General features: G+C 36.0%; 1 protein-coding gene across 2 annotated transcripts; it reads right to left on the reverse strand.

Moving 5' to 3' along the window:
* Positions 1-6,246: 6,246 nt before the first annotated feature.
* On the reverse strand, positions 6,247-119,226 carry EMCN (endomucin). Of its 2 annotated transcripts, none has more exons than XM_037830335.1 (12): positions 119,017-119,226; positions 86,902-87,027; positions 80,248-80,325; positions 69,338-69,445; positions 46,958-46,996; positions 26,677-26,760; positions 26,388-26,444; positions 24,722-24,817; positions 19,946-19,970; positions 18,757-18,818; positions 13,781-13,853; positions 6,247-9,043 (listed from the first exon to the last, which is right to left on the reverse strand). In XM_037830335.1, exons 1-11 carry the CDS (start codon positions 119,084-119,086, stop codon positions 13,819-13,821), a joined length of 780 nt encoding a protein of 259 aa, XP_037686263.1. In that variant the 5' UTR covers positions 119,087-119,226; the 3' UTR covers positions 6,247-9,043; positions 13,781-13,818. The 2 variants fall into 2 exon arrangements, with proteins under 2 accessions (XP_037686263.1, XP_037686264.1); XM_037830336.1 differs by lacking the exon at positions 6,247-9,043 and adding an exon at positions 12,059-13,381.
* Between the last annotated feature and the right edge of the window lie 24,953 nt (positions 119,227-144,179).

A 144,179-nucleotide genomic window follows, 5' to 3' on the forward strand; every position in this document is an offset into this window, starting at 1 on the left:
CAACTCATTTCTTTTAAGATGGTTTTGTTCACACACCATATATTCCATCCTAAGTAAACAATCGTTGGTTCCCTGTATAGTCACATATTTATGTATTCAGCACCATCGCCACTATCTATGTAAGGACATCTCCATTTCTTCCACAAAGAAGGAGGAAGAGTCAAAGAAGGCAGAGAAACAAAATAAAAAAAAAAAAGAAAAAGAGAGAAAGACAGAGAAAACAAAACAAAACATGGCAGCTAGAAAGCAACAAAAGGAAAGACAGCATTAGCTTAAAGTAGAATAGAGTCAGACAACATAACCAGTGCCAGGAGTCCCATACCCTTCCCTACCCACCCCCTCCCATATGCATTTAGCTTTGGTATATTGCCTTTGTTATATTAAAGGAAGCATAATACAATGTTTCCGTTAATTATAGTCTCTAGTTTGCATTGATTGTATTTCCCCCCCAATTCCACCCTATTTTGTGATGTTGACATTCATTTGTTCTACCTCATGTAAAAACATATTTGTATCTTTTTTACAATCGTTGAGCACCTTCGGTTTCCCTGAGTTACACAGTCCCAGTCTTTATCCTTCATCTTTTGGTCTGGTGTCCCACATGGTCCCAACCTTCCTCTTTCAACCATACTCACAGTCATCTCTGTTCAGTGTACTTGCATTGCTGTGCTACTATCTCCCATAACTGTTTTCCAAACCTCTCACTCCTGTCTTTTCCTTTCTGTCTGCAGTGGTTCCATTAGTGTTTCCTGTAGAGCAGGTATCTTGTTCACACACTCTGTCATTGTCTGTTTGTCAGAGAATATTTTAAGTTCTTCCTCATATTTGAAGGATAGTTTTGTCAGATATAGGATTCTTGGTTGGTGGTTTTTCTCTTTCAGTATCTTAAATATATCATCCAACTTCCTTCTTGCCTCCATGGTTTCTATTGAGAAATCTGCACATAATCTTATCAAGTTTCCTTTGCATGTGATGGATCACTTTTCTCTTGTTGCTTTCAGAATTCTCTCTTTATCTTTGACGTTTGATAATCTGATTATTAAGTGTCTTGGCATAGGCCTATTTAGATCTATTCTGTTTGCAATATGCTGCACTTCTTGGATCCGTAATTTTATGTCTTTCATAAGAGATGGGAAATTTTCATTGATTATTTCCTCTATTATTACTTCTGCCCCTTTTCCCTTCTCTTCTCCTTCTGGGACACCAATGACACATACATTCCTGCTTTTTGTTTTGTCCTTAAGTTCCCAGAGACATTGCTCGTATTTTTCCTTTCTTTTCTCTATCTGTTCCTTTGTGTGTAGGCTTTCAGGTGCCTTGCTCTCCAGTTCCTGAGTGTTTTCTTCTGCCTCTTGAGATCTGCTGTTGTATGTTTCCCTTGTGTCTTTCATCTCTTATGTTGTGCCTTTCATTTCCATAGATGCTGCCAGTTGGTTTTTCAAACTTTCAATTTCTACCTTATGTATGCCCAGTGTTGTCATTATACGGTTCATCTCTTTTGCCATTTCTTCCCTAAACTTTTTGAATTGACTTAGTATTAGTTGTTTAAATTCCTGAATCTCAGGAATTCCTGAAGTGTAAGTTTGTTCCTTTGACTGGGCCATAACTTCATTTTTCTTAGTGTAGGTTGTAGTTTTCTATTGTCTAGGCATGGTTTCCTTGGTTACCCCAATCAGGTTTTCTCAGACCAAAACAGGTTCCAGTCCAAGAAGGAAGAACTATTCAGTATCTGGTTTTCCTGAGGGTGTGTCTTAGAAAACTGGTACACCCTGTGAAGCTTTAGGTCACTGTGCTTTTCTGCCCAGCAGGTGGTGCCTGTCAGCCTGTAACTCCAGACTGGTTTAAGGAGGTGTGGCCCATGGCTGTTTTCCCCCAGGCTCTGGGGTCTGGTTCTGAATGGAAAGTGGGTAGTAGAGCTGGGACCCACCTCTTTCCTCTTACGGAAGATAATCCCCTAGGGAGAGGTCATTAGCATTTGAATAGACTCTGCCTTTGCCATCTCCACCCTTGTCTGGGTCAGAGCGCTGGGAACTGAACATGTCTGAGGCTGTCTCCACTGAGCAGAAACAGGGACAGAAAGCCTCCTACAGGGTCATTCCATGGCTACCCTCTGGCTCTCCAAGGTCAATCATCACCCAGAGCCTCTGTCTGCTTATTGGGGACTCATAGCTTGTATTGCACAGTCCACATTTGTTTATTATAACCTCAGTTAGAGCTCAGCTGAGCTGTATTCAGATCTTTGAAACAATTAAAGAAGAGAGACTTAGTTGACTGGTTTTGTGAATCCTTAGTAAAATATCTTATTAATGAATTGGGCTCAGCAAGGAGAAGGGAATCTTCTCTGATATTTTGTCAAAAACCATCCCCTGAAATAGACTCACGAAGAGGAAATAAAATCCTGTGTCATTAAACCTGGATCACTTGTAAGAGGCTATTCTCAGTATCAATGTCAAATGTATTCTTTTGGAATTATTTTTATATATTTTTCCTTCCTGCCTGCATTAAAAGAGAAGGTGTAAAAGAAAAAAAAAAGTTTTTTTGTGTGTCTTCCTTCTAAAGTGTTTCTTGTTTTTTTAAGAGGCTTCTTGGCTGAAATACAGTTAGAATTTCTCCAATTCCTGTAGAAAAAGAGGCCAAACTTCTTCAGAATGTAGCTTCTACTTATGTCTCCAGACTTATGTACCTAATTACTTGTCTATATTAGCTCTTGGCTACGTTTAATTTTTGTTTCTTTTGAAGTTATTTTTATATTTGGTTTACATGCTAGGCATCATGCTAAATTATTTGTATGCATTCTTTTACTTAATTTTCCCAAAGACTTAGGCTTGTCATTTTATAATTGAGAGGATAACTGATGGAACCTAGGCTTTAGCTCATGTCTGATTGACTCAGAGCTCGTCTTCTAGTCCACAGGCTATGCACTACACTGTTTCCCAACTGTGCCCTACACTCACTGGGTGCAGCTTAGAGTACAAGTAAAGCCACATGACTTTTAGTTTGTCAGCTAATCGCTTTGCCTCACTTGTCCATATTATCAGTAGGGGAGTAAAAACTTCCTCTTAAGCCTTATCTTCTATACTAGCCAAAAAGCTCTTGGAAGAATAATCATTTATAATGCCTTTTTTATAATCCCCATGCCTAAAACAATGCTATCAACTAGTAGGAAACAATAAAACCTGATGATGATGGTGGTGATGAGATGAAGACAATGACAATTAGCATTTAGTGTTAATAGATTATTTCCATTTCTGTTCCCTTCCCACACACATCTTATATCTTTAACCTTTGAAATCTTGCCACACTTCTATAGCCAGATCTTTTGACTTCAGTTCCATACTTCACACTCTGAATCTTCACAGAGTGAGAAGCTCAGCTATCAGAACAGTTGAGTTCTTCTTCTGAAATAAAAATGCATGCCAATCCTAGAGATTGGGCTGTATTGTGATAACAGTGTGCAGCTGAGAACATCTTTCCAAGATGTTATAGTGAAGTTCAACACATTTCTGAACCATAATTCCTGAATAATAGAGTCATTAATTAAAATCTGCTTCTTGAGCACACACACTACCAACAGTGACGTTGAACTCAACAGATAAGTGGGGTTTTGTGCAAAGCCAGAGAAAACCTCATCTGTGCCTCCTCCAATCTATCAAATCATTGAAACTCTTTGAGATAATTAAATGGTATCACAATGGAAAGAGCAATGCAGTGGTTAATGGTTTTCATTTAAAGTGCTCTCATTTGCTTTAGTTTTAGTTCAAGCAAAATGCTATAAATCCTGCATGGTGCTTACATTTACAATTTAAATGCTTGTAATATTATTATACAACACCTGTAGTAAGAAGTCCTCTGCTAAAATATTGTCAGCACACCAAAGAAGCTCTGTCCTTTATTATAACCTAGCCACCCACCCACCCCCATTCCCAACTCAGTTTATATTCTTGAGCAACAGAATGCATGGATATCACAAACACCCAATAGTAGAGAAGGCCAATCAAGATCTGACCCTAAATTTGGATGCATATTCAAGGTTTTACTCTCTACAACCCTGCAAATATAATCCTGTATTAAGTGCTTAAATTGAGGTAACCCAATTTATTTATTGGTCAATAAAGTCTAGAAATCAAAAGTCAAATGACATAATTAAAAAAAATGTTCTCTGGAATTACTTACCCTTATTGTTCTCCTTCTCATTATCAAAAAAATTCCTAAATACCAGTGATATTCAAAATATCCAATCATAGGTATGGCACGGAGTATTAACTCTTCAAAACAGATGCCCCCATTTGGGTCAGAAATGATGCTGGATCCTGGAGAATCTGAGGGTCCCAGAGGAAGAACCAGGAGGGCTGTGTTGAAAGGTATGTAGGAAGGGAGCAGACTCAGGTACTAAAACTTTTCAATGTGTTATTAGCTTATTAGTTAAATGTCAGTCTTGCTAAAAGCCCTTTTATATTAATAGGTGCCATTAGAATCATTGTGTTTAGAAAAACCTAGAAGGTTCTAAACTAGTGGTAGAATAGAGGGTTTAGAAATTTCCCCAGCTACTGGAAAATATTTAGCTTTTCGCCATTTATGTATGAAGTTAGCTCTAGGTTTTTCATAAATGTCCTTTATTAGATTGAGAATTTCCCTGTTAGTCTTAGTTTGCTGAGAGTTTTTATCATGAATCAGTGTTGAAGTTTGTCAAATTCTTCTTCTACATCTATTGAGATAAGTATATGGTTTTTCTCCTTTGTTCTGTTATTATGTTGAATTATAATGACTAATTTTTAAATGTTAGGCAACATTGCATTGATGGAATAAATCTCACTTATTATTTTTTATATCACTGGATTTGATTTTCTAATATTTAATTAATGATTTTCATGTCTATGTTCATGAGAGATATTGCCCTATAGTATTGTTTTTTTTTCCTTTCTTTCTTTTGATGTCTTTGCTGGATTTTGTTCTCAGGATAATACGACCTCATATAATGAGTTCTGAAGTGTTCATCATCTTTGTCATTTCTGAGTCTTTTAATTGACAAATTATTCTCATGGTTATAACCCACAATTTACTTCTTCAGGGGCCAGAATTAATTTTAGATTAGAAGATGGATATTTGGAATTATATGTTGTTGAGTTGTTGTTATGCAGCATTTTTTTGTTTTTGAAGAAGATTGTTGGACTTTGTTCTGGAAGGCTGCTAAATATTTTGTAGATCAGATTGATCCTTTCAAGACTTGCTTTTAAATTTTGTTGGGGCTTATAAAGAGTAGTCTTTACTCTAGGGCATTTTAACACTGCTACTAACAGATGACCCTTCTGGGGCCATTAATTAACATCCTAGGTAATCAGTGAGGATTTTCCCACATGGCTCATCAGACCTTGTATGTCACTCTGCCCTGTATGAGATCTAGGAATTTTCAGCTTTCAGCAATCCAGTCATTCTTCGCCTGCCCTCATGGAGTGTCACCCTGAGTGTGCACAGCTTAATCTTCCATGAACAACAGATACAAATGGAACCCTATTCAGATTTTTTGAGATCTTTCTCTGTGTAGCTGCCTCCTCCCTGGTACTCTGTTCCACAAATTCCAGTCACCTTAGTGCCCATGCTCCAATCTTGGTCCTTCTAGTTTGTGTGACTGCCAGATGCTCCTTGGGGATCCCCCTCTGAAGCTTGTCTGGAGTGTGCTGGAGCCCGGACAGTCATAGGACGCACCTCTTTCTTATGGATCACAGTCCAGCTCTGCCTCCGGTTCAATGTCTAATACAGTTGTTTGAAATATCTTGTTCAGTATTTTAGTTATGTATAGTGGGATGATGTCTGATCTCTATTTTTCAATCATGGCCAGGAGCATAATGGTATTACACCTTTTTATATACAAGCAAACCAAGACTAAGTAGTGTAGTGATGAAGAATATGGATTTGGGCATAGGGTGGAATCCAAATTTTTGCTGTTTACTAGTGCATAACCCTGGACAAGTTACGCAAAGTTGAGTCTCAGTTTCCACATCTTTAAAATGGAGATGATTCTGATAATGTGATGGTAATGATAACGATGACGATGGTGATAATGGTGATAGGAATTATGTCTCATCATTATTGTGATGGTTAACTGAGATGATAACTGAAATTTTCAGCATAGTGCCTGGTGCATAGTGAATGTTGGATACATGTTATTACCTAAGTAATGATATTGCCCATGATCACTTTGGTAGAACTTCTGACTTCAAGTTTAAGAAAGTAATTTTGTTAGACAAGTTGAAGGTTTTTGCATTGTTTATTAAAACTGTATTTTCCCTTTAGAGAAGTAACCAGAACAGAAAGTAGATGCATTCCAGTCACAGAACAAATTTCCTGGAAGCAAGGACTCATTCAATGATGCACAAAAAGTTCTGTTTGTATTTGTGGGGTATCTAAAAATGAAGATCTGTGTAAAATCCAAAAGTCTCAATACATGGTACCTAACTTTTAATTAATCAATCTCAATGATAAATATTTTTAATAATAGGCAATAATTTATAGTTCTATAGTATTGAGAATATAGTCACTTAAAACATAACTTGTTAAGGATATCCTTAGTTTTCTTTTAGAGCCCCATGAAATCTTGAATAACCACAAAGTGGGGCCCAATGGAGAAAAATCAGGCTAAATCTAGTATGTTCAACATTGAAGGTTCATCTATTCCTAAACTGAGCCTCACAAACTTAAATCTGGCAGGTAGACAAGAAATAAAACTCAGATTTGTCACCCATGTTAATGGAATATTTCAGTTCAGCAAGGGGAATTTAGAAGTCTTTCTATGCTTGCTGATCACAGCCAGTTTGTTGGTCAACAGAATCCATTTATTCTCAGATGACAACAGTGCCAGCTAATTAGCTGTTGTATGTGTTTTGATTACTGATAGGCTTAAATTATATTCATATTGTCTTACAGAACAAACACATAGAAATTCTTGACTTTGGTCCAAATATATCCTTTCCTTTGGTGCAGCAACATTTGAACTCTTTGTGAGAATAAAAATTTTGTAAAAATTCAGGTATAAAAAATATATATCATCTAAAACAGATAATTTAAAAATGTGTGATTAATGACAATTTTGGCTTGAAAATAAAGGGCCATATTTCAACAGTTTATTGACTTATAAAAATGCAGACTTTACCTTTGAGATTGATGCTGCAAAATCCCATGAATATCTCTGCAAATTCCTCAATCCTCTTATCGCTTTAGAAATTTTAAAGATTTGTTAGTTTAAAACATATTCTTTAAGTACAATTCTTGAACCAGAATGAATTTCTTTCCCTCATGGCTGTTAAAAACTTTCCCTCTTCCTGACTTTTGCAAACTCTCTTCTAACAATGCTTATGAAAGGTAGAGAAAATGATTTTATAGAAGCCAGAATAACAATCATTTGTAGTCATTTAACTTGTGGAGAAGTTTGTTTCTTTGCAGTAGATTCTGTTGAAGATTATTCTTGGGACATTTGTATATTTTCCTTCTGAAGACAATGTTCAATGCTCAGCCTATTCCAGCAACAGTCTTGCCCATTTAAAAGCTTATGGGTTAGAGTTAAGTATGGACAGTAGCCCTGAAGTAAAAGTGTATGTAGTGATGATCCTTACTCTTTTGTCTCTCTTCTTGCTTTTCCTTTTCTTCACCCTCCCCCATTCCCCATCATTCTCAAAGAAACTTAAAGAAACACTGGTCAGCAATATAGATATGTTTGCTTGGTCTTCTTGATTAGAAATAGTCCAGACATCAGAAAGCTAACATTAAGGTAATTATTTATATAACTACTAGAACTGGACGTTTTCAAAAGCACTGAAAAAAAGACATTTTAAACACACTACTCTATCTCACTATATTGCCCCTGGATCACTGAAAACAATTTAGCATGAAAATTAGCTTAGGCAATCATAAAAGTTAAAGAACTGCCAGTGGCATCTTTTTAGTTCCTAAGCTTTCCACAGAGCCTCAGCCAATCAGATATTTTGATCCCATGTATCAAGGAAGTGGGCAAGGTTGATTGGTCAGCATTCAATAGAAGAATTTTCTTCTGATAGAATAGCAGCTATGAACATATGTATATGAAAACAATATCACAACTATGTATTTATGAAGTATTGGTTTTTTACAAACAGAAGATTTAGCAATCATTGCTTGAAAAAATAATTACACTTCTGAAAGATGTACAAAAGCACAGAGATAGTATCGACCAAGTGGATTAATGAAAAATCTTGATCCTGTTATCCTCTAATGAATGTGGTACAGATAAATACAGGGCATGTACTTATATCTTGGTCACATAATGTGAATTACAAATAGAAAGACTAAAGAAATGGTAAAGTGATTCTCCCATAACTGGGTCTGATACATGAATCCTTTGTCCCTTTCTCGCTTATTATAGATGCCTTTCATGAGTGAGTTCTAGGGTCTTGCTCTGAAAAATATTAACAATTAAGGGAACAAAATACCATTGCCATTTTCAAAGTCACATTGTGATAGTTTTAGTGTGCTGAGTATAGTAATTATTTGTTAAAAGTTACACATGAAAATATGAATAAAATATCCTTATGTACAAAGTGACATGGCATGATTTCTACCTAGGATTTAAAAATACACGTGCGAATTTCCCCTGCATTAACATAGTGGAAACAATAAATACAAACATTAGATAACAGAAGAACACCAAGAAAGTAGGAAAATCTCCTTGGAGAAAAAACTTAGGCTCTTGAAACTTTAAACTCGATGCAAGGTCATGCCACCACTGTGTCTATCTGCCTGGACTGTCAAGGTTAACTGCTTTACAAATGCTCCTTCTAAAATTTGCTCTCTTAGGAATACTTCTATAAAATATAGTAATATACTTTTTTACATTGTTAAGGATGGGAGAGGTCCAGGATCCTTTTTCTTCTATCAAATGATTCCATGTCATCCAGACATCACTGTATTGGTACAGGTGGCCGGTGTAGACTGGGTAGCAGGCTTAGAAGTCAGGATTGTGTCCACAGGGCTTTCTCCTTTCCTACCTCTGGAGCATGGAAGCCAAAGGCTAAGCCTGTGGACAACAAAAAAAGTTCAGATTCCAAGAACATGAAGAAGTAGAAAAGCTAGGGAAGACCATTTGTGGTAAGAATGTTAGTGACCAGCTGAATTTGTCCAGCCAGTAGAGTCACGTGGATGTCCGACATGAAATTCAACACCACTGCATTGTCTTTCAAACCTTCCTCCTCAGCTCATAATTCCAATCCTTGCTATTAGTTCCATCATTGACCTAGGCTCCCAGGCTAGAAGTGTGGGTACCATCCTGTTCTCCCTTGCTCCCCTCTACCCACATCCAATCAATCACCACATCTCGAGAATTTTATCTTCCAGAAGTTCCTCTATTCGGCTTTTCCTCTCCATCCTTACTGTACCTGCAGCCCTAGTTTAAGCCTTGTCATTTTCCTATGGAATATTGCAAAAGCCTTCTGACTTTTCTGTTTCTGGTCTTGCTCCTCTTGAATTAATCTCCCATATTAAACACAGAGCAATGTATCTCAACCCAATCCTCATGGTATTCTTTTGCTGATTAAAGGTCTTAACTGCAAGCCCATCACTAAAAGGATTTAGCACAAGGTCTAGTGCTTGGTGTGAAAGTGTGAGTTATTAAGAAATGTCTTGGTAACTTGCATACTTTGCTGCTGTGTACTCATCAGAGAAGAATAAACAGCCAACTCTCCAACTGTCTTTGCTTCCTTAATGAATTTTCATTAATCAATAATTTCAGTTTGTGGGTCTCTACCAATATAAATATTTGCTTTCTTTATAACAGTATAATCCCTCCAAAATTCAGTCTGTTGGCTTTAATGGTGATGTTAAAGAACTTGACAGTCACTGACTCTTTCAAAACTATAAAATGTTGTAAATTTGTGATTCTTATAAAGATTAAGTGATAATTTTTATAATAAAATCTTGTGATAGATTTCTTTGGCTATACTGACAACACAGTACAAAGAATCACAATGGCCTTAAGGGAAAAAGATAATTTAGCCTTGCTTACAGATGTGGAACCCAATGCAAAGTCTTATTAAGACATTTTTTCAGGACCATGGACTAGGATCAGATAATAAAACTCCTTTACTCCTGGTGGTTTCCTTCTAGCTCCTATTGCTACATTAAAACATATAAGAAAAATTATTGACAAATATGTTAGGCTCTCCCAGAGGTGCATGAAAATGCTTTTAGATGACCAGAACATGATTTAGAAAATTACAGAAATACAGTGAATTGTATCTAGGAGAAAAAAATAGAAATGGCTAATATTCCACACTGCTGAGGTTTTGTGGGATGGGACTTTCATAATAGCTATGGGACTTTTCAGCTCCTCAGATTTTCATTAGTCTGAAACTCCTTTCGTTCTTTACCCTGCCAGGTGGCCTGCAATAGAAGGGAGATGAGAAAAGAAGACCCATGGGTGAGGGTGCAAGCTCAGAATGCCACAGAACAGGGTCAAATGACTGTCTTCCCTTCAGTATTTTTTTTTGATGAGTGATTTGTTAATATAAATTTATTAACTGTATAATCTTCAAATACAAGAGAAGCTTCATGTACAAATCAGCATTAAGTTTCCAGTTCCCAAACTTTGGTTCTATGAACATGTTCAAGCACCACAGAACAAACATTAATCCTAATTAAAGAAAAAAAAATCCTGAAAAACAAACAAACAAAAATCCTTCAACTCTCTTGAATCTGTTTTCTTTATACCAATGAGGAAAACCCTCCTTTATTCTACATTTCCTTCTATCTTGGTCAGTTTTCAAAAATAACATCAAGAAAAACTGATCAGGAGATGAAGGATAAACAAACCATTACAGGTAAAGGTGGTGTCTTAAAAGAATTATTTCTGGAAATGATTCTTTTTAAAATAAGAAACTACTTTAGCTTAGGAGATTTGCATTATGTAACATGCATTTCCAATGCGGGGAGGGGGAGAAAACAACCCTTAATCTTCAAAATTCAAAAACTCAAGCAAATCAGTCATGACAAAAGTTGGGGCAGAAAGCTCACAGGGAGATCTTTAGCAAACCCAGCTGACGAGATTCTTGGATGTTCAGTTTTAAAATTGTTTTTGTTTTCCATTTTCCATTATGTCTGGGACTTGTTTGCAGGTCATTAAAAATTATGGAAAGACATTGTATAATATCACTGATCCGATGGAGAATGATTTATTTTATATTTTCCCCACTATTAGACATTCAAGCTGTTTCCAAACATTTGCTAGCATCTTTATATTAATCTTTAATCACATTTCAAGTCATTTTCTTTAGGAAAAATTCCTTAAAGTAAAAATACTAGGTGATAGATGTGAATATTTTCAATCTATTGGTCAATATCAGCAAACTTTTTTCCAGAAAGATTCATTCAATTTATATTTTCAAATGCAGTATGTAAAACTATTTGTTTTACCAGTACCACTGAAAGTTTTAGAGAAAAGTAACTAAATTGATACATTACTCTTCTTTTTCTTTTTTTTTTTTTTCGGTCTTAATTCACATTTCTGATTACTAGTAATGTAGGAACTCCTCTGTAATTTTATATGACCATTTCTATTTCCTCTACTATAAATTGCCTGTTCATGGCCTTTGCTTATTTTTTTATTTCTCAATTTGTATTTCTTTGTATATTTAGGATTTTAATTATTGGTATCATATTTAAGACACATTTTTTCTAATTTGTTTCTTTTTTGTCTTATAATTTTCTTTACAGTACTGTTTATGTTTGGAAGTTTTAAGTCACAGTGTTGTAGAATTCCTCTCTTTTCCACTGAATTTTCTGACACTGTTTTATGTTTTGAAAATTTTTATCCAATAAAACATTATCTTTTTGTCTTCTACTATCCCTTCTTTCCTCCCTCCTTCCTTTCCTCTCTCTCTCCCTCCCTCCCTCTATTTATTTATTTATTTATTTATTTATTTATTTATTTATTTATTTATTTCCTCTCTCTTTCTCTCTTCCTCCCTCTCTCCTCTCTCTCTCTGTCTCTCTCTCTCCCTCCCTCCCTCTTTCCTTCCTTTTTTTTTTTTTTGCATTTAGTTCCTTATCCATCTTCTGCCACATTTAGATATTATTAGCTAATCCCCTCCCCCAATCTCCACACTGATTGTTAGCCTATTTTTTCCAGGGATATTTTAAAAAGTACCCAGATGGGAAAAAATGAGAATCAGACAATGATTCCTTTTATGAAGATTGTTTGAGTCAGTACCACTCCTTGACTCTGACATACCTTTTTGATTTTTTTTTTCTTTTCAACAGAATAGAAGACTCTTTCTCTCCAAGGTACACAGTTTACCACTAGATTTGAGCATTTTAATAATATAGGAAGCATCCCTCAGTAGCCACAGGGCCCCAAAGAAATCATAGCAGGGGCTGAATTACATGTCCACATGCAAACTTTGCAATGGTAATTGTCCAATGCAAAAGGATGGGAAAACTCTCTGATAGCTCTCATTCGAATTCACCTCTAATTGCTGACTAAAGAGGGATAGAATTCTGATATTGATACCTACATCTGGATGGCACTCCGCTGTCACTGTCTCCTGCTTCTGGCCAGAGAATCATGACAGGCGTTATTTATTCAACAAGCAGTTACTGAGTGTTTGTAACAGCAGTGTTAGTAGTGGGGTAGCAGACACATGTAGTGGACACAGAATGTGATCCCCACCCTGCAAGGTTTACCCAGTATGGTCAGGCCAACTCCAGGCATATAAATATTTGCATTTTCCTTTTTTATTGTCAGTTGCCAGAGGGTAGATTCTCCTGCAGGTTCTATAAAGCATCAATATTAATTGTCAGGGAACTTAATGCTTCGTATTGTGACAAATTTAGAAGAAAATCTCCCTACCCAATTCTAGAAAAGCAAAAAGCATCCCCATATGGAGCTGGGAGGGTTAAGAACAGCAGACCTGGAATTGGCCTGAGCTGTTTTACTTACGTAAGGAATGTACATACCTGGCACTGACCCGTAGCCAAGGCATGGGACATCTTGAATAATAATGTTCCATGTAACCACAAAGTTTGAGAAGTTTCCATTGTTCATTGATTACAAATGAGATTGATGATTTGCAATTGGTCTCTATGAGCCCCCCTGGAGGGCTCTACCGTTGGGGCTGGTCATTGAGCAAGAAGATGCCTAAATGAGCAGCAGGATATGAGAAACCCCAGCTGAGACTGCAATTTGGGTTCCCTGGTTTGAGATGTCTTGAGCACATGTCAGTGGTTTCCCATACGAGACAGTTCTTTCATAGAGAGGTCAATTGGAACTCGCCCCTGGATTCTCTGGACACCTTGCCCTGAGACAGCCTTTTGCTATGATGGTGTCCCTTCTCTAATGCTGATGCTACATCATATTCTTTTCCTGAAATAAATTGTAAATTTGAAAGCATTGTCATTTTGGGTCGAGTCTACTTTAACAATAGAACCCTGTGTAACTACCATTATTAGTGTATATACTGACCCAGGTAAAGTGCATGTAAAATGAAAACCAAATTTTAGAAAAACATTACCAAAAGGAAGAAGAGTGAAATGTGTCACTCCTTAGGTAGGAAGGGACACTAGAAGAATCTACAGCCCCTAAAACATTCATTTTTCTGGCAACTCTTCTCATGGTTTGTTTTTGACAAAGAGACAATGATGATTTCATGGATATAAACATTAACTTTTCAGTTTATAAAGGTCTTTAAAAATACTCTAAGCTGCAGAAAGTAACAGACCATATATTAATAAATATCTCAGTGAATTAAATTGTGGAACTTACATATTTATTGCCCAGGTGTGGAGAGATTCATCAAGCTGTCAGTTCTTAGTTTTTCCTTGTGCTGATTGCTCACCTGAAAATGGAAGACGTGTTTTGATCTATAAACTCAGAGAGTGAATAAGAATGAAAATAAAGTTTCTTGGCTTGTTTTTGTTTTTCAAGGAAAGTCAAATTTCCCTGCAAGAATGTCATTAGAGGCCCAATTTGCTTCTTAGTATTGCCTGGAAATTGCCAAGATTGATGAACTTTTTCCAGCCATCATCCATTTTCACCCTAAGGGAGGAATGCCAAGTAACACTCTGGCAGTGGGTGTGTGCATTGGGGAGTGATAAGAGGGACATCCTAGGGAATGAGTTATTGATTTTTTGCTTGTTACATGAGCTGACTCTGCCTAAGCAAACCTATATTACATGTTTAAAGTGCTATTTTATCAGGAAGACATTTTAGGGTCCTTCTGTTTATCTAATCCAGTGAGGGTTTTGTGAAAATGAATTTATAGGCCAATATGAACACTTTGGTTACATATGGAGCAGCGCAGGGGACACTACTCAAAATTACAGTGTTATTCCACCATACAAAATTAAGATAAATATAACCTGGGATGGTGGGAAGCTGAAAGATCCCTGGCATTTTTTTTTTTTTTTAATATTCCCCTGGATTCGTGGCCAACAAATTTCACATCACTTGTGTCTTTCAGGTAGAATCAAGTATCAACATCAGTCACACTATATAAAAGCAGTAAATGCCATCACTTTGCTTCAGCCTTTATCTGCTGGCACAGGAAATCTGTCTTCTGGGGACTCCGTGGATGTCACTTGTTACTGCACGGTCATGGCAACAACAAATAGTGCCAGAGGCTGACAGGGAGAACAAGCACGTGGGCTCCCCTTCAGGTATGCTTTAGGTCCTGTGCTCTGAAAAACACCCAGCACAGAACAACCTCCCTTATCCCAGCCCTTTGCTCACTGTTTTGTGAAAGGCATAGCACCTGCCTGGAACCTGGGTTTATGAAGTACAGGAGTGAGGAGTATATAAAATAATTCATTGAAACTTTACTGTCTGCCAGAAGCCATGTAAAGCAAATCATGTGAAAATCATTATAATTCCTAATAACTCCCATCTAGGTCTGTCTAATTGGAATAGAAAATATGAGAATATGAGAAAGATTTAATAACAACATGATCTCATAGTTTTAATAATTGTATCTATAGTGACAGCAAACAAAACACATATATACTTAGAGTGAGAACAACTGGAAAGAAATACACCAAATGCCAATAGCGTTTGTATCAGGGTTGTGAGTCATGGGTAATTTTAAATCCTTTTCTATTCTCTATTTTATTTTATTCTCTATTATGCATAATGTGGTCAATTACTAAAATGGCAGCTTAAGTCATGAGATATTACAAGGCAGAAATATGTGTTAATTTGCCAAATTAACAATAAATTAAGAGGGGAGGGGAATGGCCATTTACATTTGGAATAGTATGCAGGAAATGAACCCAAATATAGATGACAGAAGCTCAATCTATATACAGCTTTATGAATCTTCCATGAATCTTTGTTCCTCTTTATCTTTTTATTTCTTGTTCTTAATGAATTTATTTGTAAAAAGTAAATAAGCACAAACAAGTGAATATGCATTTAATGAGTAATAACCAATGAGTAAACAGTATGATAATTAATGAGTAATTAGTATAGTAACAGCTAATTAGTATTATCATACTAATAATATACTAAGAATGAGTAATTACCATAATGGTTGGGAGGGAGAGGTGGAAGTGACAAAGCAGACCAAGAAATCATCTCCTTTTTCAAAGGATCAGCCAGAAAGAGGGTAAGGGGATGCAAGACAAATGGAGTCTGGGGAATATGCATTATTAAGTGGTTCAGAAACAAACACAGAGAAAGCAGGTGCATACTGGAATGCCTTGCAGACCTGCTAAGGTCTTTGAACTTTATCTTTGGTAATAAGAACTTATCAGAGGCTTTTAAGAAGAGGAACATTAAAATGAATTCAGATCTGCTTTTTCTAGCTTCAAATGATTGAACACCATGTAATGCCCTTAAGCTAAGTCCTATGATACAGTGTTTTCTTTCTTCTGTGAAGTTGTGTATTTTCTGATTTAAGCAGTGTTCTTCTTAATTCTTACAGTTTTATATTAAAATGAGATAATTCAAATTAACTTTCTAAGATGTGATGTAAGTGGGAATCATTTAAAATGCACTGTATCACATGTATATTTTGTAGTCAATCACAGTGATGTCTAACTTGAGCAGCTTTCTTACTAAAGCCCAATGGGCTCTCATATCTTCTCATGAAGGACTGCTTGATCTGCCACATTTGATGTTCATTTTTTTCTGAGAGCACATTCCTGTTATACCCTAGTGAACTCTTTCCTTTTTACATTAAAGAAAACCCCAAATTTATAGAATCAAATTTTAAACATATATGAGCTACAATTTCAGCAGAACTGCTTGAGAGAGAACATATTTAAGGGAAGTAGTGGATGGGTGAACATCATGACCTAATCAAAGGAGGAGGTTGTGGGGTTGGCACTTTCTTACCAGAAGAAAATGACCAGAATGCCAACTATGGTTCATTGAGGTTTCTCTATAAACCCAGTTGGCATCCACTGGCATTTTCCCTGAAGATGGGTTGCTGTAGAGGTCTGTTTCCTTGGAAACATTGTTTATTGACCTATAAAATTGCACAATTTATTTTGAGATATAAGCCTAGAGTTTATAAATTGAGGGACTGAACAACCCCAGAATTTTATGGCCTCTGAAGCTCAAATTTCCTTTAGTTATCCACTTAGGCACATTAGTTTCTATTGTATTTCTTAGGCCTGGAAACAAATAAGATAAAATGTAACAATCATCAATTCTGAGTGGTAGATAGTCAGGTATTTGTTTTATCAATTTTTTTTTCAGTACTATAAAAATTTCTAAAAATTTATGTATGAGACCAAATTAAAATTTGGCTAGACGTCTGAATTCCTGTCAAACAGCCTAATCATTTCAAGGTTTGTTCTAGGTGTATTTTAAGAAAGATTTACCCATGGGCAAGAGTTACATAAGTTAAAGAAAGCAGTTAAATAATGTAACTTCAGCTGAGTGTACTGAGCATGGGCTTATAAAGAAAACAAATACGGATACATTTTGAAAGGCAGTGGGGAGAGATTTGTTTGTGTTTCAGGAGCTATCAAGTTCTGCTAACAGTAGACTTTAATAAAAATTATAGTACTGTAAAGAGCATTTGGAGATCATTATGCTTAGATTATTAATTCTGAGCTATGAATATCTGTTGTAAATCACCAATTTCAGTCTTGCCATATCACCAAATATTTTCCATGGTAGATTGGCTGGGTTGACCTTTTAGGGTTTATTTTATTAAAAGTCACATGATTTCCAAATTGAGGTTGGCAGAAATGAAAGTACCAGAGAATATATATCATCATTTCCATGATAATATTTCCTCCTTAGACCAGTGACCTGAAAAGGCACTTACAAAGAAAAAGGAAGCATCGAGGGGTCTTCTTAACTCTCTCATCATGCTGCATTCCACTTATTACTGCTGTTATTACAAGAGTGGGAGATATTAGCCTACAAAGATTTGCCCTTGGTCCCCTCAGAAAGGATCAGATATTAAATCTGCAACCAAGAAATAGCTGGTTCTCCTGGGGTTTTGCCCCTCACGGAAGCTTGGCTCTGGTATCAGTTGTCCTTCCTCCAGTGTGGTGGGTGATCCTGACCCCAGCACACAAGGAGAGCCAGGCGCTCATACACAGAGGATGCTTCCAAGTGCTGGCTAGCAATCAAGCCACAACTTCGATAACCCAGGAAGCTGTGGAGTGTTGGTTAAATTCCCAAGTGAATAAGGAGACTGTGTAAAATTATCGTAATATCTGCTGTTAAGCCACAGGCAGATTCTGAGAGCTTTCCCTGCTAAATGGGGTACTGGTTCTCAGGGTCACATTTAGCCTGCTTTATCAATTTCAGTCCCCTTTTCCTGACCTAGTGGAATAGCCTGGACTGCTTAGTCAAGGACTGAGAATAGCTGGGAGAAACCTGTGAATAGTTTCTAACTAACTATCCTTTGAATGAATTTTGCTTCTTTGTCCATTCAGATCATTACCTGTGAGAGAACAGTGTGAGAATAAAGAAAATGTGTATATCAAAGAATGGAATAGAGAATGGAATGAAGTTCTCTTTTAAAAGAGAATGAATCACAGGAGGGGTTTGGGCAGGGCTTTGCAAGCTTTGAATGCTTCTGCTCTTGAAGTCCTCTGTTTGCCTATTGTAGTTTGTTCTAGTTGGACTCTCCTACCTGAAATTGCAACCACATTCAGCCTGTGGTAACTTGCTCTTGATCTGGGACAATATTTATAGCTTTCTGTTTTTTAAAATTCTTTTTTGTTAGCAGAAATATTTATAATGGAGTTTACCATTTTATAGCTCTCACTTTACATAGCAGATAATCTAGGACTATATTGTATAGATAAAATTTGGGGGGGGACTGAATATTGTAGATGTACTAATGTAAGTTAATTTTTAAATTAGAGCCACATGGATTGTTTTGTAAACCAATAATTGCCTTTTGTGGTAATGTTTTAAAGATATGGTCTGCTCAAAACAAGAATTTTTGTTTTCTTTTTATTCTTTCAAAGCTACTTAGTATATGATTTTTCATTGTTCTTGATGTAATATAACTCATACAAATCATATCTATATTCTGAAATATTTTTACATTTCAAATCAAATTACTTTACCTAAGAAATTATAAAATTATAAGAAATTGTATTTCTAGGGCTCCTCTTTCCTTCATGGCAGATTTGTATTTATTGAGAGTAACAAATTGACAATTTCTAAAGAAATTATGCTTTTCAGTTATGTCTAACATGAAAAAAAACTAAAGCATACAGTTAGATTTTGAAAGAACCATTTTCCATTCAATCAACTGTATGGGAACTTACCAGACTCAAGAGAAATTGTCTTAACAGTAAGAAGCTTCACACTTTCTTTATCGGACTGAGGTCTATTTGGAACAGGAAACATTAAGTTAGCACCACAGTAATTAGCATTGTATGTCTGTGAAAGAAAGTAAGCATGATATAAACAGAATGAAGGGGACACACACATACACACACACACATAAAGTTTCTATGGCAAAACCTGCAGCTCTTCACACACATACACACATATACGTTTATAACACTTTCTACTTCTGGAATCAAGTCAATAAATTCCAATAAATCCCTGTCACTCTGCTACAGTGGTGAACATCAGCTCAATTAAACAACAATATGGGTCACGTGAAGCAGTTGTCACAAAGTCTGTATTGCATATGTCAACAGCTCTGAATTAAGAAGAGAGAAGGGTTTCCAAATGTTTGGACTGATGCCGAATTCTGGGGATGCTCCTTTTCAAGGAGTCCTGGGATCCTGCACGGTGCCTGAACTGTCTACCTGCCCATTTTAACTGAGTTCCCACGTCTCTCTTCTTATATTCTAAACAGTTTCAAATCCTAATTCCTTTCCTTGGACATCTCAAGGGCTCCCTTTCTAATTCAGATGGGTAGGTAATGTAGAAGTGTTTTTCTAAAGTTCACAACTGGAAGGACATACAAACACACTTATGTAATGACAGACTGCAAATTGAGGTCAACAAAGAAAACTTAATCACAGAATTTGCTTTTCTGAGATTAAAACTTGTTTGCAGCCTCTCAACTGTAATGGTTGTGTGGATTGCTAACTACTGTTTTGTTTATTTTATCTTCTGTTAAGGAGAAGCCATTTAGAGATGCCTCAAGGTGCAGGCAGTGATTTTTCCCTAATTGGGATAAACATGCTGAAAATATCACTGGGAAAACTTTTTTAAAACTCTAGGTATTCTTTTTATATGGTCATTTTTCTCTCTTTTAAAATCATATATTTCGATTTCCCATTTTGTCACTTTATCCAAGCTTAAGAGCAGTCTTCTCTTTTCATTGTTAGAAAATTTCTGTTGAATAGAGAGCTCTGATAAATAGTTAGCCAAACCATATATCATGGTTTTGACACAAATTCCTTTAAAAGACAGAAAAAGTGTAACTAGAGGAGCAATAACTTCCTCTATGAAAATAGATTCAGGGTTCCTATAAACAATGATTGAGGCTTTACTTACTGGTCATTTCCATTTTCCGGCGTGCCTAAAAGAGAAAGCTGCTATTAGAGTTGGAAGGAGCATGGCTACCAATCACCTGAGACCCCTGCCATATTCTGTGCCGAGACGCTGTTTGGTCTCAAAGTTCTGCACTGATGTTTCTAAAGTCAGTTTATAAATTTTTCTTCCCCCAGAGACCATTTCCTCAGGGTGGCTAACACTCACCCTGACATTCATGGACTAGTCCTCATTAGTCAACTTCTGAACTTAGTTCTGGACTAATTTTGATGTTACGATTTCGTATGACTACCGGAAACCACTGTCCATTATCACACACCCCACAGACACCAGAAAATGTTTCAGTTTATTTCAGTGGCTCTGAAAAAAAATCAGCTCAAAGTATCAAATTATTCTTTATACCAGAGAAGTGAATTTTCTACCTTACTTTATACACTGGTCTTTCTGGGGACACAAGTCACTATATTTGAGGCAAGCAACAATATAGATAATCGCTTCTAATTACATTGTTAAGCCCACTGATTCAGCCTCTAAAAAGTATCCTGCAAAATGTCACTGAGGCTACCAACTGCCACTAATCTTTTCCTTGCTTTGCCAGGCTGTTTCACAAGTGTCCAGTAGATAACAACTTGGGTTTAGGAGGAGAATTCAGAATGAGCCACTCTGCACAGGAACACAGCCTCCTGGGAGTGGAGGTTAGTGGTCAAATCTTGCATTAATCTGTGACCACATATCTGTCAAAAGACTTCTGGACATATGGCAGAAAGGATTATTTTAACTTAGCTCAGCACTGTTCAGGGCCACAAGTATATCTGTCTCCAGGTTTTTTCTTTCATGGTCATGCGCTTAATGTCTTACCTAAGAAATCTTTGCTTAACCGAAGTTTAAGATTTTCACCATTTTTTGATAAGACTATATTTTCCCATTGGATTTCTTTACCACCTGTATCAGAATCAATTGACATATGTGTGGGTCCATTTCTTGATTCTTTATTCTTTCCATTGACCCATTTATCAGTCTTTATGCTAATACCAGACTATTTTCATTACTCCAGATTGACATGAAAGAGTGTAAGTCCTCTAATTTTTTTCTTCTTTTTAAAAATTATTTTTTCCCTCTTCTTAAGCCAGACCAATATACCTGTACATCTCAGTTAATGAATGGGCAGTTAGGTAAGCCATGTCTAATGTGATTTGCCTGAGGTCCTTCTTGTTTTGCCCATGATTTTGCTCATATTTTATTCCACTGCTACTGACCTCCTATCTCTTAGATTCCTTTCATTTCTAATTCAGCTCTTGTCATTGTTATATGCCCTTTGAACATAATTTTCCTGGCTTTTACCATCCTTGTTTTATAGTGACCTTGACTTCCATTTGTATTTTGGCTTCTTCTATTTCTGTCATTTTGGCTAAGATACCCCATCAAAACCCCCTTTCCCTAGGATTTAATCCATGGCACCATAGTTGTTCACCAGCTAGATCTATCCTGGTCTTCCCTATCATCAGTAAGGTTTTTTTTTAAATTCAGTTTATTGAGATACATTCACGTACTATACAATCATCCACAGTGTACAATCAGTTGCTTACAGTACCATTGTATAGTTGTGCTTCATCACCACAATCAATTTTTGAACATTTTCATTACTCCAAAATCAGTAACGTTTTAACAGCAATTTTTATGATTCCTATGAATATTACCCATGATAGTCATAGCACTGTTTCAAAATGAGTTGATATCTTTTGCATGTTTGTTTTAATATTTTTCCTTAGAGTACAATAATGATGGCTTCATTAGCAGATAGATGCATGCCAACAAACTACTTTCTGCATAATATGCCTTTCTTATTAGGGTTAAAGATCAGAATACTGTTAACATTATCCAGATTAGCTTAGTTGCATGCCAGAATTTCTGATTTCATATTGTCTTCCAGAGAGCAGAGTGGGTTTATTCATTTTCTCAACTTAATGAAATCTCACCCACATACATGAAGAGCAATTAACTGTGGGTGTTTAATGGTGCTAATTTAATGGTAACAGTGCTGTAAATTCTGTCTGGAAAACAAAATTAACAATAATCAGGTAGAGCTGGCTAATTGTACAATTGCCAAACTTAGTTATAAAGTACTGTATATCTTCTTAATTTTCCATTGTCATATGAATTGTATACATTTTTTCTGAGTAATCCAATTCATACATAGAGTCCTCTTTAGAAAATTGTTAACTTTTCAAATAACTTATTTTCAAATCTTCAAATGCAAAGCATATTTTTAGTTCAGAGTATTTTTACAAATGGATTTAGCACACCAATTTTTACCTTTCCTGTGTACTCGACACCCACGAGCTTCAACTAGGATGGCTGATTTCCCATAAAGGAGAGGCTTGCTGATTTAGAGACTTAGAGAAATCACCAATTAATCTGATTTTGTAAAAATGCTATTTCCCTTCTGGAAACTGTTTAAGGAAACATATTTCAGTTTATTCAGTTACTCCCAAAGGAAAAGACACTCATCTGTTTTCTTCTTATTTTCACCAAGAGCTAAAATGAACACTGCTGTTTCTGCCTCGTAACTTTCCCTACCACTGTCATGCTCATGTCCCAAACTGTCCATATGCCACGCTGTCAGAGATTGACCTGAGGGATAGCATTGTTGGAGGCAGAATCCATGGGATAAACAAAGAATAGTGTGGCTTATACATCTTATACAACAAATTGTTCCTTACTTTTTAACAGCTTATGATGTTGAGGTAGAGTTTTGCTAGAGAAATATTTAGAATCCAAACATTAAAAGGGAGGGGGCTTCTGTTTCCTTGAAAATTTTCAAAAAAAAAAAAAAAAAAAAAAAAAATTAACAAGCAAATATTATGGATCTGCCACGTATGAATAGTTTAGGGTTTGTGGCTTGGGTTTCCAGATGGGAGGGGAGGTAGCACATCAAGAAGTAACTACAGCACAGTACGATGAATGATACTGGAAAGTTTTGTAGAATCAAAGATGAAAGAACAATCAATCCATTCTTCTGGAAGATGTGGTGTGTCATAAAACAATACAGTAAATTGGTGCTTGGGTTGCATTTTAATGGATAAGTTGGAGAATAGGTGTGATATACGAGCAAAGAGGTGGGCTGAACATTCTAGGGAAAGGAATGACATGGATGTATGACACCACATTGGATGCCCAGGGCACAACAAGTTTTATTACAGTGTGACTAGAACATAAGTTTAAGTTGAAAAATGACAGAGGTTGAAAGAAAAACAGCCCACTGAGGCTTCCATAACTTAATAAGGAGTATGGACTCTATCCTCTCAAAGGTCATAATAGGTCACCAAAGATAAATCTTGTGGTAGAATGAAAAATAGTTTTGGAGCTAGATTTACAGACGGAGTCTGAGAGCAGAGATGCCATTCAGATATTATAGTAGTCCAGGCAAGAGGCATCAAGAGTCAAAGCAATGGCGATACATAGCAGGAGACAGAATTGTGACATATTTCAGAGGCAGGAAAGACAGGACTTGAGTAATTAAATGTGGACATTGAGGGAGAGGGAGGAAATAGAGACTAATCTAAACAGAGAAAAATGAAGTGTTAATTTAATCAACTGGGTATGAGGATCGTGAATGAAACAAGAAGGCAGGAGAAAAAGAAAATTTTGAGGAGGAAAGCAATGAAGTCAGATTTTTTTAAATCTGAACAAGCTGTTGGTGCTCCTAGTGGAGATATACAGAGGCAGTTGGTATTTTGATTTGAGCCAGGACATAGGTCTGCAATGGAAAGATGGATTGGAGTTAAGATGACATAGGGGAGAGCTGAGCCATGGGAGCTGAAGGGGAATTCAGTTAGACTATAGAGTAAAAAGATCCCGGAACAGAAGAAAGACTGCATGAAGTAGATACTTTAGTTAATAATAATGAATATTGGTTCATTAACTGTGACAAATGTACCACACTATCATAAAATGTTATTAATAGAAGAAAGTGGGTGTGAGGTATATGAGAACTCTCTGTACATCTTGCAACTTTTCTGAAATCTAAATCTTTCCTAAAATTAAATGTTTATGTTAAAAAAAGAATCAAAAAAGAATACAATTATGGGAACCATAAATATTTAAGGAACAAGGGGAGGAAGATGAAATGGCATAAGGGGAAACAACACAAATAATTTAGAACCAGAAGAGAACAGTGTCATTTTCAAGGAAAGAAGAATGAGTTTTAAATGCTATCAGAAGAAATAAGATAATAGAGAATTGTCAAGCAAAAACCCCACTAAAAATAGGAATAGTGTTTAATTCTGAGAGCTGATTCAATTACCTGAACACACAGACATGGAAGACACCTTCTTTGGAAGGCAGCTGTGGTTCCAAGGAGGAAAGTAAGTCATAGTTGACTTTTCTTGTGATTATGGGCCCCTAAGCAAAATCTTTAACAAGACCTCCTTTTATTCTCTTTTATATGGAAATGGAAAAAAAATTCAGTACAGACAAGGCATGTCATTTTATATTCTTTACTATGATATTCTGAACCACCTGCAAAACTGGGGCTATTTCCATAGAAAGAATCTGCCCATATTTAATAATATCTATCTAGAGAAACTAATCCCCTCTCCTTATATTCACCAGCATTGAATGGATTTCTCTGCCCATTTTCCTCCATTTCTGTGATCAAGCAATATGGCATTTTATTTCTTCCTATAACTCCTCTCCTCCCCTAAGTGTTTAAATTCAAGTTTAGATGGGGCACATATTCTCCTTTTAGGAAAACAAACAAAACAAAACACTGTTACCTACCTGGGTCTGTCTTCCAGCACATTCGATACAAACCCACCAGAACAAATACTGAAAGTGTTATTACAATCAAAGCAATAACTACCGGCAAAATAATACCTAAAAAGTGTTAGAGAGATTGTCAGTTAGAACAGCTACTGAATTTCACAAAACCTATAGTTCACTCACTAAGCAAAAGTATGCATACCTCCTTTCTTCTTTAAACGTTCTATTAAAATATTTTATTTTAGGCAAAGGAGATTTATCTGATTCACAGGTTCTGCCCTCGTTGTCATTTCTGATGTATCCACTTGATGTCAGTCTTGTAGCCTTTCTAAAACAAAATTCCAACCCTAAGGGAGCTAGCTCCTCCACCTTCCTGGAGACCAGAGGAGTGAGGAGATGAAGGACTGGCAAGGCATAAGATACTCTCTAGACCTATAGTTAGAGCTACATTCATAGCTTATGTTCCTTCATATTTTATAATAGAGTTGCTGAAAAAAATTGCATAGCCCGTATTGAGACTGCTCTAATCAAAATGCTGGCTTTCTAAAAATCTTGCAAATATTTTTTCCATAATATCTTTAAACTAGAAAAGGCATAAAGTAACATAAGTGGATATCATAGTGGATGTGATTTTTTAAAATGAACAACATGTCTCCAGAGAGATTTTAGTGTGTGAGCAGCACATGTGTGTTGACATGTGGCTTGCATGTGTTTGGGGGAGTGGCCCGCAATGCTGTAAGTTAGGGAGAATTTTTCCTTTTTTTATTAAGAAGATGGTTTTTGCTGTTTTTGGCATCTGCCTTATTTTCTGCAGTCATTTCCCATATTAAAAAGTCAGTGATGCAGGCAAAAAATTTTCATAGGGATATAACTGGAGAAACAGAGTTATGGTAGAAGCTATTGTTACTAACTAGGCATTCTGCTTGCATATGAGCTCTTCATATATTTATCAGGGGGTGAGAATAGTTATCCAATTCATTTCTGGGTGTTTTATACCACTGTTATGGTTAAATGTTTGTTTTAAGTCAGTTCTGCTAGGTTTGTAATAGACCTTGAGTGACACCTGTTGAATTAAATGCCATGGGATTACCGTCATTACTGCCTCCCCAAATTAAGATGTTATGAATAAGCAGGTCAATAATTTCTATGCTGACTTATCTAATGGAATAGCTTTACCTAAACCTAGGTTCATCTTTTATGATATCAATGTTGTATATATTCATCTAATTCTTAATTGCTAAGGAAATTCTATATTCTATACTCAACCTTAGCATACATATGCATGTTATGTGACATATACATGTATTACCTCAAATAGGGCATTTTAAGAAAGGCCATTTGTAATGTTAAGATGAAGTCTGTAAAAGTGAACAATTCATTTTTATGAGGATCTCCGCTTGTCCACTTGGACTTATCTGAGTCTAGTCTATCAATTCACCTTTGGCACTTGGTGGGAAATGCTTAATGCTAAGGTAAGACAAAATCCCAAAGTTACACTCATTAAGATTGAGAACATTTGTAGGAAATTCTCAAAACAAGGGACAGTTAGGTGAGTTTTATAATTCGATTGCAGGTTCAGTAATGTTGAGAAAAGGGTGTCCATGATTTAAGCCCTTCCCTTATGCAGCACATTAAAATATTCTGCATATCTACTACCACGAATGAAGATATGTCTGTTACTCACTGGAATAAGACGGGTTTGTTGAAGAAGCAGCACTTGCATTTTTTCCATTCTCAGTGCCTATTATTTTAAGAAAGGAAAAATAAGTCACTGTTGGTTAATGTGTGCCACTCCTTACATGCCCTCTCCCCCATTTAAGTAAGCATCTGTGATTTATGGTTATGATGCTTCAAATGAAAAAAATTCTATCTCATCCTGAAAAAGCTCTGCTTTTTTTAATGAACTTTGGAAGAGTTTTCTTGGTGAGGAAGGGTCAAGAAAAGCAAGTTTCCACTCTTTCACAAAGTCGTACCTTGGGACTCTGAGATGTTTTCTGATCTTGATGTCGAGGGTAATGCACTGGTTTTAGAAGATGATGCATCTGGCTGTATAGTAACTGTAGGAAAAGTACAAATCCAGAGTCAGACTATAATGTTAACTCTTCACACTGGCTTTCTTTGCAGAGTCAAACAGTTTGCATTTCTGAAGATCTGTGAGGACTGCTTATCATGGAATAATAGGATGAACAATGTTAACGCCAAACCATAGATTTATTATTCCTCCTGGAAAAATTATTAAATTTGGAATTACAAAATCTTGGTTTAAGCATTGTATCATCAAGAATGGGCCAAGAAAACTCAAGCATGTATGTTATCCTAGGCTACAGCCTGTGTAATCTACTGTTCGTGTTTCTTGCAAACAAGCTAATCTATATGAAAGCATTATTCAGATTTCAAATATTATCAATTTTGTGAAAGTAATTTTTTTCCATTACACACTTAAAATTGGCAAAATGCATAGGGGTTCACATTTTATAGTGTTTCTGAATAGTTAAGGATAAAAACTTGGAATCAAGTTGGTTGGAAGGGTTGGTTAAAAATCAGAGAAGATGCCTTTGTTTCTATCACTAAGGCTCAGTAGTTATTTAAATTAGGTTCTTTATCTAGAGTAACTGTCACTTAGTTGTTTTTCTACCACTGCCCATGCTCTTTTCTTCCAGGGAAAATATTAATTATGAATTTATTTTAGCCCCCCCCTCTTTTTGCTTATTCAACATTTGTCATCTCAACCAAGAATGAAACAAAAATTGCCAATAAAATTATATTAATCAAAATCTACATATCTCAATAAGTTGTAGGGAAATACAATTAATTAGAAGTTTTATAAGTGTGTAGTATTTAGTCCTGTGAAGTTGGGATAAAGTGTAGTTTGTGTTTAGAAAATTAAAATTACACATACACACACCCCTCATTCTCTTTCTTTTTTGGTGGGAAGTGCTCTATTTTTATCACACCTCTTTGTCTTGTCTGTCCACTGACTTGCAAGTTCTTGGAAAGCAGAGACTATAACTCCCACCATACCCCAAATCGAACTCTGGCTACATTGCATGTGCACTAAAATGCAGCTGACTGCTTGGCTGAACTAAGAGGTATCTCTTATGAATATAACCCTCTTAAGAGTATTGGGGCCATGTATAATTGCATTGAAGAAACTGATAGATAGTGCTGCCTTAGTTCTTTCCTTCTTTGCTACCCACATCCCAGAACACACTGCATGCTCATACATTTTTGATGTCTGTGGGGGAAGAATAATTTTTAAAATCTGTACCGTGCCTGCCATGCAAGAGATCTGTGGGAGGAAGCTAGATATATGCCGATAAGAACAAAGAAAAATGTCAGGCTAGTGTACTAAGCAGGCCGAAAAAGGAATATTAAATGAGAGTGGGAACTAGCTTAAACCTTGGTACTTTTTCAAGTGTCAAGTGCTTTGGTGAGGCTGAATGCTCTCTCGGTTCTGTGGGTTAGAGAAGAAGATGGTTGGTTAAATAATCAAAGGTATTAATCCACCTGTGATTTCCCAAGGGTTAACTTTCAAGACTCCACAAGATTCCTACCTTATTACTGTCTCACAGACAGGCTAAGCGCTGCATATAATCTATCTGTTTCAGATAAAATTCCAAGATTTCCTATTTAAAATGTGTTGATTGTCCAGTGGCCAACTGCTATTACTAATGGTCTATAGGTAATCGATAAAATAACCCTTCTTTATTCTGTCCTTCAGCAAGATCGTATTGTTGAAATTATGATACTGCCTGAACTCACAAATTGTGAGTCTAATGTTTTTCATTCTGTGGCTAAGATAGAGGGATCCTTGGTGTGCTCAGTGTTGGTCTTTGTGGGTTTTGTTGAGACTATTATCCTATGTTGCTACCAAAATAGCATTGGCAGAGAAGGTGCAGGAGCATTGTAGTGCGGCAGTCGAGAGCATGATTCGGAAGCCAGAATGCATGAATTCTCATTTAACCCTAGCACTGACAGGCAGTGAGATCATGGGCAAGTCACCTAACCTCATTATGCCTGAGTTTCCACATCTATAGATGGGGATTATAATAGTTCTACATCACAGTGTTGTGAAAATTAAATAAGTTAATAAATTTAAAGTGTTTCTATTAGCATTTGATACTAAGAGTGTTACCTATGATGATTATTAGGCTCCAAAGAGCTGAATCTTCCAAGCAAAGTCAATCTAATTTTCTAAAAAATCCTAAGAATCAAAATATATAAAATAGACTTTTCAGACATTTCTGTGTTTTCAGATGCTTCTTTGCTCCAGTTAGGAACTGGAGGCACTGGAATAAATTGTGCTCCGAGATGACGTGGTAGCATCTGATGACGCTCTTGAATCCTAACTTTCAGTGATGGTAATGACTACTGAACTGTGGATGTGTTCTGTATGATTTAAATCAGGTGAGAATTTGGAGTAGGATGTTTGAGGCAGAGAAACCCAGGACCAACCTTGTTGTAATAATATTTATCTACATTTACCCCATTAGTGTCTGGCAGGTCTATGTCCTTGGCCCTCTCCAAATTCTTTGATAAATCTTTGGGAGATTGAAAGACAGAAGATCTTATTGATGGAAATGCCCAAGAGCACATGCAGTGGCCATCAGAAGGTGCCTGAAAGACCTCTAACTACAGGCTGTGTAATTGACAAGGCCTCAGCTGTACTCTCAAGTCTATTGCAGTTGGTGCTGATGCCACACCTGCCCTGGTCTGCTCCCAGCTAATGACTGAGCCTGGCAGGGATACTAAGGCAAGCTGGTTCCTGGGACACACTGACTCTTCTGAGGACAGATTTTGTCTGAAGGACTCCCTTATGGCCTTCCTGACTTTCCTTTGAGTGCATGGCAATCTAGCATGCTTCCAACCAACATGCCTTCCCTGTCTCCTTCTCTCCATGTCAGACCTCCATTGCAGTCTGACAGCTCTTCCAGCATCTCCAGGTGCTCTCCTCATTTTCTCTCATAGGCAGTTTCCCTAATAAAATCCTCAGCTGCTTCTTGAGCTCTAATTCTCTGAGCATCCAATCAAAAACAGTCCCCGATGACATTTGTTTAAAAGATCACTTATATTGGAGGCAGAAATGGAGCCTCAGAAATTTTAAACTGGAATCAGAAGACTTGGGCACTGGTCCTTACACATTTGTCTGTTTCTTATTTCTCCCTTCTTGGGGTGAAAGAACCTGAATCTTCCAGTGGGGAACCACCTCTCTCCTACCTCATGTGGTCACATGAGATGCTCCTTCTTACTCCACCCTAAGGAATGCTATATGGCCAAAGTTCTCTCCTGGGAGTTTGAGTGTAGTAATTCAAGGATAGAAACTGGTTGAAGCTGAGTTATTTACAGAACGAAGCTCTGGAGGAACTGTCTATTGACCTACTGTATCCTATCCTTCTTTATTCTGCCAATTTTCCAGTATCCTTTTGATTTTAAAAAAAAATGGCTTAAGTTAACCAAAGTCAGATTCTGTTGTTGTAACCAAATAATCTTGAGTATTATGCATAACTATTATTTTTCTTTTTGGTTAATCTTGAGTATTATACATAACTATTATTTTTCTTTTTGGTTTCTGTTGTTGTAACCAAATAATCTTGAGTATTATACATAACTATTATTTTTCTTTTTGGTTAATGGAGAGTGGCAGTTTGGGACTCCAGCCCTTCTCTGTTAGGGTTTGGAGGCAGCTCTGGTTAAAAGTATGGCCACTCATTCAAACAGAATCAAGTTTGAGCCACATATCTACCTGTTACTTGTATGTTATATATAAACATACAAGTAACATGTAGATATGTATCTATATATGTCTATATATAGAGAGATATGTACTTATATGTGTATATATATACGCTTACATGTGTGTATACATGTATATGTATATATGTGTGTGTTTATATATCTATTTATTAACCTTTATAAGTTTTGCTTTACTCATCAGTAAAATGGGCTTCAAAAAAGCACACACCTCAAAAAATTATTATAAAGAATAAAAGATAATGCATGTAAAATGCTCAATACAAAGAAACCTTTCAAAATTAGCTATTCATTTTTTTATTCTATGAATATTTACTGAGGATATACTATGAGCTAGATCCTGTACTAGGTATTAGAATTTAAGAGTTATTTGTCAATGCCCTTTGTGTTCTTGGAGAAAATACTTTATCAAACCAAAGAATTACAATCATAGTCATGGTCTCATGTTGCTTGAAACTAAACTTTGGATAGAATGGCAAATAATTTTCACTTTGAGTGCCAACCGTATGCATTTGGTAGTGAGTTGTATGCTGTGCTCAGAAGGATTATGAAGCCATAACTGAGAAAATGAGACATGATCAATTTGCAGAGGCTGCTAAGGGCACAGAGGAGTTGAGTGGCAGCACCATGACACATATTTCCCAGGCCTGACTTTCCAAACCTTGTGTTTCATATGTGGCAAAAATGAAGCCCAGAGAGATTTAAGAGACTATTTAGTGAGGGAGGTATAACTAACACCCTGGTCTCCTAATCCTTTTCTGGTGTCCTTTCTACTATACGTATTACCTCTCTGGTCTATGGACAAACACACAGGGGTCATCCTTTTGAAGCCATTAGTAAAATCTATGTCTACCTACACAGTATGACTTAAAATACAGTTTAAGCTTCCCCAAGCCTAGTTCAATGCCCCAACACACCCTCCACCCCATTCCAACCTGGACCAAAGTCTCACTTGTGGATTTGTCAGTTGGATTACACAAGTACAGTTGGTAACACTTTCTCTAAGAAAATATCTCTTAAAATGAATACATAATACCTATAATTGTGGTAATTCTACATCCAGATTTTCCAGAAAATTATCAATTTCATTTGTTTTGTCAGCCTCCATGTCAGACTATATATCCAAATTGGGTTTCCAAAGTACAGTGACAATTCCTAGAAAGATTTCACACTAACCAGGTATTAACAGACGAACACACGTATGACACAGACATAAAATGTTCATCATATTATTTAATTAAAATTTGAAAACTAGAGAGAATGAATTGAGAGGACAGCATATGAGATACAGAGATATTAATGGGAGATAGGAGTGGAAGGCAGTAGAGAATAAAACATTCTAGTATGAAACAGAAAATAAAACTCTGTATTCTATTTTTGTTTCTCTTACGTTGCTTACTATTCTTTTTGGCATGTAGGCACTTAATATGTGCCTGAGAGACCACACTCAAATTAACTGAATGACCATTAATTATTTCCCATTATTTATAAATAATTGAAACTGTTCTTTAATTATAATTTTATGAATTAATGCCCCATTTTAAGAAAGAACATTTCAGCATTTGACAAGATAAATCATTCCCTCATCCTTAACACATTTTCTTCATGTGGCTTCCACTATACCTCCCTCTATGGGTTTTTCTCCTACTTTATAGCTTATTCTTCTCTGTCTCCCTGGCTGTTCCCTCCTCTTCTCTCTGACCTCTTAAGCTCGGAGTGACCCAAGTCTCAGGCCTTGGCCTTTGTTTCTAATTACGCTCATTTCCTTGGTGATTCCATCCAGTTTCAAGGTGTAACTATGACATCAGTGTCAGTGATCCCATATTTATACCTCTAGCCCAGACTCCTTTACCAAACTCTAGATTCATAAATCCTGGTCATAAATCCTGGTCAGCAAATAATAAACATCTTAAACTCAACATATCCAAACATTAACTTTTTATCTTCAGCGTTCCCACTCTCGTTGATGGTTAACCATTCCTTCCAGTTGCTAAGGCCAGTCCTCAAATTATTTTTGACACATCACTATCCTGTGCAACATAAAACCATCAGGAATATCTACTAGCTCTGCCTCTAAATTATATCTAGAATTTGTACATCTCAGGCCATATACCCTTTTACCACCCTGGTCCTAACTACCATCATCTCTCTCCTCAATAGCTTGTAAAAGTTACCCATACTTCAATCAATAGTCTCTCCTGGGCTCTCAGAGTGATACTTACAAAACATTAGTCAGATATGTCACTCCTCTGCTCAAAAACCCCACTGATTCCCCACTACACTCAGAAGAAAAGCTGAAGTCTTTGCGAAAGTTCACAAAAACCTCTGGAATCCACCTGGCAAATCTTTCTGCTTGGTGCTGGCCCAAATTACAGCCCTTGCCTGAGTTCTAGTTCTGCTGGAATGCTCTTCTCCCAGGTATTGGATGACTCATTTTCATCTTGTCTTTACTCAGATCTTCTCAGGGAGGCCAAACTTGACCCTTTGTTCTACCTGCAAACTCCTCCCTATATCTCTAAACTTCACAATCCCTCCCTCTTACACTGCTCTACATTTTCTTTTTCTTTTTTTTCCAGTAAAGTAGAGCAGAGCTTTATTCTTTGGCCAAAAAATGAAGAAGCATGTATCCATGTCTTAAAGGGTACCTTCTCCCCAAAGAGAGATGGGTGGAATTCTTTTTTTTTTTTTTTTTTTTTTTTTTTTTTTCATACAAAACAAATTGTACTTTCGATTGTTTACAGTACCATTACATAGTTGTACATTCATCACCTAAATCAATCCCTGACACCTTCATTAGCACACACACAAAAATAACAAGAATAATAATTAGAGTGAAAAAGAGCAATTGAAGTAAAAAAGAACACTGGGTACCTTTGTCTGTTTGTTTCCTTCCCCTACTTTTCTACACATCCATCCATAAACTAGACAAAGTGGTGTTTGGTCCTTATGGCTTTCCCAATCCCATTGTCACCCCTCATAAGCTACATTTTTATACAACTGTCTTCGAGATTCATGGGTTCTGGGTTGTAGTTTGATAGTTTCAGGTATCCACCACCAGCTACCCCAATTCTTTAGAACCTAAAAAGGGTTGTCTAAAGTGTGCATAAGAGTGCCCACCAGAGTGACCTCTCGGCTCCTTTTGGAATCTCTCTGCCACTGAAGCTTATTTCATTTCCTTTCACATCCCCCTTTTGGTCAAGAAGATGTTCTCCGTCCCACGGTGCCAGGTCTACATTCCTCCCTGGGAGTCATATTCCACGTTGCCAGGGAGATTCACTTCCCTGGGTGTCTGATCCCACGTAGGGGGGAGGGCAGTGATTTCACCTTTCAAGTTGGCTTAGCCAGAGAGAGAGGGCCACATCTGAGCAACAAAGAGGCATTCAGGAGGAGACTCTTAGGCACAAATACAGGGAGGCCTAGCCTCTCCTTTGCAGCAACCGTCTTCCCAAGGGTAAAACTTATGGTAGAGGGCTCAACCCATCAAACCACCAGTCCCCTATGTCTGTGGTCATGTTAGCAACCATGGAGGTGGGGTAGGCGAATACCCCTGCATTCTCCACAGGCTCCTCAAGGGGGCACTACATCTTTTTTTTTTTTTTTTTTTTTTCCCCTTGTTTGTCTTTTTTCTTTTTTTTTTTTTTTTTTTTTTTTTTTTTTAACTTTCCCTTCTTTTTTCAAATCACCTGTATGAAAAAAAAAGTTAAAAAGAAAACAAACATACAATAAAAGAGCATTTCAAAGAGACCATAGCAAGGGAGTAAGAAAAAGACAACTAACCTAAGATAACTGCTTAACTTCCAACATGTTCCTACTTTACCCCAAGAAGTTACATAATATAGCAACATTTCAGTGAACTTGTTCCTACTACAACCATCGGAAATTAACAGACCATAGTCATTTCTGGGCATCCCCAGAACGTTAAATAGCTTATCTGTTCTTCCTGGATTATTGTTCCCCCTTCCTTAATTGCTCTCTACTGCTAGTTCCCCTACATTCTACATTATAAACCATTTGTTTTACATTTTTCAAAGTTCACATTAGTGGTAGCATATAATATTTCTCTTTTTGTGCCTGGCTTATTTCGCTCAGCATTATGTCTTCAAGGTTCATCCATGTTGTCATATGTTTCACCAGATCGTTCCTTCTTACTGCCGCGTAGTATTCCATCGTGTGTATATACCACATTTTATTTATCCACTCCTCTGTTGAAGGACATTTGGGTTGTTTCCATCTCTTGGCAATTGTGAATAATGCTGCTATGAACATTGGCGTGCAGATATCTGTTCGTGTCACTGCTTTCCGATCTTCCGGGTATATACCGAGGAGTGCAATCGCTGGATCGAATGGTAGCTCTATATCTAGTTTTCTAAGGAACTGCCAGACTGACTTCCAGAGTGGCTGAACCATTATACAGTCCCACCAACAATGAATAAGAGTTCCAATTTCTCCACATCCCCTCCAGCATTTGTAGTTTCCTGTTTGTTTAATGGCAGCCATTCTAACCGGTGTTAGATGGTATCTCATTGTGGTCTTAATTTGCATCTCTCTAATAGCTAGTGAAGCTGAACATTTTTTCATGTGTTTCTTGGTCATTTGTATTTCCTCTTCAGAGAACTGTCTTTTCATATCTTTTGCCCATTTTATAATTGGGCTGTCTGTACTATTGTCATTGAGTTGTAGGATTTCTTTGTATATGCAAGATATCAGTCTTTTGTCAGATACATGGTTTCCAAAAATTTTTTCCCATTGAGTTGGCTGCCTCTTTACCTTTTTGAGAAATTCCTTTGAGGTGCAGAAACTTCTAAGCTTGAGGAGTTCCCATTTATCTATTTTCTCTTTTGTTGCTTGTGCTTTGGGTGTAAAGTCTAGGAAGTGGCCTCCTAATACAAGGTCTTGAAGATGTTTTCCTACATTATCTTCTAGGAGTTTTATGGTACTTTCTTTTATATTGAGATCTTTGGTCCATTTTGAGTTAATTTTTGTGTAGGGGGTGAGGTAGGGGTCCTCTTTCATTCTTTTGGATATGGATATCCAACTCTCCCAGCCCCATTTGTTGAAAAGACCATTATGGCTCAGTTCGGTGACTTTGGGGGCCTTATCAAAGATCAGTCGGCCATAGATCTGAGGGTCTATCTCTGAATTCTCAATTCGATTCCATTGATCTATATGTCTATCTTTGTGCCAGTACCATGCTGTCTTGGCAACTGTGGCTTTATAATAAGCTTCAAAGTCAGGGAGTGTAAGTCCTCCCACTTCGTTTTTCTTTTTTAGAGTGTCTTTAGCAATTCGAGGCATCTTCCCTTTCCAAATAAATTTGATAACTAGCTTTTCCAAGTCTGCAAAGTAGGTTGTTGGAATTTTGATTGGGATTGCATTGAATCTGTAGATGAGTTTGGGTAGAATTGACATCTTAATGACATTTAGCCTTCCTATCCATGAACATGGAATATTTTTCCATCTTTTAAGGTCCCCTTCTATTTCTTTTAGTAGAGTTATGTAGTTTTCTTTGTATAGGTCTTTTACATCTTTGGTTAAGTTGATTCCTAGGTACTTGATTTTTTTAGTTGCTATTGAAAATGGTATCTTTTTCTTGAGTGTCTCTTCAGTTTGTTCATTTCTAGCATATAGAAACATTACTGACTTATGTGCATTAATCTTGTATCCCGCTACTTTGCTAAATTTGTTTATTAGCTCTAGTAGGTGTATCGTTGATTTCTCAGGGTTTTCTAGATATAAGATCATATCATCTGCAAACAATGACAGTTTTACTTCTTCTTTTCCAATTTGGATGCCTTTTATTTCTTTGTCTTGCCGGATTGCCCTGGCTAGCACTTCCAGCACAATGTTGAATAACAGTGGTGACAGCGGGCATCCTTGTCTTGTTCCTGATCTTAGAGGGAAGGCTTTCAGTCTCTCACCATTGAGTACTATGCTGGCTGTGGGTTTTTCATATATGCTCTTTATCATGTTGAGGAAGTTTCCTTCAATTCCTACCTTTTGAAGTGTTTTTATCAAAAAGGGATGTTGGATTTTGTCAAATGCTTTTTCAGCATCTATTGAGATGATCAATTGATTTTTCCCTTTCGAGTTTTTAATGTGTTGTAATACATTGATTGTTTTTCTGATGTTGAACCATCCTTGCATGCCTGGAATGAACCCCACTTGGTCATGGTGTATGATTTTTTTAATGTGTCTTTGGATTCGATTTGCAAGTATTTTGTTGAGGATTTTTGCATCTATATTCATTAGGGAGATTGGCCGGTAGTTTTCCTTTTTTGTAGCATCTTTGCCTGGTTTTGGTATTAGATTGATGTTAGCTTCATAAAATGAGTTAGGTAGTGTTCCATTTTTTTCAATGTTTTGAAAGAGTTTGAGTAAGATTGGTGTCAGTTCTTTCTGGAAATTTTGGTAGAATTCCCCTGTGAAGCCATCTGGCCCTGGGCATTTATTTGTGGGAAGATTTTTGATGACTGATTGGATCTCTTTGCTTGTGATGGGTTGGTTGAGGTCTTCTATTTCTTCTCTGGTCAGTCTAGGTTGTTCATATGTTTCCAGGAAATTGTCCATTTCTTCTACATTATCCAGTTTGTTGCCATACAGTTGTTCATAATATCCTCTTATAATTTTTTTAATTTCTTCAGGATCTGCAGTTATGTCACCTTTTTCATTCATTATTTTGTTTATATGGGTCTTCTCTCTTTTTGATTTTGTCAGTCTAGCTAGGGGCTTGTCAATCTTGTTGATCTTCTCAAAGAACCAACTTTTGGTGATATTTATCCTTTCTATTGTTTTTTTGTTCTCTATGTCATTTATTTCTGCTTTAATCCTTGTTATTTCTTTTCTTCTACTTGGTTTAGGATTGGTTTGCTGTTCATTTTCTAGCTTCTTCAGTTGATCCACTAGTTCTTTGATTTTGGCTCTTTCTTCCTTTTTAATATATGCGTTTAGTGCTATAAATTTCCCCCTTAGCACTGCTTTTGCTGCATCCCATAGGTTTTGGTATGTTGTGTTCTCATTTTCATTCGTCTCTATATATTTAGCAATTTCTCTTGCTATTTCTTCTTTAACCCACTGATTGTTTAGGAGTGTGTTGTTTAACCTCCAGGTATTTGTGAATTTTCTAAGTCTCTGATGGTTATTGACTTCTAATTGTATTCCATTGTGGTCAGAGAATGTGCTTTGAATAATTTCAATCTTTTTAAATTTATTGAGGCTTGTTTTATGTCCCAGCATATGATCTATTCTGGAGAAAGTTCCGTGAGCACTAGAAAAGTATGTGTATCCTGGTGATTTGGGATGTAATGTCCTGTAGATGTCTGTTAAATCTAATTCATTTATCAGATTGTTTAGGTTTTCAATTTCCTTATTGGTCTTCTGTCTGGTTGATCTATCTATAGGAGAGAGTGATGTGTTGAAGTCTCCCACAATTATTGTGGAAACATCAATTGCTTCCTTTAGTTTTGCCAATGTTTCTCTCATGTATTTTGTGGCACCTTGATTGGGTGCATAGACATTTACGATTGTTATTTCTTCTTGCTGAATTGCCCCTTTTATTAGTATGTAGTGGCCTTCTTTGTCTCTCAAAATATCCCTGCATTTGAAGTCTATTTTATCTGAGATTAATATTACTACACCTGCTTTCTTTTGGCTGTAGCTTGCATGAAATATTTTTTTCCATCCTTTCACTTTCAATTTCTTTGTGTCCCTGTGTCTAAGATGAGTCTCTTGTATGCAACATATTGATGGTTCATTTTTTTTGATCCATTCTGCGAATCTATATCTTTTAATTGGGGAGTTTAATCCATTTACATTCAACGTTAAAACCGTGAAGGCATTTCTTGAATCGGCCATCTTATCCTTTGGATTATGTTTGCCATATTTTTCCCTCTCTCTATTAATATCCTTTATTGTACCCATACCGAATCTCTTTAGTACTGAACCTTTCTCCAAGTCTCTCTGTCCTGTCTTTGTTTCTCTGTCTGTAGGGCTCCCTTTAGTATCTCCAGTAGGGCAGGTCTCTTGTTAGCAAATTCTCTCAGCATTTCTTTGTCTGTGAAAAATTTAAGCTCTCCCTCAAATTTGAAGGAGAGCTTTGCTGGATAAAGTATTCTTGGCTGGAAATTCCTCTCTCTCAGAATTTTAAATATATCGTGCCATTGCCTTCTCGCCTCCATGGTGGCTGCTGAGTAGTCACTACTTAGTCTTATGCTGTTTCCTTTGTATGTGGTGAATTGCTTTTCTCTTGCTGCTTTCAGAACTTGCTCCTTCTCTTCTATGTTTGACAGTGTGATCAGTATATGTCTCGGAGTGGGTTTTTTTGGATTTATTCTATTTGGAGTTCGCTGAGCATTTATGATTTGTGTATTTATGTTGTTTAGAAGATTTGGGAAGTTTTCCCCAACAATTTCTTTGAATACTCTTCCTAGACCTTTACCCTTTTCTTCCCCTTCTGGGACACCAATGAGTCTTATATTCGGACGCTTCATATTATCTATCATATCCCTGAGGTCCATTTCGAGTTTTTCAATTTTTTTCCCCATTCTTTCTTTTATGCTTTCATTTTCCATTCTGTCATCTTCCAGGTCACTGATTCGTTGTTCAACTTCCTCTAGTCTTGTACTATGAGTGTCCAGAATCTTTTTAATTTGGTCAACAGTTTCTTTAATTTCCATAAGATCATCCATTTTTTTATTTAGTCTTGCAATGTCTTCTTTATGCTCTTCTAGGGTCTTCTTGATTTCCTTCATATCCCGTACTAGGGTCTCATTGTTCATCTTTAGTTCTTTGAGTAGCTGCTCTAGGTGTGTCTCTTCTGGTCTTTTGATTTGGGTGCTTGGGCTTGGGTTATCCATATCGTCTGGTTTTTTCATATGCTTTATAATTTTCTGTTGTTTTTGGCCTCGTGGCATTTGCTGTCCTTGATAGGGTTCTTTTAGGGTTTGTAGACCAGTTGAAGTCCTTATCTCTAATTTATCAGATCTACAGCTTCGTGGAGTACACTTTCTCTAACTAACCAGCAGGTGGCGTCCACGAGCCACCTGTTCTCCACAAGCCAGATCTCCCCTGCTTAGCCTTTTTGGTGAGTGGGGGAGTGAGTCTTGTGGGGCCCAATTGGTGTCCCAAGCTTGCGTGTGTAGTTGGTGTTGCCTGCCCTGTATGTGGGGCGTGTTTCTGGGCAGTCGGGGAGGGGGGGTGGCCCTAACAATCAAATCTCCCTGATGATCCTAGAGTTTTAAAGCTACTGCAATAGTCTAATCCTTCAGTTCAGTCCTGCCACAGTTTGTCTCTGCCACTGACCCACAAGTCTTTGGTATTGGCGTATGGCTCCTGAGACTTGCAAGTGGGCCCCTCTTCCAGGCTGTGCACCCCGGGTCCTCTGTTGAGGGATGACTGTGCTATGTCACAGGTGAGTGCCGTCCCCCCAGGGCAGTTCTGGGCTGCTGGGCTGTGTTGGGAGGCTCCCAGTCTGCTCAAATGATGGCTGAATGGGGCTCTGTTAATTCACACTGCTCCCCCTTCCCAGCTCTGGGACATTCAGCTGAGGTTGCAGGGAAGGCTAATGTCCACGCCCAGTTTTGTGGTGTGTGCCTGTTATTTGAAGCACTTCCGTCACACTGGGTTGTCTGGGGCAGCTCTGGGCTATGGGGCTGGCGATGGGCAGGAGTGTTTCCTGTCCACCAGGATGGTGGCTGTGAGCGGACACCCCCCTTTTCTTGGGAAGTTGTGTTGTTTAGTGAATTTTCTCAGCCACTGGATTATTGCCTTTTGTCTCAGAGCTCTCTTATTTCTGCTCTTGACTTGACGTGCCCAAATTTCAATTCTTTGAAGCTTTCTGTATTGAGCTTCTTAGAGTAATTGTTTTAGAAAAAGCAAAAAGGATTTAAAAAAAAAAAAAATTTTTAAAAAAAAAAAAAAAAAAAAAAAAAACGGCCCTCCTCAGAGATCTAATGGGTTATTGAAATGCTAATAGACAAAGCAACCAGGGCCATTAAGGAAAGGTGCCCTGGGCAGAGAGATCAGCCTTGCTTCGGGATTTGCATATGCGCCTCAAGGCCTGATCTCCGCCCTTCCCCTTTCTGTGTTCACCAGAACTCCAAAAATCCTCTGCTTTTACTTTGGAGCTTCTTGTGTTGTTTTCCTTCTATGCCCGTCTCCTCTCTGCTGGGCTGGCTGCTCTCAGAGTCTCTGGTGTCTGGCCTCAGTCTATCTATGGTTGGAGTTTGAATCAGTAGAATGAGTTTCCGATGAGAGCAGCCACTGCAATTCTCCCTTCTCCTTCCTGGAGCTGACAGCCCCTCCTCCCCCGGGACTGAGCCTGGCAGGGAGGGGCGCGGGTCCCCTGGCCGCAAAAACTTACAGATTTCGCTGATCTCAGCAGTTCCACGTTTTCATGAGTGTTGTATGAAGTATGCCCAAAGACAGATTGCTCTGTGGTGTCCAGTCCACGCAGTTCCTGGCTTTTTACCTACTTTCCTGGAGGAGTAACTAAAACATACAGCTCACCAGTCTGCCATCTTGCCCCGCCTCCGGGTGGAATTCTTTTATAGGGGATTAGGAGAAGTGTGTGCCAATGGTTAGGCCAGGTGGGCAAGGAGATTTTCAAAGAATTCAAGGGTTGTTTCAATGAATTGGTTCTGAGCATGCACAGTCCCTGGTAATGCAAGAACATACTTCTACATATATAGTATCTACATTTTCTTTTTAATAGCACTTATCATCTTCTAATTTACTATATAATTTCCTTATGTATTATGTTTGTTGATTATAGCTTGTCTCCTCTACCAGAATATTAAGATCCTTTAGGCCAAGGATCTTTACCTATTTTGCTCACTGATGTTTCCCAAATGCTAGAACAGTGTCTCGAAAAGAGCCTATAAATTTTTATTGAATGGTAAATGAACTTTTTGGCAGGAGTAGTAACTGCTAGTAAAGGCAAAATGAATCTATGGGATCATATTTTTATTTTTTTACTATCTTGACTATATTTAAAAAACTTATTTGTATTGTGATTTTTTTTCATTTCATTTAACAATAACAAAAAACAAATAGAGATGTATTCTGGGTTCAGTGCTAGATGTTGAAGGAAATACACCAGAGGACAAGACACAGTTACTGAATTTAGGAGCTTGCATTCTTTTAGGGCAGGTAAGAAGCACATAACAAGCTGAGAGATGTGAAATGAGATAAAAAACAAAGCAAAGCAATATGCCAGGGTCATAATAAGAGAGAATATGTTATTGTTGACTGAATTGTACTTAGAACTCAAGAAAAAGGATGTAAGGGCTTAAACAATGATAAATGCCTTAGGATTAATAAAATAGAAATAGGAAGTAAGAACAAAAAAGGGGGAGAAAGAGGCTTCTTCTTAAAGTCAATACCAAGTAATAACCAATTGCTGGAGTTGGCCACAAGAACCAACTCTGACATCCTGAAAATTAGGGAAAGAAACACATTCTACTATAGGCTTTTATTATTAGAGAAGATGATGGTCTTTTATATAAGTGGTAGAGACAGTAAATGCGAAGAATATAGTTGGTACAATCCCATGTTTGGGGAGAGGAATATGCAGATATATACCTGCAATTTCTTCTGACTTTGAGATTTTAGATTCTTAACAGGGTTCCTTTCTACCCATGATTTTGTCATATGTACTTTGTCTTTTTACCTACAATGGCACTCCTTGGTTACTTGATGGGCAAAATATCAAAAGGGATGTCTTTTTGTCTTCAGGTGATGAAAATTAATTTATTCTCTCACTGGAACCTACATTTCTGATCTATGGGTACTTTTCTAACAATGTAAAGAATGCTTTATCTCAAATTCCCTTAACTTTGCTTTGGCCCCCAGCAGGACTAAGAGAGATAATAACATCCTCTAACACAATAATAAATATAAGTGGAGATTTACTTACTGTAGGTACCTCTGTGGGAATATAATGTTGAAGAGGGAGGATAGATTCTCATTTTGTGATTTTAATATTTATTAATAACCAGAAGTTTATATACAGTGTACAAAGAATGAATGAGGTTCTGTGCTGATACTTTCAAATGTGCTAATTCACTTTATTCTTAAATAAAACATTATAATTCTGTTTTTAAAGACTAGAAGACACTGAGATTCAGAGAGATAGATAATATGTCTAACAGTAAGTGGAAGAGCTAGGATGTAAGTCAATTATAACTAAAAATTCCACTTGCTTTCCATTATGCCAAGTAATCAACAGATTTTAAGTGAATTGAGTTCATCTTGTTTGGTTATGGCACTAATATAAATGAGTTCAATAAAATCGGTCCTCAACATTTTAGAATGTTCTTACCACTATTAACGTAAGTACATCATCTCAACTCATATTCAAATTGGAAAACATGACCTGAAAATACTATGAAACTTTTCAATATGTAAGTGTCCTTGTGTTGTATGCTGCCTGAGAATGTGAATGCGAACAATTCAGAATATGGACATGGACATATTGAAAAGGATTTTATTTTCAAACCCATATGGATCACTAAATGCCAGACACTGTTCTAACTGCTTTACAAACATTAACTCACTTGATTAGGGTATTATTAATATTTGCATTTCTCAAAGATGGAAATGAAGCTCAGAGAGATTAAGCAATTTGCCCAATATCACACAGCAACCAGGTGGCAGAACCAGGATTTGAGGGTGGTCTCTAAAGTCTATGTGTTAACCATGACTCTATGCTGCCTAAGCCATTGCATTTCAGTGGGAATGAGTTATAAGAATGCACCTCTTATTTTTGTCATATGAAACACAATCAATTTTCAATTTAGTTCCCAATCAAGAAGGTATTTTTTCCTATTAAAAACAAAACAAAACTGAACACATAGTCCCTTCAACAGGCCAAAGCAGATCATGCAGATAGATGCAAAGAGACAGGGAGAGTTAATCCTAACATACTGAAGAAAGCACATTGCAGAGGTCACTGAAGGCATACACTGACTCAGCAATATCATTCAAGATGGTTAGTACCTAAAGTGAATACTGGGCAGCACATCAGTTAGACTGAGTTTTGTGACATTTCAGTGTAGACTAGAGTGGCACAAAATTGTTCAGAGTACTTCTTAGCAACTCAGCAGATCCCTGAACTAGACTAGAAACCTTTTAGCCATGCCCAGAATTTGTACTATTTTCTACGTGGGAAAGAACGGGAAGTTTATGCCAGAACTCCACTACACATACATCTATATAATTCTTAATTCATAAGTGAGTTCCTTTATTCTCTAATATTTTAGACATCATAAAATTCCAAGTAAAGATATCTCTAGATACTGCTTTGTGGACGGTGTATTTCTAGCTTAAGCAGATCTGCACTGAACAATAAATGTCGAGGTTCTGGCATCCAAAGTTAAAAAAAAAAAATGAAAAAAAAACTAGATAAACAAGTTTCTCAGATAGAATGATTCATGCTTCACTTTTGTGAATTCCTAGAGACCAGCAACCAATCCCCAGGTGTTCCATAGAACCTCCAGCACAATGAATGTGCTCAGACAGGACAGAGCCTCCTCCTTTCCAAAGGCCAGTGGTCAGATTTGGTGGGACTTGTAATTTCTGCTCTGGCTTCTGCTTTTCCACCAAATTTAATGTCTACAATGCAATTGAGGCTCTGAAACACAGTTAAGAAAGCAAAGAAAACGAGTACAACGAGATCTTTCACAACTTGTGCCAATCGTTATGGGAATGGTGTGTTTTCCAGAAAACTAAGGACAAGTAGTTTATTCCTTTCCCAATACACCAAGGCACCTTCGGCTGACTTTTCCTCAGGGCTAATATCTCTTATCAAAAAAATCAAAGGGCTCCTTTTCAGGACAAGTTATTAGTTCTGCCTGCCTGTGGGAAAATGATAAGGCTAAAGAAAAAGTGACTTCCGTTATTGCTTAAAATTATCCTAATGGCCACATGATGTCTATATATCTCCTGAGGGAATAATCAGCTCTTCATTACTTTTCAGTGGGCGTTTCCATCTCCTCTTCAGATCTGAACATAGAGTTAGAAAAATGAGTAGGCTTGGTAATGTGGCAGTTAGAAAGTCACTTCTTTCATGAACCTTTCCTTAAACTGCTTTTCCCCTACTCAGTAAAAGGAAAGAACAAAAATCTCTCCCTCCTCTGACACATTACTTTATACCTGCCTAACTACTAGAAGTTGCTATAGCTATTTATAACATTGTTTAATCTCCCTTGGTGACTTTTGATGTCAGGCTTTGTGTATCACTCATGGCTCTTAGCTGGCATTACACATAATGGGTCCAGAAAGAATATTTATTGAATGCACTGTTTAGTGATAGCTGGTTGATAAAACATTCTGTACATTCAGGAAAGGATCATAGTAAATTTGAAGCCTTACCAGATACGTTACAGTGGGCAGTTGAAGTCTGATTTTCCCATGTGCTTTTGAAATTGAGCATGAATTTCTCATGCTAAGCATCATTAAACTCAGCTATCCACTGTATACTACATTTGCTCAATTGAATGGAATGAATGGAAATATCTTCAGATTTTGATTGATCATTTCTATGTAACTATAACTATGTTCTATATTTATTTAATAAAGTTAAGTATCATATGTTTCTAGAATTGCTTATAGTTTGCATTTTATATACAGTTGCCTCATTTTTATTGTAATTCCCCAGAAAAGTCTTACACAAAATAATCAATTTCTAGACCCTTATTAATAGTTTTGAAATGAGTTGTAAAAATATAATTGTTAAAGAAAATTAAAGCTAGATGCATATTTGAAAGAAAATTTCAATATGAGAACTATGTATGATACTGTCAAAGACTAAATGCATGTAAGCTCCTATTTGTAAAAGGAAGCAGTACTAATAAATCTGTGGGCTAGAATTAGATCTCAACTTCCACCTATAAGAGAAATGCTAACTATTTTAAGTTGTCTATCCTTGATCATAGGAGTGAATGTTTCATAAATTTGACATTTGGACATCTTTGATGACAAATGTGAATGACTGAAGAAGACTTTAAACAAACAAATGATTAGAATTGACGGCAGAGGTATAAAAAATGCCCTGTTAACAAATTTGTTAATTTGCCTTATTTTTGGAGAATCTGGATTAATTATTTAGCCACAGCATATTTCTGAAGTTTGATTGTAGAGAGAAATAAGATTTAATTTTTTGTTTGTTTGGTTTGGTTTGTAGAATGTCTTACTCTTTGTAGTCATGATTCAAAAAAATTATTTGCCTGCTATCTGTTTTAGGAGAGCTAGTTTACATAACTCAAAATTAAAAGAATCTAAATGAGCTTTAAGTTCCACTTAAAAAACAATTATTTTTATAGCTGTCATTTTGTAAATATAGCTCTTTTAAACAAAAAAAGTTGCAAGGGGCTGACAATTTTGGCAGCTGCTCAAATCTTTTCCATCTTTAGTTTTTCCTTGGTAACCAATCCATGAAGCAGAGGGGAAGGACTTCTTTCAGAAAAATGTGAAGCATCAGCCAATGCCATACTGCTGTCTCTTCCTGAATGCCCTGGTTTGTTTTGTTTTCTGAGTGCTTGCTCATTTCTAGACTATGCAGACAGAAATATGAATAGAAGAATATGGTAGTGGGGTGAAATAAAGAGAGGAATTAACAATATAAAAACAATGTTTCTATTAATGGAGACATACTATGTAGTAAAAAATATATAATTAAAACTTAGAAGCATACTATTTTCAGTTTTGAATTCCTTGAATACAGAGGTAGAAGGTAGATAAGATGATTACTTAGATCATTGGCTGTGAAAATATTAGAGGCATTCATAATTTTTATCATTTTGATTTTGGTGTTTTTTTTCAAGTTACATGCTCCTCTAGGTTGATTTCCCACCGGGATTGAGAATCTACAAGATTTGTCATATACATAAGTGCCAGGTAGGGGGTAGGAAGATTAAAAACACCCTGTATTTATAATTTCAGAACAACAAGAAGATACAATATTACCATTTTCTCCAGCTTAATGTTCCTTTTCAATTTGTGTTGCTCCATCTTCCAAAATTCATTAAGTTTAGAACTAAGGGATGGTAAAACATGACCTCTTCTGGAAAGAATAGCATTTTAGGTTGTTAATTGTGGTTTATAGCATCATCTTTATGAATGCCAAAACCAGGCTTTGTTAGTACCGAGATGACAGCTCACAGACATGCTATACATCTGGGCGAGGGTACCTTGACAACAGAAATAGGCCAAAAGCAGCGGGGTTCTGTGCAGAAAACAAATTCCACAGTCTTTCTTTATTCACCTGGGCCTGGTGCTTCACCTTAGCCACAGAGCACTCAGATAGGCAAGTCTGTGGCTGTTCTCACAGTCTGCAGTTATTTGTTTGTTTGTTTGTTTGTTTTAATCCAAAGTCTCCCAAAGATTTTTGTTGCCATATAATGGTTTTTCCAGTACGATTGCACCTTGCCCTCAAACTGACTGGTCTCCTTTGTCTTATTTGTGCAATTTTGCCCATGAATATACCCAGAGAAAAGAAAATTAATTTACCTTGTCTTTCTGTTGTTTTAATTGTACTCTGATTCTCAGCTTTAAAGGAAAGAAAAAAAAGAAATCATTAACATTAAATGTTGAATATCAGATTTGCTCTCACAATTGATTCAGATGGCATATGAGTATAAATCTTAGCTCATTTCCTGTTCATTCTTCTTTAAATTGTAAAATCGTGAGACTTTATGATAGGAAAGAACTTGCGAATGGGGGGTGGTGAACATTTTCTTAAAGGGACAAATAGTAAATATTGTAGGCTTTTGGGTCATAGGTCTCCGTACAAGTACTCAAATTAGCCACTGTAGTGTGAAAGTACTGATAGATGATGTCTAAACAAGTGGGTATGGCTGTGTTTCAATAAAACTTTATTTTGAAAAACAGGCGGGGGCTGGATTTGGCCCATTGGCTGTAGATTGCCAACTCCTGCTTTAGAGCATTGGATAATAAGGAGGACAACAGACTGGTAGGTGCTTAGTCAACTGCCATGTATCATATTCCTACTAAGACATGATGCATCTCTTAAACTGAGGAAGCTGCAGAAGTATCGGACAGATACTTCTGAAACTTAGGACATTCCTTAAAGGTAAATACAGTCTCGAGCTTTCTGCAAGGAAAATCACTTGAGAGAATTATAATCAAAGATCATTTCAACAACTTCGAGTATATGCACTATGAAAAAAAAATTGCCACATGAAAAATACAGAAAATAATTTTGAAACAAATAGAAGAACCAATATTGAAACTGGAAAAATATCCATTAGCCTCCTTTGTATCTCCACTTGACTTTCTATGAGGTATCTCAAATTTAACATGTCTGAAGCAGAACTCTTGACTGGCTTCTTCAAACCTGCTTCTAGTTGCACAAACCTAAAAGTATATGGCCTTTCTTGATTCTCCTCTTTTTCTCATCCCTGTCAGTTCTACCTCCAAAGTATATTCCAAATCCAAACAAGTCTCAGCACCTAATAGGCTACAGTCTGTCCAGCACTCATATCTCTTCCTCAGAATCTGCAATAGCCACCTAGAATCTCTCTCTCTCTTTTTTTTTTTTAGGATTCCTAGAGATTTGTTTTTTAATGCAATTTTATTGAGACATATTTACACACCATACAGTTCATCCACAGTATACCATCAATGGCTTCCAGTATCATCACATGGTTGTGCAATCTTCACTACAATTTTACATTTTCATTACTCCAATAACAATAATAATAATATAAAGTAAAACTATAAAAAAACACAAAATATCTCATACACCTTATCCCCTCCCGATTGTTGACCCCTATTATTGATGTGGTACATTTGTTACTGTTGATGAGAGAATATTAAAGGTATCACTGTTAATTATAGTCCGTAGTTTACAATAGGTCCATTTTCTCTCAACTACTCCTTTATTATTAAGTCTTTGTAATAGTGTGCTACCTTTATTCTAGTTCAAAAGATAACTTTTTTTCTTTCATAACAGGTTTTATTTCTTTATTAGGAACTTGTAGGTTTTCAGAACAATCATGCATTACAGGATTCCCATATACTGCCGTTATTAACACCTTGCACTGGTGTAGTACCCTTGTTACAACTGATTGTAGCACATTTTTGTAACTGGACTAGTAACTATAGACTATGTGGTGACTTTGAGTTCATTGTTTGTGTAGTGTAGTTCCATGGCCTTTTAATTTTTTTAAAATTTTTTTATTAGAGAAGTTGTGGGTTTACAGAACAATCATGCAAAAAGTACAGTTTTCCCATATACCATCCTACCATCAACAGTTGCATTGCTGTGGAAAATTTCTTACAATCGATAACACTTTTTCTTTGTGACTCAACTACTTTATTTTTTAACAGTAGTTATATTCAGTACAATTTATGAAGGATTAAAGTAGTATTACTAATATTTTCCATAGTTCGCATGTAGGGGCATTTTTCCCCATATTCCCTACCTATTATTATTATTTTTCATGTATTTCTTCATTTTGTTACTCATATACCCATTCACTGGAGAAAGGGAGTGTCAGTCAGGAGGTTTTTACAATCACATGGTCACATAATAAAAACTATATAGTCATACAATCATTATCAATGATTAAGTCTACTGAATTACAGTTCAACAATTTTATGCTTTTCCTTTTGACTATTATGATACACTAGAAACTAAAAGGAAATATCCATATAATGAGTCAGTAGTCATAGTCATTTGTCAAATCCTAATTTCTCAGTTACACCTCTTGCCTCATGTTTGATCATTCAATCTTCAGGGACATCTGTGCAACGACCATTTTAGGTTCTTTGTGCTGGAAAGGGGTGTGGAACTTATGGGGTAGATAAATGGAATGGGTTCATGTTCTTGAAGAGACTGGTACCTCTGGGTTTCAGTGCTTATCCCCAAATTACAGACAAATTCAGATTGTTTCACAAGTGAATGTTTCAAACCTTCTGGGAACAGTTGATTCCATTTGTATGCAAACCTTTCCAGGGCATCTGACATCAACATAATATCAATATTAAAACTGTTTGAGAGCTGTGGTCCACTTTGCATCCATTGTGATTGTCTAGCGTACCCCAGGCTGCTACTCTCCCTGGGGTCTCAGCATGATCCGAACACAGGCAGAAGCTCCCCAAAAGATAACTTTTTTGTCTGTAATGTTAATCACAGTCATCATCCACCAGAAGATTCACTGTGTTATACAGTCCATGCTTTCAACTCTAGCTTTCCTTTGGTGACATACATGACTCTAAACTACCCCTTTCAACCACATTCATTCACAATTCAGCACAATACTGTGATACCATCACCTCTATTCATTTCCAAACATTTACATTCAACCTAGTTAAACATTCTGCACATATTAAGCAACTGCTCCCTATTTTCTAGCCACAATCTATCCCTTGGTATCCTATATTCTAGGTTTTATGTCAATGTGAGTTTATATATTATAATTAGTTCATATTAGTGAGATCATATAATATTTGTCCTTTTGTGTCTGACTTATTTCACACAACATGATGTCCTCAAGGTCATCCATGTTGTCATGTGCTTCAGTGTCTCCCTATTCTACTCCTTACCATGGCTGAAAAGTCTGTACAGTGCTTGGCTCCTGCTTTGCTCCTTAATCCAGCTGTGACCAATCAGCTCCCTACTCTCCCCTTCTCCTCCACATGGAATGCAGGGCTCATCCTGCCTCTGCCTCCTGCTTCTCTGCTTGTGGCTCCCTGGGCCTCAGTGCTCTTCCCTAGGGCCCACCCTGGCTTCCTGCTGCCTTTCAAGACTCTGCTTAAGCTGTCACTAAGCCACCTGGCCTAAAGCTGTCTCCCCATGACCCTTCACACCAGACCAATGCCCTGCTTCACTTGCTCTACAGCCTGTTTATTACTATGGTGATCATTTCTTTCTTTTAAGATTTTTTATTGTCTGCCAGAATGTAACTCCAAATGGACCAAGATTTCTTGTCTTACTCAGAACTGCAGCAGACAGGTCCTCACTAAAAAACCTATGGGGTGAGTGAATGAAGACAGAAAAAAAAAAAAGATGAATTATACCTACCTGGATTCAATTTTGAAGGGAAACTGAATACTTTATTATAAAATTGCTGACTGGATAATGATAGTGACCATCTTTAAGCAGCTCCAACAATCAGTTTTATATATTATTTGCTGATATCTACAAGGGAGCAATTCTCTTTCCCATATTGCAGATCTGCAAAAATTAACTCATAGACGTAAAATTACTTTCTCAAGTGGGGAGCCTGGATTATAATTCAAGTCTGTTGGTTGGGAAGTCCATCCTCTTTCACTAAAATAGAGAACTTTTCCTTTGACTAAACTGATTCAAATGGAAAGCATATGTAAATAATCCCTACAATTGATAGCCAGTTAAAATACTTTTAAGCATGGCATCATGCTGTATTTAGAAGATTCAATTAAAATATTTATCAGCTTCTAAGGAATCATAATACAAAGGAAATCAAAATCCTTTTTCCTTTTGTTATTAAGTATTAAATCATAATGTTTCTTGCAGACAGACTTGACTTGAGAATGAAAAAGATTAAGGTCATATGAGACAAATCTCCTGACTATTCTTTATTTTAATGTTTTCTTTTATAATTTTTCAAGGCATAAAACATAAAAGAAAAATAACTATGCCTTAAACCTAGCTAAATCTTCTAAAACATGAACTACAACAATTCAAAAATCCTTATGTCAAGTGTCCTAAGAGGGCCAGACTTTTATATATGAATGAATAAATTGTTATTTTGTGGGAAATTTCACCAGCCCTTAATCAAGACATGAATATATACTTTTTACTTCCAAAATCAGGAAAATGTTATTATTTTGAAAAAAAGTATTTTCATAAAGCATACCACTTTCAAATTGGACCAAGTTCTCTGGATATAAGAACTTCATAGAGATGAATGCTATAGAATATTGCTAAAGTTATGGGGATTAATACAAAGTGTAGATATTTGCAATTTTCATGGTTTTTATTTATAGCATACACAGCATAAGTGTTTCAAGAAAAGGCCAAGGCCTGATGTTTAGAGGGATTAAGGAATGACAAATAACGAATGTAGCGTGCTTCTATTAACCTATTCTCAAACCTAGCTGTTTAGAAAAGACTAATACTTTAATCAAGGTGGTTGGCAACTTAAAATCAGTTTGCTGAGTTTGATTCTCTAACATGAAACTGAGGTTTTATGAAATGCAAACGAATTTGCTAATCACATTAATCCTAATCAGATTAATCCAAAGCTAATTGTTACTCAAACATTTAGCTTTCAAAACAGAGAGTAAACAGAAATACAGCAAATAAATTTGCTAAATATCCTTCCTTTACAAAAGCTATTGGCCAGAGTTGTGTTTCCAGCTAATCAGCTACAGTTACACATAAAACATGAAGTGGGTACACTTAACAGATCCAGGAGAAAGCGTATATACAGCTATTCCTATATGTAATTCTCTATTGATTTGTCTGTAGAAAAATTTATTAGGATCATTTCAAGTATTCTTTATCATTCTCCCATAAATATCATTGACTGGGTATTGTATATGGGATTATTTCTGATTTGGTTAAACCATGACTTGGGACTAAGACTTTATTAGTCTAAAGATTCCTCTGGTTTCTACCCACATGAAATGATATAAACTAATACAAGAAAAGTTATAATTAAGTTCCCCAATAAGTGACATAGACAAATGGCACAATTGTAATTCCCAAGAGAAATATGAAAAGGACCACCGTCAGTCAATCTCTCATCTTATGTTTATTAAACTCCTACTTGTAGAGCCTGTGATACGATTTATTACGCTTTCCTATTCCTTAGATGGCCTATGCAGCATAGTTCAACAAGGACAAGCATGGTACAATGAAGAGTTTACAGAATCTAAGGTAAGAAAAACTGGAATTGAGTTTCATCTTTTTAATTTAAATGTGGTCAAGTCATTTCATATTTCTCAACTTGTCACTTTATTTGTGAAGCTGGTTCATAAATGCCAACTCTGCCTATCTTTTTAAGGATTATTATTGAAAAGCAACAGGTTAATTTTGTTAAGTGTTTATTTGTCAAGCCCTGTTTTAAGCTTTACGTGCATTGTCTCCTTTAATAATCACAAGAACCCTGCGAAGGAGCATAATCTTATGATAACTATTTTATAGATGAGGAGAAAGTAAGTAGTTTACAAAGGTCACAGCGCAAACAGAGGGTTACACAGCGTGACCTCAGAATCATTATTCAGAACCAATAAGCTGACTTCCTCTTAGCATGACTGGAGTGCCAATTTTTATTTTAAGGAGTGTGTTGCACCTTAAAGAGCAAACACTTGGGTGTAAGCCATTTTCATGGTCAGCAGGTAATACATCTAAAATGTCTGCTTGGCAATTGTACAATTGTCTATTCTCTTTGTTTAAAAATAAACTCTAATAAAAATAAACTCACAAGGCAGGGACTCCTGTGATTGACATTTCCTTTTAATCACCCCTCAGAGCCTAGCAAGGTGGTCCTACATGTAGAAAATGCTAAATGCTAAGTGATAGATGACAGAATCTGGGTGTAGTAAGGCTTAATGCAGGACCTGCCCCATCACATCACAATGAGTATGTATGAGCTTCCCTTCACTCTAGAGTTAAAGGAGTTATCAGATTGTTTACTTGGGCCAAGAATAAAAGCTTTCTTCACTGGTTTATGAAGAAAGGTGGTTCTTTCAATAGCTTCATGAATGATGAGACTTAAAATTGCCACACTTCCATTTAATATGAGAAAAACATACACTCAGTTAATACATAAATACTAAAATGAGGGCCATAGTGAAGAGTTGTTTTTCTCTTTTTTTAAGCACTCTGGTGATTTCTGGTTTCCTGAATATGGGTGGCTTGGCATGACTGAAAATACTTTTATTTACTTAGACTTTATAAAATAGTTATTACATCACGTCCATTATGCCAACCAGTACTGAAAGCAGAGTAGAAGTTTTTCATTTGTGTGATAAAGCACATTTGGTTCTCATTGTTCACTTTTAAAAAATTCTCTTAGAACACAAATGCATTTACAGCAATTTTTAAAAGTTGACGTACCCATGCATATTTTCTCATTTCCATTCAGGGACCTTTTGATTTATTTGCAAAATATTGTTTCCCTATAAATATCTTGCATTCCTGTGTGAGTTTGTAAGTTTCTTGAAGTCAGAAACATATGTTTCCTAAATTTTGGTAAACAATAAAAGCTCCAAAAAAAATCCACTTGTTTCTAATGTACGCTTTGTATTTAAAAGTAGAATGCTTAAAAATTCAAGATTTTTAGAGTTTATTTCACAACACAAAGTCTTTCTTTGCTTGAGAGACAATCTTTAAAAATTTGGTCAGTCATAAATAGAAAATAATTTAGAGGTTTGGGGGTATCATTGGAGGATGTGTGATAGGTGTTCTTTGCTTGTCTAACTTGGATATGTGGCACATCTCTGATTAGCAAGAATATAAAGCTAAAATATTTATAATTGGAACACTGAGATTTCAACTCTAAGTAATATAAACATGAAAGTCACTGTTTTCTTTTGCTATACATATATATTTTTTTCCTTTTCTGAAGAATAAGCTTGGAGTGAGAATACTGGATACCTGTCACTGAAAATGTCAAAGTTTAGAATCTTTTTATAAAATACTGTTTACACACTTCAGCATCTTACACTTTGATTCAAAAAGTCAGGGTTAAAATGGCTCTCATTATTCCTGATAAAATTCCTTCCTCTGAAATCTTCTTTGTCTGATATTAATATATTCCCCTCAGCTTTCTTCAGCTCGGAGTTATCAGGTTATATATTATCCCATCCTTTCATTTTAACCAATTTATATTTAAAGTAGGTTTCATGAATACTGAATATAGTTGAATCATGCTTTTTATTTGATCTGATAATCTCTGCCTTAATAATTAGAATGTTCAAACCATTTTATTTTAGATGATTATTGATATAATTGGATTTTAATAGATCATCTTCATACTTGTTTTTCATTATTTTCCCATCAGTTCTATCATCCCTTTTTCCTTTTTTATTGCTTTCTTTTGGATTAATTATTTTTTAAGATTCTACTTTGTGTCCATTATTGGCTTATTAGCTACAACTCTTAAAGATTTGTTTTCTTGATGGTTACTTTAGGGTTTACAATAAATATCTTTAACTTACCACAATCTATTTTCAAATATTGTACCATTTCTCATATAGGGTAAGAAACTTATAACAGTATATCCACTTTTCTCCCCTCCCAGCCTTTGTGTTATCATTGTTATGTATTTTCTTCTACATATATTTTAAAACTTCAATATATTTTTGATCGTTTTCCTTTAAATAATCAATTATCTTTTGAAGAGATTAAAAATGAGATAAAAGTCTTTTATATTTACCCATATGTTTACCATTTTTAGTGTTCTTCATTCCTTTATTTAGCTTAAAATTTCCATCTGGCATTCTATTTCCCTTTTCTTGATGTCTTCTTTAACATTTGCTCTACTGATAATGAATTTTCTCAGCTTCTGTATGTCTAAAAACTATTTATAGAATTCTAGGGTGAAATTTTTTTCTACTTTCACTACCAAGCATATTGCTTCATTGTCTTCCACCTTACATTATCCCTGATGAGAATCTTCTGTCATATTTATCTTTTTTCCTCTCTATTTAATGTGTCATTCTTTCAACAGTTTATTTTCAGGTTTTCTCTGTTTCTTTAGCTTTCCATTATTTGGTTATGATGTGCCTCAGTGTGTTTTTCTTCCTGCTTCTTGAACTTGCTGTTTCTTGATTTCCTGGAATCTATGGTTTTATAGTTCTTATCACATTTGGAAACCAATTCTTCATTTACTTTTCTTTCTATCCTTCCTGCCTCTTTCTTCTTCAGGAGCTTCCATGACATGTATGCCAGTCCCCTTCATATTGTTTTACAATTTATTGATATTTTTTTCTTTTTTACCCACAATCTTTCTTCTCTCTGTTTCATTTTTTAGAACTTCTATTGCTATGTCTTCAAGTACAAAAAACATATGTTTTATTTTGTTGATCCACTCTATTGTAAGTCTGTTTCCTAATTCATTAATTTCTGCTCTTATTTTTATTATTTTCTTCAGTCTGCTTTCATTGGGTTTAATTCATTATTTCTTTTTTCTAACTTCTTAAAATGGTTGTCCAGATACTTGAATTCAAACCCTTCCTTTTCCTCTCTAATCTATGCATTTTAGAACTATAAATTTCATGCTGACTAGTTTTGAAATATATTTTACAAGTGTTGATATATTATATTTTCATTATCTTTCAGTTCAAACTGCTTTCTAATTGCATTTGTGATGACTTCTTTTACCCACAGATTACTGAGAAGCTTACTTAAAAATTTACAAGCATAGGCAGATATTCTAGTTATCATTTAGTTTTTTATTTCTATATTGCATCCCCCATAATCAGGGAATAGACTCTGCATTATTTAAGCCTTTAAATTTTATTGAAATTTGCTTTATGACCCAGTCTAAGATCTGTTTTCCAGCCTATTATACCCAGTCTAACATGTATTTTTCTTGATTCTCTTTCTCCTCTCTCTAAATGACTGTAATCTTCCCCACTGGGCTCTTAAATTCCACTTACCAATTTTCATTTGTTTGTTTGTTATTTTAATTAGAGAAGTTGTGGGTTTATAGAACAAATGTGCATAAAATACAGGATTCCCATTTGTTTTGCATTGGAATGGTAGATTTGTTACAATTGATGAAAGCACATTTTTATAATTGTACTATTAACTATAGTCTGTAGTTTAACTTAAGGTCACTGTGTAGTATACATAGTTTTAAATCAACCACACTGCACCATTTCAGGCACAGCATTGGCTGCTAAATTTAAATGATTGTCTTGATCCAGCCATTATATTTAAGGCCTAAAGATTTTTTTTTTTTTTTGCAATCCATGGCTCACAGTGTATTGACAGATTTGTGTATTCATCACCACAAGCAATTTTAGAAATTTCCATTACTCCTGAAAGAAAATCTCCATACCCCTTACACCCTCTTATTATTGACACTTAGCATTGATGTGGTACCTTTGCTATGACTGATTAAAGAATATTAAAAATATTACTGTTAACTATAGTCCATAGCTTGCATAAAGTGTATTTTTCCCATATACCATCCTAGTGTTAACACCTTGTAATAGTGATGCATAGTTGTTCTATTCATGGAAGAATATTTTTATATATGTACTATTAACTACAGTCATCATCCCCAGTGGGGTTCATTGTTTTCTACTGTCCCATGTTTTATCCTCTAGCTTTCCTTCTAGTGACATACATGACCCTAATCTTTCCCTTTACCATAGTCACACCCATAATTCAGTGCTGTTAATTCACCCACAATAATGTGCTACCAGCCTCTCTATCCATCTCCAAACATTTACAATTAACCTAATTAAAAGTTCTGCACAAATTAAACATCAGCTCCCCATTCTCTACCCTCATCTATCTCCTGGTAACCTATATTCTAGATTTTAATTCTATGAGTTTGCTTATTACAATTAGATCATATTAGTGAGATCATACAGTATTTATCCTTTTGTGTCTGACTTCCTTCACTCAATATAATGTCTTCAAAGTACATCCATGTTGTCACATGCAACAAGACTTAATTTCTTCTTACAGCTGAATAATATACAATTGTATGTTTATACCACATTTTGTTTATCCATTAATTGGTTGACAGACACCTGGGTTGTTTATGGCAATTATAAATAATGCAACTATGAACATCAGTATGCAACTGTATGTTCATATCCCTGCTTTCAGTTCTTCTGAGTATATACCTAACAGCAGGATTGCCAGATGATATGGTAGTTCTATACTTAGCTTCCTGAGGATCCACCAAACTGTCTTCCACAGTGGTGGCTGCACCATTCTACATTCCCATCAACAGTGAATAAGTGTTCCTGTTTCTCCATATCCTCTCCAGCACTGGCAAGTTTCTGTTTCTTTAATAGTGGCCATTCCAGTAGGTGTGAAATATCACATTTTAGTTTTAATTTGAATTTCCCTAATAGCTAGTGATGTTGCACTTCTTTTCATGTGCTTTGTTAGCCATTTGTGTATCCTCTTTGGAAAAATACCTGTTCATGTCTTTTGCACATTTTAAATTGGGTTGTCTTTTTATCATTGAGTTGTAGAATCTCTTTATATATCCTGGATATTAAACCCTTATATCAGATATGTGATTTCCAAATATTTTCTCCATATGAGCAGGCTGCCTTTTCACCCTCTTGATAAAGTCTTTTGAAATGCAAAAGTATTAAAGTTTTGAGGAGAGCCCATTTATCTATTTTTTCTTTTGTTGCTTATGCTTTGGGTGTAAAGTCTAAGAAACTACCTCCTACCACAAAATCTCAAAGATGCTTCCCTACATTTTGTTCTATGATATCTAGGGCCCTGGGTCTTATATTTAGGTCTTTGATCCATTTTGTGTTAATTTTTGTATAAGATGTGGATTAGGGTCCATTCTTTTGCACATGGATATCCAGTTCTCCCAGCACCATTTGTTGAAGGGACAATTTTTTCCCAGTTGAGTGGAGTTGGGAGTCTTGTCAAAAAATCAGTTGATCCTGATGTGAGAGTTATTTCTGAATTCTCAATTTATCAACCTTTATGCCAGTACCATGCTGTTTTGACCATGGTAGCTTTGTAATATGCTTTAAGGTCAGGAAGTACCTCTATAGATTTTTTTTTTTTAAAGATTCTTTTCATTTCTCTTGCTGCTTTTGCCTGGAGAACAAAATCTGGGTAGAGGATCACCTTGGAGACCACTTTCCAAAGTCAGTATTTCCCAGTCAAAATAGGCCAGGGACCCACAAAAGGAGTATAGTTCAGTTCCAAAGTGTCCTGGGGAGGAGACCAGGAATGGTACCAAATTTCTCTTTCACATCTCCCCACATCTGTGCTTTCCTGGCCTGCCCATTAGATGGTGCTTTTCAGCAAACTATTGCCCACAGTCATAAGGTGATACTGTGCCTTTAAGTCTCAACTGACTCTGCCCCTAATGGGGGCATGGTTTAAACACTACCTACCAGCTGCTTTTGTCTGGGGTGGGTTTAAACCCTAGCAAAGAGCCATGAGTCTGTGACCTGAATTCTCTCATCAAAAGTCGTAAACTGTGCTGGACTGTGCCCCCTTCTTTTTTCTCGGGGAGGAGCCCCCTTCAGCAAGCTGTCCCTGTAGACCTAAGAAAGCACTGTGATTTTAAATCCCCACTGCTTCCACCCCTCTCAGAGTCAGGGTTGAAACAGAGGCTGTTGGCTGCTTTTTGTCCTAGATTTGTTGAAACTATAGCTTCCCTCAGGGCCAGGACCCAGCGTTCTGAATTTGCTAATCAAAGCCATGATCAGTGCCTGCCCCAATCTTGAGAAAGAGGACTTTTATTTCCAGCCAGGGACTTCCTTGGATGTGTACAGTGTTCTTCTGGACTCTGGAGCACCCAAGCAGTTGTTTCAGACGGTTCCTGGCTGTTCACTATCTGCACTGGAGGACGAACTGGGTCTTGAAGCTTCCTATTCTACTATCTTACCTCAAGCTCCCATTTCTTAATTTTTAGCTCTAGATTTTCCATTGTGTTCTTCATTCTATGGTTTCCACATTTTGGATGAAACCTTTAGTCTCTTCTTCTATTTGATTGTACACGTTATGAGTGTCTAATAAATTTAACATATGGGTCTTCTGTGTTTTTTTTTTTTTTCTTTTATCGTCTTTTATCTCTTGGTTTTTAATAAAATGGTTTTGTTCCCCATATTATCTAGTAATGTTTTATTTAGTGTTAAGCACAGTATTTAAAACTACTGTATAAATAATTTAAGGTTTGGGAAGCTGTTATCTTCTTCTAGATAAGAGTTATGCTTGTTTCTAGAAGCCTTAGGCTCACTAGCTATCCTGTGTCACTTTAATCCAGGAAACCAAGAATTGAGATGCTTTACAAATGAGCTTCAATCTCAGTGAGGGCAGTATATTTCTGGTTCAACTTTACTTAGCCCTTTAGGATTACTATAATGAAGGGAGGTTTGTCAAAACACCTTCTTCTTTACAAATTGTGAACCCCATTTTTTCAAGTCTCTCTAACCTTGAGAGGAGGTTACAATCTCCTTTCAGTTCTCAGCTTCTCATCTGCCTCTTTGGAAATCAGCAGAATATGAAAGAGGAGAAGGTGCCTCAAATGCCAAGGTCACATACATGAATTTCCTACTTCTTGGAAGAATTTGATTGCATAATCTACACTACCTTGTTAAATATCAATACTTTCAAACATATTTTTTAAAATATATATTTCATCTAACATTTCTTTCTCAAAGGGAGACAGTTTTTGAATGATATAATTCAACATTACTGGAAGCAGACTCAGGATTGATTTTTAAGTTTCAGCCTTGGACAATCGATTGAATGATGCTGTTATTAATTAAGATATGGACAATGATGTGGAAAAATACAGAAGAAAAGAATGTGTTCTCTGTTAAGCAATAATGGCTTCTTTTTAAAGGGAGGGAATGAGAAATATGCAGAGTATTTTCAGTTTTCTACAAACTTAAAAAAATATAATTTTGTGAGTTCTAGAGCAAATAAAACCCAAACAATTTTAAATAATCAAGAGAAAAAGATCACTGTGAAATTGGTTTAATTTAAAATATGGAAAAATCTGATTATGTTTGCCTTTAGTGTCTCTTGCAGATCAAGAGAAGAAACCACTTCCCTCGGTCATCTTAGTAATCTTTGCATTTCAAATATCTAAATTTTGACTGTGTAAAAAAGCATAAAAGTCTGCAATTAATCTTAAACCTTGAAAAATATAGAATTTAGATTCATAAAATTAATAGCAGTTAATGACTGTGAGAAATCAGTAGAAATGTGGCCCAATATGATGAGATGGAAGGTCCTCCAATCTGTCATCCTGATGACCTACCCCATGTGTTCTCCTCCTTCTGATCATGAGAAGAATTCATTTGAGGTTAGAAGAATTTGAAAAGAGGAAAGACTCTCAGATATATAGATGGAGGTTAAAAAGAAAGTCACTTTTACCTTTTAGTAAATGCTTTTATCACATGTTGTTACATGTGTATCTATCATTTTCATGTCTATCAGTACATAAATACTAAAAGTATCACTAGACACTTAGAGGATTATTTCTGAAATCCAGAGAACATGAAAATGTCTATTCTTAGAAACTCTGGAGAATAATTCTAGATACCTGGTACCTAAGAGAGTCCAGTGAATAGTTGGTGAAAGAATGAACAAAGCACATCTGTAAATCACATCCTTAAAACTTAGACATCAGCTGAAGTTCAGTTTTGATCTTGGTTCTTTTATTCATTTGTGTATTTATCTTTTATCCTTTGATCTTAGATGTTCTGCTGGGGCCAGATTAATACATGACTTGACAGAAACCAATTTTTCCAAGAAAAATTGAAAGAAGGATGCAAAACAGGTCTATCTGGAAAAATCACTGTAAAATCTCTAGGTGGTCATATTCCACTTTAAAATCTTTCTGGTCATTTTATTTTACTCTTGTCAGCCTTTACAGGAGATAGATCTGAGGGTACTATCTCTATTGGAAAAGGAATTGAGGTCCACAAGTTAGGGGTAGGTTTATTGGTTCCTTCAAACAGATATTGGTAACCAGAAACAAATATTCTATAAGCAGAAAGATGACATCTCAAGAAAACATTTACACAGCCAAAGAATTGATAACACTTAAGTCAGATGTAATTAGTTAAAAAAAGGCTAAATGGGTGACCCTCAAGACTGAGCTTAGGATAAAACAGAGCTGAAGGTAGGTGATGAGACTGATGTCCTGATGGAGGGTCCTAGAAGCAGGGTCCTATGAGCTAACCAGAAGGTTTTCCCTAACGCAGAAAAAAACACATCTTTTTGGGAGAAGGTGTCCTTAACCTTGTTTAGGACAATGAGCATCACAGAGCCTCTCTCTCTGAAAAATCCATCTATGCTCATAAACACACATTTACACACAATTTTGGGGGGACTCACAGAGTACCTGAAACCTGTCAGTTAACAATTTAGGAGACAGTCTGCCAGTGGATTCCTCTGCTTTTACTTTTGACAGAAATCTGCACCATACTCCCAATATTTTATTCTCCACACAACAGCTCTAACAATATTTTAAAATGTAAATCAGGTAATATAATTCCTCTGCCTTCAAGACTCCATCACACTTTGTATCCCATTAAAATAAAATTCACTTTCCTCATCATGGCCTACTTGCCCCTTTGTGGACTGGCCCCTGCTTCCCACTTCCGCTGCATCTACTACCTCCTTGCACATCAGCCACAGGGGCCTCCTGTCTGTTACTCAAACAGCCTAAACCCACCCACACAGCAGGGTCTGTACACTTTGTATTTCCTCTGCTTTGCATCCTCTTCCCTGATAGAAATATTTCACTCCTTTATTTTATTTATTTTCTTCCCAAATGCCTCTCTTTCAAAGAGGGCTTCCTGAGCACCCTATGGGAAATGACACCTGCACCCTCACTTGTTCTTTCATTATTCTGTTTTATCTATCTGTAACATGTCTTATGACCTGATACTGAATTACGAATTTTTAATTTATTTATTATCTGCCTAATCTACGTCAAGGTAAATTCCTGATGGCACTATCTAACATACAACTATTTCCTAGAATCTAGAATAATACCAGACACACAGGTAGCTGTCAAAAATAGCTTTAATAAATAAATTAATTTTAGGGGATTGAATCATGTCCCCCATAAGACATGTTCAAGTCTTAATTTGCATTCCTTTGGTGTGAACCCATTCATAAATAGGGCCTTTGAAGATATTATTAGTTAACATGTAGACTTATTTGTGAATAGGATTTTCAAAGATCCTATTTAGATGAGGCCAAACTGAACAAGGGTGGGACTTAGTCTATATGACTCAAGTCCTTATAAGGCAGAAGAAATTCAGACACAGTCAGTCAAGTAGAAGCTAGTAGTCAAAGAAAACACAGGGGGAGACCAAGGAGACAGATTGCCATGTGACAGAGGATTGCCATCATCAGAACACTACAGATTTTGGAGAAAGCATGTCCTTGATGATCTCTTGATTTTGGACTTCTAGCCTCCCAAACTGTGAGCCAATAAATTCCTATTGTTAAGCCAACTAGTGTGTGATATTTGTCATAGCAGCCTTGGCAAACTAAGACATTAATCTATTAGTTCATTCTAAGGGACCCCATTTCTTTAACTATAAAGTGAGGGAATCAAATTGATGATGACTGCTTCCCAGCTTAAAAATCCTAAGAATCTAGGAATTTGACTTTTACAGGCAGAATAAAACGGTAAAACAAAACAAAACAAAAAATACAATTCTGAGAGAATAGTAAAAGATTAGAGAGAAAGAAAAATCAATCAATATAGTTTTGAGGACATGCCTCTTCTTTTTTGATCTACATTCCACCTTTCTAGGGAGTAAAGCAACAAACTTCACTAACTTATTTTCTACTCCAAGTCGAACCAGCACTAGCTCTAATCTTGAAATGACTTATCATAACTTATCAGATGTTCACTAAGGTTTGCCAATATGTTTGAGAGGGAGATTACTCTTCAGCTATTTAACCTTACCCTACTTGTAGATTGTTGAGTTTTTTCTCTCTCCTGTCTGTGTTGGTTCCACTAATTTTGAGTGTGTATGTGTGTGAGGGGTGGAACTGGGAGGGAGTGGCATTTTGCTAACCAGTAATTTGGGAGAGTTCCTGATTTGATTACCTGGCAAATGAAAATGTGTGCAAACACATTATTTCAAGTGGATCCCAGGCTGGACAATAAGCACTTTGACAAAAGAGAGAGATCTGGGAGCATGGGATGAGTTTCATAAAAAATATCTAAAGGGCTTAGTATAGAAACAGTTATCAAACAACAAATGCAAAGGGCAGCAGTAAATACTCTTATTTCATTATCTTGCTTTTCAGGGTACTTCCTTTGTGGGTATATTTTTTAACTACTTGAAAGAAAAGCCATTTCAAACTGTATTTACAAGCTAAATAAATTCAATAGTCCCCAGAACTGAGATGCAGAAGGCATTTTCCTGTATGAGTCAAAGTAAAATTAAGTTTTAAGTTATTTAGGCCGACCACACACTTCTGTATAAGTGCTAATTTTAATAATCCATGGCCACTGAATGAAATTTCCTCATCAACAATCACTAGATGGGTCAGTATTTGGTGCAAAGTAACAATTACTTGAGTTTAATCTTCAAGAAGATGCTACGTATTTTGCAGATTTATGTTTAGTTTTATTCTTGTCTGTATACAGGCAATCATATTATGAGGAGGATGAGGTTTTGGTTGGCTAAAGTTACTTTCAAAGATCGCCCACAAAATAGGTTCTATTATCAGAAGCCAAAAAAAAAAAAAAAAAATACCACAAGGGAAAGTTCTCCATATGAAGGACAGATGATACTGCTCTTTGAATTCCTCTATAAGTTGACTATCTGATTAAATAGAATTATTAATTTACCATTATAGTGTGAAATTAAACTCCTTCTAGACAACCTTCCTTATGTTGTGCTTAAGATGATAGAATAAAAAGAGAAGAAAACTGGGTGCTCTTGATGTGTTTGCAGATAAGAGTGTGCTTTGGACATTTGAAGTTCCCACTTGCCACCTCCTTCTAGCTTAGATGTCTCCCAAGAAGAGACTTGGAGACTATGAGTCATGATCCTAATAAAAAGCAACTTTTTATTAAGGATTATGGGTATGTCAAAAACTGCATCCAATATTTATAGTGGATAGTCTCTGATGAAGCTGTTATATATAGATTATTAGCTTTTCTAGTCAAGATATTTCTATTACAAATACAGATTCCTTCATATCATTGAGGAAAGGATGTGGATAGTGCTTGTGGTGAGGGCATATGTGGATTGGGACAGGAAAGCCCTCAGAAATCCGAGGAGTTCTAGGTGTGGCTACTCTCTGTCTCCCATGAACAACTTAATCTTGCTCACAGTTGCTCCGTTTCTGCAGTTACTCTCCATTCTTTTCTACCAACTCTACTTGCTCATAATATATGCTTCTTTATGTCATAGGTATGCACTTGAGCCACCACAGATCTCTCAGACTCACCTGCTAAAAAACCTGGCAGCTTTGACACATTGGGCAGAGAATAAAATATATGCAGGGCCCCCCTGAGGAGCTGGAGGAAAATACAGAAGTGTTAGACTTCATCATCTGGATTGTTGCTGATGTTGTCACAAACATTGAGGACTGATGGCTTGGTGTGTCGAGCCCTCTATCTTGGGGCTTGCCCTTATGAAGCTTGTCACTGCAAAGGAGAGGCTAAACCTGCTTATAATTGTGCCTAAGAGTCTCACCCTGAGAACCTCTTTGTTGCTCAGATGTGGCCCTCTCTCTCTCTAACTGAGCCACCTCGGCAGGTGAACTCACTGCCCTCACCCCTATGTGGGACCTGACTCCCAGGGGTGTAAATCTCCCTGGCAATGCAGGATATGACTCCCGGGGATGAATCTTGACCCGGCATCCTGGGATTGAGAACATCTTCTTAACCAAAAGGGGGATGCAAAATGAAAAGAAATAAAGTTTCAGTGGCTGAGAGATTTCAAATGGAGTTGAGAGGTCACTCTGGTGGACATTATTACATATTATATAGATACCACTTTTTAGGTTTTAATGTATTGGAACAGCTAGAAGTAAATACCTGAAACTATCAAACTCCAACCCAGTAGCCTTGACTCTTGAAGACAACTGTATAACAATGTAACTTACAAGGGGTAACAGTGTGATTGTGAAAACCTTGTGGATCACACTCCCTTTATCCAGTGTATGGATGGATGAGTAGAAAAATGGGGACAAAAACTAAATGAAAAATAGGGTGGGATGGGGGGGATGATTTGGGTGTTCTTTTTTACTTTTATTTTTTATTCTGATTCTGATTCTTTCTGGTGTAAGGAAAATGTTAAAAAATAGATTAGGGTGATGGATGCATAACTGTATGATGGTGCTGTGAACAGTTGATTGTACACCGTGGATGACTGTATGGTATATGAATATATCTCAATAAAACTGAATTTAATTAAGAAAAACAAACAAACAAACAAAAAACCTTGCAGCTTCAATTCCGAGCACTATTTTTTTTTTTTTTTTGCTTGTGTTTTCTAATTCAGATTACCCAGAAATTTGATTGGCCCAGATCAACATTTTCTTTCTTTTTTCTTTAAAAGCAAAGTTTTATAAAAGTGCTATTTACATATCATTAAACTCATCATTTTAAATATACAACTCAATGACCTTTAGTAAATTTATACAGTTGTGCAACAGTCTGCACATTTCAGTTTTAGAACATTTGCATCAAGTCCTTTTGCAGTCAATTCCTATTCCCACCCCCAGTTCCTATAAAAATGTGTTTTTCGGATATTTCTTATAAATGCAGTCATAGAATATATTGTGCTTCGGGAATGGCCTCTTTCTCCGAGCATAATGCTTTTTTTAAAAATTTTTTTTCTAATTTGGTTTTATTGAGATATATTCACATACCATACAGTCATCCTTAGTGTACTATCAACTGTTCACAGTACCATCATATAGTTGTACCTTCATTACCCCAATCCATTTTTGAACATTTTATTTACACCATAAAGAATAAAAATAAGAATAAAAAACAAAAGTAAAAAGAACACCTGAATCATCCCCCCCCATCCCACCCCGATCTTCATTTAATCCCTGTCCCCATTTTTCTACTCATCCATCCATATACTGGGTAAAGAGAGTGTGATTCACAAGGTTTTCACCACCACACTGTCACCCCTTGTAAGCTACATAGTTATACAATCATCTTCAAGAGTCAAGGCCGCTAGGTTGGAGTTTGTTAGCTTCAGGTATTTACTTCAAGCTATTCCAATTCACCAAAACCTAGAAAGGGACATCTATGTAGCGCATAAGAATGCCCAGCAGAGTCACCTCTCAACTCCATTTGAAGTCTTTCAGCCACTGAAATTTTATTTTGTTTCATTTCACTTCCCCCTTTTGGTCAAGATGTTCTCAATCCCATGATGCTGGGTCCAGGTTCATCCCCAGGAGTCATAACCTGCATTGCCAGGGAGATTTATACCTCTGGGAGTCAGGTCCCATGCAGAAGGGAGGGCAGTGAGTTCACCTGCCGAGGTGGCTTAGCTAGAGAGAGAGAGAGGGCCACATCTGAGCAACAAAGAGGCACTCAGGGGAAGACTCTTAGGCAAAGTTATAAGCAGGTTTAGCCTCTTCTTTGCAGCAATGAGCCTCAGTAAGGCAAGCCCCAAGATAGAGGGCTCGGCATACCAAACCATCAGTCCTCAATGTCTACGAGAACATCATGAGCATAATGCTTTTGAGTTCATCCAGTTATAGCATGTATTTTGTTTCTTTTAATTGTTCAATAGTACCCCATTGTATGGATATTCCACATATTGTTTACCAAAAAAAAACGAATTGTTTCCCATTTTTGGCTATTAGGAGTAATACTACTATGAACAGTCATTATATTAATACCACCTCATTTTGATTATTATAACTTTAGAGTAAGTTTTGAAATTGGGTTGTACAAGTCCTCTGTTCCAGTTTGCGAAAGCTGCAGAAATGCAATACACCAGAAATGGATTGGCTTTTACAATGGGGGTTTATTAGTTCACAAATTCACAGTTCTAAGGCTATGAAAATGTTCCAATTAAGGCGTCAAGAGGTAGATACCTTCTCTGAAGAAAGGCCAATGGCATCTGGGGTTCTTCTGTCACATGGGAAGGCACTTCGGCTGGAGTGTGCTAGGCCTCTCCCAGGGTTAGCTTCTGGTGTCTATTGCTTTCTCCAAAATATCTCTGGGCTCCTGTCTTAGCTTCTCTCTCTCCGCTCTTATTTGTCCTCGCTTGTTTCTCCCAGGATGTTTCTCTTTAAGTGTCTGTGGGTCCTTTCTTAGCTTCTCCAGGGCAAACTCTAGATTTCATCTCTTAGCTTCTCTCCTGGTTGTAGTTTCAATAGACGTCGCCATCTTGTCTCCGGGCATTTTATTTCTAAATATTTATCTTGGCTTTGCTGAATTTCTGCCTCTGTGAGCTCTCTTAAGGACTCTGGTAAACTAATTAAGATCCACCTTGAATGGGCAGGGTCACATCTCCATGGAAATAATCTAATCAAAAGGTTCCACTCACAATTGTGTGGGTCACATCTCCATGGAAACAACCTAATCACAAGTTCCCACCCACAATAGGTCTGCCCCTACAAGACTGGATTAAAGAACATAGTCTTTTATGGGGTACATAGATTCAAACCAGAACATACTCCAACTTTGTTCTTCTTTAAAAGTGTTTTGGCTTTTCCATATATATTGTGATTCCATTTCCATATACAGTTTAAAATCAGTTTACCAATTTCTACAAAAAAATCTTGCTGGAATTTTGATAGGGATTGTATTAACTCTACTGATTAATTATTGATCAATTGGGGGGAATTACCATCTTAACAATACTGAGTCTTCCAATACATGAACATGTAATGCATTTTCATTTATTTAGATCTTTAATTTCTCACATATATGTTTTATAGTTCAGTGTGCAAATCTTGCACTTCTATTGTTAAGTTTATTCCTATTGTTAAGTTTATTTTATGCTTTATAATTCATATTAAAAATGAATCAAATTATTTCTTTAATTTGATTTTGGGTTTTTATTGCTTATATAAATATAATTGATTTTTGTATATTAGTCTTGGATCTTGTAATTCAAGGTAGCCTTTATTAGTTCTAATAGTTTTATTGTGAATTATTTGGTTTTTCTACACAGATGATCATATTACCTGCTAATAAAAACAATTTTATTTCTTCATTTGAAATCTGAATGCCTTTCTCCCTGCACCTCTCCCTCCCTCCCTCTCCTTCTCCCTCCAACCCCCCTCTCTCTTTCTTTCTTTTTCTTTCCCTGGGTATAATGTTGAATAAAAGTGGCAAGAGTATACATCCTTGCTGTGTTTCAGATCTTAAGAGGAAGAATTTAGTCTTTCATTATTAAGTATGATGCTAATCTGTGGGTTATCTTTGCCTTTATCAGGTTGAGGAAATTCCCTTATATTCGTGGTTCATTGAGAGTTTTTATCATGAGTGGGCATTAGGGTTGGACAAATACTTTTTCTGCATCTACTGATTATACCAATATGGTATAATACATGTTTTGTATTCCATTTGATATGTTACTGAATTTGGTTTGCTATTATTTTTCTAGGATTTCTGCACCTATAATCATGACAAATATTGGCCTGTAGTTCTCTTTTCTTGTGACACGATTTTCTGATTTTGGCACCAAATTAACACTGGCCTTAGATAATTACCTGTGCAGTGTGCCCTCCTCCTCCACTTTCTGAAAGAGTTTGGGAACAATTGTTATCATTTCTTTTTAAAATATTTTATAGAGTTCATAACTGAAGCCAACCTGGCTTGGAATTTTTTTCATGGGAACGTTTCAAATTTTTAAGTTGTTCTCTTTATTTGTTATAGGTCTGTTCAGACTTCCTATCTCCTTAAGTCAGTTTTAGCAATTTGTTTCTTTCTAAGAATTGCATCAAAGTTGTCTAAATTTTGGCTCAGTTCACCTTTTTGTGCCAGGTGATATCATATTGCTCTCCAGCCTTGAATTGACTTTCCTTGGCACCCATAGTATTCTGATTATTTGTGGCTATGGAGGGACAGAGTATCACTGTACAAAGCAAGGTTGCCAAATGTTTGTCCCATTTGGTAAATACTAGGAAAGAATATAGGTGGGACATGGTTCCTTGGCAGCTGTGGGCTGAAAATCATTCTGAGGTTAGATCTGTCGAAAACACTGGTTTAACACATCAGCACAAATTCTCATACTTACTCTTGTGTTGGGAACTTTTTAAAGTTGAAACAGAATTTGTAAGCAGGCTATTTGTCACTGTTGCATTTGTCATGATGAATTCATTCTTAGTGGCATTGGTTGTGTATCCTAGTTATGCAAACAGAAAAGCATTCATCAGAGGTGTAGCCAATCACTAGATAGTATCATTAATATACATATTAACATCCACTTACAGCTTGAAGTTTACTTGATGAAATACTTCTGATCAAGTTTCAGAAATCCCGCAATTTGATGTGTGCCTTTTGGTGGCCAGTTAATTGCAAGAAAGAAAGTGGAGGAAACTTACACTCTCCTACATGCCTGCTATAGTTATCCTCATTTGACCATCATAATAATCCTACAAATTAAGTAATAATTATGATTTTTATTTTATATATGACTCAGAGATATTAAATAATTTCCTCACAGACAGATAACTTATAATGGAAGAGAGCCAAAACCTTAATCCAATCCTTTCCAGTGCAAAAATTAATCATTCTGCTACCCTGAGAAGGGCTATGTAAGGAAGTGGCAGTAGTTCAAGATGGCACCATAGTTCTCACACGGTTTAGGAGAGAATTTTTAGATTGATGCGATATCCAGGGGAGAAGTGATAACAGGAAATAGATTAAACTTTCAATTAAACTTAGTTAATTTTTTTTTTTTGGAAAAAAATTAACAATAAAGAAAGGCTAAGCTGAGATTTTAAAAAATAACATTGGAATAAAATGACAGTTCATTTTTTTTTAAGAAAAGTATTAACAACAAAGACAGGATAAGCTGATATTTTAGAAGATAACATTGGAATAAAATGACTTGAAACTATCTGTATTTGCACAAATATTATAAAAATAATGAAAAGTATTAACAGACTCCAGTTTTTTTTAAATCTATTCTGGAAAATTTTGTATTAGTAAAGGAAAGATAGACATACTATTTAGTGCATACTTGGTGTTAGCTAGATGTGTCTTGTAGAGAAAGCAGTTTAGTAGATTCCTGTTACAGAATAAGCTGAAAGCCTAAATTTCTAGTGCCTTCCAGAAGTGCCAAGAGTCTGCTGTGTCATGCAAATTCTTAGTGCAGTTAAGAGATTCATGCTTGAGAAACAGTTTACAAGAAGACGCCAGAGACAGTAGGATAAGTATGTCTTCAGGTAAAATGCTTCAGGAGTCGGTATGCAAACAAAAGTGAAATAAATTCAGATAGAGACTACAGTGTACACCATATACATGAGAAAGAAGACATATGAATGGGCACAAACTTCAGAAGCATCTTGAAGTAGGTTGAGAGTTACAGGGAAAGGCTTGAGGAAGTAGAGAAAGGTATTTTTGTAGCAGGAAAGCAGAAATTAATGTTCATGATGGCACAAAAGTGGAAGAGATCACCCAAGGAGCAGAAACTCAGCTTCTGAGGAAGGAGGAACACATGGAGGTGAAAGTTTTGCTTCTTACTGGAATCACAAGGACATACACTTGGGAATATCAGAACAAGAGTGCCACTTCAAAAATATTTGCAGAAGGATTCCTCAGTTGAGCTAAATTTGGAAACCATGACAAAGCTAACCTGATGGACTAAAGAATTCCTCAGGAGAAAGAAAGAATACTCCGTGATCTTGATGGTACAAAAGAGAATACACAGCTAAGGAAGATATGGAGGCTGTCAGATTGGACAAATACAAAGGAAAGAGCAGGATAATGGAATGGCTGGGAATATATGCTAAAAATTTTGCCAGAGAATTTCCTAGTATGATTGTGGAACATTTTCATCCTTCACAGAAAAAAGAGCAGAATTAAAACTCATATCCGATTTAGCACATGTTGTTAATTTTGCAGCATCAAGTAGGCAATGGAGGGAATCTTGAATTGTTCAAAGGTAAATCAAAATATTTTAAATTAGACATGATGGACTCAAACATTATGGAGTGAAATATATGGAGACTAATGCAGTCATTGTAAGAAATTTTCAGAAAATTTCAGATTTTATGAATGTCCAGAAATGTCCCAAAGGCTAGTATCAAGAGAGAAGGCTGTATGCATGGGTGACTGGCATTTATTGAGACATGGGGATCACAGATATGTATCAATTTTTGTTGGGAAACTTTCCCAATGGCACTATGGGTTCACAGGTAGTAGATTTTGGACTACTGCCAAGGACGACTGACACCAGGAAAGGAAAATAATCTTGAAGCTATTCTTCAAATTTAAAGCATTTTCTCTGTTTCATTTTTCTTATCTGACCACCAGTTTTCCCCAGATAACAATATGTATCTGCTTTGGTCTTCAGGTGCCAATTGCTCTGGAAGTCTAAACAATAATATATGTATTGGATTTGACAAACATTGTTTTGCTTAAGCAAGACTAACTTATAACAGAATTGGAACATTAAGATAATGCTGGCTTTAGTTTTAGAATTTGTGTTTTTAAAACATGTCTTTTTGAATCTTGGAATTTTGGTAAAGTTAGGATGCATGAAAACATAAGGAATGTCTATCCATATTTGAATTGGAATAAGGGGGATTTAACATTAGAGGTTCTTGAGTGAGTCACACTGATACCAGACTGTGATGTAGAGAACGGGCTCTGACTCTAAACTTACACTTAAAGTGAGAACCATTGGCTAAGACTAAGTAGAATAAGTGCATGAAGGACAGTGGCTGTTTTATGATTGTCTTGGAATTATTAACGTGAGATTCATTTTGTTCATGGGCAATTAAATCTCTTGGGTTAAGCAATAAATAAGAACATTAATTATATTAGGAATTTAATGTTTGGTTAAAACAGATTGACTTGAAAGAGAGGTTCTATGAGGTAGATGTTCAGAGAAGGGGATCAAGCAGCTTTATTCTTTGGAATTATATTATTTGAATTACAGTATTTTTTAAATCTGGTGTACATAGAAAAAAGTAACTGGCCTAGTCTTTTTGTCTTGAGAAATAGAATAAGGATGTGGGTGAGTTTTTGACAAAGTTAGACTTTCCAAAACATATGCTTATAGAATGCTAGTTCTGTGATATGTTATTTGATTTTATATGGAAAAAGAGGTCTCTATAGTCAAATTAATTTGGGGCTACATAGAGTTTAAAGAGTCAAATGGATTTCTTTATGCTAGGACTTCACAGATATTTTCATATGTTATTATGCATTGTAAAACATCAGAAGTATATAAACAGTGTAATATTTTCTAATGCAATTGCCTGAGGAACTCCATTTTGGGGGATCATTTTACGGCTAGTGTGTCATAGAAATTCTATTCCTATGACAACATGGGTAGTCTGAATGAATTTAATTAAAGTAATGTCCTGATTCATTTCAGTGACTTCCAGAGTAATATTAAAGAGCCACTCATCAAAGATTGTGAAGGGCTTAAATGTCCATACCAGTGCTCTAACCTCAAAAAGCAAATGTACCAAAGCATTGGCAAAAACTGGAAATGACATTTCTTGAAGGCTTTTCTCAGATTATTCTGATCTCCTTTCTAGGGGTGAAAAGCAACACTCCACATTGTAAGCAGGTTTATCTGTTAAATGCAAGGGGGAAAAATATGAAGGAGTATAAACTGAACATGTAAATCTGTAAAGAGAACTTAAGACTTCCTCTCTTATTGTACTCTACTCCTAGTGAAGAGGAACTCAGATAATGAAACCAGGCTATAATACAGATCCACAGATTCTGAAGACAACAAAATAGTAGTGGTGGTGGTGGAGTGTAGGTGGTAGAAGTAGGACTCGATAATTTTATGGGTTAGTGTTTCAGAGAAATTCTATTTCTATGACAATGTGGGAGATAATAAATGGAGAGGGTTTTATTTCCATGTGAGTTCTGTATTTTTCCTCTTTTCTGCATCATTTAGAAGGTGGGTTAAGATAGGCACCAAGGGAAATGCATGTCTAGCAATCTCCCAGCCTTGTAAGCCTAAATCATACCTGGGTATAAGCTCAGGGCAAATGAGTCAGAGCAAATGACCAAGGACTCCCTACAGTTTAGGCCTAGGCTAACTGCGTGTCTTGGCTGTAGACGTCTCCAGATTTATCCATTATCTAATCCAGTTCACCAAGATAAGTTCATAAAAGGAATTTAGGACTGATGCCAGGCCAGGAATTCCCATATACTCCAGCAACCAAATGGGCTGGATAGTTTGGTAGTCTCAGAGGCATCCAGGAATTTGGGATTCCTTTTTTTCGCCTCTTTGTTCTTCCTTAGAGATTTCACTAACAAGTAGATGTTGAATTTCCTCTTCCTTAAAACCTATTTTAACAAATGTTTCTTAGAGTCAGAGAAAACATTGGTAGGGACTTCTTTATTTTCTCATAGCTATTGATCCTATTTACCCTCAAGTTCTCATTTATCCATAAATAATCGGCAATAATGCTTATGGGGACGTTAAAAGCTTCTGGAACATTCCAGCTTCCCTTTCTGAAAATTATAGTTCACAAAACAATCACCAATGGAATCACTTCTAGGTCAGGTTTTGTTTGCTTTGTTTGTTTTTGGGTTGCAGAATGCACTTTAATTTTTTTTTTTACTTTACTATAAATGGAATTTAAATAAACCTAATAATGCCTTTACATAATAATACCTTACTTCAGTAGTTTCTAACTGTATTCTTGGAGCCCTAAAGGATAAAAGGGGAGGCCTCAGGGACTACCTTTGGTGTTTGGTGGTAGGGGAGAGAAATGGTAAGAAGTCCACCCCCAAAATATACCACCACCACCAATGAGAGCAGTTTCACTTCTATTTTTTGAAATATTGACATTTTGGACTTCCTCATAAGATTTTAATGTGTAAAAGTTTCTTCTGATTAAAAGAAAACATTAAGCAGCAATTGCCTTACTTATTAGTGAGGTTCCTAAAATGGTAACCTTGCTTGTCCTCTCTAAAGGTAAGATTAAGAGTGTCCGAGCAAGTAAAGGTCACAAGATCTGTTGTGAAGTTCATACGCTAATGGCCCAACCTCTACTTAAGCACGTGGGCTTTCATCTGGATTTATTTGCTCTTTTCTAGACCCAATTCTAACAAGTTAGTTCAGTGTGTGTGTGTGTGTGTGTGTGTTTGCATGCGCACACATGCATGCACATACATCTAGATGTGTGTTTTCAATTTTAGATAAAAGAAGCTACTCAAAAGAAAGAACCAACCACAGCAGGCTGACAATCTAACCAAATAAATAGCCTGAAAGCAATGAAAGAACAAGGACATTTACAAGAAACAAAAAAGAGAAGCAAAATATTACATAATTCAGTATCCATTTTGTGAAGTTAGGAAAAAAATATCCTATTAAGTTGTTAATACCTGAGATACTCTCTATGTAATAGTCAAGTATAATAACTGAGATTAAAATAATAATACCGAATCACTTAAAAATAGTTAGTTATAAATTAGCTAAATGGAAAGAAAGGATTTGAAGTCAAAGTATAAGTTTTCAGATTTTAAACTGTTATTAGAAATCACATACTTTTTGAGTTAACTTATTTAACCTCTCAGAAACTGTTTTTACATCTTTAAATAATAATTTTAGATAATCTTTAAATAATGATACTGTATCCCTTAAAATGAGAGCCAAATTCACTATTGTAGAAATAATACTCTGAAAAAATTGCAAAGCACTTGCAAGCCATGGTTACTATGCTCTGCCTGATGAGTCTAGAGCTTTTACAATATATTTTGTAATAATCTCCATAATATTTCTTGCTTTTTAATTTTTGTGGTTGTTTGAGGCTGTATGTATCTCAGAAAAACATGTTCTTAAATCTAATTCATTCCTGTTGGTGTGGACCCACTGTAAGTTGGACCTTTTGATACGGCTACTTCAGTTAAGGTGTGACCCAGACCAATCAGGATAGGTTTCAATCCTATTACCGGAGACCTTTAAAAGCAGAATGAAATTCAAACAGCATAGCGGGACAAGCCAGAAGCTGAACATCAGCAACACCCAGAAAAGAAGGGAGAGACCAGGAGACCCCACCATGTGCCTTGCCCTGTGACAGCTAAGGACCAAGGATCTCCAGCAGCTGGCCCCAGAACACCACAGTCTTCAGGAAGAAAGCATCACCTTGATGATGCCTTGATTTGGACTTTTCCCCAGCCTCAAACCATAAGTGAATAAATTTCCATTGTTTAACCTGACCCATTTCATGGTATTTGTTGCGCAGCATAAGAAAATAAAACAGATTATGGGACCAGGCCAGCGGAGTATGGCTATTACAAATACCAAAAATGTGGAAATAGCTGTACAATTGGGTAATGGTAGAGGTTGAAAGAATTGTGAGGTGCTTAATAGAAAATGCTTAGATTTATTTGAAGGGACTGTTGATGGAAACATGGATGCTAAAGGTACTTCTGACCAGGCTCTAGAAGAAAATGATGAATGTCATCAATAAAGTTTAAGTTGATAACTTCAATTTTCTCTCATGTTAAAAAAAGAAATACAAAGTTAAATATAGTCCCATTTTCCATATTTCCATCAAATGATGAATGTATTATGGGAAACTAGTAAAGTTTATCCTTGTTGTAAAGTGGCAGATAACTTGAGTCCTGATATTAGATGGAAGGCAGAACTTGAAAGCAATGAACTTGGATATTTAGCTGAGGAGATTTTGAAGCTAAGCATGGAAAGTGCAGCCTGGTTTCTTCTTGCAGTTTATATATAATGTGAGAGGAAAGGTGTAAGCTGAGAACTAAACTCCTAGACACAAATAAACCTGAAATTAATGGTCTGGAAAATTCTGAGCTTCCAGAAAGTAAGTCCCCAGAGACTATTGTCCCATATGAGGGTTTAATTGAACCAGTCAGTCATTTCAGGGGAACTCAGGATTGGAAATGCAATTTTGCAGGAAAGATCTATGGAAGGCTCTATTTTCTGATGGTTTGGATCCCTGTGAACTACATATAAGGCCACCATGTTTTTGCATAATTTGTGTGAATGGAACCACTGCCAGCCTGAACAAAAGGGACAGAGAAGATAAATATTGAAGGAAGAATCCTTTCAAGGGAAGAAACATGGAAGCAGAGGTCTGGACAGAGGATGTTTCCTCAGGCCAAGAGTACAGACCCACCAATGAAAGAGAGAAAAACGATACAGAAAATGTTGGTTCTTTTAAAAGATCAATAAAATCAACAAATCTTTAGTTAAATGGACCAAGAGAAAATAAGAGTAGATGCAAATTACTAAAATCATGAATTCAAAAGACAACATTGCTACTGACTTTATGGAAATAAGAATGATATAATGGAGTGCTATGAACAAGTATATGCCAATAAATTAGATAAAATAGATGAAATAGTTTTTGGGACTACTTCTTTTTTTCTAATTAAGATTTATTCACACACCAAATCTTAAAGAATACCCAGATCCCTATCTGAGACTCCATAAAGGTTTCACTCACTAAGTTTATTCTTCAGAAGTTTAAATCCTCCAGAGAAATCCTATGCCAGCTAAGTCCCAAAACCCAGAGGCAATAGCCTCTTTAAGAACTTCAACCTGATGTGTCCCATCTCTCATAAGGTTGACACCTCTTTCCAACATGAACAAGTTAGGGTGGTCACTGCCTAGACATCGCTGAAGATCAGGAAAGTGTTTAAACTTGAGGAAGGGGTAGCAACAGACAAGATGGAATTTAACAAAGGATTATGAATACTGTATCTTGATGTAATTTTCTTTTTCTTAGTTGCTGGGGTATTATAACAGCTAGAAGGAAGAATTGAAATGGTGAAAACTGTAACCATTTGAAATTTGTTCTATAGCAACTTGCTAAATTGTAACTTGAAAACTGTCACCTTTTTGTATATATGTTATATCTCACAGTAAGGAAATAACTGAAACTATGGTACTGTAACTCATAACAATTTTGGAAATTTCCTATATAACTACTTGTCAAAACATACTTTGAAAGATACTACCTTTTTTGTATATGTGTTATATTTCACAATAAGGAAATAACTGAAACTGTGGAACTGTAACCTATAATATTTTTGAAATTTGTTCTCCAACTACTTGTTAAATTTCACTTGGAAAGTTATCATTTCTATGTATACTTGTTATATTCTACAATAAAAAATATTATTTAAAAAAATAGATGAAACGGAAAAATTCCTGAGAGACACAAACTACCAAAACTGACTTAAGAAGAAACATAAAATCTGAATAGGCTTATTAACCAATAAAGATACTGAGTTAGTAATCAAAATACTTCCACAAAGAAAAACCTGGCACTAGATGTCTTCATTAGTAAATTCTAAAACACATTTGAGGCATTAACACCAATTCTTTTCAAATTATCAAACAACAGCAGCAACAACAACAACAACAACAAAAATAGAAGAGGAGGGAACAGTTACCAACTCATTCTTCAAGGCCAGTGTTACATTGATACGAAACTAAATTATGACATCATAAGAAAAGAAAACTACCAACTAATATCCTTCATGAATATAGATACAAAATCCTCAGCAAAATAATAGCAAACCAAATCTAACAATATTTAAAAAAGATTATACACCATAAACAAATGGGATTTATCCCAGGAATGCAAGATGTGGTTCAACATATTGAAATCAATCAATGTAATACACCACGTTAATAGAATGGAGGGAGGAAAACCCACAAACCTGATCATCTCATTTGATGCTCCAAAAGCATTTGACAAAATCCAACACTTATTCATGAGTAAAAGAAAACTAAAACAACAACAACAACAAAAAAACTAAGAATAGAAGGGAACTTGTTCAATATGATTAGGGCACCTATGAAAAACCCATAGCTAACCTCAAAATGGTGATTGAATGAAAGTTTTCCCCCATAATCAGGAACAAGATAAGGATTCCACTCTTGCCACTTCTATTCAGATTTGCTCTGGAGGTTCTAGCCAGTGCAGTTAGGAAAGAAAATTAAATAAAAGGCATCCAGATTGAAAAGGAAGAAGTAAAACTATCTCTATTTTCATATGATGTGCTTCCATACATAGAAAATCCTATGGGGTCCACAAAATTTGAAAAAATACTTAAAAACAATAAATGAATTCTGCAATGTTGCAGGGAACAAGACCAATGTATGAAAGTCAATTATATTTCTACATAGTTGGAATGAACAATCCAAAAATGAAATTAAGAAAATAACACAATTTACAGTAGAATAAAAAAGAATAAAATACTAATGAATATATTTAACAGAAGAAGTGCCAGTCTTAACTGAAAACTAAAACATCATTGAAAGAAAGTAAAGAAAACTTAAGTAAGTAGGAAGACATCCATGTTCATGGATTGGAAGGCTTAACATTGTTAAGATGGCAATGTTCTTCAAATTGATCTCAAAGTCAACACAATCATCAAAATCCTGCTTGGGTTTTTACAGAAATTGATAAGTCTATTTTAAAATTCATGTAAAACTATAAGGGAGCCAAAATAGTTAAAAACAATCTTGAAAAAGAAGAAAGGAGTTTGTGAACACATACTTCCTGATTTCAAAACATATTGCAAAGCTACAGCAATTAAAATTGTGTAGTACTGGCTAAGAATTGACATATATAGGTCAATGGAATAGAACTGAGAGTCCTGAAATAAATTAATATGTCTATGATCTAATGATTTTCTACAAGGGTGCCAAGAGTATTTGAAGAGAAAAGAATGGTTTTTCAACAAATGGTGCTGGGACAGCTGGATATTTACAAGCAAAAGAATGAATTGGGAACACCTACCTCACAGCATATCCAAAAATAAAGAACTTGAATGTAAAAGCTAAAACTATAAAACTCTTAGAAGAAAGCAAAGGTGTAAATCTTCATAACCTTAGATTGGGCAATGTTTTCTTAGATATGACACCTAAAGCATGAGTGACAAAAGAAAAGAATATAAATCGGACTCCATCAAAATTAAAAACTTTTGTGTTTCAAAGGCTATCATCAAGAAAGTAAGAAGGCAACCCACAGCATGGGAAAAATACTTGCAAAAACATGTATCTGGTGAGGGTCTAATGTCCAGAACATATAATGAATCTCACAACTTAAAAATAAAAAAGACAAACAACCTATTTAAAAAAATAAGCAAAGAATTTGAATAGCTATTACTCAAAAGTAGGTAAAAAATGGCAAAGGAGCACATATAAAGATGCTCAACCTCATTAGTAATTAGCAAAATGCAACCAAAACCACAATGTGGTACCACTTCATGCCCACTAGAAGGGCTATAATAATAATAATAATAATAATAATAATAATAATAATAAAACAGACAATAACAAGTGTTAACAAGGAGGTGGAGCAATTAGAACCCTCATACACTGATGATAGAAATGTAAAACAGTGGAGCTGCTTTGGAAAATAGTTTGGCAGTTCTTCAAAAAGTTCAACACAGAGTTACCATATGACTCAGCAATCCATTCCTAAGTATATACCCAAGACCAATGAAAAGACATGTTCACACAAATACTTGTGCACAAAATGGAAATAACACAAATGTCCATCAACTGATGAATGGATAAATGAAATATATGATATACTGATACAATGGAATATTAGTCAGCCATAAACAGGAATGGAATACTGATACATGCTACAACAAGGATGACCTTGAAAACATTATGATAAGTGAAGTAAACCAGGCACAAAAGGCCACACATTGTGTGATTCCATTTATATGAAATATCCAGAATAGACAAATCTATAAAGACAGAAAGTAGAAGAATTGGTTATCAGGAGCTGGGGAAAAGAGGCAATGTAATACAGGATTCCATTAATGGCTAATGGATATAGGATTTCTTTTTAACACAATGAGAACTTTTGGAATTAGGCAGTGGTGATGCTTGCACAATCTTATAAACATACTAAAAACAATTGGATTTTTCACTTTAAAAGTATCAACATAAAAATTATTATAATATTATATCTCAAAAATGAAATGACAAAATGAATGATTACTCACCTTCACCTTTACCTGTTGTAGTTAATGAAGAAATTGTTGTCAACAAAGGTGTTTCTGAGAATTCACTTGTGGTTGTTCCTAGTTTGATAAGATACAAGACATTATTAATCATGATCTCATCACATCTGTCAATAAATAAATAAAAGTAAGTCAAATCTAGAAGTGGATTGGAGTCCCTCTGCAGTGGTACTACGTCTTTATCAATCTTTAAATTTTCCATTTTTCCAGCTCCTTTTGTCCAAAGAGAACAATATAACTATTTAATGATTAGGTGGCTCAATACAGAAAAAAAAATATATGTTTATATGACACATCCAAAAAGTAAATTTTCACTGCAGATTTTTAACTGGGCACTTCTAAATAAGAAAAAAAATATTGTAGAACTCTAATGATTTTAAACCATTTTATTTTCCGTGTGGGAAAAATGAATTGGTCACTAGGATATATAAGTAATATACCTGCTATTCAGTATTAAATTTCATTTTATTTAATTATGGCAATGAAACTTACAAATAAACATAAATACTAAAAAGATTTGCAAATTCTTGAAATGACTATTTATTCATGAAACAGTCATTGAGTTCCTGTTCTGTGTCAGGCCCGTGCCCAGGCTCCTGTGGACATGTCTTACTCATGTTTTCAATCTGAGTAGTACAAAGAATAATTCCTGACATATAGTATGTATATAGTAAATGCTGTTTCAAATAAAGTGGTACTCAGGATATGGGGATCAAAAATGAGACAAAGGTCTGCCTTAAGTGATAAATACAATTTATCAGCTGAATACCCATTGGCTGTAACAGTCAGCCTTATCTTCTCTCTTAAAACACTTTAGAATGTCCTTTTGTGATTAGGGAACAGGTCCCATATTTACTATGTGATATATATAAAATCTTGGTTCTTTTATATGTACATGCTGTATTTGGGAAGGGAACTATTGGGCTCTGCAAAGCTTATATATGCTACAAAACCCTAGTCCAGGGAGAAGTTTTAAAGTGTAGGGTGGCTGGAACTGTACATCAGATGATACTCAGGAATCACAAGAAGAAGATAAGATCTGTGGATGATCAATGAGGGCCAATACTTCTTCAATAGTAAATTTTATGTGTCAACTTGGGAAGGCTATGGTGACCAGTTGTTTGGTTAACTACTAGTCTAGATGTTGCTGGAAGGTATTCGTAGATGTGATTAACTTTAAGTAAAGGAGATTACCCTCAGTAATGTGGGTGGGCCTCATTCAATCAGTTGAAGGCCTTAAGAGTAAAAACTGAGATTTCCCAAAGAAGAGGAAATTCTGCCCTAAGACTACAACATCAACTCCTGCGGAGTTTTCAGCATGCCAATCTGCTCTACAGATTTCCCATTTGCTAGTCCCCGCAATCCCCACAATCGTGTAAGCCAATTCCTTAAAATAAATCTATCTATCTATCTATCTATCTATCTATCTATCTATCTATCTATCATCTATCTATCATCTATCTATCACCTTATCTCTATCTCTACCTCTGTATCTCTACCTCTTTCTCTATCATCCCTATCATCTCTATCTTGATTCTGTTTCTCTAGAGAACCCTGATACAACTTCCAAGTTGGCAGTGAAGGCTTTTATTGTTGTTGTTACAGATTACTCCTTAGTTCTCACTGTTTATTAGAGTTTTAGCCCCATATGTGGCTATACTTTAAAAGAATAAGCCAACAAAAGAAATGTTACTCTTAAAATCTAGGTTTGAGAGTTAGCATGGCATTCTCCCACAGTGCCAACCAACAAAGTAAGGTAAAAATCTAATGGTATAAATGGCATGTTCTCCTCCAGCCAGACGTGGTGCCTTTGTTTTCACTTTGTCATTACTCTTGAGGTTCTTGGTACCAACAGCAGGCTGAATTGAACTTTAAAATTTGCTTGCCTATTATCTTTAACTGTCATATGACCCATATATTGCTTGAAAATTTAAAATATAAAGATCAACTATAGGAAATAATTAGAACACCTAAAATGGTAATAATGGACATAAGTAGCGATGTCATCAAATGTGTGCAGGCTTTGAGTTTCCAAAGCCCTGGACCCTTTCTTCCATACCTCCCCTGTCCTCATGTTTAATAAAGGGAAGAGATGTACTGGATGTTCAGCCTCAGAATTTAGCCCATGTCTTCTATTTGGCTTCAGGTTCAGCCTTGTGTTTGGAAAACTAAATAGCTAAATGGCTGTACATTTCTGCTGCTCATGAACTTGTTTGTGAACAATGACTTTGTGATCATGTTGATTGTCATCATATCTATTCAGTGTGACAATGTCTATAACATGAATAGGGCACAATATATTTTAGAAGTATTATTACTGCATGAATATTCACATTCAAATTTAGGTAAGCATTCCATGTATAACATAGTGAGGTTCTCCTTATGTGCTGAATATGTTAAAATTCTGAAATATAAATGTGTATCTATTACTATAAAAATAAAATGTTGCACTAACTAATTACGACTGTGATTGCTATTAATTTTATGCACAAAACAATGGTGAGTAACTTTCAATTAATTAGAGAAATAGACTGAAATTAATATGAATATTAAGAGAATATATTAGTTAGATCCCTTTAAGTGTGTTATAGCATTTTGAGTCAATAAATGCTTATAAAATTTAAATCAATTTATAATAATTCTAATCTCTATAAAATTGTTTAGTGAACCAGAATTCATAGTATTATCCAAAATAACTTTAGAGAACTGTGTTTACATCCATTTAGGCCATAAGTCTTTCAAGGGAAAGGTTTATTTGTAAACATTTCACATCTTGTGAAGATAAATTAAAAGCAAAATATAAACTTTACCATAGAATTTTCAAAATTCTATGAAAAGGAAAACTGAAAAATTCACATGCAAGATATCTCAAGTAATTCATCTTCAATTCAAACTTAACAGGGGCTATCAAGACAGTTGAGAAAAGAATAAGAAAAATGAGCTACCCAACATGAGCTACCCAAACCCATTCTTCTTGTGCTAATCAAATAAGCAAATTTACAAGAATGTTTTAAAAAAAATCTATTCTTTATAGCTTTATCCTAGCTGGTTTCTACAGAAAGGAAATGCAACTTAAACACCATCATATCTGGCACTCTGTGTGGGAGAGATGGCCAAAAATCTCTGGCTTCCCCCTACTGACCTCAGCTGGAATTGAATGTCTATATTCAGTATCAAAACATGCTGAGAAACTTGTTCCTGCACTACAATTCAATTCATTAAAAAGATATTTGACTATTAGATGTTTTAAAATCAAGTAGAAAATAATTATACTTTTAAAAAATTCAAATTTATTTTTGTATTTTAGAAGTTCATTTATGATAGTGATATTCAGTGTTGGCCAAATGTTGATCTTAGCTCTGGCCACTTGGCATTTGCACAAAATGAAAGCACATTTGATCCACATCAAGGAAGAGGTCAAGGCCCATCTTTCTAATTGAGTATGCCTCTGAAAGCAAATCTTGCTCCAGGCAAAGCTCTAACAGTCACTGCTGCCTCAGTGACTACATCATTGAAAGAAGACTTCCCAACTCTGGTGCACATTTTTCACTTTTATGATGAAAGCATTTTTGCCATTGGCAGGAAAAGAAAATTTATGTGTCTTAGGTAGACATAAGCACCAATAAACCAAGTGTCTTTTGATCTTTATACAAAGAAAACTTGAATGAGGAGCATTAAAGTGAAATTAAAGAAACCCCTCCACATCACATATACTTGGAGGAAGAGGTGGTGTAAATACTTCTTTCGTGGCCAACTGGACCCTGCCATTCAGGAGGAAGGGGGAATAAGGAACCACATCACTATAGACATAACTTTCGTAGTAGTATTGTGCAACCTACAAATCATTATTTTGGAAGATGGTACAATGCATAAAACTTCCCCAAATTTAAACCACTCACCAGCCTGAGATTAGGAAGCCAAATATGCTGACCATGGTGTTTATAATACAAGAATTCAAGGCAAATTTACTATTGTCTTCATTATCAGTGTTTAATTATATTGCCTTTAAGAGTACAGGCAATACTCACTGCATATGGCCCAGGTGAGTCATGCCATATATAGTCTTCTTCTGTATTATTCTACCTTTTTCCTAGAAACAGTATACATAGTCAGCTGCCTGAGGCTCCACCTAGCCCTACCACCACACCCAACTTTCCTTTTTCTCTTACTAGATCAGAGCAGATTGTGGACATCAGTGTCTGCTTATCCTTATCCATCTACTCTCTGCCACCACTTTCTCTGCTGATCTCAGAGTCCTCAGAATTGACTTATTTCCTTCTCATAATCCCATTCCTATTGCTATATTCATATTTAATAGATTTTAACCTTTCAGTTCCTAGAAATGAATATTAGCTGATACTAAGCTGTTATTATTTTGGAGGCCCAATAATGACAGAGTAGCTGTGTAGTAAATTGTCCATAGTTTTGAGATACATATTTAGAATGTAAAGGTAAAATGCCATGAAGTCTAGATTCCTATCAAAGTGTGTCAGCAATCAGAGAAGAAGAGAGAAAAACAAAAAAGGAAAAGGAGAGAAAAGAAAGGAAAGGAGGAAGGAAGAAGAAAGGAAAATAAAATGAAGAAAATGTAGCAAAACTTCCATAGCTTCTGATATTAGGAGATGTGCTAATGGAGATTAGATTGTTATCTCTACTTTGAGGTATATCTGAATATTTTTGCAATAAGAAAAAATTAATGAAATGGAAAATCTGCTCTGGTCTATTACAGTTTTTACAATTGAATGTGAATAATTTAAATCTCATCTAGAGATGGAGAAACTTGAAGACTACAAATTAAACCAAAGTATAATTTTTATTAATTGGGTAATATAAAGCAGTAAAAATGTCTAAAGAAAGGACTTAAGAGGAACATGTGAGTGTATGAGAATAATCTCAAGTGGGTTATGCAATTGTTTCAAAGAAAAGTGCTTTGGTTTCCTACCACAGGAGCCACCAACAGGTGCTAGAAAATTTCCCCACTCATACCTGGCAGCTGCAAATATGAAGAGTTTCCCTTTCAAGTTAGCAAGGTTCATACAATCCTGATAAGACAAATTGCAATTCTGTCTGAGCTCGCTCATTGAACCTGTTTCTGCCCCTTCACCATTGCTTAACACAGAGGTTAGGGTTTGTGCTATTGTAAGGATGGTGTTATTCACCATAAAACATTGCTGGAAGGTCTAGGAATCTATCCATTGGGAAGGTATGAGTTCCCAAGTAGATAACATACAAATTATGAAACTTTAAACCTTTGGATCTGCATGTAACTTCTCTGTAATGATGCTTTTTTTGAGAGAGAGAGGGAGGGGTGTTATTTGTAAAAAAAATACATATGCTTTTTACCAAATTAGAGCCTACTTTATATCAAAGACTCAGCTAATAGCTCACAGAGAGACAAGCAAGTAGTTAGATACTGTAAAAGGTATAGGATGCCTCTGCTTGAACCCTGGGAGCACAAAACCGAGACAATTAAAAGAAGAAGAAAAGCAAAATCCAACCAACCAAACAAAAACAAAGTGCAGGAATTGGCAGTTGGCTGGATGCCTCGCAGTTCCTGGATTTCTGATTGTGCCATTTGTGGCTAGAAATAACAGGTTGCAGAATGTTCTTGGAATTAAAAAAAGCCCCTGCCCTGCCCTCATTGTGTAATGCTTTCTCCTGGCTTAATAGAGAAATTCTAGGAGAACTGATTTGGTTTCATCTGAGTATCAAACATTTCAGGAAAACTTGACTATAAATATGACTCACTTTTTTCTTTTTTTCTCTGAGAATCACCACTCCATTCAAGCCCAATGAATTAGCCTGCATCAGTCTCTGCATGTGTTTGACCTTGGTTTTGGAATGAAAGTTAAGAAAGGCATAGAGAGACCTGGAAACCAGCAGTGGGCATATCAGATTTCCTTTTATCAAGGTATACGATCTTCAGGTTCTTCTGTGACATTAGCATTTTATTTGGAGTTTCTGCTCATAGGCATTCAACCAACAATGCTGTTTTTCTCCTCTCTTGATTCTTGGACCTGCATGCATGCCTCATTTTATGTGTGTTGCAGGATGGGCAACGTAGTGGGCATTGGATTGATAACCTCTTGTGTTTTAAATTGAATGGTCTTAATGGCTCATTTTAATTTTCATGCCTGGTAAAGGTAATCCCATTTAACACTTAGAGCCATAAAACATGATACAGTTATTGCCGTGCAGTCCAGTGACAATAATGATGACATTGCTACTGAAATCCACAAACTCTACTATAAGCAGAACACAATCAGTAAAATGAATGTTATTTTCTCCTGTGGATGTGCTGCTTAAGTGGAGAATGGAAAGCTTAGAAAGATATTTTTATATATTAGGAAATGATAATTTTTTCCTTCTCCAAAAATAAGTTTTTTACATGCCACATTTAAATAAGGTCATTTCTCAAACAGGAAGTGGTCCAAAGGAATATGACCCATGAAGATTTTAGGGTTCTATGTTCAACCCAAACTAACACATGAATTCATTTCAAAATAGTGGCATAGCAGAGAACTTCACAGCAATCAGATATAACATTTCAAATTATTTTCCCGTGATTCAGTTATGTAGGTGCTACTAATTTTATTTGTTAAAGTTAAAGTAAATTTGACTAAAAGTTAATCCTACCTTTAGGAGATGTTCCCGTGGTTGATTGTGTAACAAGTTCTGTTGATTGTGTTATGCTTGATGTTGATACAGCTTGTGTTGCAGAAATGCTTGATGATAATACAGTAGTAGGTACAGATATAACATCTGAAAAAGTAAAGTGTGTTAAAGTAGTGTATTAAAATTTATTTTGCCAAGTGATAGACTAGTTTAAAGTCAAGATTGCAGTACTTTTGAGGTTTTATTAGGTCAACTACAGCCATTTAAACAAAGTACTCCACATTTGTTAATATATGTGTGCAGGTGGGTGTATACTGTTGCTAACCCAGTTATTAGGGTATGGATTTGGAATATTTTTTTCTAATTGTAATGAATTTATCCTTGGGTTCAGCATTCATTCACTAACTCTGTCTGCATTTTACCAAAGTCAAGAATTTTCAAGATGGCTGGTTAGAGTATTCTGTGTCTTTGAAACTATATAATATCTGACAAAAACAAAGAGGAATAAACATGTAAACTGAAATAGCAAAATGTTTAAATCAACTAAACTAACCATGCCAGATGAAATAATTAAATGTGCTCTCTGTGGGCAGTGGGTATTTTACTAAATATTTTCATAGCAGGTTAAATTTATTAAGTAAAGAAGTATCAGTATTAATATATCTCTTCTTGATATAAAGAAATATACATATGTACACATGTATATATATAATATAAAGATAAGTTCTAAAGAAAGATGATGAATTTTAAGGAAATTCAATAATTGCAACATGTTTGTTTTTCTGGTGATGAAAATCTGCATTGTCAAATTTCAAATTGTTTATTTCTCTAAACTGTAACAGTATTTGGACAAAGGCACATAAATGAAGGCAATATATTAACAAGGAGCACATTACATATTTCTTTTTAAGAATAATTCTTAAAATTTTCATTGAAATACATGACAGAGTTGGCAAAATCATCACTTTATTATTAATTTTTTCAAACTAAAGTATGTAGGACTTGCTTTATGGAAAGATTTGCTTCATATAATATTATTTTAATTTATTAGCATTTATATAATCTTTTTAATCCTACATTTTGTTGGTCTCCTCTCTACACTCACTGTTACACTGAAGAGCAAAAATAAAGATAGCAAATAATTACAAATAACTTGGGAAAAGTATTCGTAACTATGGATGGTACAATTAAAAAATTTGAACACATAAGTGTTTTTATTGTTACTTTGTATAGTAAATAGTTAATTTTTGTTATTTGAGGTAATTATGTTTTATAAAATTGCCACAAACACTGAATAATTCAGCAAATACTGAACCATTGCTCCCAAGGGAAATACAGGAAGAGGTTTTTGCAAACCTCTGAGAGGTCACAACATTTTCACCAAGCAATTAATACGTAACCTGGTTCTTTGTGGGTTTTTGTTTAAAGACACCTTATTTAGTATATACACTTGATTAATTAAGATTGAACTTAAAATCAATAGCCTATAATGCATGTCTGAAAAAGTTTATCTAACACACACATTTTCTCTGGAAGTCATCTCGTAGACTTCCTGCACTTCGGAGCACTAGACAGCATTTTAGCACTATGCTTGGGGGCCATTTTTAACAGCAAGATCTCCAAAAACATCACGTAAGTGAAAAAATGTGGCAGTAAATACACTGCCACAAGGACACTTGTTGACAGTATGAGAATTGAAGCAAGAAGACAGAGCATCGCCTTCTTTGACCTCAGCTGGGAATGTGCATATTGGATGATTCGAAATTTTCGCCTCTGTGTTGTTGGTGAATGACTACAGAACTGCCCTGAGTATTGATTTTAAGCTTACAAACAAAATTTTTAATGTAGGCAAATTTGCAAATACAGAATCCACAAATCCACATTTGGCCCTCATACATACACACACACACACACACACACACATACACACACACATCTATATAAGCATAATAGTGAAGGGTATGGACAAATCCCAGTCAAACTGTGTGTACTCTTACAGTAACTCTGTCACTGGTATGACTTTTCAAATTTAAATTACATAAAAAATTTTCCTTTTGGAATCAGAAACACATTTTATCTCCAATAATCTTGCATGCCAGTTTAAAGCATTATCTTAGATGTGAGATAGAATGTGTTTGCTGTTTGATCTAATAGCCTTGAGGTACTTGGAAGTGTTAGCACTCAATGCTGACTTTGTTTATCAACACAGTACAAAGAAATTGCTTAGTGTATTCAGCACATACGGAAATGACAGAACAGCATTTTCACAGGCTTTACTGAAATCAAGTCGAAAGCTCTTTTCACCTCTGGAGGGACACTTCACACCCTCGGTCTCACTCTTTCCCCTAATATTCAGCAGGGAGCAGGAACACTGCATGTATGAGGTCATCTTTTCTCTGTTAGTTCTTTTGTTGTTGTCATTTATTTTATTCCTACAATCCATAAAGTAACACTAATTTCTAAGTTTAAATTGGGGTTGAAGAAGTTATTCAAAGAAGCAGATCACCTTTTGACTGTAAATAACTTGATTCATCCCTATCTGTTCAATTTCTAAATGGTAAAAATCTTGATTTCTGAACATAATCAACCTCTCCAGAGAGATTTTCCCTCTTCCTGATCTCTTGTCCTCCCTTCCTCCCTCCCTTCCTTTCTTCCTTCTTTCCTTCCTGTTTTTTTTCTTCCACAGATACTTATTGGGCAACTACTTATATGAACAGTTTCAGTAAGTGACTATGATTTCCCACATAGTATGCCATTGAGTAACTTTCAATCCAGTATGGAAAATAACACCTACACATAAGAAATAATATAAGGTATTCTGCACAGGTCAAATAGAGTACTGTTTTTCAAATTGTGGGTTGTGATACAATGAAAGGGTCGCAACATCTATGTAGTGGATTTGCATTTAGAACTTTGGCCAAATGAAAGAGAAGAGAAAATATGGCAAGTAGTAAGGGTAACAGTTGTTCCATGGAGCTTTTTTAAACGGTGTTGTTTGCATGTGTGTGTGTGTGTGTGTGTGTATGTGTGAATCTGCATGGAATGTATGACAATGAGAAGTTATTTCTTACTGTGATTTCAGTTAAAAATTTGAAAGCTACAGGATAAACAATAAATTCGGAAAGAGTTTATAAGGCAGAAAGACCACTTCTGCTCATGTAAGGAATCCTTCGTCAGAGAGTTGGTTTGGTAGGGTGCTTTGCCAGGGAAAGGAAAGGGCAGGAAGAAAGTTCTGTAGTGAGTATGTCATAAATGTTTAGGAGGACTTCAGACAGTCCTATTTAACTGAATTGCAGCATGTTATGAAAACATGGTGGGGCAGATTGCAGAGGACCATGAATGCCAAGCCAAGGACTTTGGCCACTATCAGTGACTCAGTGGAGAGTCATGGAAAGTGAACAAACAGAAATTTCCACTGTAGGGAAGAAGATAGAAAAATAAAGAATAGGTGAGGGAGAGAATGAGAAGACACCAGTTGAACAAAACTGCAAAACCCCATTTTTATGTTTACCAGTGGCCTTCCACCCTCTTAAAATAATATGAGATTAATGAGTTCATGCTCATAAAATTTCTTAATGCAATCTAAAAGTAGGCAGATTTTCTAAACACTGGTGTGGTAAGATGGAGATGTACTGTAAGGTTTTACTTTCTTACCTCACCTGATCCCTGATTTCCCTGGGTAAAACCTTAATCCTTTATCACTATTTGACATCTTCTCCATTTTCAGTCCTGATTTTTCAACAGCAGCAAACCCTCTTTATGGAACTGCTGAGAGCAACTCCAAAAAGTATTGGTGCCACCATATGCCAGGGGCAATGTGAGCACTTTCTGTGTATTATCTCATTTAATCCCCACAAAGATGCTAATGGTCCATACTCTTATGTTTGACATTTCACAGATGAGGATACTGAGGCTCAAATAGAGTAAATAGTTGCCCACATTTTGCCCTGTAAAGGGATACAGTTGGAATTTTAATTCGGTCAGTCTTGACTCCAGAGGTTACACCCATTAATATCACACATCTCTCCATAGGAAGGTGGCTCTATGCCAAACTGCGCACCCCAGTTCCACCTTGCTGCCTGACTCTGACAGGAGTTGATATGATGGGGGGGAGTGACCAGATATACAGATGATTTTTTCTAATTGGCTAATGCTTCCAGGATGCAAAACACCAGAAATGGATCAGCTTTTATGAAAGGGGGTTTGTTTGGTTACAAAGTTATAGTCTTAAGGCCATAAAGTGTCCAAACTAAGGCGTCAGCAGTTGGGTACCTTCACTGCAGGATGGCCAATGGTGTCTGGAAGATCTCTATTAGCTGGGAAGGCACGTGGCTGGCATCTGCTCCAGACTGCTGCTTTCAAAATGGCTTTCTCCCAGGATGTTCCTTTCTAGGCTGCAGTGCTTCAAAAATGTCACTCTTAGTTGCTCTTGGGTTTTTTTTCCTCTCTTAGCTTCTCCAGAGCTAAAGTCCGCTTTCAAAGGCCATCCCCAAAGTATCTCTGTAGGCCACAGCCCTGTGCGTTGTTCAAAGTGTCTCTCCTGGCTGTAGCAAGCTCGTTCCTTCTGTCTGACCTTATACAGTGCTCCAGTAAACTAATCAAGGCCCATGCTGAATGTGTGGAGCCACACCTCCATGGAAATTATCTAATCAGGGTTATCACCTACAGTTGGGTGAGTCAGTCACATCTCCATGGAAACACTTAAAGAATTACAATCTAATCAACACTAATACATCTGCTTACACAAGACTGCATCAAAGATAATGGTGTTTTGGGGGACATAATACATTCAAACTGGTTCATATAGCTAGGATGAGGAAACAGAAAAATGGTCTCATTTTTTCCTTAAAAAATAAACATTTAATTATGTCCTATAAAAATACGTATTTGTATAAATATATGTACATGTGATACCATTAAAAACAAAATTTTAGAAGAAAGGTTTAAAGTCTTTAAGAAAAAGGAAGACTGATCTTTTTAGAGCTATATAATTACATACAAAATGATAATTACTAAATGGTCTTACAAATTCTCAAGGTACTATTACTAGGTAATAATTTCATAACCTGGATCAATTAACTATTGTATTGAATTTAAAATAAATTTATTTTCACTGATTCCTAGCATCATGCAATGCTGTCCTGCTCCATCCCATCCCCTCAGGCTTTTTGCCTGATGAATTTTAAACAGATTTTATCTTGAAATAAAGTAATCATCAACTGTTCAGTTATGGTTTTGTGGGTGCTGTTCCCCTTAGAAGACATAGTTTACAATGAAAGTAGATCCACTTCCTAAGTTTACATTTGATTGCAATACATAAATCATGGTATTATAAATGGTGGATTGGTCCCTTTTCATAGGAATTTGATAATAATTGCTAGCATTATAATTCTTGGTGTTTAACTGATTAACAACCTATACTTTGTAAATGGTCATCAATAAAGTTTAAGTTGATAACTTCAATTTTCTCTCACATGTTAAAAAAAAGAAATACAAAGTTAAATATAGTTCCACTTTCCATATTCCCATCAAAACAGAAACTTCATGAAAGTCATGGCAACCACTTCTTTTGGTTACCAAATTCACAGTAACACATTTTTACACCAGTGGTAATCCTTCTCTTTTGACACAGCAAAGGTCACTTTGGTGCACTGATAAGCAAATTAAATACAGTTAATTTTCTTTTCATTTAAAATAAAAAAATTCTTATTATGAGATGATGTAGTCTTTGTGATTTCTTCTACTTGCATTGACTCTAAAACTTCAGGATATCATATAGGAAATTTATAAGTAACTCACTAGCCACAGAATTATTTATCTCAATAAATACTTATTAAGCATCTATTTTGATAAGTATTTATTAAGCTCCTATTTCAATAGGTGCCAAGCAAAATAAAAAATATATATTTCTCCTAGAGGAACTTAGAGTTGATTTCAATACTTAAGCAAAAAAATACATTGAATAACTACAAGAATATGCTGAGGCACCACATAAAAATGGTGCTATATAATTAGCACTATACATAGCTGGTTCTACACAAATGTTAACTGAAATTACAGTTAGGTGATTTTTCTAATGTGTTTGGGATAGTCAGAGCAAATTTCTTGGAGGAAAAGATTTCATGAGTAATCAGATAATTAAGAACAACAAGGAGAGCAAAAAATTGTTTCATAGAAGAAAAAGAAGAAAGGATATTGAAATAAAAGACAGTAGTCAAATGAAACAGAGGTCTCAAAGATGAAGCCAGAAAGAGGACATTGATGCTAGATGCTTAGAAGCAAAATCCCTTGGGAGAAGAAAACTGGAAAATGCCATTTTTACAATGAAGCATCTGAGTTAGTGGCAAATCTTATACAAAGGATTTTCAACTTAAAATAATTTTTTCAGTTAAGACTAAGAAAAATACTACAGGAGGCCCAAAAGTTTTGAGAAGACTTAAATTTCCTCTGTGGAATGAACATGGAGTATAAGTAACAGGAAAACCTCATCTCTCACAGAGAAGAAAATCTTGAGATAAGCGGGAGAAAGTTGCTCTTGAGAGAGGGATGCCTCGGGTTGGCAGCCGTTGGTGAGGTGGGAAGGAAGCATCAAGCCTGGCACGCTGCGAGTTTGGACAGGTTTCTCAGCCACATGGCCCCTCAGGGGAGATCGCGAAGGCGGCATTACACTGGTGAGTTGTTTCAAACAGAAAACAACAATATCTGCACAGATGGACCTAAGAATAAGAGGTGTTTTGTGCTGACAAATGCATGGAGGTGTACAAGGCCAATGGCCCCCACTCACCCAGGTTTGAAATTACGGGGCGATGCAGTTGCTTCTCTTTCACAGACTTGAGATTAAAAAAAAATCATATTCTCTAATGATGAGTTATTTTTAGATTGCAGACTTTATTATAAGGAGCATTTTTTTATATTGTACCAAGTTTGAGTGAGGTGTTTCAACTCACGTTTTAGAAATGCAAAGATTATATTTAATATTTATAGGGGTGATCATGGCAGGAGAAACAGACAAACCAGCCAGACTCCTGAGTTCTCCACCATTCCAACATTCTTTCCACTGCACTTTGCTTTGCTCTGACACTGGAGAGGAGCTGTTGTTCTGAGTCTCAAAAAGCACTTCGCCAGGAAGAAAGACCTTAGGCTCAGCCCTTTCTTGTAGGCACCCGCAAACTTCACAAGAAGGTCTGTTGGGCCCCTCTCCTGGCTCCCTGGAGGGAATCAGCTTGAGGGCTTTCCCATCCTTGAGGGAACAGTGCTTCTCTTTCGCTTCTCTGGGCTGTATGTAAGGGAGTCAATTGTGAGGGAGAGAGCAGTCCAGTTCTCTCTCTCTGGACACTGTCTAGTTTTCCTCTGAGCTTAGAATGTAGCCACTTGAAATCTTGCATTCTAAACTATAAGTTCTACTAGGAATTTCTTCAGAAACATGGAAAGTCCCACTAGACACTTTTTACCACCGGATCACATTAGTTTAGAATAGTAACTTTCTCAGATGATACAACAGGATGGGAGGTGGAGGGAAAACTGACAGCTAAATATGTAACCTTATATAAGTATCAGTTTATCTATAAGAAGTGACCATTGAACAATGTCTCTTCAACTATAAGCTCATTTTACCTCTAAGATTAAAATAAGTATGTTATGTCAAATAATAAAATAAAAGTTGCACTTATAAATTTTAAGAGGCTTGTACTTTAGCAGTTATACACAATGGCCTTACAGAGTTATTAACATGTTACCTGGAAGAAATCTGGACCCAAAGGGAAATTCTGTATTGTAAGGGACAAAACAGCTACATCCATTTGTAGACTGATAGTGATTCTTGGACTAAATATTTCCCTTCAATGTGTTGGTCTATTCCATATTTGAGAAAAGTTAAGAGAAAAGAATAGAAACAACCATTTAGAATGCTTTGGCCTGGAATATTGTAATAGAGTGAATATTTTCTTTAAGTAAATTAATTAGTATGTGAATGCAGAGAACCCATATCTAAAATGCTAGCTAACTCCCTTTCACTAATTTAGGTCTTTGTGTGTGTATTTAATAATTGATAATGGAGCCTCCAAATTTAGTCTACAGAATTGCATTTGAATCTGGGAAAATGTTATTTGGCCAAGTTTGAGATGTCCCCCTTGTCGTATCATCTACTCTTGTCTAAACTTGAAAAATTCTCCAGTTGACTTAAAATGCTCTTTAATTTATATTGGCTGAAAGACTGTATTTTTAGTTTTAAAGGGGTAAAAATGAAGGCCATAAGGGTTATTTATAGCTTCTGAGATCTCAAAGGTAATCTTTTCCTGCCCTAAAAAGAGTTATTTGAAGGACAGAAAACTTTAGATGATAGACCTCCCAAGAAAGCAAGCACATGTAACAATAATTATTTTCTCCTACATCATTTGATTCTGACAAGTTTTTGAAACAGCTAAAGAGACACTGATATTATCTCCATGTTATAGTTGAAGAAACTGAGGCCATGGTAACTGATTGCAACTTGTCAAAATGTGGAGTCAAACTCAGGTGTTTTAATCCCCCTTCCATGTTTTTTCCCTCTACATTGGCTAGAATCGTAGAAGTAGAATGTCATGTTGTTTGTGGAGCAATATTGCTATGCTATTACTTTAGTATTCTAATGGCTTTAGAGTTCACTTTTTTCTTACACTATTACTAATAGTTGTGAAAATAAATGTGACTAATTAAGGTACGTAAAGTGTCAAAAGTGAAAAACATTGATGGTCAGTAATACCACCCCTGTTTTCAGTTAACCAACCATCCCATCTTTCAGGGGTTATTAAAAACAAAACAAAACAAAACAAAATGTCTCAGCTCAAGGTTTTATCTTACCTCATCCATCATTAGAACATTATGTGAAACAATTTTACTAAATTTAAAAATTAGGGCAATTAATTTTGTTGCAATGTTGATGGCCCACAGAGAACTTATGAAGAGATTTCTTAGTCCTGACTCTTTCAGTGTTCTATTCACTTTGGTTGGGACTTTTCTGGACTTAAAACAATATTTCAAAGAATGATTTTTTCTTTCTTGGTGTTGAATAAAGGAATAGTGATATTAAAGTGTTGTCACCTTTACAGCAAAATCATCTATTACTCTACCCTGATCACAGAAAAGAATTACCTTGCCTTCTTTGTCATTTGCCTGCAAAATTACTTTTTAACCTATATATCCAGTCTCCTCTGTGAATGGAATAGTTGATACTAAATAATCGAAAAAATAACCTATTACTAAGGGATAAAGCAAGGGGGCAGTTTAGTGTAGGGCATGGGAAACAGTAAGGCTTTGGGTCAGATTGCCAAGTTTGAGTCCAGGCTCACTACCTACCATCTGTGAGATGCTAGGCAAACTGCTTTATCTCTAGCATCCATTTTCAACCTTATAGAAAGCTCCCTTATAGGGGTTTTGTGAAGATCCAAAGATTAATAAATATAAAAAGTGAGCAGTTCGAGAGGTGGGGCAAGATGGCGGCATAGAGAGGAGTGGAAGCTAAGTAGTCCCCCTGGAACAACTACAAAAAACCAGAAACAACTAGTAAATAATCCAGAATAACTGCGGGGGGACAAACGAGACCATCCGCTCATCACACACCAACCTGAATTGGGAGGAATGCCCGAGAACACAACATAAAATCTGTAAGTAAAACCTGCGGATCAAAGTTGCGAGGCCCTCTCCCCTATAGCCTGAGCTGCAAAGCCTCGTGGTGCCAGAGAGAAGCTCTCTCCCAGCAAGCAAATATAGCTCAGCTGAGCTCCAACTGGGGTTTTAAGTAGCGAGTGTGAATGGCTCACTACAGGTACGCACCCCCAAAAAACAGACAGAGGCTTTGGGTGAAGACTGACCTTGGAGAGCTGGAGGATCGCCTTGGACTGGGTCTGAAGGGGACAATCTGTTTCTTTTTCGGCTCAGTGGAGAAAGCCCCAGTCATTTTCAGTTTCCAGGGCTGTGACTTGGGGAAGGGTGGAGACAGCACAAGCAGAGAGTGAGACCATTGAAATGCTAATGACCTCCACCTGGGGGGTCTGTCTTCTCTAGGAGGAAAGGGGTGGGGTCCTTTCCATTCAGAACCAGACCCCAGAGCCTGGGGGAACACGGCCGTACCTCCTCACACCAGTCAAGAATTACAGGCTAACAGGCATCACCTGCTGGGCAGAAAAGCACAGTGACCTGAGGCATCAAAGGGTGGAGCAATTTTCTAAGACACACCCTCAGGGAAACCAGATACTGAATATTTCTTCCCTCTGGGACCTGAGCCTGTTCTGGTCTGGGAAAACCTGATTTGGATAACCAAGGAAACCATGCCTAGACAACAGAAAATTACAACCCACACTAAGAAAAACAAACTTATGGCCCAGTCAAAGGAACAAACGTACACTTCAACTGAGATACAGGAATTTAAACAACTAATGTTAAATCAATTCAAAAAGTTTAGAGAAGATATTGCAAAAGAGATAGAGGCTGTAAAGAAAACACTGGGCATACGTAAGGCAGAAATCAAAGGTTCAAAAAAACAACTAGTAGAATCTATGGAAATGAAAGGCACAACACAAGAGATGAAAGACACAATGGAAACATACAACAGCAGATCTCAAGAGGCAGAAGAAAACACTCAGGAACTGGAGAACAAAACACCTGAAAGCCTACACGCAAAGGAGCAGATGGAGAAAAGAATGAAAAAATATGAGCAACGTCTCCGGGAACTCAAGGATGAAACAAAGTACAATAATGTATATATCATTGGTGTCCCAGAAGGAGAAGAGAAGGGAAAGGGGGCAGAAGCAATAATAGAGGAAATACTTAATGAAAATTTCCCATGTCTTATGAAAGGCATAAAATTACAGATACAAGAAGCGCAGCGTATTCCAAACAAAAGAGACATGAATAGGCCTACGCCAAGACACTTAATAATCAGATTATCAAATGTCAAAGACAAAGAGAGAATCCTGAAAGCAGTAAGAGAAAAGTGATCCATTACATACAAAGGAAGCTTAATAAGACTATGTGCAGATCTCTCAACAGAAACCATGGAGGCAAGAAGGAAGTGGTGTGATATATTTAAGATACTGAAAAAGAAAAACCGCCAACCAAGAATCCTATATCCAGCAAAGCTGTCCTTCACTTGGGATGGAATGTATGGTGAGCGAACAAAACCAAATTAAAAAAAAAATGAGTTGATGACAAAACCTCGAGGGCAATATACTGAGTGAAATAAACCAGACACATAAGGACAATTATTGCAGGGTCTCACAGATAGGAACTAATTATAATATGTAAACTCATAGACATGAAATATAAGGTACCAAGATATAGGACGAGGCTTAAGAATAGGGAGTGGTTGCTTAGTATGAGCAGAATGTTCAATTAGGATGAACTTAAATGTTTGGAAATGAACAGGGGTGTTGGTAGCAAGATGTGAGAATAATTAACAGCGCCGAATGGTGCGTGAATGAGGTGGAAAGGGGAAGCTCAGAGTCATACATGTCACCAGAAGGAAAGTTGGAGGTCAAAAGATGGGAATGTATAAAACTGAATCCTATGGTGGGCAATGTCCATGATCAACTGTACAAATACTAGAAATCGCTTCCATGAACCAGAACAAATGTATGACAATACAATTAGAAGGTAATAATAGAGGGGCATATAGAGAGGAACTATATACCTATTACAAACTATATACTACAGTTAGTAGTATTTCAACATTTTTTCATAAACAGTAACAAATGTACTATACCAATACTACGAGTCAACAATTGAGGGGGGTTGGTTAGGGATAAGGGAGGATTAGAGTTTCCTTTTCTTTTTTTCTTTTTTCATCTTTCACTTTATTTCTTGTCTGGAGTAATGAAAAGTTTCTAAAAATTGAACAAAAATTAAGTGTGATGGATGCACAGCTGTATGAGGGTACCCAGGGGCAAGTGATTGTACACTTTGGATCTTTGGATAATTGTATGGTATCTGAACAATCTTAATAAAAATGAGAAAAAAAAAAAGTGAGCAGTTCAGCAGACATCTGGGTTACGCTTGAATTTGTCCTGATTATCAACTCAATAAGATGAAGTATGATTTAGATGAGGTAAACTTACCTTTCTTGCTAATATTGTAAATACTTGATTAATTAGTTACGGGGATGTCTCCAACCTGGTCAGTAGGCTCACATCAATAATATCTTTCTAAGACAAATCTGAGCTGCTCCATAAATCACAACCTGAATCTCCCAATTTTGTCCTGACTTTGCCAACTCTTTTGCCAGATTTTATAAATTATTTTTATTATTTTCTTTTTCTAATATCCTCATACCACTTCTCAGAAATTGTAATTATAATAGAAGAAAGAAAGATTTCAGGACACAAGAGAGAAAACCTGGAAGATGATTTCATGCAGTGGAAGAAAGAAGTTTTATATGTTGCAATTCCATCTGCCGTATATTGATTGTTGCTGTTCTACGGTCATTGGACTATCGGTATCTGTAGAGTTTCTACCAGGGATTTTTGAATCCATATTTACATAAAATATTCTGTAGTTATTAAAAATGATTCACACATATATGCTACTATCTTTAAATAGAGGTAGATGATATTGTGAAAAGTAAAATACAAATTTTTCAAAATTGCTAAATATTTACTAGTGTTTTATTTCTGTTTTGTCAGCCAGTGGGAGCAATTCTTTTCTTACTGGACATATTCTCAATTTCTTCCATGTTAATGAGATAGTCATCCTCCAAAAATCTGGGGACCACTTCACTGTGAATCTTTCATTAGTGTATCAATAATAGTAAACTGAAGGCTTCATATGGCATCACAGGACTAAGCCAGAATTTGAAATGTCTGATACATTCCATGCAAATTACCAGGGACATTCCTCAAATACTGAGGGTTCACACTTTTCAATTAAAAACAAATAACTAAATACCTTGCAGAACAGGGGATTTCCAGCCCTTTTTGTTTCGAGTATATATAAATTCTAAGTCTTAGCACAGAAAGTTTATCTTTTCTTTCTCTGAATCTGTTTCTCCATAGTCTCTCCACATCAGAGACGGACAAAACTGCTCTGTACTGTGTGCTCAGCAGAAGCCCACAACACACTTACCTTAGAACACAGAAGAAGTCATGGTTGTCTGCCTTCTGATTTTACAGATTAGCTTTTACATGTTATATTTTCCAGATTATTTTCAAAGGAGGCACTTGTGGTGGATTAATTATTTTAAAATAACTCTGCATATTGTAGAATGCAGCCCTTGGAAAAAGAAAATCTACACTGAACATTGCAACAGATTTTCCTGTTTAATGGGACGCAAGAGACACTTTCCACATATGCTGTCAAAACCTGATTAGGAAGTATCTGTTCTTCTGATACTGTGAGAAATCAAGAAATCCATACTTAAAGAGAAGGAAGCCAAGAAGTAACCCGTATTCTTTTGCTTATCACTCAATTCAAACTTGCCTCATTTTCAAAAAGTAGTACTCCATTGCATGATATTGCTTAATGTTAACCAGAAGAGTGAACCGTCCTCCAAATACCTTCCCAAATGTCAAAACAAGAACTAGGGAGGAAACAGGGCTTATCTATAAAACAGTCAGGCAATTTTGTATATTCAGGAGGATATCCACAGCTGTGTATAAGAAAAGGGGCTGGAGAGAACTGAATTGCTCTGCCCAAGAAAATGGAAACACAGGAACAGAGATATGGGGGAAGAGAAGAGAGAAGAGGCAAAGAAAAATAGTGGAGTGCCCAAAGGACTTTTAAGATGAGAACTATCTAAAACTTACCATGAGCTTGCATTGCTGTGATGCAAACTCCCTATCCTTCAGGAAAGTTGCTACTACACACAAAGTCTGCAAGTACACACCAAGACTTTATAGTTTAGTGAATTTTCTGGGTATGCATGAGAAAAAAAGGGGAACTACATTTTGATTGTTGCCAATGCACAAGAAATGTCACAAGAAACCAAATGGAGTGCAAGATTTGATGAATGCTGGAAGTTGGAAAAAGAGGTGAACATGATAACTTAATCCTCCTTCTGCCACAAAGTTTTCACAGAAATTTGGGGCATTAGGCTATTTCCCAGAATGCAGAATAAGTCTTCAATCTGAACATATTTATATATAGAAGGGTGAAACTACCCAGATGACATCTGAGCTATATAAAATAATTTTCTGACTTCAAAAAATGCTGTTTACTAGATTCAGAATCAAATCTGCTGAGTCACTGTTATATATTTGCTGACAAGAAGATGATCACAAATTTGTTCTATGGCAAATTATTCCAGATGGTGTTGGCTATAAATAATCTGCCTTACAAATATGGCAGGATACATAATCAGAACAAGTAGTTTTGTAGCTATAGAATAAGTACTTCAGTGAAGCAGCAATAATTACTTAATTCTGAGATATCACTGGTTTAATAAAGTACTTTCTAAGTAAAAGGGCTAGCATTAGATCAGAGTTGACATTTATAAACTGTTTTTTTTCTAGTTTTGTAGACTGATTCATGACAGAACAATTAAATTTATTTTCCTGACAGAATAGCAGAGACGTGAATAAGAGAAAACCAATAGATATACTCTCACATTCTCATCAATATATAATTAATTTCTTTTATCCAGAAGGCCTAAGAAATAGAGTGCTCTGTATAAACATTTTTATTAGGTTAGATTCATGTTGTGAAAAATGCAAGAGCAATCCATGTTCAAGCATTAACATTTATCTGTGTCTCTTCAGATACTATTGCAACATTTGACAAAAGGCCTTTAATAAATGTTTATTGAATGCTAAATATTTTAGAGTTTTCCAAATAGCCAGAATCTTCCAAATCTTGTAATTATTCTATTAAAATAGAAGAGTAAAAATGTGGGTTGAAGTCATATTCACCATATGATTTACTGTTGAAAATGCAGACAAAAACAAAATGTATGGGTTTAAATTTGTGAATCATTATTCCTTATACTCAAGTACTATTTGTAACATATTTATGCCTTTTTATGACATCGATAGTTGTTGAATGCTGGATAAATTTGGCCTTATGATTTGTTTTTCTGTTACAGGGTCACTTTAAAAGCTTGGAATAATACATGGAGCATTTCCTATGATCTTGGCATTTTCTTATTTCTAGTGAGATTTATGTAACATCTGGAAGCATTACTCTTCATATTCTCTTAAATGATAAAGATTGAAGTAAAATATATTTGCTAAGTTCAGAATACCCATTTACCAATACTCAAAGTATCCTCAAAACTCTTCCCCATTTTAGTAGCCTCCTAGTCAAAATAAAACAGCTGGCAAAAGGAAATGCCAGTTTTTGCTGCAGCAGTCTCCTAAGGTTTAATCTCCAGGAAGGTGTGTCCTTAGTTCCATTTTTTCCTTTAACACCCTTATGATTTTCTTTTTCATATTCTGTAACCTATCTACTATTACTTCCTTACTGTTTTTCTTTAAATCAACTAACTTTTTAAAATTAAATTTGTTTTTAAAAAAGTAATATTTTAATACTTACATAAAGGAAAATACAATAACTGGCCATTACCATAAAGGTTTACCATATGAAAAAAAAACAGTAGGTAAAAAAGCTGTTGTATTCTGGGCAGAAACCATTGACTGTGATGTTTCTAGGCTTGGGTCCTGCTCTCCTTGTGTTGAAAAGTTAGTGTTTAGGGCATGGTAAAGACATAAGAACTCTAAACATCCACTTTCTTCCTTAGATAACCAGGAGTATATAAGATTTGAGTCAATGTTTTTTAATTCCATGGCCATTTATGCCTGAATTATCTCAAGTACCACCAATTATAGCACATTATACATACTGGAAATACTACTGTAGGTGAAAGCTTTTGAAGGCCACCAAATCAGTCATACTGTTTGTTGTCATACACTGAATTATAGTTCTCCATGTGGCACAAGTTTGGCCCCGAGTCTATTTTTTTTCTCCTTATTCTTTTTTTCTCCAACTAACATGCAGGATTCCCACTTCTTTTAGAAACCTAAATCAATGAACCCAAAGCTAACCTAAGCCTTTTCATTTTGAATGATCAGAGAACATTATTTTAGGGACTGATAATATAGATAGAAAGTAAGGTCTGAGTAGGTGATTAATAACTATCTAATATGTCAAATATTTATGTGGAGGAAATATATATATATATATATATATATAAATGGAGCCCTAGGGCCTGGAATAACCTATTTAGTCTTAAGCAACACTTCTAATTTTGTCTCATTTGACATTTCCATCAACAAACTAGACCAAACTATAAGCAGTAAATCATAGAGTTGATCTAGGAAAAAACTTAGAACAGCATGTCAAAGGATTCTGGCCTTTACATTAAAAAAATAATAATTCATATCAATTTTTTAAGGGATAGTAAGTTGAACTGAATCTTTAATATCTTGGATAATAAGAAAGTTGAGAATCTAACAATAATTAGAGAAATTAATGCCCATTTACAGGGATAAATATAATGTGAAAAACAAAGGGACAAAATAAAAATATGCAAATTTAATAAAAGAATATATGAATAAATGTATCAGGAAAAGGCATAAAGCCAAAGGAAATTCCAAGCAGGAAATGAATCATAGTTTTGATATTTTATTTTAAAATCTTACTTGTGAATGGACTGTAGAGATGAGATAACTCTATATAGGAATTAAGGAGTAACTTGCTATTTTTCTCAATAGTGGTTAGTTTCTTATTACAACATGAATTCGACTTCGGATCTCTGCATTTTAAGCAAGTAGGAGAAAAGTTGTCAATGAGGACCTAATGCAAGTAAAAGCAAAAATTGGTTTCCATAAGGAGAAGGAAAAGGTGTTGGAATGCTTACTGTTTAATCTAAAGAAATAATATCTGACACAAAATTTAAATCTTTCCAAATTTAAGTTTCTATATCATTTGCCTCCCCATCTTAATTTCCAAATGAAAGTGAAGACAATTTCAACCTAAAATTTCTGATGTTTCATTAGATGACAACAGTCAGTGATTATTTTCCTAATATTCAGAGAAAGATAAATGGACAAATGCAGTTCATGTCATGAACAAGGTAACTCTCATGAAGGTACATCAAGAAATGAAAATTATAATCAGAAGCAAAATTCATTAGTAAAATGAATCTGCCACCAAAATAAAATGATGCCTTCTATGATTAGTGCATATCTTTTAGGTTATCTATGTTGGAGTAACATAATATAAACCGTATTGCTTATAAATGTATTGCTAATATATGTATTGCTATTATTATTATTAGAGTATTACAAAAGAGGTGATAAAGCATCATTGTAGTTTGATGTGCACCAGTTCTTCAATGATAAATTGAAACTCTGAACATCAAGAACTCAATAGAGGAGACATTTAATCCTACAGATGTTTTTGGCTCAGAGGAGCAACTAAACATTGGGTCAATTAAATAAATTCAGCCAGTACTAACTGAATATTTACTCAGGACATAGCATGAAAGAAAAGAAGTTACCTTTCGGTATAGGAAAATTTCCTGATACAAGGAAACCTTCTATTTTGTGTTATATGAATGATAATCAAATTTATGTCAAAAATTGAATCCATTACAAGTTTTAAATATTTATTACTATGTAACACTATTCTTAAACATATGCTTTAAAGCAACAATTAATCACTCATCTCTCACTGGTTCTTTAGGGCAGGTATTTGTGAGGAGCTTTGCTAAGCTTTTTTGGCTCGGGCTCTCCCAGGAGAGTGCAGTCAGATGGGGCAGCAATCAGCTGACAGCTTGATGCAGCTCAGACTCCATTTACAAGGTGGCTCATTCACACTGCTGGAAATTTGGTGCTGATTGTTGGTGGAAAGCCTCCATTTTTCTCCATGTGGTTATTTCTGCAAGGCTGCTTGATTGTCCTCTTACAACATGGTGCCTGTCTTTCTCCAGAAAGAACAATCTAAGAAACCAAAGTGAAAGCCTTAATGCCTTTTACTACCTAGCCTTGGAAGTAACACATCACTTCTACCATATTCTATTGATCACATTCTATTGATCAGCCCTGAGTCAGTGTAGGAAGAGAACCACAGATGTGAATACGTGGAGGTAAGGACCACTGGAAGCCATCTTGGGAAGTGGCTACCACAATACTTATAATTTGTTGAATTGCTTTGAAGGACAGTGATTATTAGATTTAAAAAATGGATCTATTTATCCTAGAAAAACTTTCGAGTTTCATGGATGACCTGAATCCATCCACTCTAATTCCCCATTGCTCCCCCAGCAGATAAGCTGTTTTCTTTGCTATCACTTAAATATGGCATTTTTATTTCCCACTCTGTAGCTTCACTCATGTTTTCCCACTAAAACCTTAGAGAAGACTGATAATTTTCTTGATATTTTTTTTAAGACTTTCTGATTAAAAAATTCAGCCTTTGTTAAGTATTAAATCACTCGTAAGAACTTGAAGAGTCTTATCATCTCTACCAAAGGAAGGCTGCATATTTTCCTTTTAATAGATTCCTGTTTCAATTTTAAGTGTCTTAATTTCAGAATCTTCATTTTATTAATTTCCTTCCAACTTTTGTTACAATTAAAAGGTAACAGACCAAAAACCATATTGTTTTAGTTTTCTAAGCTGCTCCAAGCAAATACCATGAAATGGGTTGATTAAACAAGGGAAATTTATTAGCTTAAGGTTTGAGGCCATGAAAATGTCCAAATCAAGGCATCATCAAGTGATGATTTCTTCCCAAAGTCTGGCTGCCAGTGATCCTTGGCTCCCCTTAGTCATGGCAAAGCACATGCCAACATCTCCTGGTCTCTTTTTTCTGTTTGGGGTTCTGTTTCAGCTTCTTGCTTCCCCTGGCTTTCTCTCTTTGTTTTACTTCCATTTATAAAGGACTCCAGTAATAGGATTAAGACCCATCCTGAATGAGGTGGGTCACACCTTAACTGAAGTAACCTCATCAAAAGATCCTACTTACAATGGGTCCACACCCTCAGGAATGGATTAGATTTAAGAACATGTCTTTCTGGGGTACATACAGCTTCAAACACAACATACACATAATGGATAATTCTTAAGCAAATCCTGGTAATAACGCCTAGCTTTTCTTTAGAGATTTATTATCAATGTGAACAGCTGAATATAATATAGTTTACATTTGACTATTTTTAATTTTATATAAATGGCAACACCTTGTAGGTACTTTTTGTGTTTTGCTTGCTGTTATATTTTGAGATTTTTCATTTTGATTATAATTTTAGCATGTTCATTGTCATTGCTTATACATTTCAATTAAATGAGTAAACTATGATTTCCTTATTTATTTTGCAATTGTTGAATATTTGAGCTGTCAATAATTTTTGCCTATTTTAAAAGAAGCTGCTGTGAACAAACTTGTACTTCTAATTCTTGTGCAAATATGAAGTGTCTATTTACGTCTGCCATTTTTGGGGAGTAGTTTTTATTATTCTTACTGATTTATAACTTTTTCTTTATATTCTAGACGTGAGTCTTTTTTTTTTTTTTTTTTTCAGTGATATACATGTCAAGTATCTTCTCCCATTTTGTGGTTTTCTTTTCACTCTTGTTACTGTGTCTTTTGATCAATACATTATTATCAATGCTAATGCAGTCCTTTATAGCTCATGTTTTTAAAGTCTTTTTAAATTGATATACTCTTTGCAAAGTTAGTTATTTATAGATGTCCATTTCCTAAGCATGGGCAAAAAGAAAAATGGGCCTTGAATATTTTCATCATTAACAGGATGTTTGCCTCCACTAAATCAATTTTAGAGAGATGGTGGGAAACAAACACAAAGTAGAATTTTAATAACATTTTAAGATTTGTGGTTTCCACATTCTTTAATATATTTTCTGAGTTTATTGCTTTTTAAGACAATGAAACAAAAGTAGTATTCAATACTTAGTTAATTATTTGTAGCAATATTTTAATAAAAGCAGACTTCTTAATGGAAAATGGAAAAATATGGAGGCTGAAATATGTCTTTTAAACTATAAGAATGAGCTGGCAAGTTTAGTCAGCTGTAGAGAATCTCCCCATCCTTTCGTGATTCATTGTCACCACAAACATGGTGACCGTTTTACAAATTACACACTTAATGCTTAGATGAAACCCTTACAGCATCCATGACAGAGGCCAAGAGATCAAACCCAAATACCCAAAGTGGCCAGGCAGAGAGGGAAATGAAAGAACCTGGCAGAGTATAAGTGCACATAAATTAATAAGAGAGCGGGCACTCCCCAGTCAAAGTAAGAAGACTATTAACGTAAGAGGACACTTTCTACCAGGTCTAACTGAATGCCACCATGAGGGAAGAGGAGGCCCAGAGTTGCCAGAAAAACTGAAAATGTTTTTCTCTTTCTTTCTCTCTTTGTTGCTGTTATTGTTTTTATTTTTAATACACTTTTAAGTGTAAAATTTAACATATATACAGAACAGTGATAACTATCAAAGTACGATTTAATAAGTAGTTAGAGAGCAAATTTCAATGAATGTTGTGGGTTACAGTTCCACCATCAGTTATTTCCTTATTGTGATTTATAACATATACACAAAAAGGTGATAACTTTCAAAGCATGATTTAACAAGTTTTTATAAATGTTTCTTATTTTTAAGTATTCACCTATAGTCAAAAAATATTGTCTGGGTCAAACAACACACCTCCACAGGTTGTATGTCAAGAGTTCCTAGGAAGTTTGTGAACTCGGGGAGACAGGCTACTGAATTCTTCTTTTAACTTATCCCAATTTATTTCAGGTTGTTCTTTTCCAGTACAAGCAGTTTTCCTGCATGTTTAGCCCAAATTCATAGTATCACACCTTCTCTATTTCTTCTCATGCTCATAAAGATATTTATTAATGTGAATTGTTTTAATCCTCAACACTCTCAAACTCCTCTGGACAGAACAGTGCCCTGGGAACCAGAATTATTTGTGTTTGGATTATGAAGCACTTGAAATTTTGCTGGGAATATTGTAGCAGTTAGCTGTTTCCCTTATCAAGCTATTATTAAAGGTGGCTAATTGTTTTTTTTTTAGTATAGCTGATAGGGGAGAGGCCTGGGGTCTTTTAGTGTTAATTCAAGAAGGAGGGACATTAATAGGGGCATTGAAAACAACAAATAAGATCTCACAGTGAGGGAATGAAGGGAATCTCCTTGCAAGATGATCAACAATACTGGAATTTAGGACTGCTTGGGAGATTCCAGTGCTTCAACTAACATTTATATTGGACAAATCTGGTTCCTATTATCCCAAACTAGCATAAACAAACAAAGAAGGATGACATTGAATTAAGACCATAATTTCCCCTTAAAGCACTAGATCCTAGGGCTTTCCTTGAGAGGTAAATGTCTCTGGTGGTTATCTTGCAGGTATGGGGCAGGGAACCGAGCTCGGGTGACTAATCAGGAACCTGGATCTACTCCAGGACCCCTCAGCGAGTGTATCAGTGGACTACTGTATAAACATTATCTGGGGTAAGTGCTGGAAATATAATTTTCTGGGCTGTACTGAAACAGTTAACTGGGGATCACTGGAAATGAGAATGAGGTAAATGTTTTTAACAGGTAACTTCAGTGAATTCTTTTGAATAATGAATTTTGAGGGCTACTGGTTTGAGTGACAAAGTGTATGTCCTTGGGCTTCTATTTCCTCCTCCGACTGTGGGTACAAATAACACCAACCCTGCCCACTCTCCTGGGCAATGGCAAGGATCAAATGGAATAGTTATTCAAATGAAAGTGTTTTGAAAAATGTACGGCACTCGGCGAACGGAATGGATGGAGGGATGAAGGGCACAAGAACTTTAACTGTAAAAGAAAGGACCCTACTGGGAACCAGCCCTGTAAGAGTGGTCAGTGGGCTTCTGGGAATGCTAAAGCATTTAGTAAGTCTCCGAATCTCTCATCAGTCTCCTGTCCGTTTCATTTCTTGATTTTTCCCAATCCTAACCCTGTCTGAGAGGTTCCCTCTATTTCTCGCAACCTCTACCACTTTTTCAATCTCTTTTAACCTCACTCAATCTTATTTTTTAGATGTCAACAAATTTCTCTCTTTTCTTTCTTACAGCTATTCCCCAAACTCTTCAATTTACATGCAAATAATATCACATGGAAAATGCAAAAAAATGTCTTTTGTTGGTGTGTACTCTGAGAAGTATCTCTCAAGGCAGAGAATTGGCCTTTTACATGTGAAGCAGACATTTTCCAACAGCCCTGTCTGAAAATTCCCAAAGGAAGCAAACATGATGGAGGAGAATTGAACATCTTGCTACAGAATTAGCATATCTAGGAATAACAGGATGAAAGTGAGGCAAAATAACTTGTGACAAAACACACAGAAATTGTTTGTTACAGTAAAAGCATAGAATTATAGGTCTGGAAGAAAAATAATTTATTTGAACCATGCTGATTATATAGGTGAGGAAATTAAAGCCTCTAGAGGCCTCAAAAATTTTGCTTGTCTGGTCAAACAGCAAGTATGTGGGTCATAGTAACTGAAACCAGGATTTTTTGACTCAGAGGGTAGTCTGCGTACCTTCTACTATCACTGCAGTGCCAGCTTCTGCCACCAGTCAGGGACTCAATGAAAAAAATATAAAGAATATTTTTATATTGCCAAGTATATTCATTTTTTGTACTGATGTATCCTTTCTATTATGGATTATTCTTGTAAATAATATGCATAGTGTAAGGATTTTTATCTCTACTTGACAAACCATGACTTTTCATGTCAACCACACAAAAGACATTTTGATTATTTACTGAAAAATAAAATTTTAAATACTTGGGAACAACTGAATTATCTGATACCTTTGCATATGGAGAAGATTAGAATAAAATTAATTACTCAAAATAATGAACTAAGACTATAGTGACGGAGTGGTGAAATATGTAGTCAATGTGTCTATAGAACTGAATTTCTACAATTTTACATTATATTCTAGTGGGGGTGGTCTGATCTAAAATAGGTCAGGATTAGCCAATGAATGATGCATAGAATTACATCACACCAATTTTTATTTATGAGTAAGATACAGTTATGGCTCAATATCTGCATTCAGATAATCACATCATTCTGGTGAGATTCGGACAATCATAAACTAAAAACAGGCATTTTCTGCTATCCATACAAAAAAGAAAGGACACATCAACTTCATAAATCAAATCAGATAAGTTCAGTCAACCAAAAGAGTATCCACAATGACACTCACAGTTTCTTCACTAAAACAGGCCAAGGATAAAAATAGCTATTGCCCCCAGAATCACTGAAAACAAATCCATAAATGCCTTGGATATTTTCAACTCTGCTGACTTTTTGAAGAAATGCAATTTACAAAATTAAAGCAAGGACTAGTCAGGCTCACCTCTGTGCCCAAAGCTATGGTAGGTAGGTCCTGGGAAACAAAGAACAAACAAAAAACAAAAGATGTTGTACTTGCTCCTATGAGATTTATATTCTCTTTATATTATATATGGACCTTACATATCTTTTACTAAATATTGACCCTGATACAAGTGCTCAAATAGTTAATAACATTGTCATTTTTCTTTCTTCTACTTCGTATACATCTACAGTTTTAAGCTTTAGTTGATTTAAAATATGTGCCTCCAACAGTGAGGATGTCAGAAAATGAAAAGGAAAGAAGAAAAATAGTTTTTAAAAATCTCATTGATTCAATTGATTTAATTATCCTAATCCCAACAATACTCTTAATATTAATAAATATTTAAATTAGCTAATTTTGCATATTTTAAAAGGTGCATTTGCTTTTTAAAATTTTATTTGTAGGGAGACAGCTAATTGGAGGAATGTCTCATTGGTGGACTGAGTTGCTGTCACAGTGGCTCTGAGCTGAAGAACGCAGGGCTGGGGTGGCCTCTGAGCCCTGAAGACAATGCCCAAGAGCTCAGCATTTATGTCTTCAACATTTGATGATCACTGGGAAGGCAGTTTCATAGATTATTCCACAAAAAAACAATAATTTCCTTTCCCACTTCAGTTTAAAAAGTACGTACAGTGTGTGATACAAATGATTTCTGTGCTTTGTGCAAGTGATTTTTATAACTCAAGCATTAGTTCAACACATGGTTACAACCATAAAAATTGTGTAAAGGATTGTGGCTAAAAGAAAAACAGTAGACTGGCAATTAAAGGCCCAGAGAGGAAATAAGAATTCTCAAACTTATGAAATAACTTCCTACCTATCTATTGCTTCTATAGGTTAAACATTAGTTTGTATATGAATAACTAATATTTTCACAGTAATTTATGACTCACACAGCATCTAAAATAGTTTTTCTCATTTTCATGAAGCTCCAGTATTGTGTCATCAAATATTAGTTTTCTCTTTTATAGATAGAGAAACTGAGGTAAGAAAGATTTAGTGTCTTGGCCAATTTCAGCATACTTAATAAGCAACACTCAAACTCAATTCTGATGTCAAGGACAATATTCCCTTCACTAACATATCTGTCTCGCTGATTAAGCAGTGCTCAATACTTTATGACCAGAAATAATATTTGAGTATGTTGACTATTCTCAGCCTAAAAACTCAAAATTCTCATTAAGTCAAACCACAATTTTGCTTATTGATTTGAATGATTAGTTTGCAAAAATGAGTTAAATAATTCACACATCTGAAAGACATTCTAGAGAATATGCTGGTCAAAGTATCAAATTGTGCTTGTATATACTGTGATTAAAAATATAAGTTGGACAACTGTATTTCTAGCATCCTATAAAGTCTACTGTGAAAAAGTTTCATGGTCTGTTTTTTTGTGGGTTTTTTTGTTGTTGCGGTTTTTATTACTTTGTGAGATTTAACAATGTCATCATTAAAATATTTGCTGATCTCAGATTAAAATCAACTTGGAAATAAAGCATTTTATCTAAGGGATAGGATATAATAAACTGCAGGATTTGGTTCAAAAACTCAGCAAAATTTATACTGTATTTACCACATGCCAGTACTATTCCAGGTACTTTAAGTATATTACCTCATGTGATCCTCCTAACATCCCTATGAGGCGGGAACTTTGCTCAACCATATTTTATAGCTGAGGATGCTGAAGGTTAAGTAGCTTGCCAAAGTTCACACATCTAGTAAGCGGCAGAGCCAGAATTTGAAGCCAGGCATGTTGGCTCCAGAAGAATGTGATGCTAAGTGATGAATTCATTAATAGTTATTTCCTCTTTCTTCTGTCCTTCTTCTGCCCCAAATCCCATATTAGCTGCACTAAGATTTATATTATAGCCAAACACTTTTTTTTCCCACCAACATAATACTAGGTTGGTAGGCAAATGCCTGTAACTCCTTGTAACCCATCCCCTAAGAAATAATTGCTTCCAGGGTATTAAGAAGATTGTTATCACTGAACAGAAAGATTTTCATGTCACTACAGTCTTAGTGATGGGCTTAGAGGTATTGAATGTCCTGTGAGAGGCAGCAGTGGCTTCTGAATTACTCAGTTGCAAGTAATTCTATGGTTACTCTTTTTAATCAGAATGGACTCAACTTGCTGCAGTGTCACCACATTGGAAGGGAGGAGTTGTTTTGTTTTTGTGTTTTTACTGGGAAGTGGCAAGATAGAGGAGCCAGTTTTGAAGAACAGCAGGCCTTGGTTTGAATTTAAGCCACACCACTCTAATAACTTTGTACTATTTCCAAGCCTTTATTTTCTAATAAGCAAAATGGGAATGATAAAGGTAACCTTGAAATATTGTGATGAAAGTAACATCTGTAAAGTGCCCAGCACAAAAATTGTAGATATAGAGATGTTGTGACCATACTTTTTTGGATTAACTAGTAACAGACTCAATTGTGATCTCCATTCTCTGATTTTTGACACAACCAATACAGGTTCAAGTCAGAATATGATTGAGTAAAGCAGATTAAAAATCAGTCCATATATCAGATGAGCAGTACACCAAGTATAAAATCAACAATGACATTTTTTGACTATTAGCCTCCCAGTATAATTTAATACTGACTCTATGCAAACAAGTAAATAATTATTGCCTTAGAATAGCACATGGTTAGAACGCTATTTGGCTTATTCAACAAAAGATCGATCAAAGTTTTTTAGCTCTTTTTGACATGAAGAAGAAGAAAGGTAGCAAGCATTAATTAGGGTGTCAGAGAAATTGTAATTAATCTATACCTAGATATACACTATCATCCAAACCAAAATGTCCTTGTCAAGAAAAATAATAAATCCTGTTTCCCATAGAAAACAGAGCCTGGGACAATGGCTTGTGTTTATAAAGGGAAGTGATTTCAGGGAAAGGAGTAGAGGACCCAAACTGAAACTGGAACAGAAATAGAAGAGAGAGAATTTATTCACCAGCTCCTTTCTCTCTTTGGTCAAGAGCTGTATCATGGACTACTAATATTCCTGCACTTCTAGCTCAGGTATACAACAGTGCTAGGTGTGTTTCTGCAGGTGAAACACACCTTGGTAGCAGAATAGCACCAGACAGAAAGCAAGATATATGCATTCAAGTGAAGCAAGTTGCTATCAGGTTACAAATTTGTAAAGGGGGTTGACAGCAAAGGCTGGAATAAACACAGCTAAATATGATGTGAGAGGGACATAGAGGTGTCCTATATTCTTATGGTGACTATTTCAATTTAGGGGCCAGTTATGATGATCGCTACTGATAAGTCATTCTACAAGACAGAAGACCTGTATTTAAATTTAGAGAACTATTTTTCTTATGGTTGCCTAAAATTTGGGAACCATACAGTGGTTTCTCTAGGTGTAATTGACATCACTGGTGTTTCTCATGTTGTGCAACAGTACAAAACAAGATCTTATTTGCTAACGAAGAGAGTTGCTTCTAACATACAACAGGCATTATTATCCTAATTGGATAGAACTATAATGATCCATAGGAATTCAGTGGCAGGAAAGGAGACATAAGGATTTGAATATCACTTAGAGTAAATTCCTGCCTTGACATTCTATATGCAGAAATGAAGAGGAAGTAGAAAAGCGATTATTAAGAAAAAAGAAAATAAGTAACTTGGATTACATAACTGTGCTTAAGCTGAAACATTTACCTGAAACTTGAAATGCAACACATTAAAAAAAAAAAACAAAAAAAAAAAAACAAAACCTTTCTGAACCTTCAAATGCTCAACTTTTTCTTTTTTTTTTTTTTTTTTAGGTACAATCATTAGAATAAAATTTCCAGAGAATTTATTGGTGACTAGTGTAATCATATTGTGAATCTCCTGAGAATAGGTAAGGCTAGAATAATCATTTCTACCTTTAGGTAGAGACCATTAAAAATAAGTAGTGAAGAAAGAATGCTTAAAAAAAAATGCTTGGGGAATGAATATTTTTCCATTGGATTTGTTTCTGGATTGGTTCATTCTTCCTATTATAGATCACCATTTCAGGTAAAAGCTATTGATGTTAACTAAGTTAAGTAGAAATACTAACTGAAATGATCTGCTCTGAAGCAACTTATATGTTACCTAAAATAACACATGAATTAATGAGGTATGGCACTTATTTAGCATTCTTCCAATGACTTTTTGTGAACTTTGCTTATCAAAAGCCATTTTTTATTTTTGAGAAGTTGATTGAGAATAAGGTACCCCTTTGAATATTTCCAACTATAAGAAGATATTACATAAAGGACTTGATATTGAAAAATGAATACAAAAATTAGATTCAATTTAATTTAGGTATTCTTCCTACCAATGGCTGTAAAAATAGCAGTTTCTTTTTCCAGTTTGTTGGAAAGTACTGTCACCTGGTACCAGGTTGCCCACCAGTCCTTATCATCTCTACTGCAGGGGTCTGGAACTGGTTGACTTTTGATAAGAAGCCTTTCCCTTTTATTTGGTGCTCATGTTCATAGCCTTGAATAAGAAATAATCCACTTGTATCTATATTATGTTCTATAATTCATCCCCATCCAATGTAGTCAATTTATAAGTGGTTAGCACAGGAAGAAATTAAAAATGAAAAAATGAAATAAAGTAAGGAGGCAACTATTTTCATTCATTTATTCATTCATTTAGCTGTGTTTATTATGTTTTTACAATTGTTACTGAGGAAGCAAAATGTAAATATGACCCCTGCTTTCAAGGTGCTTATAGTCTGTTAAAGGAGATAAGACATACACACAAATGACTATGGTTGAATTGGAAAATAAGTGCCACAATAGACTTAGAAATACTGGCATTGAGAAGAGAAATAAACTGCTTCTCTGTGTTATTAATTTTACAATGGGCAGTTCTAAGAACTCTTTGGATTCAGGACTACAGAGCACTTATCCCTCACCACTACCTCCAGGTCCAACCACCCACCAGACAATTTTAATTTCTCATTGGACATTTCTACTTGGGATTTAATATCAGGATTTCAAACTTACCAAGTCCAAAATCAAAATATATTATTTTTCTCCATAAACTATCTCCTCCTATCTATCCTTCCCTTTACCTCTAGGCTACTTACCTGCTTCTAGTATCCAAATAATCCTATCTCTGTATTTCAATCACTTTCTCCCTCATTGCCAGTCAATGTTGTGTTAAATCCAAGAGATTCTACTTCCCTAAAGCTCTTCCCAGGCCTTTCTTTTGGTTTTATTGACAGACTCCCAGATTTGTGATAACATTTGACCTGGTTTCTTTAACCATTATCTCTTCTGACTCCAATAGTCATACTCTGCAGGCAGAATAACCTTCCCAATTTACAGCTCCAGTCATATAATTCCATAATCAAACACATTTAGAAGCTCTGCACTAATTACTGATAGGAGTCAGTATTTCCACCCTGGAAATCAGTATTTCCTGAAGCTGTATTTCCAAACTTATTTCCTAATCCTTTCCTGCGCCCAGCCTGTGGCCTCCTTCCACTTCTAGACTGGAGTCTACTGTTTCAATGCTGCTATTCAAAAAATTTCAAATTCCATCCAATTTTCAGGCTTCAAAGCCCATCAGAAATTCCACTTTTCTAAGAAGACTTTTCTCATGTCCCCACACACCAGACCGAAATAGTTGTGATTTTTCCATATTACGTTTTACTTCCCTCTTAAGGCTTATGATATAATCAAACTCATAATTACGGTCTTGTCCTTCCCCCCCTCCCACCTCAAGGGCAAAGGCTGAGTCTTCTTGATCTCTACAAACTATATCATCTATAGTAGGTGTTCAACAAACTTTTTTTCATAAAATTGAATGTTCAATCACTAACATGAATTTCTCCAAGCAATTAAATTCTTCTTCAGACACCAATAGACTGGTGTTTGTGCCTGAATGCAAATGCCTAAAATATCTTAATTTTCCTAAATTAATGTAAAATTCAAAAAGTAAGTGACACTTGAAGTGTAAATACATATTGCTTCTGGGGCCTCCTTTCTTCCTGGAATCCCTCTTTATTTAACTTTTCTCAATCCTTACAGTCAAGAGCTCATCGATCTAGTTTTAAAAGCCAAAGGAAAACACTGTAGGGTTCTGTTAGTTTTAAATACAATTTAGAAAAGTTTAGAAAAAATGAGGTTAACTTTTCAGGAACCTCCGGTAATGTATTTCAATAGAACAGTTTTCCAAATTTGAGATGGTAAAATATTATACCGCCTACCAAGTAATAGAAAAGTCACTCACTGTCATGTAGAAAGATTCCCTTTATTTTCAGAAAGCGACAGAGGGCTATATTATATTTCTTTAAAACTGAGACTGAGAAAAATGTCAGAAAGAAAAGAAAAATCATCAATTTTTCTAAAAGATCATTATTTACCAATGAATTATTATGCAAAAAAGCCTGGTTCTCTTGACAACTTGTGAATTTAAGGCAGATTTAAATGCCTCTCTCCTCACCTTCAATAATCAACTCTGCTGATGAAATACATTAGACATTCTAAGATTAGGGAACATGTTGAGCTCTGGAATCAATGTGTTTCCAGTAAGAGGGAGTTAGGGAAAGAAATTAATAAATCAGCTTAGGAAAATCTTCATTTCCTCTGCCCTATCTGCAAAGGAAAGCAAAACAGGCAGAGCCAGGTGCAACAAAATTATACACACGGAAGGAAAACTCTTAAAATTCCTTCTGGGCACCACTCAGAGGGGCATTTATGTTCCCGAGTTGATGAAAGTTGAAGGACTTTTGCTCAGAAATACGCACATATCCACATTCATTTACACAACATTTTACATAACATTTCAGAGAGTTTGTAGACATAAAATCCCATCCAGTGACCACAGGTTAAAAAACTCTATAAAGGATTTACTTGTATCTTTATAAGTTCTGACTATATTAATAATCAGTTGCAAGAAATGATTGCATATTTGACTTTTAATCCTTCCTGAGTGATTCCACAAAAAACAATTCAATATTAGTGGGTTCTAAGATAAATGGGGCAGTTTTTATGGATACTTGCCTTAAGTTAACAAATTGGTTTGTTGAGAGATATTGAAGGAAATACTTATGTTTCTTACAGGTCTCTGCTCAAATGGGAAGTTTTCTTACATCGGTTATTAGCTCATTAGAAAGAAGACAATGGTTAAAAAGGTTGAGACCTGCTATCAAAATGAGCATAATGAAAGAAATCTGCCAGGTCATCTCTGGGTTGTCTTTCACTGTCACATCTTCCATATGGCCAGGTTTTGCAGGCTGCTTCTGTCTATCCTATTCTACTTTGCCTTCAGGACACATAATCCATTCAGAGTCTAACAGTGGCAGGAAAGTGGTATATTCACTGTCGCCTGCAGACCTGGAACATGAGCAACTTAACCCAGAGTTTCAGAATTTGTATTGACCCGACATGTGCTTGTGAGCTGTGTTTTACATGGCAACAGGATTCCTGTCGATCTTTCCTATACATACTGTAGAGGCATTTATAAGCTAGTGCATTGATTTCTGTCATTTCACAACATTCTATGTTTTTAAGAAATCAGATTCTTGTGAATACTTCTAAGTTAAATTTTCTGGCCCTGATACCTGCTGCAAGTTAATCCAGAAAACCCCAAGATGCATTGTAAGCAATCTTATGTGATTTTGAAGTGTTTGGGAATTTTTCCCAAATTTACTTAGGTATTTTGAGGAACTACTGATGAATATCATTTAAGGAAGACTGTGCTCATCTTTTCCTACATCATTACTGCAAATTTGACTTGTTTAGGCAGCACAAGCAAAATAAAATCAGAACTAAGATTTTTTTCAGGGTCCTTACTGTCAGAAGCAATCTTTCCCAATGTTCTTTTATGATAATTTGCAGTTTGGTTTTAGCACTTATTTAATCTGTCTTGTATTAAAATTACATGCTACATCGCCCAATAATACATTTACTACTGTGGGCAAGGACCAAGTTGTACCTATTTTTGTATTCTTTGCACTGCTGAGAACATTATCAGAACCCACTAATATTGAATTGTTTTTTGTGGAATCACTCAGGAAGGATTAAAAGTCAAATATGCAATCATTTCTTGCAACTGATTATTAATATAGTCAGAACTTATAAAGATACAAGTAAATCCTTTATAGAGTTTTTTAACCTGTGGTCACTGGATGGGATTTTATGTCTACAAACTCTCTGAAATGTTATGTAAAATGTTGTGTAAATGAATGTGGATATGTGCGTATTTCTGAGCAAAAGTCCTTCAACTTTCATCAAATGAATCTCAATTTTACATACCCTGTCCCCTCAAAATATTAAGATTTACTTTCCTAGACAGCTTTAACCAACATCTCAATCTCTCAGAGCTTCAAGAGGGCTAGGACAAATGTAGGTTAGGGTCTGCAATGCAGTATTTCTGATTACAGGATATCCCCCATTGTGATAATTAATTACTTTATTTCTAGACTTATGTCTGAAAACGCATGTTGAGAAACGGCGCATATTTTAACCAGCGTTCTCTCCCCAAATTTCTCTTCTCTAAAAGGTCATTGTATGTTCCCAGTACCTTTATGATGTCATCGAATACACTTAGAGGCCATGCCCCTGCAAACATTCCCCTTTAGTGAAAACAAACATCTTCTCCGTGGAACGTTCTCTAAGCATTCCTAGCCAACACCCACACATTCAATTCAGCAAATGAAGTGCAGCGTCTAAGTATCAGGAGATGCCTTACCTTGAAGGTAAACTGAGCTAAGAGCCCTCTAGTCGTGATTTCAGATGCGCATAGTCAGAAGAACAAGAGAAAACGGTACCTGAGTTGCTTTTACTGCAGCAAAGACTGGACAGAAGGAGAAAAAGAATGTTCACTTGAAGTACTTTCATGGTGTCTGTGGATCGGTCTCAGTGGCTTCTCTCTGCAGTCAGGCAGGGGCACCTCCCTCACAGCCAGGCAGCGACTTATGAGCAAGTGGAAAAGGTGAGCCGAATGTGAACGGCCACTGCCCATTACTACTTATTTTGGGGGCTCTGATAAAGAACGGGAGGAAATACACACGCTCCCTTTGGGAGTTCAGCAGAGAGGAGATTTATTGTTTCAGTCCCTTACAGGAACTCGTTTTTTTCTCTCTCTCTCTTCCTTTGGCAGCCACTTGTGTTTTTGTTACTACGTTATTTTGTTCTTCTTCAACAAAAGGTCAGAACGGGTTCTGAACAGAAACAGATCTTTCTTGAGAATGGATCATACAGCTTTTTAACTTTTGTTTTGAAAGTGTGTTTTGGAGTGCTATGAAGGGGAGTCACTAAACAGCAACTCGACTTGGATAAAGAGGCTTTAACAGCCCTAGGGTTAAATTTTAGAGCAAAGTTCACAAGGAATCAAATTTTCTTCTCTCCTCCCAACTGGAGGGTGATGTATGTTTTAGGGTTACAGCTTTCCTATGTGCCAGGTTAGCAAGCAAAATCCACTACTGGAGATAAAAGCAAAACCTGATTGAAGAGTGCATGTTTTGCTCTTGAGTAAGAAAAGAGATTTCTTAAGGATGTACAGGGAGATTTTTTTCAGGATATTTCAGTAGAATTAAATAAAGATATGCTAGTGTCCACTGCTCACTTCTAGATTTTATTGGTGGACTTTGATGAAGAATAAGGAAAAATTACTTACAATACCTTGTGAGTACTCCTCTCTAGGAAATAGGATTAGTTTGTCACCTGGTATGGAATGTGTTATGATAAATTGATGAAGTTGTGAGACATCAATTCATGAGGACCAGAATGCCAACCAGGCAGGATAATCTATATATTGGGGTTTTCCTTGATGTTAGTGGCAATTGATTAAAACATGATAATAACACTGCCACAGTCCTGACATAGACCTGTGTGTGCCAAATACTTTACACTTTTCTTTAGCTACAGGCTGCACATCTAATTTCAGCCAATCACTCTTTTTATGTACTATTAGGCAGGAGGTCTATTAAACAAAAAAGCATGGCTGGGTTAGAGTAGATTTATCTGGTCCACCAAGAAAGCTATTCAAAAACTATACCTTCCACCTGTTTATAAGGAAGGCACACATTTCATTACTGTTCATTCTGGGAAAGACTCAATACAAGAGTGGTTATGGTAATAGTGCTTTCATCTTAAATTATATTAGGTCTCGGAAGATGCTCCAAGTCTCTATTTTGCATGTAGGCCAGACTTAATTTTACTCTCTTTTCTAACTGATTGTCTAAAACAAACTGGCTTTGGGGTTGTTACTCTATTTGGCATATCCTGGTGAGTATAAAGATAGAAATGTATGTGAATAGATGTCACATGCACTTTCCAGAAATAAATTGGGGTGTGGCCATGTGAAATTGCAGTCAAGCACTTATGTTGCCTCACTTCCTGTTCCTTGCCGTGCTCTAACTCCGGGGTTGTCAGAACACGGGTCCAGCGCTGATGCCGGTCATGGCCATTTCTATAGAGCTGCAAGGGCTTTTTGATTCCTCAGCCCTGCCTGTTATACCTGCAATTATATGCTTAGGAGTATATTCAAAAAGTTGAAGATGCTTATTGAAGTAAAAATTTGTCAACACTATTAATCATCAGGGAATAAGATGTATGATTATTCTTCCATAAAATAATCTTAGAGAAACTTGTAGATGTGGAAATGTATCTGTGATATTTTGCTACAAGTATATGAATATACACATATATGCATTTATATATACATGTGTATGTGTTATGTATATATATGAATATATATATAAAGAGAGCGAGAATTTAATAGAAAATAAAATCTATAGAAGATATTAAACTAGATAATATTAACATTGCTTGTCTCCTGGAGATGAATTATGGGTGATTTTAATCTTATTTTTGTATATTTTTCTTAAAAAGGATTTTCCAGAGTAAATACATACCTTACAAAAAGAACCCTCTGCTTTGACTTATTTAATAATTTGAGGGAATATTTGTACAAGTTTTAGTAAACATTTTGCATTGTAATCTACTTGATTGTTTTAATTATTGGAAGGTGTATGATTTGAGAGCACTTTAATAAAAGAAAATATGTGAAGAGAACTGAACCACTCTAACCTGAGACATGGAAAATGTTTTTGTTTTGTTGTAGTTTTTTCACCATTCATTTTCTGAATTCCTTGTCTAAAAGAAAGGTAAGCTGTTGTAAGGTCATGTAAGGGCAGTCACAAAATTCTTTCCAAGCACATGTTGAAGTTTGCCATTGATATCCTTCTATTATTGTATCATTGGAGACAATGTATAATGAAGATTCCACCAATGACTTATATTAACACCAATTAACATAAATCATCAGTGTTGGTGTCAGTCAGCTGGTGCCATTATTAAGCCTAAAAATTAAACTCCCTTTCCATCCTTGCCTTTTCCTCTCTGCTAGCTTGCCACTGTGGATAAAATCATCTGAAATGGTAAGAATGCCAGGATGTAATCTCATGAGCTGGTAAACAGTATGCATTCTGGGTTCAAATTCTGACTCCCTCCCTTAATTTCCATGTAATTTGACTGAGTAACTTGGTATCCCTATGCCTTGGTTTGGTTATGGAAAAATGGGGATATTCACAATGTCAACTTCCTAATGTTTAGAAGATTAAATAAAATTCCAAAACATCTTCTAAAAAGTGCACCTTAAAATAAATGAATAATTAAACCTTAAACTTCCAGAATCTTTGGAATAAAAGTATTTATTTTAGTTCTGCTGGGTGTTATATTTTCAGGTTGTTAGGATTTTAAATAAACCATCATTGCAGAGTGATTAACTGATTTCCTAACAAATCTCTAGATCACAAAAGTACCAAAGTATCATTGAGAACAAATTACACACACTCCTAATCCTTATTATCAGGAATTTATTCCACATTACACTTTAATGTGCTTTAAATATTGGGTACTGTTTCCAGTGGAGATAGACTGTAACAACTTATTGTTGTTACTTGCCTACTTGAAATGAGAATTGAGAGATCTTCTGAAGACATTGGGAAAAGAGCTGAAGACAAAACAGATATTCAGGGCCCATGGTGCTACAGCTGTTCAGTCCCTCTCCATAGTCAAAATGGGTAACAAGCATCAATAGCGGGAGAGCCCAGCCATTTGGCCAAACTTATGTCAGTGAAGTAAATATCTTCTTTATGTAAAATATTTTTATTAATCAACCACCAGTGCCCATGACTTGGATGAAAAGAAGGCAGGGCAAGCTGATTCTTGAAGCTCCCCAAAAGCCTATATCTCACATACCCCAGTTGTCTATCACAATTTTCCTTCTAAATATATAAAAATGGTCCTCTCACCTTGCATCCACCCCTACCTTTGCATAGATCTCTTGATACAAAGGGATTCAAATATGGGAAAATCATAAAAGCACATTACCTTAGATCTGGTACACAAAACACTTCTTTGTTCCAAATTCTTACCTAATACAAGCATACTCTTGACAGATGGCAGGCGGACTTCCACATCAACACTTGAAATGGTTGGAGCTTCTTTTCTCTGTGACATAGCCCATTCTCCTACTGGGTAACTCTCTTGTTAGAAAGTTCTATCAGCATTCCTTCCTCCACACTTACCTTAGGAAGCTCTGGAAATCCCTTGTCATAAACTGAATCTTTATGTACAAAAATGAGCTACAGAGTATTTTTTCCCATTAATCATGTAGGTCATTATATTACAATTTTTCTAAAGACTTAGGAATTCCTACTCTATACATCCATACTCAAATTTTAATTATATATAATAAAGCATAGATATGATTACTTCCTTGGAATTCTGGAATATTTAAGTAAACTCAGAAATAAACAGGCCGGTGCAAATTCAACAGTTTACTTCTTTAAACAGTTTACTCAGCTTTCTATTAGCTCAGCTGTTGCCAACCCACATCCATATTTTCTGCTCAGATTCTCATTTTTGCAATGCCAGCAATAGTATCTTCAGGGAAATATTCTTTTCTTATGTCAAATAGCACCTATTAAAAAATATTGATTGCCAGATATTTTTACTGGTGTGTTCAGACAAAAGTGTAACATTTAAGTGGATGACATTAGGCTCCTTCACTTTCACTCTATAAATGTTCCAACCTGCTTTACTAACTTACCTATTCAGATTTTATTCCTGTTTTTCTCCCAGTTTAGTTCTTGTTCTCAATTTCCCAAATCCCCTTTTGTGCTGTCTTTTTCTGTGTCCATTGCATAATGTTCTAGGGAATCTTTCATGTAACCAGATATAAACCAATTTAAAAGCAAGATGAGGTGACTTATTTGTTTTTTCCTTCCTGACTTCCAGAGCAGTGGAAGTTGAAGTTAATTCTCTAAAAAAGTGTTGTTTTTTTCCCCTCTTTCATCAAAATAAAGAAAACCAACTGTAGGCACAGTTTTTGGTAGCACAGAAACACATAAACAAAGTTAGAAACGGACTGTCTGTGCTGACTTTTTCCTTTTAATAAATCCCTCCCTACCCATAACTCAGTGAAATTTACCCATCTAATGGCTCTTGGGCCATACCCAGGGTTTCAAGAAACTGCTCCTTACTCTTTGTCGATATTTATTCTCAGTTTTCTTTGGTGACTCTGTGCCAGGATTCTGACTCTTTGACTTGTCCATGGCCTTCAGAATGGGCTTACCTGCTGGTATTTTAATTTGCTTTTGTCGTTGGGTGCTGTGTTTCAGATCAACTTCTGCTAACCTGTGAAGGTATTTCCCAGATGTTGAGGTTTTGCATCCCCTACCTCTGACTCTTGTGAAAAACTGGCTCAGATATGTAGCCTAGATTTTTATTGTTCATTGAGTATCCATTTGCTCTCCATTATCTGCCAGCTTCCTTGCATTAGGTGCCTCCATATGACTAGTTCTGGCTATGGGCTTTCAGCAGAAGTGACATGTGCCACTATTAGAACAAAGCATAGAAGACTGGGTATGAGTTCTTCATGTTTTCCACTCCATTTCTGTGGTGACCTTTGACTGTGTATTCCAGATGATGCAGAGGTGCAGTCTGAACCCCTGAGTGACTGGGCAGAGCAGTGTTTTCCAGCCTCAACCCCACAGACCTGTGCTGACTTTGCACAAGCAACACATTAACATTTATCATAGTAAGCCACTGAGATTACAAGTTTAATTTGTTACTGAAGTATAGTCTAGCCTATCCTGACCCATATAGGGTCCTATTACATTTTCTTGACAATCTTGATTTGATGGAATTAAGACTGAATTGATCACACTTTTCAGGTATCTTCAACCTAGATAATAAAATCCTCAAGGGTACAAATTTTATCTTGGTCATCTGTGTCCATAGTTTAGCACAGCATCTGATATAGAATAATTAAATTTTTATATCAACTAGATTTATCTGTCAGCTCTCATCCAAATCTTTTGGGTAGGTCTTATATTAGGTCCTATTTTCTCCCTCCATTCACCTGTCCCAATTTGCTTTCAGAAATATAGAGCAATTGAATCCTCATGGATCCAACTGATGGCTCCTTGATCTCTCAGTGGCCTTTAACTCCTGGTTTATACACAGACTGTGGGTTTCAGGTGACCCACAGGATCAGATTCTGCCAGTTCTGCCTGAGTCCCTGGCCTGATCTGGCCACCCAGGAACTTAACTGGTTTCTAAGCCCCCTCAGGGGGAAAGGGTGAGTGTCCAGCCAGATCCCTTAAGATCATGAAGATGCCCTTATTTTACCAAGAAGAACTAGCATATTATGAGAACATGGACTTTGAGGGCAAGCAGGTCTGGCTCTGCCACTTTCTCTATGTGACTGAAGGCAAGTTAATGAAACTCTCTAATCCTCAGTTTCTTATCTTTAAAATGGAGGAGAAACAATTTTCTCATGAGGTTGTTTTAACAATACACGATTTATATATATAAATTGATTGAAGCATTTGAAAAACCTCACTTTCCAGTCTTGATTTATGACACTAGAATAGAAATAACTTCTTCTCTGAGCCCTAGTTCACTCATCTATAAATTGGTAATGATAGTTCTTAGTACTGAAACTATCAAACTCAAAGTATTTTTTCAAAAATCAGAGAGGATATGAATGAAAGGATTTTAAATCAATTAGTTTCTATATAAACATGATATATTTTTCTTAAGTTTTCTGAAAATTAAGAAAATGTTTCATAAAGTCACAAAAAATAGTTTCAGCAAGAGGGTGTCAATAATTAAGAACATGACATTATCAAATGCCTTGCTGTACCAGAATGCAAACAATTTTTGCAGAATGCAAACAGTTTTTCCACCAGGCTTCTCAAATAAATCATTTCTGTTTCATCACCAAATAGAACTGTTTGTAAATGTTTTCAACTTCATTAAACTAGCACTGGCTTAGAATTTCCCCACCCTATTTAAGTAAACATGAAAAGATCTTGGATGATCAACAAAGTTGGGACCCAACCTGACTCATCTTTCCAGATCCAGCTTTTGGTCAGAGGAAATGACATAGTAACAGCTTTCACATGCAAGCAATCTGAGCACATTTCCAACCATAGAATATAAATTTCCTGTCTTACAAGGTTTTGGATTCTGATATCCTGGACTGACTCAAGGTTACAGCAACCGGCTGATCTGCTTGTGTTTAGTGGGAGGTCCTTAGCATCAGAATCATCCCATGTAGTTTTTCAGAAACATACATGCCAACTCACCCACTGATACTTCAATTTAGAAGGTCCAGGTATGAAACAGACATACCCAAGGTGGGAAAAATGTGCTGGTGATTCCAGTGTATCCTCAGTGAATAATTACTGATGCAGAGCATCACAATAAAGATTTTTTAAAAATGTGCCATTGCTAAAAAGGAAGCAGCTGCATTTCCTGATACTTTAAGATTTTCTAAGGGTTCCTAAGTGACTCCTACTAAGCCTTCTCAACATCAGTATAATCAGAACCTTAAAACGTAGAAGCAATATTCCAGAAAGTCACTTTTACAGAATTCTGTGAAACATTAAATTAAAATTAAAAATTAAATATAAATTAAAGTGAAACATTAATTCCATTTGTGGTCAAGCTCATAGCTGATTAAACTTGGATTGAGCTCTGTAAGTGGCAGCGAGTCCAGTCTATTGAAAAGCATAATTAGTTTTTATGATTTTGAACTTTTAAATTCCAAACATTCCAAACTGCCTTGAACAATTTTTCATGAATCCCCTCATAAATCTCATTTTATTTGCATTCTGATTTGTAGAACAAGAATAAAGTACCCCAGCTCTTTAAGTAATGGCTTATTTCTAAGTGGTTTTAGATTATTTTCCCCTCTCTTTGGCTGAGATGTTTTTGAGGACACTCAAACTCAAGACATGGGACCATGGTATAACTGCATTAAAATGATATTCTTTATAATCAATTTAATTATGCCATGTTTTACTTCATGCTGCCCAAACAATCTTCTAATTATAAGTTTGCTACTCAAGTAAAATTCTCCCCTTAGAAAAAATAAAAATAAAAACATTTTGACATAGAAGGCAAGTGCCTCAGCTCCTTAAGACTGAATTATGTACTCCAACAAAGGCATGATCTTAATCTTAATCTGTGTTTGTGTGGGTGTGAATCCATTTTTAAACAGGACCCTTTGAAGATGGATTACCTGTTAAAGTATGGACTCATTTGTGAATAGGATCTTCCAAGAGCCTGTTCAGGTGTGGTCCGAGTCTGGATGGGTCTTAATCTTTGTTACTGGAAGTATTCTAAAGAGACTTCAGGTAAAGGAATGGGAGGAGATCAAGGACATCATCATGTGATGGGACACAGGTGCAACCAAGGAACCCAAAGCATTGCTATAAGCCAGCATCAGAGTGCTAATGTTTTCAGGAACAGAGCACAGCCTCACAGACACCTTGATTTTAGACTCCTGGCCTCTGAAATCATGAGCCAATAAATGTATGTTGTTTAAGACAACCATTGTGTGGTATTTGTCATAGCAGTCTGGCAAACTAAGACACAATAATTATGTTCTATTTAACAAGTTAGCATTTGTGTTGCTATATAACTAGACTCTTCTGAATATGACTAATTTGGTTCAATTCTTTAGGTATGACAAATTTGAGTTTCTGGACCTATGAAACTGAAATACAGACCCTGATCCTTTGCGACCCAACCAAGTTATCACCCTATGTAAGCCCTGCCTGAGTGTCATTGTATAGCTTTATTTTTATTGTTTTTGTTGCTCCTTCCACAACAAGAATTTCCTGAATTGCATTATCCTCTGCATTACATACAATATGTTGATTTCTTTTCTTCATTTTCTCCCCACAAAATTCATTTTAATCTTCAAGGTTGGAATTTAATGAAAAATTTTTAAATGTGAAAAAGGTCATATTTTTCAGGAATATTGCTTTTCTATTTTGGTAAACTTCAATGGTTTTTCTAATGATGAGTATTCCTTTTAGTTTATTTTGTTTCTTTATTATAATTCCATTAAAACTCTGAGTTTTTGAATAATTTATTTCTAAAGAATGATTTTTTTTAGTAGCTTATTTTGCTTTAATATCCCAAAATATCTGTGTGAATGGGACAAGGTCGCAGAACAAGGCAGGGATTTGTACTCTTCAGTGTGAGAAAAGGCCTCAGAAATTGAGTTTCTGGATTAAATGTAAACAGTAAATGGGGATGGAGGGGACAGGGATGAGATTCAGAGGGGACTTACACTGTCATTTCACTGGCACATCCTCAGGATGAAAATGGCCTCGCTACATCATGTTCAATTTCCATTTCATGTTGTAGTGTAAACAGCAGCAGTGTGTAAGGGCATGAAAAGGAAGTGGCAGTAGTATAAGCCCTGGATCCTCATTCCTATGTGGCTCCCAAAGGCATCTCAATAGTCAGTACCTTGCAAATGCACCATTCATCAATAACAGGTTGGTAGAAAAGCTTAATCCAAAAAAGCCAGGGTGCAGACACTTTGCTTCAGTCTATGCTTTTCAGTCAGATGACTTGGATAGGTCCTGGGGTGGAGGGACGTAAGGCATCTGGCATGTCTTCTTAGGTGGTAATGATTAGCGCGGTGCATGCCCCCCTTTCTTAGAGCTCAGACACTTTCTGGGCAAAGGAAATGAAGGGGTCCAACATGACCTGGGGGTCTGTAGATCTTGGTGACATTCTTCTCAGGGCTGTCGATGTACAGTTGATTGATTGCCCCTGAACTACCAGTGCCACTCAAAGACACAAGGACCATCTGCGAAAGTGAGCTGAAAGCCCTGGTTTCTTGAAATGCATCCATCCCCTGAATCACTGTATTCAAAGTTATCTGCTTTCTCCACAGTATAAACTTTGTCACCTACTGAAAACTGTTTCCCCACAGAGGACTGATGGGACATGAGGGTCTCCAAGTCCTTCATCATTTTGCTTGTGCCCTCAGCTTTCATCTCCTAACAATCACACCTGGTGAAGAAATTCTGGCCATACTTTTGCCACAGTCTTTCAGAATAGAGAATGTTTTCTGATGTTCTTGTTAGCATCTACAAATACCTCTGGCGGAAGTGTGGTGCATTTTGAGGAAAGCCGAATACATAAACAACATCCTCATGATACTCACAACCCTTTCCAATGTATTCACCATTTCCTGTATTACAACCAGTTGCTTTATCCAAAAACTCTCTTTGTAGACTCCTTTTTCTACACCTAAAAAATAAGATTCTAGAAACTCCATAACTGATTCTAGTCATGATTTAAGTAACTCCAAATTTCCAGAATTGATTAGATTTTTTATAACTTACACTAAATTTTTACAGTGGACTAATCAAAGTTGGTCTGAGTGGCTGTCTTGTCTCTTGGATGTCAATATGGATTCCTTTCTCTTGAGCATAATTTTTGTAGGACAAACATGAGTACAAGAAGTCAGGAAAGGAGGAAAATTATAAGGGGTGATTTAGAAGGATGTCTGATAATCACTGACAAAAGTATGATTTATCCCAATGCCCAGTGTCTAGATTACACCACCAAAAAGAAAACCAAAAAAAGTTAAAAAAAAAAAAAAACAAAACTAGAAAACTTTTAGACATGGTGAGATGAGAGAGAGAAAATGCTAAATGCTTTGCATTCTGACTGGCTGTGGCTCTAAGACAAACTGGTGATAATATGAGTAATAGCCATCAGAGGAGCCCTAGTTTGTCAAGCTTAGCTTGGAAATACTATAGCATTATGGGCCCCTAAGTGAGATGGGGTAGGCCACAGCCATAAAATTCACCAGAACTGTTTATTAAAAAATAAAGAACATAGGTTTCCAATCTGGATAAGATACTTAAAATCTTGAAAGGTAATACAAAAAAAAAAAAAAAACAAAAACGCATTATTAAGAGACATTTCAAGGTAATCCTTACGCACACTAAAGTTTGGGAAGCCCAGCTATAACATTTTTTAAAATTGTTGTTTATTTGTTTTCCTTGGCTTTACGGAGTATGAATGTGGAGCCTGGATCTGTTAATCAGTAACTAAGAGAATCAAGCCCTCTCTACTTGATGAGAATCACAGTGGTTTTCTTGAGGCTTGTCAATACATATTGGAAGACAGAGATGGCAGACAGAGCAGAAACACAAACATGAGTAAATTTCTGTCCTTGGGGAGGTGAGGATGAATCATAGCCTGCTCATAATTGTTCCATATTTGCTCAGACATATTCTTACTATGGTACCTCTCATTTCATTCACAGGAAACAAACTAATCCCCCCAAAAGGAGTAGTAGAACCTGTCCCTTCTGTTATGATTTTCTTCATTACGAAGCACTTACTATACCCAATATAAATTCACTTTCCTCTTGACTTCTATGAGACAAAAGATCTAGAAGACAAACTATGAGGCTCAGGACAAGTGGTTCCTTAAAAGTCCATGCCAAGCTTCTACTCTGCCCAGGCCAGACTTTCTCTCCACCTCCATGGCCTTCTTGGCTCAGGCTCCAGCAGGCAAATGCTTCACTCCACAAGAAAACCCCATAGATTGATGAGTGAATCACCAGAAATAGATTGTAGGACAGAAGCAGATTTACCATAAAGCTAATGAAGTTTAAGCTTCAGAGTCTCTCACTTGTATATGCTCATTCCAAGGTCCTGGGTATGAACCAAACTATTCATGTAGTGTCTTAATTTTCCAGGGTTGCTGTGACAAAGTACCATAGAAATTTTTTTCATGTTTTGGAGACTAGAAGTCCAAATTCAAGGTGCTGGCAGGATCTTACTTTCTCTGAAGTCTGTATCCTCCTAGTGGTTGCTCGCAGCAATTCATAATTCAATCTCTGCCTCCATTACATGGTCACTTGTCTCCTTCTCTCTCCTTCTCCTATGCCCAAATTTCCTCTGCTTATAAGAACTCCAGTCATACTAGATTAAAGCCCACCCTGATTCAATTTGGCCTCACCTTGACTAATGATGTCTTCAAAGAGCCTATTGACAAATTAGTTCACATCCACACATCTGGAGGGTTAAGCCTTGAAGATGTCTTTGTGAGGGATGTGGTTCAATCCATAATATGTGACCATGTGTTTCTGTTATAAAATTAGCAAAAGGAAGATGATTTTAATTTAAAACAGTTAGAATTACTATATTTCCCCCATTGTCTCACTTCCACTCCTGCTAGATATCCATGGAAATGAATACCATACAGATATGGCTAAAAGGAAATTGAGTTGGGTAATTTAGGTTGTGTATATTTAAGTGGTTTTCATTCCCTTTCATGTATTCTTAAGTTATCCCTAGCTATTCTGGTGTTCTAATACCTTGCAAGAATATCTCCACTTCTCACTGCATTGAATGATCTTGTGTTATGCATGAACAGGCAAGGCCAGTTATCTGATTATGATATGAATGAGTTTTATGGCTCATTCTGGTACTGGAATGTATGGAATAGGATGCTAGTTTGTGGATAATTCCATTAATGATTAGCTGTATCAAATAATAAGCTAAGCATGTGGCTCCCTTTGTTCTGCTCTGTCAGGAAAATGCTTAATGCTCTATAATCGAGTATAAATGTAATGTATTTTTCCTCTTGATAGGAATCATGGGAAATAGAATTTATCAGATTGTTTTTGTTTCTCAGATCATTATTACAAAAGGCAAGCATATATGTGAGTGAAGTACATTCCAACTATCAATAACCTTAAATAAATTTTTCTCAACCCTACAAAGAGAAAGACTGATTCGCTTTCTCTTTTTCCTCAAGAAAACAGTTTTACAAAATCTTTGCCATATGAATAAGTGATCAAAGATTATAAAACCACAATCCATAGAAAATGAGTATAATAGAAGAGTGTCTATGTGATATTTGTATTATTTGTTGTCTTTTAAAAGATGTGATTCATTGTTTTTTTCCTCTTATTCTAAAGAAATATTTAATTTTATACCTAATTTTACATCTTTTCCTTTAAAATGGCCATCAAATTTTATATGATTCAGGCTGAACAAATCTTGTTTCTATTGTTACTGGAAGAGCTAAATGTGGATATAAAAATGCTAAAATATTCAACAAAAAGTCAATGTGGTTGTGAAAAAGTCTCCAAACCTGTATAGGCTAGCCTGTAATTACATCAGGACTCTGTCTTTCTAACTCCCTTTCATTCTCTTTTACACACATACACACACACACTCACTGTCTAGACTTTTCAACCTTAGAGAACAGAACAGACATTCTTCACATTCAACATTGTAATTTGCATAGAAGCAAGAGAATTCTACAGAGGACTTTGTTTCTTGTCTCTACAAAAGGCTGAATAATACTTCCTGTCTATTAATAGACTCCAAATCAACTTGGAAAGTTCACTCTTCTCAAGCTTCTGAGTCCCTAAATGATGCTTATCTCCTCTGTGTTTCTGAGAGAAATCTTTAAACTCCTCTATATTCCTGAGTAGCTGTCCTTGGTTATTTATGTTACAGATGCCAACCAGAGATACAACCCAAAACAATGAAGAAGCAAGGATCAGCTGTCACTGGGAAAACTACAGCAGACAAGAGACCCCCCTTCAATAGATGAATAACTCATACAATCAAATTTACAAAACGAATGACTGAATTTTTTTTCTGTACACACTCTTTGAAATAAAGGAAAATCATTCTTGTGGGTGAGTTCAAGCTAAAAGAAATGAAAGAGGTTCTCATTTAGTCAAAAGCTCATAATAAAATCTCAGTAACTAAGTAAGTATGAGACAGGATCTGAAACCAGCTTCTTGGCTCTTGGTTTAGTGCTTTGCTGGTTACATCCCACTACCCTGTCTGGCACTATAAGAGACAGTGGGGATATAATGGCAATGGGATTAAGGTTCATATCACAAAATAAGCTGAGGGTTTAAAAATTGGATGACTTGCAGACAATTTGGAAGTTCTAAGAAAAAATTTAGTCAAACAAATAGAATACAGTAGTATATAAACTTAAAGTCATCAATTTATTGATTCAGCAAATATCTATGGAGTGCCTACTATGAGCAGATTGCTGATCTAGAAACAAGATATAAAACAACGAACAGAACAGACAGTACCTGCTGTCATGGTGTCTACAGTATGAAAACAAATCTTAAAAAATTAATTTCAAATGAATCAATTACTGCATGATGAGCATTACAAAACAAATGTGCATTATGCAATGAAAGTATATAACATGAGCCATGGAGATCACTGAATGCTCTACTGGGGGTCATTTTAATGTAGGGTTAGGTTTAGGGTATGGAAACCCAATTTAAGAGTTAATAGGATGTAAGGAAGATGAGACAGAATGTATAGAAAGCTATTATGAGAAGCTTTTAAAGTGTTAAATAAGCATGAGTAAATTTGAAGGGGCTGTAGGACTCTATTAGAATAAATAATATGCAACTCATCATATTTGATGTCCTCTACCTCCCAGATCCTTGGTTCTTGTGGTGACCAACCAACCAACTCTGGTTGGCCAATGAAGGATCATTGTCCAGATCTGATCAATCACTTGCCCTGATTTTAGTAGGCCGCCTTTCTTGGCTACAGTTATGCACCAAGTTGGCCATCTGAACCATTGGATTTTCTAGTTTCTCCTGTCCCTTCTGAACTTGGATGAATCAAAACACCCAAATGAATTGAAAGCAGGAACTCAAATCGATAATTGTACATCAATGTTTATAGCAGCATTATTCATAATAGCCAAAAGGTGGAAGCAACCCAAGTGCTCATCAACAGATAAATGGATAAGCAAAATGTAGTATACACTTTCAATGGAATATTATTCAGCTGTAAAAAGGAATGAATTTCTGATGCTTACTACAACATGGATGAACCTCGAAGACATCATGTTCAGTGAAATAAGTAAGACAAAAAGATAAATGTTGTATGACATCTCTTACATGAAATGCCCAGAAGAAGCAAACTTTGTAGATAAAGATAGCAGTTTCTAGGTTACCAAGGACCAGGGGGTGGGGGAGGAATTGGGGCAGGGAGAAGGCGTTATAGTTTAGTAGATGAAGAATTTCTGTTTGAGGTGATCAAGAAGTAGGGGTAATGCATACTGGTGATGGCAGAACAATATTGTGAATGTAATTACTACTGGATTGTATACTTGAAAGTGGTTAATATGGGAAATTTTGAGTTGTATATGTGTTTCTATAATAAAAAGTTTATTTATTTTTTTTTAAAAGCACCACACTGGATGGTGTAGAGTCTGACATATCAGAAAACACAATTCAGAAGTGCAGAGAAATTAACTCCTCATGGCCAAAATTTTCCAGTGGAATACAAGAGCCAGGAGGGAGTTAGGTAAATCCTTCTCCTAGAAACTATTCAGGGTACACTTTCTCCTTGCAACCTGTCCAGAGAAATTGTGACTCTGAAGCAATCATACTAATTGAAAATCCTGCTGCAGCACTTCACAGCTTATATCTAATAAGGTGGCTATTTGCTAACACTTCATTTTGTGTTGCTTTGCATTCTTCCTTGCCTTTCTTTTCTTTTATTCTCAAATAAAGGTTACCAATTAAATCTTTCAAATAAAGCAGAAGTACTTTTATTTTTATATCAATCTCTTTATTTTATAGTAAACCTGAAGGTCCAGGTTTCTTTTTTAAGATGTGGAAGTCCAGAACATATTTAATTACTGATGATAAGGATCAGTGGGGAAGAAGATGTTGAAGATGCAGGAGAAAGGAAGAAAAATCACTGTAGTAAGGTTTTCACATAAAGATAAAAGATGGGGCTCAGAACATGTATTGAAGGCTAAGATAAATTTCACTGGGCACTAATTATGGACCAGACTTGTCAATGATTGCCATGTATTATCTTTTTAGGCCATAACGCCATCTGTTGAAGCAACTTTTTAGGCCATAACACCATCTGTTGAAGCAATTTCTACAATCATTCTTTTATTGAAGATGAAGAAACTGAGGAAATTTTCTTAGTCACACAGAATTTGAATGTTGCATCAATATATTCAAGCAACTATTTCCAATATTCTCACGGTGTATTTTACTTCCACTCTTTAAGTACAAGAGCGGCATTTCCTCCATTATGATAAGAAGAAAGGAGGAGAGGATAAATACAGTTGCAGATTTGAAGATTTCTGTGGTGGAATGGTGAGGGAGGTTCCCAAAAGATTGCTTCAAATTCCCTAGTGGACTGTACCATCAGCTGAGAGTGAGTGGAGGAAGGTTATGGTTGGAATCAGGCAACAGTCTAGAAAAATAAAAATCATTCATTTTTAGCTGGGGTTATTGCAATTAGCCTCCTACCCAGTCATATTTCCACCACCTCATCTCCGATCTGTTCTCAATGGAGCAGTAGAGAGGTCCTGGTAAACTTGAGTCAGATCATCTTATTCTGCTGAAATGCACCAAAAATGTCCCATTAATTCAGAGCAAGAACCAAACTCTCAATAAGACCTGCAAGGCACAACCTGATTCAATTCTGTCCCTCTCACCAGCCTGAGCTCATCTCCTACTTCTCTATCCCTGTTCATTCAGCTCCAGCCTTCCTTGAAAATGCTAGTCATGATCCCAGTGCAGTCTCACTGCACCTATTACTTCCTTTATCCCGGGATTCTCTTCACCCAGATTTCCATATGGCTAGTTCCTTCATGTCTTTCAGGTATTTTTCAAAAGTTGCTTTCTTAAGGGAGCCTTTTCTTGGCCATGCTAAGATCTCAACAGTTCCCCAACATTTCTTATTCCCTTCTTTTTCTACTGCTTTCTCTTCAGCACTGAAAATTATCTATCGCATTGTATGTTTTACTTTTTTTTTTTGTCTTGATAATTGTCTGCCTTTGCCACTAGAATTTAAAGTTCCTTAAGGGCAGAGTGTTTTGTTTGCTTTGTTCTTTAGTGCATCCCTAGCAGCTAGAACTGTGACTGGATTATAGATTCTCAATAAATATTTGTTGATTGAATGAATTGTTGTAGAGAGTGTTTAGCAGAATGTATTAAGATATCTAGACAATTCAAGGTGCCAAGTGGTGCACAGAGATTATGAATATGTGATTTTTTTTCTATAGCTATCAATTACTAGGATAGAGGCATGGGGCAGGGCAGGGGGCTTTTCTTGCACCAGTATTAGCCTCTGAGGTATCTTTTACTCTCTTGATTTCTGCCTTAGAAAACACTCAGACTTCCTTTTTTTTTATGGACTCAATACACCATTTACTATTACATGATTACATGATATCTTTTAAAATATACCTTTTCTTAAAATTCAGCTTTACTGAGATATAGTCACATACCATGCAGTCATACAAAGCATACATTCAATTGTTCTCAGTACCATTATATAGTTGTGCGTTCATCACCAGAATTAATTTTTGAACATTTTCATTACCACACACACAAAAATAGTAACAATAAAAATTAAAGTGAGAACAATTGAAGCAAAAAGGAACACTGGGTGCCTTTTCTTTTTTTTTTGCCCCCATTTTTCTACTTATCCATTCATACATTGGACAAAGGAGAGTGTGGTCCATATGGCTTTCCCAATCACATTGTCACCCCTCATAAGCTACATTTTTATACAATCATCTTCAAGATTCAAGGGTTCTGAGTTGTAGTTGGATAGTTTCAGGTAATTACTGCTAGCTATTCCAATTCATTAGAACCTGAAATGTGTTATCTATATTGTGGGTAAGAGTGCCCACCAGAGTGACCTCTTGGCTCCTTTTGGAATCTCTCTGCCACTGAAACTTATTTCATTTCCTTTCACATCCCCCTTTTGGTCAAGAAGACATTCTTCATCCCACGATGCTGGGTCTAGATTCCTCCCCGGAGTCATATTCCATGTTGCCAGGAAGATTTACTCCCCTGGGTGTCAGATCCCACGTAGGGGGAAAGGCAGTGATTTCACCTTTCAAGTTGGCTTAGCTAGAGAGAGAGGGCCACATCTGAGAAACAAAGAGGCATTCGGGAGGAGGCTCTTAGGCACAATTATAGGGAGGCCTAGCTTCTCCTTTGCAGCAACAGTCTTCCCAAGGGCAAGTCCCATGGTAGAGGGCTCAGTCCACCAAACCACAGTCCCCTATGTCTGTGAGCACATCAGCAACCATCAAGGTGGGGAAGCCCAACACCCCTGCATTCTCCACCAGCTCCTCAGGGGGACTCTGCATATTTTTTTCATTTTAAAAAAAAAATTAACTCTTTTTTTTAATTAACTATTAACTATATCAAAAAAAAAAAACAAAACATACAATAAAAAAATTTCAAACAAACCATAACAAGGGAGTAAGAAAAATACAACTAATCTAAAATAACTACTTTACTTACAACATGTTCCTACTCTATCCAACGAAAATAACCTAATATAGGAACATTTCTGGGAACTTGTTCCTACAATACCCACCAGAAATTAACAAACCATAGTCATTCCTGGGCAATCCCAGAATGCTAAACTTACCCATGATAGCTTATCGATTCTTATTGGATTATCGTTCCTCCTTCATTAATTGCTCTCTATCACTAGTTCCCTTATATTCTACATTATAAACCATTTATGTTACATTTTTCAATGTTCATATTAGTGGTAGCATATAATATTTCCCTTTTTGTGCCTGGCTTATTTTGCTCAGCATTATGTCTTCAAGGTTCATCCATGTTGTCATATGTTTCATGAGATCGTTCCTTCTTACTGCCGTGTAGTATTCCATCGTGTGTATATACCACATTTTATTTATCCACTCATCTGTTGAAGGATAGTTGGGTTGTTTCCATCTCTTGGCAATTGTGAATAATGCTGCTATGAGCATTGGTGTGCAGATATCTGTTTGTGTCACTGCTTTCAGATCTTCTGGGTATATATCAAGAAGTGGAAATGCCAGATCATAGGGTAATTTGATATCTAGGTTTCTGAGAAACCACCAAACTGTCTTCCACAGCAGCTGTATAATTAAACATTCCCACCAGCAATGAATAAGAGTTCCGATTTCTCCACATCCTCTCCAGCATTTGTAGTTCCCTGTTTGTTTAATGGCAGCCATTCTAATTGGTGTGAGATGGTATCTCATTGTGGTCTTAATTTGCATCTCTCTAATAGCTAGTGAAGCTGAACATTTTTTCATGTGTTTCTTGGCCATTTGTATTTCCTCTTCAGAGAACTGTCTTTTCATATCTTTTGCCCATTTTATAATTGGGCTGTCTGTACTGTTGTCATTGAGTTGTAGGATTTCTTTAAATATTCAAGTTATCAGTCTTTTGTTAGATACATCGTTTCCAAAATTTTTTTCGCATTGAGATGGCCGCCTCTTCACCTTTTTGACAAATTCCTTTGAGGTACAGAAATTTCTAAGCTTGAGGAGTTTCCATTTATCTGTTGATTCTTTTGTTGCTTGTGCTTTGGGTGTAAGGTCTAGGAAGTGGCCGCCTAATACAAGGTCTTGAAGATGTTTCCCTACATTATCTTCTAGGAGTTTTATGGTACTGTCTTTTATATTGAGGTCTTTGATCCACTTTGAGTTAATTTTTGTGTATAGTGTGAGGTAGGGGTCCTCTTTCATTCTTCTGGATATGGATATCCAACTCTCCCAGCCCCATTTGTTGAAAAGACCATTATGACCCAGTTCAGTGACTTTGGGGGCCTTATCAAAGATAGTCAGTCATAGATCTGGGGGTCTATCTCCAAATTCTTAATTCAATTCCATTGATCAATATGTCTATCTTTGTGCCAATATGCTGTTTTGACAACTGTGACTTTATAATAAGATTGAAAGTCAGGGATTGTAAGTCCTCCCACTTTGTTTTTCTTTTTTTAGGGTGTTTTTAGCAATTTGAGGCATCTTCCCTTTCCAAATAAATTTGATAACTAGCTTTTCCAAGTCTGCAAAGTAGGTTGTTGGAATTTTGATTGGGAGTGCCTTGAATCGGTAGGTGAGTTTGGGTAGGATTGACATCTTAATGACATTTAGCCTTCCTATCCATGAACATGGAATATTTTTCCATCTTTTAAGGTCCCTTTCTACTTCTTTTAGTAGAGTTATGTAGTTTTCTTTGTATAGGTCTTTTGCATCTTTGATTAAGTTTGTTTCTAGGTACATGGTTTTTTTTAGTTGCTGTTGAAAATGGTATCTTTTTCTTGAGTGTCCTTCACTTTGTTCATTTCTAGCATATAGAAACATTACTGACTTATGTGCATTAATCTTGTATCCCACTGCTTTGCTGAATTTGTTTATTAGCAGTAGTAGCTGTATCATGGATTTCTCAGGGTTTTCCAGATATAAGATCATATCATCTGTAAATAATGACAGTTTTACTTCTTTCTTTCCAATTTGGATGCCTTTTATTTCTTTGTCTTGCTGGATTGCCCTGGCTAGCACTTCTAGCACAATGTTGAATAACAGTGGTGACAGCAGGCATCCTTGTCTTGTTCCTGATCTTAGAGGAAAGACTTTCAGTCTCTCACCATTGAGTGGTATATGCTGGCTGTGGGTTTTTCATATATGCTCTTTATCATATTGAGGAAGTTTCCTTCAATTCCTGCTTTTTGAAGTGTTTTTATCAAAAACGGATGTTGGATTTTGTCAAATGCTTTTTCAACATCTATTGAGATGATCATTTGATTTTTCTCTTTTAATTTGTTAATGTGTTGTAATACATTGAATGATTTTCTTATGTTGAACAATCCTTGCATGCCTCAAATGAACCCCACTTGGTCATGGTGTATGATTTTTTTTATTGTATCTTTGGATTTGATTTGCAAGTATTTTCTTGAGAATTTTTGCATCTAATTCATTAGGGAGATTGGCTGGCAGTTTTCCTTTTTTTCTAGCATCTTTGCCAGGTTTTGGTATTAGATTGATGTTAGCTTCATAAATGTGTTAGGTAGTATTCCATTTTCTTTGATGTTTTGAAAGAGTTTAAGTAGATGTTAGGTTCATAAATGTGTTAGGTAGTATTCCATTTTCTTTGATGTTTTGAAAGAGTTTAAGTAAGATTGGTGTCAGTTCTTTTTGGAAAGTTTGGTAGAATTACCCTGTGAAACCAGCTGGCCCTGGGCATTTATTTGTGGAAAGCTTTTTGATGACTGATTAGATCTCTTTGCTTGTGACTGGTGGGTTGAGGTTTTCTCTTTCTTCTCTGGTCAGTCTAGGTTGTTCATATGTTTCCAAGAAATTGTCCATTTCCTCTCCATTATCTAGTTTGTTGGCATACAGTTGTTCATAGTATCCTCTTTTAATTTTTTAAATTTCTTCGGGATCTGCAGTAATGTCACCTTTCTTATTCATTATTTTCTTTATATGGGTCTTCTCTCCTTTTTATTTTGTCAGTCTAGCTAGGGGCTTGTCAATCCTGTTGATCTTCTCAAAGAACCAACTTTTTGTGTTATTTATTCTATTTTTTTGTTGTTGTTGTTTTCTATGTCATTTATTTCTGCTTTAACCCTTGTTATTTCTTTTCTTCTACTTGGTTTAGGATTGGTTTGCTGTTCATTTTCTAGCTTCTTCAGTTGCTCCATTAGTTTTTTGATTTTAGCTCTTTCTTCCTTTCTGATGTGTGAGTTGAGTGCTATAAATTTCCCCTGCAGTACCACTTTTGCTGCATCCCACAGGTTTTGATATTTTGTGTTCTCATTTTCATTCATCTCTATATATTTAGCAATTTCTATTTGTGTCCCTGTGTCTATTTCTTCTTTAACCCACTGATTGTTCAGGAGTGTGTTGTTTAACCTCCAGGTATTTGTGAATTTTCTAAGCCTCTGATGGCTATTAACTTCTAATTGTATTCCATTGTGGTCTGAGAATGTGCTTTGAATAATTTCCAATTTTTTTAATTTTATTGAGGCTTGTTTTATGTCCCAGTGTATGATCTATTCTGGAGAAAGTTTCATGAACACTAGAGAAGCATGTGTGTCTGGGTGGTTGGGATGTAATGTTCTATATATGTCTGTTAAATCCAATTCATTTATCAGATTGTTTAGGTTTTCAGTTTCCTTACTGATCTTCTGTCTGGTTGATCTATGTATAGGAGAGTGATGTGTTGAAATCTCCCACAATTATTGTGGAAACATCAATTGTTTCCTTTAGTTTTGTCAGTGTTTGTCTCATGTATTTTGCACACCTCGATTGGGTGCATAAACATTTATGATTGTTATTTCTCCTTGTTGAATTGCCCCTTTTATTAGTATGTAGTTGCCTTCTTTGTCTCTCATAACATCCTTACATTTAAAGTCTATTTTATCTGAGATTAATATTGCTACACTTGCTTTCTTTTGGCCATAGCTTGGATGAAATATTCTTTTCCATCCTTTCACTTTCAATTTCTTTATGTCCCTGTGTCTAAGATGAGTCTCTTGCATGCAACATATCAATGGTTCATATTTTTTTATCCATTCTGCCAAACTATTTCTTTTGACTGGAGAGTTTTATCCATTTACATTCAATGTTATTACTGTGAAGGCATTTCTTGAGTCAGCCATCCTATCCCTTGGTTTATGTTTGTCAGATATATTTTTTCCTCTTTCTTAATGTCCTTTAACTTACCCATACTGAATCTCTTTAGTACTGAACCTTTCTCCATATCTCTTTCTCCTTTCCTTGTTTCTCTGTTGGTAGGGCTCCCTTTAGTATGTCAAGTGGGGCAGGTCTCTTGTTAGCAAATTTTCTCAGCATTTGTTTGACTGTGAGAGATTTAAGCTCTCTCTCTAATTTGAAGGACAGCTTCACTGAATAAAGAATTCTTGGTTGGAAATTTTTCTTTCTCAGAATTTTAAATATGTCATGCCACTGCCTTCTCACCTCCATGGTGGCTGCTGAGAAGGCATTACTTAGGTCTTATGCTGTTTACTTTTAAAGTGGTGAATTGCTTTTCTCTTGCTTCTTTCAGAACTTGCTTCTTCTCTTCAGTGTTTGACAATCTGATCAGAATATGTCTCATAAATCCAAAATAAATTTGGATTTATTCTATTTGGAGTTCACTGGGCATTTATGATTTGTGTATTTATGTCATTTAGAAGGTTTGGGAAGTTTTCCCCAATGATTTCTTTGAATACTCTTCCTAGACCTTTACTTTTCTCTTCCCCTTCTGGAACACCAATGAGTCTTATATTTGGACATTTTATATTATCTATGATACCCCTGAGGTCCATTTTGATTTTTTCAATTTTTTCCACATTCTTTCTTCTGTTCTTTCATTTTTCATTCTGTCATCACTGAGGTCACCAATTCACTGTTCAGCTTCCTCTAGTCTTGTACTATGAGTATCCAGAATCTTTTTAATTTGGCCAACAGTTTCTTTTATTTCCACAAGGTCATCTATTTTTTTATTTACTCTTGAAATTTCTTCTTTATGCTCTTCTAGGGTCTTCTTCATGTCCTTTATATCCTGTGCCATGCTCTCATTGTTTGTCTTTAGTTCTTTTATTAATTGCTCCAAGTACTGTGTCTCTTCTGATCTTTTTATTTGGGTGTTTGGGTTTGGCTTATCCTCTGGTTTTTTCATAAGCATCAAAATTTCCTGTTGTTTTTTGTCTCATGGCATTTGCTTAACTTGACAGGGTTCTTTTAAGATATGTATGCTGATTCAAACACTTATCTCTAGTTTGTCTACAGCTTTGTGGAGTACACTTTCTTTAACTAACAGGTGGCATCCATGAGCCACCTATTCCTCTCAAGCTGGTTCTCCCCAACTTTGTCTGTGTGGTGAGTGGAAGTCTGAGTCTTGTGGGGGTCCAACTGGTGCAACAAGTTTGCTGCCCACCCTGAATGTGGGGCATGTGTCTGAGTGGTTAGGGAGAGAGGGTGGCTTTAACAACCAAATCTTCCAGGTGTTCCTGGAGATTTAAAGCTGTTGTAATAGTCTAATCCTTCAGTTCAGTCTCACCACAGTTTGCCTCTGCCACTGACCCACAAGTCCTTGGTTTTGGCATATGGTCCCTGGGACTTGAGAGTGGGTCCCTCTTCCAAGCCATGCCCTCCCAGGGTGTCTGCTGAGGGCAGACTGTGCTACATCACTGGTGAGTGCTGTCCCCCAAGGGCAGACTTCCTTTTAAGTCTCATGAATCTTTAGACAGCTAAAGATGATGAGTCAATTTTACAGGGCTTTTAAAAATTCAGATGAGTTATTAATTGATAGATATATGATAAATATTTTGAATAAAGGAAATTGTTTTCACATCAGCAAGGTGAGCTTAGGTTCAGACCTTAAGTTGTACATCTGTTTTTTCACTTAGGACATTAATCTGTAACTTAGATGTTCTACGCAGTCAGTGTTTAAGTGTGGAGGATCACAGACCAGGCTTGGAGCCCTGATATGTGTTAGTACATTTCCATTTAATTTTCCATTCCCAAGAAATGGAAAAGCTTGGGTCATTAAGTGATAAGAAGCTTCCTGATTTTGACAAACAAGTCTTCCAGGGCAGCATGGAAAGTTAGAACTAGCCATCTAAAAGAAGATAGAAGAGAGAAATCCTAATGAATTTGGAGGAGGCACCATGATCTTCCACTGATTAATGGCACTTACACAGGAACTGTGGTTTTTCAAATTTGCTGGGAAAAGGGAGCCACTGAGGTGATTGCTAAATGTAGAATTCTTAGACCCAGTCAATGTCTGAAGCGTAAGAATCTGGAAGGTTGAGAGACTGGAATCTTAATTTTTAATAAGCACCCCAGCTGATTCTATTGCAAATTATCTATAAACTGAACATGGGCAAACATTATTGTAGAATATCACTAACAATAATAATAATAATAAAGCAAAATTGGCCTTCAAGTTACCAAATTGGAGAAAGTCAGATACTAAAGCTACCACATTTTTCTACAGGAGGAAGATCTATGTCCTCATTCAGGGTCCTTTTTCCTTTATTAAAAACAATATATAGTACTATGACTTGATTATTCATTTCAATTTTTCATAATTGACTAGAACAACAAATTATGAAAAGGAAAGACATTTACTAGAGCCAGCAAGCTGAAGTGTAATATTAAAAACGAATAGCTGAGAGTCTGTTAGGGAATTAGGAAAACAAAAAATGATTTCAAAAAGCGCATAAGAGCCTGGAAAGAATTCTAGTCTAGGACCTCCTTAGGTTGGAATAAACAGGCCTCTACAGCTCTGGAAGGCATCACTGCCTCATAGACTAATAAGGTCCCTGAATTAATCATGAAAGAGTCAATCATTTTTAGCATTCTCTGTTTAAGACTTCAGGGAAGTATAATATGTCTTACAAAGAGATGCAGAAAAATAATTTTAAAGATAATTAGAGTAAAATTCAGTTATTTTGAAAATCAGCTGAAGTAGAAAAGCTTATCCCCTATATTAGTGAGTTACTGACATACTTTCCATGTGGATAGTGGTCAAATAATGCCCTTCTATTGAAACTGGGATTGGCCCAGTTTAGGAATTGGCCTGACAGGTGGTGTCATAGTTTATATTCAAATGGCCAGAACTAGGGGGAAGATTCCTGCCTGAGACAGCACAGGGCAATGAGGGTCAGAGAGGAAAGCCACCTGAATGTCCACTAAAACCTTGCTATCTGAGGTGTGGTCCATGTATCAGCAGCCACAACATCACCTGCAAGCTTGTTAGGAGTGCAGACTCTCAGATCCCATCCTGGACAATCTGAATCAGAATATGAAT

This window comes from Choloepus didactylus, chromosome 3 (genome assembly GCF_015220235.1).
Source record: "Choloepus didactylus isolate mChoDid1 chromosome 3, mChoDid1.pri, whole genome shotgun sequence".
Taxonomy (NCBI): Eukaryota; Metazoa; Chordata; class Mammalia; order Pilosa; family Megalonychidae; genus Choloepus; species Choloepus didactylus.

Bases quoted from the DNA above. Each gene is read 5' to 3' on its own strand.
- EMCN (XM_037830335.1), bottom strand. From the start codon at position 119,086: ATGAAAGTACTTCAAGTGAACATTCTTTTTCTCCTTCTGTCCAGTCTT. The intron at 87,028-119,016 runs GTACCGTTTTCT...TTACTTTTTCAG, and splicing joins CTGCAGTAAAAGCAACTCAG to ATGTTATATCTGTACCTACT. The intron at 46,997-69,337 runs GTAAGTATGAGA...TTTCCTTTAAAG, and splicing joins AAAAAGTTCCCAACACAAGA to CTGAGAATCAGAGTACAATT.